Here is a 144,179-nt window from a genome sequence, read left to right as displayed (position 1 = left end):
ACCCTCAAAGATCATTCAGGACTCACATGGGTGTCTAGTTCTCAACATCATTTAAGTCACTAAATGTTTTAATACCTTTCTGTCCAAATGTAGCACGTATGATTTAATACCCTTCTATCCAAATTCTATCATGCTTGCAATAAGTATTGTGCTCACTGAGAGTAAGGATGGCAGAATTTGCTGCCCTGTGCCCCCAGCCCTCCACTCCCATTAGGTTGTCATTCCCTGCCCACAGTTAGCACCACTCATTCCCTCCAGCCTTTGGCACCCACGTGGGCCTAACTCCCACTTCCTGGCCCCAGAGTGCCAAGCAACCGCAACTCCTCTTCAGCTCCCGAAGCAATCAAACAGCCATGCCACGGCCCCAACATTCACAGCTAGCTGCAGTGTTGGGTGGCCACACTGAGGGACAGCCTTCCTGGCCAGCTGAGGAAAGGGCAGGGCCACTCCTATGTTTTTGGGAAGGCAATACCTTCTCTTGCCTCTATTACCCACTACCCATGCATAACTGATCGGCAGACTGTTCTCACAGAGTATTACAGTCAAGCATAACAAGTGGGTCATACAGGATTAGTTCTGGGTCTGGTTCTGTTTAACATCTTTGTTAATGATTTAGATAATGATTGTGGGTATGTCTACACTACAAAGTTAGTTCGAACTAACGGACGTTAGTTCGAACTAACTTTAATAGGCGCTACACTAGCGCTCCGCTAGTTCGAATTTGAATCGAACTAGCGGAGCGCTTAGTTTGAACGAGGTAAACCTCATTTTACGAGGATTAAGCCTAGTTCGAACTAGCTAGTTCGAATTAAGGGGTGTGTAGCCCCTTAATTCGAACTAGTGAGAGGCTAGCCCTCCCCAGGTTTCCCTGGTGGCCACTCTGGCCAACACCAGGGAAACTCTATGCCCCCCTCCCAGCCCCGGACCCCTTAAAGGGGCACGGGCTGGCTACGGTGCCCGTGCCAGGTGCAAGCCTGCCAGCACCCAGCCGGCAGACCCTGCACCTGGCACGGCACAGAGCCACCCACCCAATGTCCCCCAGCCCACCCCCTCTTCCCGGGACCAGGCTGGCGGCTCCCAGGAGCTTGCCCTGGACCGCAAGAGGTGGGCACCTTCCTGGGCTAGTGCGGACATCGTGGACCTCGTCCACGATCTCCGCACTAGGCACAGGAAAGTGGCCGTCTTGGGCAGGAGAGCTGCCAGCCTGGCCACCCAGGAGCAGGTGTGCATGAAAATCAAGGGGGTCCACTGAGACCCCCGACCCTGAGCCCTGAGCTTACAATGGCCGTCCTGGGTCAGACCAAAGGTCCATCTAGCCCAGTAGCCTGTCTGCCAACAGCGGCCAAACCTAGGGACCCTGGAGGGGATGGACCAAAGACAGTGACCAAGCCATTTGTCTCGTGCCATCCCTCTCCAGCCTTCCACAAACTTTGGGCAGGGACACCACTCCTACCTCCTGGCTAAGACTACTCCATGGACCCAACCTCCATGACTTGATCTCACTTCCCTTTCAACTCTGTTCTAGTTGTAGCCTTCACAGCCTCCTGCAGCAAGGAGTTCCGCAGGTTAACTATTTGCTTTGTGAAGAAGAACAACTTTCTCTTACTAGTTTGAAGCCTGCTACCCATTCCTTTCCTTTGGTGTCCTCTAGTCCTTCTTCATGGGAACTCATGAAGAACTTTTCTGAATGCACCCTCTCCACCCAACCTCTGCTTTTAGAGACCTCTATTCTGTCCCCGCTCCATCTCCTCTTTTCTAAGCTGAACAGTCCCAGTCTCTTTAGCCTCTCTTCATCTGGGACCTGTTCCCAACCCCTGATCATGTTAGTTGCCCTCCCCTCTCCCAGCCTTTCTCTTCCCCTCTCCCACCTCCTTTTCCCAGTCTCCCCCAGTTTTGTTCAATAAAGACAGAGTCAATGTTGGAAGAAACGTTATCTTTATTTTGTACATCAATAAGAAGGGGGGCTAGGGAAGGGTAAGTGGAAGGAGGTGAGGGAGGAATGGGGCACGAGCCCCCGATGGGGAGGACTGGGCTGGCTCTGCGGGCTTCTGGGGGTGGAAGCTCTCCTGCAGCCCCCCGATTGCCCCCTCTCCCCAGATGGCAGCCTGCGGCAAGTGCAGCCGGGCTGATGGCCAAGTGGTGTGATGTGCCCAGTGTGGGTACTCCGGGCACTCCAAGCCAGAACTTCTTTGCAAGCGGGGCACCCCTTAGAACTGTGTGTCCGGGGTGGGGGTCGGGACCCTTTAAGCGCAGCCCTCGGCTAGCCTGAGACAGCATCTCCATGCTCTAAGTCCTCCTCTTATGCCCTGCCGGCACTGCTTCCGGCCATCCTTAAGCCCTGTTCAGAGTCCACTCAATGTGGACTTGCTAGTTCGAATTAGCAAAACGCTAATTCGGACTAGTTTTTAGTTCTAGACGCGTTAGTTCAAATTAGCTTAGTTCGAATTAACTAATTCGAACTAAGTTAGTTCGAACTAGCGCTGTAGTGTAGACGTACCCATAGACAGTACACTGGCAATGTTTGTGGATGATGCCAAGATGGGAGAGGTTGCAAGATAATGATCTGGACAAACTGGAAAAATGATCTGAAGTAAATAGGATGAAATTCAACATGGACAAATTCATAGTACTCTGTGTAGGATGGAACCATCAGCCGCACACATACTGTATGGAAAATGACTGCATAAGACTGAGTACTACAGAGAATGGGATCTAGGAGTCCTTGTAATTCACAAGCAAAATACAAGTAAACAGTGTAACACTTTTGAAAAAAAGCAAATGTCATTCTTATAGAGTGCTTAAGCAAGACATTATAATTATTCCACTCAACTACATGCTGATTGGAACTCAGTTGGAGTATTTAAGATGTGAACAAATTTATGAAAGTCCAGACAAAAGCAAGGGTCTAGATAACAAGTGTAACCCCCAAGGAGATTGCTTGGATTCCCGGGGCCTTGTCTGCTGGCAACTCAGGGAGAGGCACTCTGAGTTTGCCTTGGTTCCCCCTCCCTACCAGGGCCAGAGTCTGCCCGGCAACCCATAGGGAGTGAGATGCCCCTCCCAGGGGGAAGGAGAGACCATTGTTGAGGGGAGTCTGGAGCCAGCCAGGGAAAGGGGAGGACTGGCTGTGTGGGAGCTAGTAAGCCCCAGGCCTGCATGCAGGGTTCCCCCTGAGAACTAGCCTGTAGGGACCTGAAGGCAGGATCCCTCAGCTGGGTTTATGTCTCCACTGTTGATTCCCAGTTGTGGAGTTTGCACAAGAGGGCCAGTGTAGACAACTAAAAACTGTTTTGCACAAAAAAGCCCTGATGGCGAAAATGACAATCGGGGCTTTCTTGCGCAAAGCCGCATCTAGATTGGCACCGACTCTTTTCTGCAAAAAGTGCTTTTGCACAAAAGCGTCCGTGCCAATCTAGACGCTCTTTTCCGCAAATGCTTTTTACAGAAAAACTTTTCCATTAAAAGCATTTGCGGAAAATCATGCCAGTCTAGACGCAGCCTTTGGCTACGAGGATGGATCTTCTGCCTCTGAACCCACCTGCACCCTTTCTGAAAAACCCAGGTGAGCCTCCAATTGCTTTTACTGCCTGGATCCATATTTTTTTAGACTTATCTGCTTGCAATCAGTGCTACAGAGATTTCTGAAGTAAGAAAACGTGCTCCATTAATCCACTGCCTTGGAGCAGAAGGGCAGCATATATTTTGCACTTTTCCCCTTGCAGATGATAAATATGAGTCTGCACTCACTGCATTAAATAACGTTTTTGTGCCAAAAGTGAATGTAGTAGCTAATTGCTACAGTTTTCGCCAGTGTGAGCAGAAACTAGGGGGGTACGTCTACACTACAGCGCTAGTTCGAACTAACTTAGTTCGAATTAGTTAATTCGAACTAAGCTAGTTCGAACTAACGCATCTAGAACTAAAAACTAGTTCGAACTAGCGTTTTGCTAGTTCGAACTAGTAAGTCCACATTGAGTGGACTCTGAACAGGGCTTAATGATGGCCGGAAGCAGTGCCGGCAGGGCATAAAAGGAGGACTTAGAGCATGGAGATACTGTCTCAGGCTAGCCGAGGGCTGCGCTTAAAGGGTCCCGACCCCCACCCCGGACACACAGTTCTAAGGGGTGCCCCGCTTGCAAAGAAGTTCTGGCTTGGAGTGCCCTGAGTGCCCACACTGGGCACATCACACCACTCGGCCATCAGCCCGGCTGCACTTGCCGCAGGCTGCCATCTGGGGAGAGGGAGTAATTGGGGGGCTGCAGGAGAGCTTCCACCCCCAGAAGCCCGCAGAGCCAGCCCAGTCCTCCCCATCGGGGGCTCGTACCCCATTCCTCCCTCACCTCCTTCCACTTGCCCTTCCCTAGCCCCCCTTCTTATTGATGTACAAAATAAAGATAACGTTTCTTCCAACATTGACTCTGTCTTTATTGAACAAAACTGGGGGAGACTGGGAAAAGGAGGTGGGAGAGGGGAAGAGAAAGGCTGGGAGAGGGGAGGGCAACTAACATGATCAGGGGTTGGGAACAGGTCCCAGATGAAGAGAGGCTACAGAGACTGGGACTGTTCAGCTTAGAAAAGAGGAGACGGAGGGGGGACAGGATAGAGGTCTCTAAAAGCAGGGGTTGGGTGGAGAGGGTGCATTCAGAAAAGTTCTTCCTGAGTTCCCATAAAGAAGGACTAGAGGACACCAAAGGAAAGGAATGGGTATCAGGCTTGAAACTAGTAAGAGAAAGTGGTTCTTGACAAAGCAAATAGTTAACCTGTGGAACTCCTTGCTGCAGGAGGCTGTGAAGGCTACAACTAGAACAGAGTTTAAAGGGAAGTGAGATCAAGTGATGGAGGTTGCGTCCATGGAGTCCTATTAGCCAGAGGGTAGGAGTGGTGTCCCTGCCCAAAGTTTGTGGAAGGCTGGAGAGGGATGGCACGAGACAAATGGCTTGGTCATTGTCTTCGGTCCATCCCCTCCAGGGTCCCTAGGGTTGGCCGCTGTCGGCAGACAGGCTACTGGGCTAGATGGACCTTTGGTCTGACCCAGTACGGCCATTGTAAGCTCAGGGCTCAGTGTCGGGGGTCTCAGTGGACCCCCTTGATTTTCATGCACACCTGGTCCTGGGTGGCCAGGCTGGCAGCTCTCCTGCCCTAGCCGGCCACTTTCCTGTGCCTAGTGCGGAGATCGTGGACGAGGTCCACGATGTCCGCACTAGCCCAGGAAGGTGCCCGCCTCTTGCGGTCCAGGGCAAGCTCCCGGGAGCCGCCAGCCTGGTCCCGGCAAGAGGGGGTGGGCTGGGGGGCATCGGGTGGGTGGCTCTGTGCCGTGCCAGGTGCAGGGTCTGCTAGCTGGGTGCTGGCAGGCTTGCACCTGGCACGGGCACCGTAGCCAGCCCGTGCCCCTTTAAGGGGTCCGGGGCCGGGAGGGGGGCATAGAGTTTCCCTGGTGTTGGCCAGAGTGGCCACCAGGGAAACCTGGGGAGGGCTAGCCTCCCACTAGTTCGAACTAAAGGGCTACACAGCCCTTAGTTCGAACTAGCTAGTTCGAACTAGGCGTTAGTCCTCGTAAAATGAGGTTTACCTAGTTCGAACTAAGCGCTCCGCTAGTTCGATTCAAATTCGAACTAGCGGAGCGCTAGTGTAGCGCATAGGAAAGTTAGTTCGAACTAACGTCCGTTAGTTCGAACTAACTTTCTAGTGTAGACATACCCGGGGAGACTCTAGTGCAGTAAATTGCTTCTCTGAGGAGACTGATTGTAACTTGTGACTTTGGGAATATGGAAGATGAGATGATTAGAGACCAGCTCACTGAGAAAACATCCATGCTTCATGTAAGAGAACGCTTGCTTCTAGAACTACAACTTACACTGGAAAAAGCAATAACCATTGCTACCCAGATTGAGTCAGCTATAGCAGAAGCCAAAATAATGATCGTGGATACAGGAAGCCCAGTCCAGGCTATGACTCCTTTTGCAGAAAAGTCCACTGTCACCTCTGACAAACAATCACAAGGAGAAAACTAATAAAAAACCACAGAACTAACAGTCCAATCAACAGGTGCATGCAGTTACAATACCAGGTGTTACTGTGTTGAGTGTGGACAAAATCATCACTGCACATATTCCAGAACAGATAAGGTGCACTGTAAATGTTTCTGCCACATCTTCAAGCAAATCACATCCTATTCAGCTAATGTTGGACACTCACTCAGCAGTATCTATACCTGGCTGGGTCTACATTGGCACCCCTTTCCGGAAAAGGGATGCTAAGGAGACCAGTCGGAATTGCAAATTACGCGGGGGATTTAAATATCCCCCGCGGCATTTGCATGTACATGGCTGCTGCTTTTTTCCGGCTCGGGGTTTTGCCGGAGAAAAGTGCCAGTCTAGACGCGATTTTCCGGAAATTAAGCCCTTTTCAGGAAGATCCCTTATTCCTACTTTCAAGGGGCTTATTTTCCGGAAAATCGCATCTAGACTGGCGCTTTTCTCCGGCAAAACCCCGAGCCGGAAAAAAGCGGCAGCCATGTACATGCAAATGCCACGGGGGATATTTAAATCCCCCGCGTAATTTGCAATTCCGACTGGTCTCATTAGCATCCCTTTTCCGGAAAGGGGTGCCAATGTAGACACAGCCCCTGAGTCCATCTATTTGCATTACTTTAAAGATGTGCCTCTTACTGAACCCAAACTTCACTTGGTGTGCTATTTGAAAAACCAAATTCCAATACGTGGCTGCCTGCCAGAGACAGTGACTGTTGGTGATTGCTGTGTAACTGCAGAGTTCTACATTGTCTACAAAGGCACTCCTATCCTTGACAGAGATTTATTGGCTGCTTTAAATCTCAGGGTAGTTAATGGACAAATTGATCTTCTTCAGCAAAGCACTCTTGCAGTACACATACCAGTTTCAGCTGGGACCCAAGACCAGGTTGAGGAGAAACTTGGCTGTGCTTATGGGTTTGTGCTCAAAGTTAAAATGTGACATAATGTGATGCCTGTATGACAGAAGTCATGGCACTTACCATTTTCAGTCAGGGAAGCTGTTTCAGAGGAACTTAAACTTGTACAAAAGGACATTATTGAAGAGATTGACTCATCGCAATGGGTTTCACCTATAGTAGTGACACAGAAGAAGGATGGAGGCATTAGCTTTTCTGTGGACTTAAGTGAGCCAAATAAAGTTATTGTGATTGACAGCCACTCTCTGCCTCACATAGAAGAAGTATTTGCAGAACTTGTGGAGCAAAGATATTTTCTACTCTTGATTTGCAGACTGCATACCATCAGGTTATGCTGCATGAAGATAGCAGAGACCTCACAGCATTTATTACACATGAGGGACTATTTTGTTTTAAATGTGTTCCATACGGTCTTGCATCTGCCCCAGGTGCCTTCCAAAAAATGATGTAATTGATTCTGAATAATCAACATGGAGTTCAGTGCTATCTGGATGATATTATTGTGTTTGGAAATACTTCTGAGGTGCATGACAATAACCTGCAGTCTGTACTAAACTGCATCAGCACAGCAGGCCTCAAACCCAATTTGTTTAAATGCAAAGTTAGACAAACAGAACTCTCCTTTCTGGGGCATACAATTTCACCGGTTGAACTAAAACCTGATCCAGATCATATACTAGCAATTTCAAATACTCCTCCTCCAACAGATTTGCAAACCTTATGTTCCTTCTTGGGTCTTACCTCCTGGCATGCAAAATTCATTCCCAGTTATGCTTCTGTAATTGAATCATTAAGAGAATTTCTACAGAGAAATTCAACTGTGGTATGGACAATGGATGCACAAGCTAGTTTGGAAACTGAAAGACTTGATTATACATAGTCCAGTACTTGCACTATTCAGTCCTGCATTGCCCACAATTGTGACTACTGATGCTTCTGATTATGGACTTGGGGCTGTCCTCACACAACTTCATGAGGACAAAACAGAGAGGACTGTTACATTTGCTTCAAGGACACTGAGTGATGCTGAGAGAAAATATTCTACAATTGAAAAAGAAGCACTTGCTTGTGTCTGGGCTACAGAAAAATGGAGAACTTACCTGTAGGGCTGCACATTCAAGTTGCACACAGACCACAGCCCTTTGACAACATTGCTAAGCACTAAAGGACTGAGAAGAGCAGGAAATTGTATTGCTAGATGGTCTGCAAGACTACTCTTTTTCTATTACGAACTGGAATATAAGCCTGGAAACCAAAATGTGATAGCTGATTGCCTTTCTTGCCTGCCTGTGTCTTCACCAGATGGTCCACTGGAGGATGAGGATGAAGTAGTTGTGCTTATTACAAGCACTCTTACTGCAGTTACAAGAGAGCAATTCCAAGCTGCTTGTTCAGCATGTCCAATTCAACAAAAGCGACGGGAATTTGTGACAAAGAGATGGTCTAGTAACCTAAAATCCTTGACCCAGTTTTATTGCCTATTTTACAGTTCGGGATGAACTTTCTTTGTTTGATGGCTGTGTGCTACGAGGTACACACTGGCAACTTGCGCCAGAAGAATTACAGTCAAAACTCATACACCTGGCACACGATACTGATCAAGGAATTGTTAGAACCAAGCAACGACTACGGGAGCTGTATTGGTGGCCAGAGATGGATTCCCAAACTGAAGCAATCATAAAATCCTGTGTCACTTGCCAAATGCATGATAAGACAGCAGTGACATGTACCCCACCATTACAGCCTGTTCCTCTTCCTGATTCTTCATGGGAATAAGTTGTGATTGACATCATAGGACCCTTTGATTCTGCTCCAATTGACTTTCATTATGCCATCACTTTAATAGACTATTTCAGTAAATGGCCTGAAGTCGCGTTTACATCGTAAATCTTTTTTGCTACAGTAATTAAGTTCCTCTCTACATTTTTTAGCAGGGAAAGTAACCCCAAAGAACTGGTTTCAGATAATGGTAGTCAATTTACTTCCCTGGAATTTGAAACTTTTCTAGCAGAAAGGAACATTTTACATGGAAGATCATTCCTGTATTACCCTCAAGCCAATGGTAAAATTGAAAGGTTTAACAGAAGCTTGAAAGAGAGTTTGCAAATGGCTAAACTGGAAGGGCAATTGTGGATAACCTTCACTGCTGCTTTCTTGCAAGCATATAGGGCTACATGATATGCCACAATGCAAAGATCACCCGCAGAGTTACTGCATGGAAAACAGATGAATACTAAACTGAACATTGCTGGATTGTTAGAGGCAAGATTTGATGCACCAAAAGAGGATGATGTGAGAAAAACAGTTGAACAGAACCAAGAAAAGTATAAGGCTTTCACAGACAAATGGCAGGATGCTAAGGAACTGAAGTTTGAGTGTGATTCCTTCGTTAGAGTAAGAAAACCTGGAATTTTATGCAAAGGGGACAATAAATTCACATCTCCTCTTAAAATCATTGAGAAGAAGGGACCTTACACCTATTGATTTTCTGATGGGCAGTTATGGAATGCTTCTTATCTTGTACCTGCCTATGCACCAAAAGGAGATGACGTCAACACCCAGTCCACATTGGATGACTTCACCGTAGTACTGATACAACAAGACATTGCCCTAGAAACGGGGTTTGAGACCCAGACCCAGACGACCACCTGGACTAGAGACAATGTTATGTAGTATTTATAGTGTTTTCAGTGTAATATTTCTGCCAACAGTATAGCGGCTTGTTCCATATTTGTTGCTGTGGTTAGAACAACAATGTTTATTTTATAATTGAGAGAGAGCTTCTTAAGAGAGGAGGGACTGTAGTGTTTTAGATGCTGCTTGTAATGATTAGAACTGGGAGCACTGGCTGTTGGGAGTCTGGAAGCACAGGAAACAGGAAGGAGGGGGGAGGAGATTAGCCAGGGCTGAGTGAGAGCTACAGAGGGGTGCAGCAGCTTTGTAAAGAGGTTTCACTTTTGGTAAATAAAGTCCTGATGAAGTTTGCTAGTACCTTGCTTGCATGATACAACGTAAGGGTGGTTTAAAATAGATATTAGGAAAATCTTCTTAACTGTCAGGGTGGTTAAGTATTGAAATAAATTGTTCTGGGAGATTGAGGAATCTGTCACTGGCGATTTTTAAAAGCAGATTATACAAACACCTGTCAGCGATTATCTAAAATAATACTGGAGTCCTGTCTCGAAGGTCCCATCCAGTCCTACGATTCTACTATCTGCTATCAAAAGCCAAAGTGCTGAAATGCCACAAAAAGTTCTATTCTCCATTTTCTGTGTGATTTGATCAAAAGTAAAATGTACTTCTTGCAAGAATTTCAGCACAGCTTTTCAGACTCAAGAGGTTAAGATAATTTGTAGAAAGCTCAGATAAATTTCCAAACTTTTGGCCTCATCTGAATACAATGGAATCTCAGAACCCTTTGAGGTTCTGCTATTACCAGTAAAGGGCTATTAGAGTTTAACTGATCATTTTTCAATGCACCATCTGATTTTGCAACTGAGAGCCACTGGAAAAGTACTTCAGTGCTTTTCCAGAACTCAGCCCTATGTCAGTAACATTATTGTTGCTGGGAAAAAATAGACCACAGTAATATCAACGTGAGTGGAAAAATTTGACTCGTATTCTGGTGAGGTCAAATGAGGTTTTCAAGTGACCTAAACACAGGGCTCATAAAATAGATTAAAAAAATTCACTTGTCCTAGAAGAAAAAAAGGTCAACATTAAAGAATGTCACTTGATCCCCAAAGTTCAATATGTGTCAGTTTTTGGCCTGGAGGAGGAAGAGAATCCATTTTGTCTGTGTTCTTTCCAGATGCTTTTAGCTTGCTGGCTGCTTCAACATGACGTGGGGCGAGGGGGCCTCAAAGGGCATGGGAGCTTGAAGAGTGCAAATGAAACTTTCAGAAAATTACAGAGCAAGCCGCTTGCAAGATCTCCTGTGCTTGTAGAAACGGTTGTTTTCTGTGCCTCAATTTGGCTAGTTCTGAGAGTCTTTTCAGTCTGATGCCAAGACTATCCTCTGCCAAATTTCAGGTTTAAGCACTAGACTTTTTTTAAAAGAAAAATTATGTAATATTCCTAGATTTATACTCTTACCCTCACTTTCAAAAACAGCATAATTGTTGTGTTTTTGTTTTGTTTTGTTTTGTTTTGTTTTGGTTTGGTTTGGTTTTTTTTTTTTTTTTTTTTTTTTTTTGCTGAAACTTTCCTGAAAACATTTAATCTGAGGCAGAAAAAAGTACCTTGAACTTGGATATTGCTATAAACAGTTGAAAACATACAGGGAACTATTATACAGGCTTAAACAGGGACCTATAAGGCAAAATTAATAGCAGAGGCTGCTACTGACCCCCTTGGAATTATTAGGTTCATCACTTTTTCCAAAGATTTAGAATCTCCATCTCTGGAGATTCTTATGACCATACCAGTTCACATATCACAGATTCAAATGCCACCAAGTTTTCCATATGTAGTAGGTAAATGAGGTCTGCTTCAGCTATGTAAAATAATCTTTAGCACAGGAAATGTCTATTGTCCATTAGTTGCTGATCATCTTCTTGAAAGGTAGCACAGTTATGTAACTACTATTTCAGCAAAATGCAATGTTACTGAAATATTGTCTAGGATGGTAAAGGTGAAATCATTACCCTATTGAAATTAAAGGAAGTCTTGTTATTGACTTAATTGGGCCCAAGACTCCACCATAAACATATATTAAAATTCTATTGCAGACACTATTGTACATGGTCACTACTAAAATACTAGTAAAGTGGACAGGTTAATGGAAATATACTTGAAGAAGCAACAAATCTAGCTGGAGGACAACTTCCGCTTCATTCAGATTTTGTTGTCTGGTGAAGCATGGTTCACGGAGATACTGGCCCTAATCCAGAGCATTGACAACTGGTTCTGGCAAGTGTTTTAGGAACCAAGTAAATATTGGGGAAAACAAGGAAGATGCTCATGTTATTCAAGCAACTAAATATATTGCACTAACCTTTAAGAAGACCTATCTACTAATATAACATCAGTGTGTAGTACAACATGATACTTCCGTGTATGCTGTGCTTCCTCCTCTTGAGTTTTGTCTGTTCCTGTGCCTCCCCTTATCCCATGCGAGGCAGGGAAGGCAGAGGCACAGCAGGGAAATGGCGCAAGCGGTGAATGCTTCAGTCCCCACTGGCACCAGTTCATGCTGCCAGCACTTCTAATTTTGAAATGTTCAAGTGCCACAGGGAGAATGGGGCAAGCAGGGACACAAGCAGTCCCCACTCACTCTGTGCTCTCTGCATCACTCCCCTCTTGCTGCCTCTGAAAGGCAGCAAGAGGAGGACAGGAGCTGGTCCTGGGGGGAACTGGCTTAAATGCTGGTTTCCCCCCAGCACCATCTCTGGGGTGCTGCCTCCTCCCCCCTCTCCCCGCTACCTCTATCAGACTCTCTTGGGAAGTAGCCCCTGTCTGCAAGTGTTCCAGCAGGGACCGGGGCCCCCTGTAGGCAGGAGCTGTGGACAGGACTGGCTGTCTGTGGCCATCCCTGGCTGCCACAAACAGAGGCTACTGGACTCAGCGGGAGTGGGACCAAGCAGTTTCGGTTGTGCTGATCGCTGCACCAAATGTGGCTCTTGCTACATTTGAAATGCAGAGCAGCAGTGTGGGTGGGTCCGGGGCCAGCTCCTGGAGCTACCTCCACTGAGGGTCTGCACAGCAGCGCTTATCGGCTAATTGTATAGTCAATATAAATTGTATCAACTACATGATTAGCCAGATAATCACATTTTAACATCCTTACTTTTCACATAGGCTACGTCTACATTGGCAGGATCTTGCGCACAAGCAGCTGCTTTTGCGCAAAAACATGCTACCTGTCTGCACTGGCAGGGAGTTCTTGCACAAGAACACTGACATTCTAATGTGTGAAATCAGGGCTTCTTGTGCAAGAACTATGATGCTCCCACTCAGGAATAAGCCCTCTTGTGTAACTGTTCTTGCGCAAGAGGCCAGTGTAGACAGGCAACATGAATTTATTGCGCAAGAAAGCCTGATGGCTAAAATGGCCATCGGAGCTTTCTTGCGCAAGAGAGCATCTACGCATCTACGAATGCTCTTGTGCAAAAGCACATCTCTTGAGCAAAGGCACATGCCAGTGTAGACATTCTCTTGTGCAAATACTTTAATGCAAGAACTCTTGTGTTAAAGAGTATTTGCACAAGATCATGCCAGTGTAGACGTAGCCATAAGCTCTTATTTTGTAATCAGGGAGTTGTGGGTTCACCTTTGATGCAGAAGACAAAGTTTATCATGGTCTTCCCACAATGCCTCTTTGCAACAGAACTGCCTTTGACAGGACCCAGTCTTTGGTGGGGATGCGGTAGGTGCTGAATGCCCTTTACTTTCAGTTTAAGTCAATGGAGATGGAAGGGTTGCACTCATGTTGGGAGGCACTCAGCACCTTTCAGGATCAGAAGAATCAAACACTGCCTCTGTAGTTGTCTTCTTCTAGGTGATGGGAGTGCAAGCTCTCAGCATACTCTTCTGTTCTTGCAGCACCCAATGGTCTGCTGCTCTGTGAATCAGCTATTTACTTGAGGCTTTGTCTACACTGCACAGCTTTTAGCAACACAGCCATGTTGATAAAGTCTGGCAATGGGAATGCTATTTGTCAGCCCTTTGCAGACAAAATACTTCCACCCCCTATGAGTGACATTCAAGTTGTCAACAAGAGAGTATTCCTGCTGACAACAAGCCATTCATACTGCCATTTGTGGGGGCAAAACTTTTGTCTCCTTTTTTTTGGGAGGGGGGGGTGTTAAAGCACTTGTGAATGTCAAAATGTGTTTTGTTCAAATGGTAGTGCAAAGCCCGAATGTTGTAAACAACTGAGTGGGATACTGCAGTTAACTCCTTCTTGGCTCATCTGAATGAGCCTTCCTCTGAAGTTGCCTTTTAAGAGACTGCCATCATTTCATCCATTCCACTCCTAGGCTGGAATGCTCTTGTAAGTCAACTGATATGTGCTTTCAAATGCAAGTCATTTGCGAGTTGTTCAGGGTCTGAGCTACTTGTTTTCCTCTCTAAATATCCCGTTCCTTGATGCTAGCTGCCACCGTAGAGCATTCTCTGGAGCAAGAAAAATGAAGTCTCCACTTCTTCTTATGAACTCCATCAGGAAAAGCCGTCTAAACTCATGGGCACATCAAACATGCTGGTGGAATGAATTTCACCATATCCTCTGAAATGCAAAACATTAGCTTCTTTGCTGTTATTTTAATGGTTGTTGCCCTTCTTCTTGTGATGGGGGGTGGGGGGAAGCTTCAGCTATTGCCAATCTGCAGAAAGAAAGAATAGCACCCTGGGAGGTGTGGCATTCCTTTCTTTCATCTTAATGGGTGTTAACCTCAAAGTCTATGTTGATGCTCACTAATTTTAAACAACCTGCGCAACATAAACTACCAGCTAAAATTATTTAAATTTAATTATAAAAAGGGAGAAGGTCCATGTTTGGTTTTGATTCAGAAGATCCTCTGAGAGCCAGTAAGAGGAAAAATAAACAGAAAACATTAAACCAAAATAAATTTGGACCAGCTGTCTCATGGCTGCTTAGCAGACTCAGTTTGGGGGTGGGGAGAGAGTTAGCTTGTCTCAACTACTGGTGCATTGAACATTCCACCTAGTTTGCAAAGATATTACTTTGGTATGCTCTTTAGCCAAGGTGCATCTAATGAAAATGTTTCCGTCAGGGATTTCTTTCCTTGCATACCAGAAAAGTTGTGGGCCTGATGCTGCACAGGATTGCATGTCTTCTGTGAGCCACCGTCCTTAATTCTCACAGGAGCCAATGAGAGATGAGGGTTCTTAGCCTCTTGCAGAAAGTAATCATTCATTTTGCAGGCATAATCTCTAACTTTGAAACATTCTTCCCCTCATTATTTTTGAAACAAAGGAAGCAGCCCTGTCAACTTGTATTGCTGTATTGTGGCAGCGACACCTGCAATACTACTGAACAGAGTGACACGGTGACAGTTGCAAGTGGTCTCATCCCTCCAGTACCATTTTCCTCTTTGGTACCAACTGATATCCTGCTACCTGCCTGCCTCTTCTTGGCCAAAGACAAAGCTCTGTGAGGTGGAGTAGGATTAAAGTGGATCCTTAGCTCCAATAATAAAAGCCTGAGCTCTAGCCGGAGAAGAGAGATGTGAACTCCCAGAAATATGAGGTCTGCAGGGCTGAGTTATGAGGGCAGGAAGAAGGGAAGGGGGCTGTTTCTTCAGGGATTTATATCTGCTAAGACAGTTTCATGGAGCACTGTTTTGCAACCCCAGACACTGTGGCATTGCTGGATTTGTGCTAGGGCTAAGTTCCAGCACGGCTGCGCTTGGCATTTCATAGCCTCAGCACCTGAATGTCCAATGTTCTAACCATTTCCTGATTGGCCCAGCAAGGAATTCTTAGCCAGAAAGGTTTTCTGGAAAGAAACAGTCCTCCAATTGGTTTAAGGCCATGGGGCATCATTTCAAATTTTGGTTAGGGGCAGCAATATTAACCATGATTCCAGGGGCTATTTAGGGACTTGAAACCTCTAGTTTTCTGACAGATAATTTATCAGTTATTTGATAGGAACCTTGTACTAATTCCTATATAAAAGGAAGACAAATATTAGACCTACTCAGTTACAATAAAATATTCTGATATCTTGTGGCAAGTCACTTAGAGTACATCTACACTACAGATAAGATTGAAGCTGCCACTGTCGATCTTCCAGAGTTCGAATGATCAGGTCTAATGAAGACACACTAATTCAAACTGAGAGGGGCGCTCCAGTCAATGCTGGTAGTTCTGTTTCCACGAGGAGTAAGGGAATTAGAAGGGAAAGTTTCACAAGGCATACCAGAGCGGTCGACAAAGGCTTCCCTTGTCGACCACGCCGCATTTAGATTGCCACACTGTGCAGGATCAGCTGATTGTCAGCACAGCGTGGTGGCCATTTTTATGTTAATGAAGCAGGGATTATATAAATCCCCGCTTCATTGACTATGCCGAGTAAACTATTTTACATGGCTTCGTCAACGGAGCCATGTAGTCTAGATGTACCCTTAGGCTGTGTCCAGACTCAGGGGTTTTTTCGAAAAAAGTAGCCTTTTTTCGAAAAAACCTCACCTGCGTCTAGACTGCAGCCGCGTTCTTTCGAAATTAAATCGAAAGAACGCGGCTTTTCTTTCGATGGCGGTAAACCTCATTTCACGAGGAAGAACGCCTTCTTTCGAAAGTTCCTCTTTCGAAAGAAGGCGTTCTTCAATGTAAATAGGGCTTCTTCGAAAGAGAGCATCCAGACTCACTGGATGCTTTCTTTCGAAAAAGCAAGCCGCTTTTTCGAAAGTTCAACGTGCAGTCTAGACGCTCTCTTTCGAAAGAGGCTCTTTCGAAAGTATCTTTCGAAAGAGCCTCTTTCGAAAGAGGCTTGCAGTCTAGACATAGCCTTAGAGAGGGACACTGTTAGGTTTAAAATTTTAATATGTATTCTTACTTTGTTATTAACTCTGCAGAGAGAAAGCGAGAGACAGAGACACTGTCAGAACTCCTGGGTTGCTTCAGAAGTAATGAACCCAACAGGCAATCATTGAGTGATTCATCCCGTTACCCATCCCCAGCTTCTGGCAAATAGAGGTAAGGGACATTCAGAACATGGTGTTGAATCTCTGCCAACACTAGCTAATAGTTATTGAGGACCCTATTCTCTATGAACTTACCTATATTTTTAACCCTGTTATAATCTTGGCCTGCACAACATCCCCTGGCAAAGAGTCCCATAGGCTAACTAAAGAAATACTCTTTTGTTTGTTTTAAATCTTCTGCCTATTAATGTCATTAAGCAACTCCTACTTCTTGTGTTATTTGACAGAGTAATTAATATTTCCTTATTCAATGTTTCCAACTCATTCATGATTTTATAGACCTCTGTCTTATCTCCCCCTTAATTATCTCTTTTCCAGTCTGAAAAGTTGCAGTTTTTTAAATCTCTGCTCATATGGAATAATCAGTATTCCTAATCATTTCTGTTGCCCTTCTCTATGTCTTTTCCAAATTCAGTATGTCTTTTTATAACCCTTTCCTAATGAGTCCCAATAATCTGTTAATGAAAATTATAATAATAAAAAGCCTAAGGATGTATCTACACAACAGGATTTAACTTGAAATAAACTACGCAAATTGAGATACGTCAATTGTGTAGCTTATTTCAAAATAGCTTATTTCGAGTTTTGGTGATGTCTACACAGCACTTATTTCGAAATAGAGCACTCTTCCTCTGACTTCTCTTACTCCTCATAAAGTGAGGTTTACAGGAGTCAGAGTAAGAAGTCCTCCAGCTTTTCAATATTTCAACATTTTATCGAAATAATTGCCAGCTGTGTAGAGGTGGACTAAGTTATTTTGAAATAACACTAGTTATTTTGAAATAATGTTGCTGTGTAGACATTGTCTAAATTAGGGATGTTAAATATAGCTTAATTGAATAGTCGAGTAACCTCATGAATTTTTATCGGTTAGTTGACTATTCTATAGTCCCCAGAGGCGGGGCCGGCAAGTGCTGTATCAGAGGCAGCAGTGCAGGTTTCCAGGCAAGAGCTGGTCCGCAAAGGGAGCCAGTTTAAAAGTGAGCTCCCCTTGTGGACCAGTTGCCTATCACCCAGTGCTGCTGCCTCTGATATAGAGGCAGCAGAGTGGGAAGGCAGGAGCCCTTGTCCGGGCTGGGGGGTCTGAGTTCCTGGACCCAACACAAGGCAGAACTGGACCGGGGTACCTGCCCACCTGGCTACTAATACACTTTAAATGCAAAGACGTAGCAGGGGTAGGTCCTGGATCTGGTGCAAGCCAGAACTGAGCCAGGTTGCTGGCCAGCCTGCTAAAAAATGTACTGGCAAGGGTGGGGGGAGGGAAATGTATGTAGTCTATAGCATTAACCTATAAGCTTTTGCTTATCAGTTAATTGCTTAATCAACTACACTATTACATCCCTAGTCTAAATATGGAGCCGACTGTTTTGGACTTAACTCTCTTGAATATATTTTGTCACATCTGCAAATTTTGTCAGCTCACTGTTTACCCTTTTTTCCAGATCATGTATGAATGTGTAGAACAGTACTGGTCTAGATACAGATCCTTGGGGGGACACCACTATTTATTTATCTCAATTCTCACCATTTATTCCCACCTTTTGTTCACAATCTTTTGAATGGCGTAGCTGACAATGCTTTCAGGATCTTCTACTGTTCCTTATTTCACTTTAATGAAAAGCCTTTTGTTATATTAATCATTCTGCCTGGGTTTATAAACAAACTCCTCTGCTGCAAAAGGTTGTGCTGTTCCTAGCTTGTGAACTCACATATTCCACTCAAGCTGTGTTGCATTTAAGAACTCTATCTGGAGCTAGGGTGAGAAGACAGCCCCTGGTACAAAATCCAGGAGGGAATTACCTCCCTGATGGTGCTTCTGGAGCTAAAGCAGGATTTTCAAACTTCTATAGCCTTCTGATTGGTAAAGGGCCTGGAAACATGTCAACATTGAAGGTGATCTTTGCGGGTACGTCTACACTACAGCACTAGTTCGAACTAACTTAGTTCGAATTAGTTAATTCGAACTAAGCTAGTTCGAACTAACGCATCTAGAACTAAAAACTAGTTCGAACTAGCGTTTTGCTAGTTCGAACTAGTAAGTCCACATTGAGTGGACTCTGAACAGGGCTTAAGGATGGCCGGAAGCAGTGCCGGCAGGGCATAAAAGGAGGACTTAGAGCATGGAGATGCTGTCTCAGGCTAGCCGAGGGCTGCGCTTAAAGGGTCCCGACCCCCACCCCAGACACACAGTTCTAAGGGGTGCCCCGCTTGCAAAGAAGTTCTGGCTTGGAGTGCCCTGAGTGCCCACACTGGGCACATCACACCACTCGGCCATCAGCCCGGCTGCACTTGCCGCAGGCTGCCATCTGGGGAGAGGGAGTAATTGGGGGGCTGCAGGAGAGCTTCCACCCCCAGAAGCCCGCAGAGCCAGCCCAGTCCTCCCCATCGGGGGCTCGTACCCCATTCCTCCCTCACCTCCTTCCACTTACCCTTCCCTAGCCCCCCTTCTTATTGATGTACAAAATAAAGATAATGTTTTTTCCAACATTGACTCTGTCTTTATTGAAAAAAACTGGGGGAGACTGGGAAAAGGAGGTGGGAGAGGGGAAGAGAAAGGCTGGGAGAGGGGAGGGCAACTAACATGATCAGGGGTTGGGAACAGGTCCCAGATGAAGAAAGGCTACAGAGACTGGGACTGTTCAGCTTAGAAAAGAGGAGACGGAGGGGGGACAGGATAGAGGTCTCTAAAAGCAGGGGTTGGGTGGAGAGGGTGCATTCAGAAAAGTTCTTCCTGAGTTCCCATAAAGAAGGACTAGAGGACACCAAAGGAAAGGAATGGGTATCAGGCTTGAAACTAGTAAGAGAAAGTTGTTCTTGACAAAGCAAATAGTTAACCTGTGGAACTCCTTGCTGCAGGAGGCTGTGAAGGCTACAACTAGAACAGAGTTTAAAGGGAAGTGAGATAAAGTGATGGAGGTTGGGTCCATGGAGTCCTATTAGCTGAGGGTAGGAGTGGTGTCCCTGCCCAAAGTTTGTGGAAGGCTGGAGAGGGATGGCACGAGACAAATGGCTTGGTCATTGTCTTCGGTCCATCCCCTCCAGGGTCCCTAGGGTTGGCCGCTGTTGGCAGACAGGCTACTGGGCTAGATGGACCTTTGGTCTGACCCAGTACGGCCATTGTAAGCTCAGGGCTCAGTGTCGGGGGTCTCAGTGGACCCCCTTGATTTTCATGCACACCTGGTCCTGGGTGGCCAGGCTGGCAGCTCTCCTGCCCTAGACGGCCACTTTCCTGTGCCTAGTGCGGAGATCGTGGATGAGGTCCACGATGTCCGCACTAGCCCAGGAAGGTGCCCGCCTCTTGCGGTCCAGGGCAAGCTCCCGGGAGCCGCCAGCCTGGTCCCGGGAAGAGGGGGTGGGCTGGGGGGCATCGGGTGGGTGGCTCTGTGCCGTGCCAGGTGCAGGGTCTGCTAGCTGGGTGCTGGCAGGCTTGCACCTGGCACGGGCACCGTAGCCAGCCCGTGCCCCTTTAAGGGGTCCGGGGCCGGGAGGGGGGCATAGAGTTTCCCTGGTGTTGGCCAGAGTGGCCACCAGGGAAACCTGGGGAGGGCTAGCCTCCCACTAGTTCGAACTAAAGGGCTACACAGCCCTTAGTTCGAACTAGCTAGTTCGAACTAGGCGTTAGTCCTCGTAAAATGAGGTTTACCTAGTTCGAACTAAGCGCTCCGCTAGTTCGATTCAAATTCGAACTAGCGGAGCGCTAGTGTAGCACCTATTAAAGTTAGTTCGAACTAACGTCCGTTAGTTCGAACTAACTTTGTAGTGTAGACATACCCTGAGTTATTCAGATTGTAAAATGAAGGAAGTAGCTGTAAATATCCTCTGCTGTGAGACAATTTCCTTTATCTATTTCACCAGGTGGAGTCCCCCTGGCAAAGTGAGGTTACAGCACAACATTGCTTTACAGAGTCCAGATGAGCCTGCCTCTCTCCCAATAAGCAGAGAAAAGGAAGGGACTCTCCTGTTTTTTAATATTTTCCTCACTACTTCCTGGCAGCTGGGAACATGCACAAAAAGGAGTCCGAGTTCAGCATGTACATAAGAAAAGGAGCCAGGCACAGAACGAAATAGTCTTTATTGTTTATATTTATATTCTTTCCATTCAGATTCTTAAGAAATGCAAGATGATGTCAACATCCCACCATTTAGAGTATGGCAAATAGGATAATCCCACAAAAAAGGTAAAATTAAGCCTTCTTTAGTAATTTGAGAATTTGTGCATAGGGAATGATCTTATCAAAGATCCACAATTATGCCACACAGATTTTAAATCTTACCATAGGTAAAAGTAAAATTGTCATTAATACTCCAAGAACTCTTGGCAAGGGGTTAGAAATGACCTTCCAAACTCTGATTCTAAAGATGGCAATTCAACAGCCATGCAATACATAAATGTACCAGAAGAGAGAGCAATTTACTTACAGACTCACCTGCCATTACTTCAGTGAGCTTCATTGTGGATATTTTAAAAACGATGCTTTTAAAAAACTGATGGAAAAGGAATTTTCTCCTTTCACAGCGATACTTTAGGTATCTGACACTTATGGCAATATCTTTTGTAGTCTATACCAGTGCATTTAAGTCTAACACTAACAGCATAGTCAGTGGGAAGAGAAAGGAAAAGAATATTTAAGCAGATGAAGAAAGCTTTTTGAGATAACTCGTGAGTTGTAACTTTATTGCTGGAGAAAGTAAACATGGAAGAATATGTTTAAAAAAGTGGAGATAAAGTATTAAAATGCCTTGGTGAAATGCTTTAGACAACATTAATTTTTTCCTTGTAATTTTGTACGGGTTGTACCTTCCTTGCCCATCTCCCTTGGGACCTAACTGGTCCAAAATCAGGGAATCTGCCAGATCAGGGGAGGTCAATACTGGCCTCCCTCCTGCTGACAGCGGTGGAACCAGCCCCTATGGTATCAGAGGGGCTGGCATGGACCAAGCGCAGACAGGTGGGTACTTGGGAAGAGCAGAGCCCCAGGGGCGCAGCCCAATGGAAGTGCACAGAGCCCCATGGCAGCCAGCCTGCACTCCCAGTCCCTGGCCGCAAGGCTCCATAGCCATGCTGCCTCTTCTCCTGAGTGTCCTCTGTCCCTGCTTTTCCCTCTCTCTGAGCTTCACAACCGCAAATAGCTCATCTGCAGTGCTCTGAAAGGGCGGGGGAGGAGTTGCAGAGTATGTGGCCTGACTTTTCCCATGTTCCAGCCTGAGAGCGCCCAACGGGAATACCGGCCCACAGATCTTGCCAGACTATGGAAGTCTGGACCATAGAGGTCAAACTTGCATTATGCTAAACAATTTTTATTTTCCTCTTTTTAAAAAAAATCATCCTGTATATAAAAGACTTTTTAAAAGGACATTAAGTAGGTTACCTTGCGTGACCCCTGTACTGAGTTAATACACAATCTTTCCACTTGATTCAGGCAAAAATGCTTCCAGAACTAGTCTGAAGTGTTTTATTACACACATTCATTGGCAGGGAGAAAATATTAGTAAGTTTTTAAAAATATAACTGTTTTTCAGCCTGAAGTATATACTTCTGTACATCTACACAGTGGTGCTGTAGCTGTGTTCATCCCAGGAGATTAGTGAGTCAAGGTGGGTGAGGTAATATCTCAGGGGAGGCCAAACTGTATTTCTTAAGCCACATGCAGCTTTTTTACAGTTAAAGTGTGGCTTGCAGAGCCCATCCACTGCCCTCCCCCCCCACTTAAGAGACTGCATGGAGAGGGGCTTGGAGGACTGCATAGAGAGGGGCTTCTGACTGGCAGCAGCGTAGTGGGGGTAGGATTCAGAATGTCTATCAGAGACCACTGATGCTTGCTGAGAGAGAAGGGTGCAATTTATAGGTACCTGCCTCACAACAGCTTGGAGCACCCCTCCCCCCCACCCAGCATACACTCCCTCTTACTCTCAACGGCCCCTCCCTGCAGCTTGCTGGTGTGCGCTCTGCATGAAGAGGCAATAGCAAACAACTGGGAGCTGATGCCTTAGCTACACAGGGAGAGGCAGAAGTTGCAGGTCTCCCTGTGGCTCCCCGCTGTTTTACAGCAGCATCTCCCCATGGCTTCAGCGGCCAGCTTGCCAGTTCCAGCTGCTGCCATGCAGGGAGCTGCCTTGCAACACCATGTGACTGAGCAGGGCCAGTAAACATTGGCAAATGGCAATATGTTAGACTAAATATTTTTTTTATTACCGTTTGTGTCCTGGGTTGAAACCCAGTAGAGCTAGGAGGGCTTTGTTTCCTCTACCCCTGGCCAACAATCCTCACCACTGGGCAATGCACCCATTGATGTCTGATGCTGGGCAGCACTGCCAGGCATGCACTCCAATTCTCTTCCTCTGGCCAGTCCTGAGCCCAGGGAGAGGGTCTCCTGAGACCAGAGGCAGAAAGGGTCAGTTGGTGAATGATATTATGGGTGAAGTGGGGTGTGTTGTATGTTGGAAGGGGAGAAGTTGAGAATAGAGAAAACAGCAAAGGGTTCACAGAGGGGTAAGTGACTTTCTGCACAGTGCACATTGCAGAAAGGAGAAGAGCATGAGGGGAGGGAAGAGAGCACACGTTTTCTTCCCAGTTTCCTACCAATCTCCCTTGTCCCTTTGAAAAATGCTTCCCTATGAGGCCTGACTACAGTGTCCCAGTTTTTCCCATTGAAAATATGATCAACACAAGGTGTTGGATGTCAGAATTGCAAGATGCTACCTGAGTCCTATCAATTATTTTGGACACCAACTGCTATTGACTGTCTATCATAACAGCAGAAACTTGGATAAGTAAAACTTCAAAGCACTTAAAATTAACAAAGCTGAATATTATAGCTATCCAATTAAAAAAAAGGGAGACAAAATCCAACACATTCCTGAAAAGAGCCTCCAATTCTTATGAACCTTTCTGAGATATTTCTGATAGCAGGAGAATCACCTGTGACCCTGAAGATTTGGATTAACTATGTCTGCTTATATAGTACTATATATATTCAATGTGTGGTTGGAAAATGGTTCAAAAGAAGCTGTGCTTTGGGTGGAGGAAGGATGATGGCTATGAAGAGTCTGTTGTAATTGGCATCTTTGTTTGCAGTCTCAGTAGAGAGAGACTAAGAATTAAATGAACAAGGAGAGTTGAACTAAAAATAATTCTTGGAGGAATGTACTCTGCTATGCCAGACACACCCTTCAAAGAGTATGACCATGCTAACAGCAGACCTTGAGTCAAAATAATCTGTCATGGAACTGAGAATATGGAGACCGAAAGGAACTAAAGCCAAAGAGTGAAGAGAGAGGAACCTAACATAATTCGCTGGACTCTTTGATCCTGTTCTTGACAAGTTTGAGCATGCATGGGGGAGGGGGAAGAGTCCCCTTTGGAGGGTCTGACATGAAGAATAGAAACTTGGGCTGATTCAAGAAGGTGCTCAAATACATGCTTCATTTTAAGTCAATCAGGCTACTTATCGCTTAAACAGGTGTCCTCAACTTTCCTAGAAGGCAGTGAAAGTTGGTGGCACTCAGCTTCCCAGGAGATGTTCAGTATCTCATGTGACTGATCTCTAAAGAGACAGTGATTCCTTTTATCAGTTGTTCATTGTATAGTGTCATGGTTCTCGAGGTACTTAGGACTGAGATTCACCTTGCTTCCAAAGAGAGGTAGAATGGGACTTATCTGGACTTGTCTGGACTTAACTGAATATCAGCTCTTGAACACTACCAGCTTGTCAGCCACCCAAATAATCTTCTGAACTATACTAACCTGTACTTTGCCTTGCAGGTTAACAATAGGTGAACTCTATTCCCCACTCCCCTTTGAAGCCTTCCCCTGTGGTGTCCAGCCCCCTTAGTCACTAATGTGCACAGTAATACCAGGTCTGCTGTTCCCAAGGGTCCAGTGTACACATTTGCTCGGATGGTTTGACTCGGGATCATATAGCAAAAACAAGTTATTACCCAAAGGTTCAAGATCCAAGAATTAGGGTGAGACAGAACAATGGAAATAAAAATCACAATATGATCCCCAGAGACTACACAGGCCAGCCAACCTTCTTTTCTAAAGCAGTCTGTCATTGCAACACTTCAGCCAGCACAGACTGTGATCCTGTTTTCATGATACAATCACACTGCCTGATTACTTCCCAGGTGCAGGATAAAGAGGTGCCTTCTATGCCTTCTCCTTATGTCTCCCAAGTTAATTGTCCATACCAAAAAATATGGGGATTATTTCCCTCCCCTCCATTACTTACTCTCCAGAGTGCTGCTTCCCTGTTGATTTCACACCCCTCTGTTAACTAAGACATGGTCTATACTGGCAATTGAATGGCAAAGCTTTTGTTGTGTACAAGTGCTTATCACCACCCCCGCCCCTCCAACGGGGAGGCCTGGGGTGGAAGGAGCGGAGCTGGGGGCTAGACTTCCCAACCTAGCCTTCAGCATTGCCCAGACTGCACTGTGTGGAGTTCTGGCCACTGCTGAAGTGGCAGCCAGGAGCCCTGGGTCCATTTAAATTGCTGGGCTCCTTTGCCCCCCTCTCCCACTCCCACTCTGTTGGCAGTTTTGGCAGCTCATTTTCATGTATGATATTTTGATGAACCAGAATGCACATTCAAGGATTGGGATATTTTTGTAACCTTCTTCCCAATTGGTTCTTAGGGTCACTCATTTTACTGCATTTGAAAAACTTTTTCTTATTTGAAATGCTTTCAGAATTTTACTTAGTTGACTTTGATCTTCTATTTTTTTCTGAGTGCTTTCATAACTTTTCCCAGTCATTACACTTGTAGTTTAAATGCCCTCTTAGACAGTTATTTATCCCTCTTAGCTACATTAATTTTTATTGCCCACTTTGCTTTCTTGGATTTTACAGTAGATAAATTTGATTTCTCTTCTTCACCATATAATCTTATTTTTTCATTGTGGATTTTCATTGTGGATTTCTCATGCATTTGTGAATGCCAGCAAATCTTATTTAAATTATACATTCTGTCAGGGCTTCCTTTTAAAAGTCCAATGATATTAAATTATACCCCATTTTACAGACTTTTAAATCAGTATTTTAAATTCTTTATAATTACTAAACACTGTTTTTTAATACTTGGCACATTTCGTTATTAGGTCAAAACAGAGCTGCAAATTTATTTTTCCTTTCAATGTATAACACTGAATAAGGAAGCAATCCTACACTTGCTCCCTTCCTTACTTTTTCCTGCTATTGTTTTACAAGTTAATATGTAAAAAGTTTTAATCCCACATTAACCATGCACTGGTATTTTCACACGTCTCATTTATCTGTAAAAATATTTTTGGTCTACCTTTTTATTCTGTCCATGTGATCTGTAGATATCCAGAGATAACCTTTTGTCCCTTTTAACTCAGTCACAGACATGACAGATGCAACAGCCAAAACTCTAGTATTTCATATGAAATTACACAAAAAGAAACCAATGAACTGCTACACTAGATCACACCAATGGTCCATGTAATGCGGGACCATTTTGTTAATAAATTCCAGCCCCAGATTCTTCAGATGAAAGTGTAAAATCCATATGATGGAATACAATAACATGCCATAAGGCAGTTTTTTAACATACAAAGTTAGCATCTGGTTAATATTCTGAAACATGATGGACTATATACCTGAGAAATACTTATTTTATTGAATGAACCACAGATATAATGATTGATATTAATTTCTAGTCTTTCTTGGAATCTTACTGAGCTGTTTATTTCCAAAATATCTTCTGACAGTAAGTTCCACAGGTTAAAAATGTGGCAAAAATATACATTTTTGCTTTTGTTTTAACTCATAGAATCATAGAACATTAGAACTGGAAGGGACCTTAAGAGGCCATTGAGTCCAGTCCCCTGCCCTCATGGCAGGACCTAGCACCATCTAGACCATCCCTAATAGATGTCTATCTAACCTGCTCTTAAATATCTCCAGAGATGGAGATTCCACAGCTTCCCTATGCAATTTATTCCAGTGTTTAACCACTCTGACAATGAAGAAGTTTTTCCTAATGTCCAACCTAAACCTCCCTTGCTGCAGTTTAAGCCAGTTGCTTCTTGTCCTGTGGTCTTAAATGTGCAGTTCTTAATCTATTAGCCATTCTTTTGTCTTTGTGTTATAAGAAAAGATAACTTAGAGCTTGTCTACACTATGAGATAAGCTTGAATCCACTATGATTGTGTTCTGGACCCCTGAGGCTGAGAAGGTGAGGGCTGTATTCCCACTACAGGCAAGATTCAAATGATCTCTCAGGTACCGCATCCACATTTACAGAGCCTATCTAGGACTCAGAGCAAGGAGGCACTGCGAGGAGCTTAGCCTATGCTTCCAGTATCCACTGGGTCCAAAAATTGCCAGCAGGTACTTCCAGGGGCTCATCTCACCCACGTCCCAGAAGGCTCTCCTCCACCCCTTCCTCCTTTGCATGACATAAATGGGCCACAGTGGACATGCGACTTTTTATGTCCTGGTTGCCTGCATGGAAGTCACAGCACTACGAGCATGGAGCCCAAGGTGCTGCAAAGCATTGCCATGCTCATGGCTCTCATGCTGCACCTCATGGTGTAGAACTTCAAGAGTGCCCACATGTTGCTCCTGCAGGAACAGATGAAGAGCAGGAGAATGAGAATGAGGACAATGAGAAGGATGAACCTTGGCGTAGGCCGCTGGTCCTGCACAGCCAAGTCCTGGCGCTCATGCTACTGTGCACGCCCATCAATCCCCTGGACACAGTGGAATTTACATAAGAACATTCTTTTACATAAGATCGGCCATACTGATCAGACCCAAGGTCCATTGAGCCCAATATCCTATCTTCCAACAGTGGCCAATGCCAGATGCCAGAGGGAGGGAACAGAAAAGGTAATCATCATGTGATCCCTCTCCTGTCATCCATTCCCAGCCTCTGACAAGCAAAGACTAGGGACACTATTCCTGCCCATCCTGCCCCTCACTTCCCTAACAGCGGGACGGGCCATAGACAGAACTTACATCCTCATCCTGGCCCCCCAAAACACCGTGCCACAGAGTACATCAACCACAAGAAGTACCTCCCCATGGTGCTGCAGGCGCTCGTGGATCACAAGGGACACTTCACCGACATCAGTGTGGGATAGTCTGGAAAGGCGCATGACATTCACATCATTCAGAACTTCTGCTTCTTCTGGAAGATGCAGGCTGGCCCCTTTTCCCCAGAGTGGACAATCAGAGTCAGAGAGGAGGACATGCCCATCATGATTATGAGCGACCCAGCCTACCCCATGCTCCCCTGGCAGCCTGGGCCCTAACAAGAAGGAATTCAATAACAGGCTGAGCAGGTGCAGAATGGTGGTGGAATGTGTATTCAGACATTTAAAGGGAAGGTGCAAGAGTCTCTTGACTTGCCTGGACCTCAGCAAGTGCAACATCCCTTTCGTGGTGGCAGCCTGCTGTGTGCTCCACAACCTATGCGAGAATAAGGGGGAAATCTTTCTTCCAGGGTGAGGGGCTGAGGCAGAACACCTGGACAGGGAGTTTGAGCAGCAAAACACCAGTGTCATAAGGAGAGCACAGCAAGGGCCAGTGCTAAGCAGAGAGGCCTTGAAGGACAGTTTTATGCAAGGCCAGTTGTAATACTCTCCTCTGTGGCTCTCCACAAGTGGCCCCTGCTTTCCCTATTTTTGCCTTTCATCCCCCACCCATCCCCTTCCTTCTCTTGCCCTCCCCTCCCCAGCAGTTCAAGCAATAAAGAGATCCCTAATCAATGAATAGGAGTCTTTCTTTATTCACAGGAAAAACAACAGGGGAGGGAATGGATATAGGACCAGAAGCAGGAAGAGGAAGCCACAGGGTGGGCGGGTTTTGGCCGGTGGCCTGCTCCAGGCAGGTCGCCACATGCTCCATTACCGAGGTGAGGGTGGAGAACATGGTCTCCTGATGGTGTGTGAGATGTTCCGGGGCAGCCTTTCTCTCTTCTCAGTCAGCCCTCCTCTCTTCTCTCTCAGCAACCCTATCCTGGTGCTCCGCCTTGACCTCCTGCACAAGGGAGTGCAGGCAGTCCATTTGCTCCTGCATGAGCTCTTCCCTGGTTCAGATTCGCCTACAGATCCCAGCCAGGTGGGCAGATGAAGTGGAAGATGGGGGATGTGTCCAGATAACAGATGGCCAATCTGTCAAGGAAAGTTACAAATGCAGACATGACAGAAGATACTTTGTATGAAGCCTACCCCTAATCTCTTAGCATATACTGAAGGTCTCAGTTCAGACAATGGCAATGTGTTTCATGCCAGGCCACATTTAAAAGGGACACTTTACAGCAGGTGTATAATTGTTTCAGGGGAGCATCAGGACACACATGGTCTGGAGGCAAGCAGACAGGGTAAAGGGCCAGCCAGGCCACGAGTCTGTGGGTGGGAGCAGGGTGGCATCAGAGGGTGGCTTCCTGCTGTGTCTGGCACATGCAGCTTCTTAGGATAGTGCAACTTTCCCAGCCAGGCTGGGAGCCTGCAGGTGGAGGGATTTAAGGGGCAACTCAGCTTCCTGCTGGGTCTGGCATATGCTGGGTCTGGCACTCATGGCCTCCCAGGAAGAAAGAGCTTCTTTCCCTGCCTGCAGGAGGCGGATGGTGGGGGATGTGTGTGAGCGCAGTACAAGCCACTTGCCTGAGAGAGCTCTTCTTCCTTTGCCCACAGGGGCTGGGAGATGTGTCTGTGAGTAGCAGATGGGGTCTCCCTGAGAGGGTGCCAGGAGGTTTCCCTCCCTCTCCCCTGGCAGGTTCCCATGCAAGATATCAGTCTTCTCCACGTCACTGCATTTGATTGGGAGTGAATGCTGACTGAAAGTATGTAGGGATAACATATTAATGTATTGAAAATGATTCCCCAAATGGAAGTGACCCCCCATAATTTGTTCCCCACAACTTAAAGTGTTTAGATTTATTATTAATTCTTATTCTTATTCTTATTCTTATTCTTATTATTATTATTATTAGTTAAGATTGTTAAATGTTTAGACTTATCATTATTATTGCCCCTTTAGAATATAATGTATTAGGTCATGTAACTTAGAACTGTTAAGAATATAATCCTATGTAACCAGAAACAGCCCCACTTCCCCCCTGTGCTCCAGGGCATGCTCAAGTTTGTGCAAGGGGGCTGCTTGAAATTGACATTGCAGAGATACATTGTAACAATGCATTGTCAAGCCACTAACTCTGCTATGGGAGCCAAGCCCTGTAATTGACTAAGGGCATTGTTACTTAATTGAGGCCTGTTCTCTTTAAAACATTGTAACTTTATTCAGCACTCAGAGAATGTTTTAAGCAATACCACCCAGAAACTTTCTGTAACTACAACTTTTATTATTATACAAAATACTGTATGAATGTATGAGAGAGTGCTTGGATGATGAATGAATGGCTCTGAGAGGTGCCAGCCTGAGAATACAGCAACAAAGGGCTGGAGAAGGCGTCAGGTGCCAGTGCAACCAAAAGGTGTCAAGTGGAGAAAACCAAGTTCTGGAGGTCCACCCGATGAGATCACTGACGAGCACCTGGCAGCCACCCTGGAGACATCAGCATGATGCAGCAATTTCCATAGACTGGCATAGGAAGAAATTCCTATAAGAACTGGACTAAAAAACTATGGAATCAGAGTCCAAGGTTCTGCTGCCAGCCTACCAGGAGCTTCAGATGCGCATCTGATCAGGACTTCGCTCCCCACTACCATCACTTGTGTACAGAGTACTTGGCCAGTATTCTGTCACAAGCAGCTTCCAGGCTGGTAACTATACACAGAACTTGAATGAATGGATGTATGAATGAATGGTTTTATATATATATATATATATAAAAAGTGTATAAGGGTTAAGTAGTGTTAGGAATAAGTAGTTAAACAACATTGTTTGCTTCTATCTTTTCTTTATTTTTTTATTATCTTTACAATAAATGTGGCTTTTTGCCTTATCCCCCTCATAAGATCCTGCTTGCTTTTATTTGGTATAACATGTGGGCATAAACTTGGATCTTATGTTGCACTGCTGTGTGGTTCCATCACATCAGACTATTTACTGGTGGCTTGGTGTGGGAAGATGTCTGGAGTAAGGCAGGCCTTTCCAGGAACCTTGTGAAAAGGATCGAGAGGTTCCTGTGTGAAAACTTCATGGAGCTGAGTGCTCCAGATTGGCACTCCTTCTGGAGACATGTAAATAAGCTGTTCTGCACCCCATCCCACCCCGGCACTGAGTAGGATGAGAAAAAGTACTCTGTCCCTCAGAGACCACTACCTGACCCTGTGTGTAGTTAGATAAAGTTAGAGAACTCACCAGAAGTGCCGTCTCCATGGTCATTGGTGGCCTGGGAGACGTCTGGGGGGTAGGAGATGCCTCCTGGCTTCTGGCTCTCAGGTATCATCACCTAGCTGGTCTCCTCCTCCTTCTGTACTGCTTTCTCCTCCTTCTCCTCGTGGCCATATGCCACCCTGCCATCCTTCCGGTTGAGGTCTAGCATGTCTTACATGGACCTGATGACCACGACGGGGGAGGTGGCCTGCCCCTGCCTCAGAATGGCATCCAGGTGGTCATAGTAGTGGTAGGTGTGAGGTGCCACCCCAAAGCATCCACTCTGCTCCTTGGCCTTCTGATAGGACAGCCTGAGATTCTTGATCTTGAGCCTGCACTGGTCAAGGGTCCTAGTATGGCCTTTGATTGTGAGGTTGACGGCAATCCTGCCATAGATGCCAGTATTCCTTTTCTTTGTGCGGAGCTCATGGAAGATGTACTCCTCTCCACACTAGGGATGTTAGATATTGTGTAATTGAATAGTTGTATAACCACATGAAATCGTATGGGTTACATGATCATCCCCGGGGTCAGAGCTAGCAGCCAGTGCACTCCCGGCCCCACACCGAGGGACCTGCCCATTCTTCCCCTTCCCTTTGCCATCTGCCCCTCCCCACTGCTGTCTCTACAAGAGGCAGCAGCATGGGGTGGCAGGGGGGAGCCAGTCTGCCAGGGGAGCCAGTTTAAAAACCAGCTCTCCGGGTTGACCAGTTGCCTGTTGCATCTGATACAGAGGCAGAAGCATGTGTTGCCAGCAGCCCCTGTCTGTGGGGCTCCGAGCTCTCCACAGTCAAAAGCTTGTCCGTGGAAGCAGATCCTGTCTGTGGGGAGCTCAGACCCCCCCCCCCCCTTGCACAGATAGGGGTTGCTGCCATGGACCAGCCTTTGTGCAAGGGGAGCTCAGACCCTGTGTGGACAGGGACTTCTGCCATGAACCAGCTTGTCTGTGGTGAGCCCAGGCCACCACAGACAGAGGCTGCTTCATGGCAGCCTCCCATCCCTTATCCAGTTCCTGGGACTTTTTGAGCTCAGTGGGAAAAAAGCAGTTGAAATGAAAGGTGTGGCCAAAGTGATCATAGCAGACAGCTGCAGGAGACCACCGGGAGGCTAAAGGGGTCAGATTTCTGGCAATGCAGCACCTACACTAGTTGGGAATAGTGTTGCTCCTTATGAAAAGCAGAACTACAGGATTAAAATTCCGCAGCCTCTTAGTCCTGGTCAACACTAGGACTTTATCCCCCCACTACTGCTTATCTAAGCGATGCAGCCACACTACCAAGCCTGTTATTCTGCCCTAAGAAAAGAGATAAAATAGAGAATTTTGTAGTAGTGCCCTGCTTTGGCACATATACATCAATGCTTAAGGTTTGAAAACTAGAATAAAATGTTAATGTAAACCAAATTAACTATAGCCTTTTTTGGTAAAACATAGAAAATAAGGATGAAGAAGATGAAGGGAAGAAGAAGAAACATCTGATGGCATTCTCATTTTAAAAAATAATTTAAAAAAATAAATGGAAAAAATTTAACAAGCCTTTTTTTAAGAAACCTGAAATAAAAATAACTTCATAAATATAGCATTGTAGTTTTGAAAAATGAAATATAAATAAAGCACGTATATTTATTTTATTTTCTAACCCTCCCTCACTTCATTGAGTTAGTGACCCAAGCAATACCAGGTAGATCTTCTAGGGTATGTCTACACTACCACCCTAGTTTGAACTAAGGTGGTTAATGTAGGCAACCGGAGTTGCAAAAGAAGCCCGGGATTTGCATTTCCCGGGCTTCATTTGCATATTGCCGGGCGCCACCATTTTTAAATGTCCGCTAGTTCGGACTCCGTGCCCGCGGCTACACGCGGCACGAACTACGTAGTTCGGATTAGGTTTCCTAATCCGAACTACCGGTACACCTCGTTCCACGAGGAGTAACGGTAGTTTGGAATAGGAAGCCTAATCCAAACTACCTAGTTCGTGCCGCGTGTAGCTGTGGGCACGGAGTCCGCACTAGCGGACATTTAAAAATGGCGGCGCCCGGCAATATGCAAATGAAGCCCGGGAAATTCAAATCCCGGGCTTCATTTGCAACTCCGGTTGCCTACATTAACCACCCTAGTTCAAACTAGGGTGGTAGTGTAGACATACCCTTAGTTATCAATAACCAGTGCTTTTTTTGTGATGGTACTGCCTGGTATGCAGTACCGGCACCTTTTCATTTTCATTTTTTTATTTTTTTTTAACAAAAAAAGCATTGTCAATAGCACAGAAGAGTCAGATGTGTTCAACAAATATTTATGTTCTGAATTTGAGGAAAATGCAAATGATATATTGTTATCAAATTCCAGTTATAATACTTTTCCATTGCACTAATATCTCTGGACGAGGTTAAACAAACTACTAAACCGAACATTTTTAAATCAGCAAGCCCAGATAACTTGCATACAAGAGTTTTAAAAAGAGCTGGTTGAGGAGCTCACTAAACCATTAATGTTAATTTTCAATATGCCTTGGAGCACTGGGGAAGTACCAGAGGACTTTAAAAAAGAAAATATTACTTTTTAAAAAGGGTAAATGGGATGACCCTCAAAATTCACATTGATCCCAGGAAATATGGTGTGACGGACCCCACCCCATGCTTTATGAAATGGACTTATGGACACAAATATACATAAATCAAAGATATTCTGGGAAAATTATCTCATGTAACCTATCAATCTTCATGTCTTAATTTGCAGGATCTGTTTATCTTATTTTGGTGTATGTATCATTATTGTGTGTAAAATTAGACATATGGAGTATAGAATGGTTTATGGATTTTAAATGTATAAATGGAAAGCCATCAAAGGAGATTCCTCTCCTGGGAGGCCTCAATGTCTGGACAATCATATGCAATTAGCCTTTTGTCCTTAAGTCTTAGTAGTGATTGGTAAAAACGGGCCAGGTGACTTCCCATGCAAAAAGTGATTCTTTTAAAACAATAGGAAAGTAGAAGTGTTTTGTCTTTGGCTGGCTGGATTCACAGGGAGAGAAGGAACCAAAACACCAAGGTGAGGAACAGCCCTGCTTTGGAAGGCTTAGGTGGAAAAGAAACAGTTGTAGGGTGAGAGTTTGTAATGAGTCTGTAACAAGTTTGTACTGAGGTTTCAGTGTAGAATTAGCTAAGCATTTTCTGTTATTTTGAGTTTGTAATCTACTTTGCTCTGCCTGTTTTCACTTATTATCCCTTAAAATCCTACTGCTTGGTTGATAAAGGCAATACGGATATGATATAGACTTCTGTAAGGCATTTGACTTGGTACCATCTCACATTTTGATTAAAAAACTAGAATGATCTAAAACTAACAAGAGCACAAAATGGATTTAAAACTGGTTAAATGATGGGTCTCCAAAACTGTTAACCGCGCATCATCATCAGGTGGGTCAGTTTCCAAGAGGGTTCCACAAAGCTCAGTTTTTGGCCCTAGATTACATAACATTTTTATTAATGACCACGCAAAAAACAGCTGTCAATGATAAAGTTTTCCGGGGAAGCGGTAAACAAGAGGATAGGTCACTTATTCACAGTGATCTGGATCACTTGGTAAATTGGATGGAAGCAAACTGTTTTAGTGCAGTTAATATATACTTCCAGAAACCAAGAATGTAGACTGTATGTACAGGATGTGGGACTCTATCCTAGGAAGCAATGACTGAAAAATATTGGGAATGGGAGCAGATGATCACCTGAATGTGAGTTTTTAGTATGGCACTGTGGCCTCCAGTGTGTATTGAAAACAATTGTTTTGAAAAGCAAACAATGATGGCCTTAGAAAATATGCCCCCACAGCACCCTTCTGTGAAAAGTATCCCAAAATAGTGTACAGGGTTAGATAACACAGAGGTAAGAAGGAATAGCAGGCGAGGAGTCTACACAAAAGACAACATATGTTTTCAAATGATTATTCCAGTGGCACTTAAAAGATCCACTCACAACTGGGCCCATTGTGCCCATTTGAAAATAAAGTAATGAGTAGAGAAAAAAGTTCATACTCAGTAGAAGCAGCTGCAGAGGGGAAGGGTATCACAAATAGTAGTGAGATTCTATGAAGGACAATGCAGTTTGTGCTCTCTCACGTTTCAACGGACTGAAAAGCATTCCTTCTTAGTACTCACTTTTCTTCATCAGTTCTTGTGAACAACTATAATGAAAATAAACTGTTCTCTTAAAGTGTTGTTTTACGGCACTTTAAGATATTGATTTAGGATTCTGGCAAAGCGTGCTCAATCCTGCTTATATTTAAATCATTTTGCATTTTAAAGGTCTATGTTTTTTTCCTTGTGGGAAGTTTGTTGTAGAACAGCAAACGTTTTATGAATGGTAGTTATGTGGTTGTGCCACTGTGGCAGTGTGGTTGCAGCGATGATTACTATTTCTCTTCCCTGCCCAGTGTGCCTCTTTTACCACTTAGACAAGCAGCCTCATGTTGTGGTGGGGCTAGCAGCCAAAGGGTAGTAAACTAAATCCAATATACAGAAAGCAATTCTGTACAACTGCTCGTTAGCGTATTAAGCTATAATTAGGCAAAAGTCAGTAAGCTAGAGATAAAAAGAAGCCTTAAACAGAGTTGTGAGTGAAGTGGACAGTATGCAACTTCAGTAACCTCATCTAAAAAGTTCACCCTACATTTTACATAGGGATTGAAATCTTTTATTTTGTAAATCAATTTGTTCCTTTTGTGCCCATCTATTCATATATTTCAATCATACTCAGCAATTTTTAACAGCTGAAAATGTAAAATATATCTATATATCTCTTCCCTGATGGTTTTGTCCTATTTTAGAATTTCAAGCCTGCTGGTAAAAACTATGCTTCCCAAATGAAAGCAATGCAAGAACAGGACAACATTTTAGAGCATTTTAGTGCATTTTCGGGCATTAAGACAGTCTAAAAAGATAAATAAATGGCAAAGTCCAAACTGACTGCAATAAATGTGGAAAAGATCGCAACTTCAAATATTTTGCAATGACAAGGAACCTATCGGCAGACAGGATACTGGGCTAGATGGACCTTTGGTCTGACTCAGTATGGCTGTTCTTATGTATGTTCTTTGTGTACCACAAAAAAATACATGCCCAATGGTAGAAATGAGAAGTATAGAGATTAATTTGATCAGATACAAACATCAAATGACTGGATTAATAGTTGTCTTGCAAAAGTGGCACTAGATACATTTTGTAGAGATCCAAGACATTTGAAGAAGGCCATCTAATGTGAATGCTACTCCATGAAGATCACTGTTGAGGACAGTCTTGTTGTTCTGAGACCAGTACTCCCTGTCACCCTGGGTGATAGGGCAAGGGTATGATAGCCTCACAGTTAAGTCAATATGGCTGCCCTCACTCCGAGGACAGCATGGCCCAACAGCCAGAGTCTGAACTCCCCTCAGCTGCCAGGGAAAGCATGGCCTAATGACAGGAATCAGAAGATGAGGGTTTGGTGGGCCATTCTTCCTGGCCCACAAAGAGCATCCAGAATAGAGGGATTTGGGTCTTCCCTCTTCCACTAGGTCCTAGGGTTCTGATAATGGCAAACCCATTCACCACTAAATCAGCAGGAAATTCACCTGCAATACACTGGCATCTGCAGGGACATTAACTAGTCCTCCATGAGCTACTTCCTTATATGACTCCTGCAACTTAATTTAGAGTATCTTTGGAGTCTCTGGACACCTGCCTGGGCCTCAGCACCTCCTGCTGCTGCAGTCTAGGGTCCAAGTTGTGCCTTAACCCTTTTTGTTTGAGTGCCGGGCAAGTACACCCTGTCTGAAAGATGCTTTTCATCTTTGGATGCAAGAGGAGGGTTTTGTTAGATCCTACCTGATATAGCAAATGCAAAATTCTGCACCTTTATCTCAATGAATGAAGTCTTAAAAGAAATTATCATTTAGAGACCACATACAGCAACAAGGAATTCAAATAGACCCAAGGAATAAGGAATTATTTTCACAAATGGACAGAGTCCAAAACAAGGAATCATTCTAAAGTCTCTTTCAATAGTGCCTATAAATAAAGGAGGGAGATACAAGGCAAGGAGCTGGATAGTACTTGAATCATATTTACTTCTGTTTCAAAATCTGACAAACTATAATAAGAAACACAAAAATGATCCAACATCACGATAGCTTGAGAGCAATTCTAGATGGATGCTTTATAGAAGAAGCCCAGGCATCTCAAATCATAGGAAAAATGACAATGATAACACGGCCCATAATGTGATTCTACACAAAGGACATGATATCATGACCCACAGTACACATCTGAATATGGGGAAGTACAAGAACAAGAATCTGAGATGTGCTGTGAAGCATGAATGCTGCCACCCAAAAAAACCTATCAAGTGTGAAATCTGTAATGCATTCACAAAGATGTAAAAGATCTGCTGGAACCACATGGGGTTCCTGTTCATGGCTGGTTTAAGGTTATTACATAGCTATGAAATGCGGAGGATTTCCTTTTATTAATGAAATACAAATCAGATTTTTTTTTTTTACATAGAGACATTGCAAAAAAGAAGTAATAATTCATTACCACATTTTAACTTACAGTTTGCACATACAGGATCATTGATGAGTTAACAGGTGCCATCCCATCAATTCACCAGTGGCTTTTTAAAAGAATTCTTTTCGATAAATCCACATCAAGTCCTTAGTTGGTACAGTCCAATGCCAGGGTGGGCAATAATTTTTGCAGAGGGGCAATACTCCTCAACAATTGATGGTTCCAGACCCAAAATTGCCAGCAGAAATGGACAGGTCTGCTACTCAGAACAGAGTCAGAAACACTAAAGCAATAATTAAAGATCATCAGAAAGAGTCAGTGTGATGGGGCGCCCTCGCTCCACACTTTAGCTAGGGCCGGGCAGGCTCTGTTTGGCCATAAAGGCGGGGAGGCCTGGCCATGCACGGGTTGCTCGCATGCCGGGTGGCCATCACCCGGCCCTGATGTCATGCTGGCCGATGTCAGGGGAGGGCTGGAGGCGGCATGGCGCCCCTGCCCTGGATAGGTGGGGCGGGAAGGGCATGGCATTCAAAACACCATCTCCCGGCTGAGCCGAAGGAAACGAGGAGAGGGAGAGGATGAGGACCGGGAGGGGGGAGCCAGGCGGTGGTAGAGCCAGGGAAGGGGGACCAGGATCAACTCCCACGGTGTGAGCGTATCGTCGGGGAAGCCGATGGCCACGGCGAGTAACAGCCCTATCCACCAAAGAGAAGGTGAGCTCTGGAGTAGGAGTGGCTCCGGAGGGGAAAGGAAGTAGCCCAGGGCAGAACCCTGAGCGGTTGGCGAGCTGGCGAGTTTCGGCGGAATGCCCCGCCAGCCAGACCGGATGTCCTAGGATCTGAGTCCTTAGGGCCCTGGGCTGGGGCCCGTGAGCGAGGGTGGGCCCGGGCCCCCCTTTCCCTTCCCCCGTTGCAACGGGGAGTGTGGAGCCAACACAGCCAATCGGGAGGATTAACTGGCGACACGGAGCGTGGTGACGAAGGGCGGCTGTAACTCTAGAGACCTTACCCTCCCCCCAACCGAGGACATGGACATAGTGGACCGTGGGCGTGGTCACAGTCAACAATGACTGATTCTTTTTCACGTCCAGTGTTCAAAACTCCCAGTTAGAATAATTAGTCAGCCTGAAGTTACAGGGACTAACTCAGCAGAATAATCTCCAATATCTCAGGGGTCTGTTCCTCAAGTTAGATACAATTTTTTGTGATTTTTTAAATACTGCTTTAAGGTAGTTGTATATAAATCAAGCAAGAGGAAAATAAGAAGTGGTAATGTTACAGGAAATGTTGGGGAATCTAAAATTCCTATGTGAGTTGTAGCGGGGAATGTTTTTAATCAACACACGTGGAAGTGCAGAGAATGGTGCTCTCCTGTAGTGGAGTTAAATAAAGGTTTAAGCATAGCAGAAAGAATTTCACTTGGCTGTCCTGACCTGAGACACAGTGCACAGAAACATTTGTTTCAGCTTGAAATTCTGATTTTAAAAAAAGGAACTTTAAAAAAGTAACTTTTAAAAAAGAGATTCTGACCTTTGCTCCAATTTAGTGTAACCACTGCAGTCTCTGACAAACTATCCTCTCTTTTCTTTAATGGGATTTCCTTCATATGCCATTGTTATGTAAACTGGCTTAAACATTTGAAGAAACTGCTTTTCTAGCATTTTAAAAGAAACATGCCATTTACTGTACATCTGGAAATAATGCATAATATAGCTTACTTAAAGCATTTGTTTTGTACTGTGTATTTTGGGAGCCTAACAAATTTCAAAACCTTTTATCATGATTAGTTAAGTCAAATATGTGCAAGTCATTTTTTCCCCAAAACGTATCCTATGTCACTGGATGGGTGGTCCCCTAGTCAGAAAGAGAATTTGGAGAGGGCTGGGATGAAGGGAACAAGTCAACATAGTTGACAGATTTGTCCAATATCAGGTAGATTTCCACACAAAGCCTATGGAGCTTTTTATTATGTTATTGTCATTTTGTGTGTCTATGTGATAACTAATAATTATGTTGTAACGTAAATATTGTATGAAATATTTAGCAGAACCCTCTAGTACATGAATATATATACGCAATACAGCAAAACCTCAATAATATATACATTTTAGAAATTTCACAAAAATGGCACTCCCACTTCTCACTCCACATTCCCCATAGCGCTGCCACGAGTTTTATTTAAGAACAGGTTATTTGTAAAAGTTACAGTGCAACACAGTTACTTATATCTCATTAAATGTTCTCACGAATAATTAAAATCAAGCTATGTCATCAGATTCTGCAGATGTAAACATGTGTAGCTAAATGCACATGCATAATTCCAATGACTTCAGTTGGGGTAATCAAGAACCTGGTTCAGTGCCGGCTGAAGTCAATCATATTCTTGCTATTGGCTTCCATGGGTGCTGCATCAAGCCTCATCTGAGCAAAGTATGCACTGGCTTAAATCTTTAGAGTTTCAAGGCTTTTTTAAGAATAAAATGAATAAAGTAACTTTTCTGATGCAGCATTCTTACTGTTTGGGGTTTTTCCCAAATAGAGCTCTCATTTATCAGTGAGTGCATAAGGTTCTACTATAGGACATATAGACAGTTGCATGCCTCTGACTTCTATTAAAGTTTGCTCATAGGCTCAGCCTGCAATGCATGATGTGGGCAAACAGCATATACACTCCGACTGCTCCAGGAGACATTGTTGCCAATTTTTTAAACCAAACTGAGGGCCTCAGTAACATTAGCTGAAACATGAAATATTCCACAAATCTCTTCACCTAGAAATAATGCATTAAGCATTCCATATTGTGGTGATAGCTGTGGTATAAGAACCTGAATAGAACAGAAATAACACCTTTGAAATAAACTATTAAACATGAAAACTATTACACTGTATGAAGAAATTTAACAAGCCAGCATTGAAATATGAACTTCTCAGTCACACTAGACAATATTTTAACAGACTAAAAACTACACAGCTTCATTTACAGCAGCAGAAAAGCAAATAGTTACAATTGAAAGTAATGCTGTTATTTAGAAAACATGAGTAACACTTATGGAGAGATTCTTGGCTCCCACAGAAAGACTGAGTAATTAAATTTGAGCTGGGGAACCAAGATGAATGCAGGAGAGTGAAATTCTCCCCCTTTCACCCAAGAGCCAGGATATAGGTATCAGGGCAGCTAGTTCAACAGCACCATTATAATCTATTGTAGAAGAAGCCAGTTGTTGTGCCTGTCCACCCCTATGTAGAATTAACAGCTGGTAGATCTGTCCAGGCTGCTGACTCCACTGACCATGCTCCCACCATTCTCCTCGAGAGTCCTTTCCATCCTCCTCCAGAATGGGCTGCCACAGAGCCTGGATTCAAGATTTACAAGAATCTGAGCAGTCCTAATTGGCCTCTTGAAAGTCTGGTCTCCAGTATAGCAACAGTAGTTCTGCTTCATTTGAGACTTTTCACAACTCCTCATTAGCAAGATGGATTGCTCCCATAGTTCATAATGGGCAAAATAAAACTGCTTCAATCTTTTTCTCAAAGGCATCCTAAGTCAACTTTGTAGCCTCTACTTTCTTGGCTTCAGTAAGTATCATAACATCCTCAGGAGAACTCCTCACAAAAATATGTATGTCCCACAAAATTTAGTTTCAACTTGGCCAGGTACCATACTGCTGTAGCAATGCCAAGGTACCAAAGCTCTTTTTGGCATCAAAGGCATCTTTGTTTCTGTGTTATCTACACACTTGAAAACCTTTAGAATAGTGTTTCTTCAGGAAAGATATTGGACCCAGTGGGTTTTGTGAATGTATATTTTCTAACAGATCTACATATACAGGTCTGTTTAAAGAACAAGTTTTCAAGAGTGTGCACCAAAAATTCTGCCTAAAAGAAATAAACCTTTGAATATTTACTCTTAAGGTATTTTAGTGACACCCTCCTAGCTGAGATTGGTGACACATTTAGGCTACATCTACACTGCAGTGGTATTTTGGGATACTAGAAGTATCCTGAAATAGCTATTCTGCATCTTTTGAGTGCACCCGTTATTTCAAAATGGATTTCAAAATAACGGGCATGCTATTCTGGCATCCCTGTAACTGTCATTCCTGAGGGTTAAGGGACTTTTTGGAATAGCGCTTTATTTCAAAATTTCATGCTGTGTAGACAGTGCCAAATTTAGAAATAAGCTATTTTGAAGTTCTCGAAATAAGCTACCGTGTAGCTTATTTCAAGGTAAGAGTGCAGTGTAGACACACCCTTTTAGAAAATCTTTACAGGCTTAGTAACTCTGACAGCTAGTTTGCAAAACATGTAATATGTAACTTGCTTGATTTCATTCCTTCTAGTGCCTCAACAATCTATCAATGTATTAATTTTCCCTTTAGTTTTCATAGCATGGTGTTTAGAGAATAGTATTTTAATCTAAGTATCCTGTACAGAAATTAGTACACATCTATTTTGCTATTAAAGGATCATAACTATTCCTTACTTTCATTTTAGGCAGCTTTCTGAGTTGAAGCAACCTCAGTAATTTGATGTTATTATCTTTATCATTTTTCATATAATGTAATCAATGGGATCAGCATGCTACCCTCATGAGTGCCTGGTTGGGTGTGTCTGAATTCCTTCCGTAATTAGTCTCAGCCCTGGTATGGGGTCATACCTCTGGGGCTTCTTTCTTGGAGACTTCTTGAGGCCCACCAAGGACTGAGTCCCAACAGCCTGCTATAAGCTTTTTCAATGCTCCCCTAGTCACTGCTAGCACACTATCTTTGATTCAGTCCTAGCAGGGAGTCAGGCACCTTTTGCTCCCTCAGTCCATGCCAGCAAATTGTATTAGGCTCAGTCCTACCAGCCATCCAGGAGCATCTTGTTCCTCTATTCCCTACCAGACTGCCTTTGCTTTTCCAGTCAAGTCATTTCTTCTCCAGCTTCAAGCAGCAACTAACTGCTGTTTACATGACTCTCCTGTCCCCCTGATTGGCAGCCCCTCTGTTCTAGCAGCCCCTCTGATTCCCTCTCACAACTTCTCTAGGTCACTTTAAGGACCTTTCCACTTCTCCTATGCAAGGTATGTCAGAATCCTGAGGCCTCCAGCCAGGGTCCTTTGGCCTAAGTCAACCCTCCACCATATATTTTTCCTGAGCTGTATAAAGCTTTTATAATGGAATTGTGCTCCAAAGATAGCTGATTTTCTGTACCATAGTAATTATTTTTTAACAGAAATCAGGGATTGGGGTTCCATCGTGGTAGGCACTGTATACATACTTCTTTAAAAAGCTGTTCCTGTTGCCAAGAGTTTACAATCTCAGTTACCTCAGGAAACAATAGGTGGACAAAGTAAAGTTACAAGGGTTAGAAGTGAAGAATGAAATAGAATGAAGAGTTAAATAAGTGTATATGAGAACAATGAGCAGTATTTCACCTGCTTAGCCATTGTTAGCTCTTGATATCTTGAAGGTATCGGAACAGAGGTGAGTTTTAAGGAGATACCTGAAGGTGGATGAAGTAATGCATAGGCAGATATTGTTGGGGAGATTTTCCTATAGTTAGGAAGTGACAGAGGTGAAATCATGGAAGTGCCTGTGGAACAGGTGACAGGTATTAGAAGTTGAGAATTCTGGTGGAGTTGACTAGTGAATGATGTCACAATGGGTTAATGGACAAATTGGACAGCTTGGGGCTAGGGGTGTGAAAGTTTAACCAGTTAACCAGTAAGACTCATCCTTAATGGAGAGGCTTACTGGTTAAGGTTAACCAATGGGGGCAGGAACAATTCCCTGCCTGCCACAGGCAAGGGACTGCTCCAGCCCCCAGGGAGCACGTAGGCTGGAGCAGCCTCTAGCTGTGGCACAATCTCTTGGCTATCTAAATAGATATCTATTTAGATATTTTAGATCTCTTGGCTATCTAAATAGTGAAAGAAGGAATTTTTTTCTGACCTGTAGCTTCACAGACCTGAACAAATGGAAAAAGTAAAACAAATGCCCCCAAACACTGACATGACCCTTATGCTTTATGAAAATTGGCTTAAGAATAAGAATATACATAACTCAAAGATACTTTGTGCCAACTAATCATGTAACATGTCATTTAAAAAGTTGTACTCCACTAAATTTATATGTCCACTAAATCTGTATCTATTTGTGTGCATGTATCTTTCTTGTATGTGAAATTAGAAATATTAAGTGGGAAACTTTTATTAATCCAGGTGTATTCTAATAAAAGTAGTGATATTTTAGGAACTTGATGATTCAGTGATCAAGTCAACAACCTGAGAAAAGTTTTGTTTTTCCTGTAAACCCAAACTGTAGTTATCCTAGAAAGACATGTGGCCAGGCTACCTGATACTGGAAACCATTCTGAATCTGGTACATGTCCACTTAAGGTGAGAACAATGTGAACTGAGCACAAAGAATTCTCGCCTTGGGAAAAAGGGATATAAAGGGAAGAAACTGAACAGTAGGAAAGTCGCCAGATGCCAGGAGACACCACCATTTACAACCTAAGATGTCTGTTGGAAACACTAAGACTGAACAGGGGGAAGGATCAGGCCCTAGCTAGAAGGCTGCTTAGCCCAGTGTAAATAATTGTTACGGGGGGGAGGGGGAGAAGGGAGGGAGAGGAGGAAGCAACCACTGTTCATATCAGTAATTGATGAACAGGGTGAACTTACAAGCTTTCTCTGTGTAAAACTTTTATTCAGAGTAAGACAGATTTATTTGGAGTTTTGGTCCCTTTTGTAGTTTGGATTAGTGGTGTCAACACCTTATAGCTGAGCCTACCCAGAGCTGAGCTGGTTCAGCATCCATATTGCTCTATGGGAGGGGGGATTAACCTCAACTCTGTGCCTTGGCTGGGGGAGACAAGAGCTTCTGGCTCAGCAGGATAGGGAGGTGGAGAGTCACAGAGGACAGGAAGGTGGGCATCAGTGACTTGATCAGCACACCGTCTGACAACCCCAAGGAGTCTTCTGTGATTCAATCCATCACAAACACTGCTAACAGCAAAACCAACAACATGATGCTGCGGTGTGTATTAATGCTACATGCTATTTTCTCATATTTCTGTAACCTTATTCTCTTGTCCACTTGATTCCGCAAGCACATGGCAGGATACACAGAGCCTTAGCATATCAAGAATGGGTCCTCACCTGACATTGCTAAGACAATTTGCCCAGTACAAGGAAGCAGTTTAGTAGTGTTAACAATCCAGACTGCAAGCTGAATTGTAAATAAGCTATTAATTAGAATAGAAATTGAATCCATCTCATGAGATTGATGTAGAAATAGGATTCTCAAAAGGTCTCTTTGGAGTGCTCCTGTAATATAGCTAGAAGCAGTATTTCAATTTTCAAATAATCCAACTCTATAATTAAAGTTACATTTTTGCTATAAATTTTAAAATATTAATAGAACTTGAATAAATCTGGCCAAAGTGCTGATGGGCAAAAACAGAAATATGCTAATGACTACCTTTCAAAGAGCCACATTCCAAATGACAAAGTTCACTGGTTTAGTTTAGTTGTGCTTTGTAATTCTAATTAAATTTTCTTTATCAATCAGATTTGTAACCTTTTTTTTCTTTTCATTAATCTGAATCATACATTTAATTAAATTGTATCTGCAAAATATAACAAATGTTAGGCCATCCTTGTTTTGCATGCTTTGTTGTTTTTACCACTCAAAAATAGCAAAATTAATAGGTGGTGTAAATTAATTTTTTAAAGTGTGGGCACAAGGAGAATTTCCAGAAGTCTAACTAAAAACAGTCTCCAGGCTGACATGGTATTTCACAAAATCGCTCCTTTTTAACACATATTTTATGCTGTATGGCTGCCATCAAGTGTGTCTTTGATCTATAGGCCATCACAGACCTTGAGAAAGCTGATGCATGTGCTGGCTATTTTGCAAAATATGGAGTAAAATAGCTGGTGACAATGTGGCAAAAACATGTAATTAGGCCACATGAAAGGTCCAGTAGCTGTGAAGACATGTTAGCTGAGAGGTTTTCTTGGGGACTGATTGCAGATGCAGAGGCTGGGGCATTGATTAGGTGGAACTGTGCTGAAAAGCTCATCAGAAGAAATGGGTTGTGCCCACAAAAGCTCATGATACCATCTACATGTTTTGTTAGTCTTTAAGGTGCTACTAGACTATTTGTCATTTTTTAAGGTTTTCCTGTTACAGACTAACCTGGCTACCCCTCTGAAGCTTCTGAGACGCAAAAGCTTGCCTTTCTCCCCAACAGAAGTTGATTCATTAAGAGATATTAACTCATCCACCTTGTATGCGACAGGTTATGTCAGGGAACACGTCTGCTCTTCGGACATTTTTTGTGGAAGAGCAGACACACTCTTTTGGAAGCCCTCATTTTATGAGGCATAAGGGCTCTTCTGAAAGAGGAGGTTTTTCCAAAATGTGGCCCAATGTAGACAGGCCAAATTTCAGAAAAGCCTCTTGCAAAAAAACAATTGGAAAAAGGTACTCAAATTGTGGAGTGCAATTTGCGTACCTTTTTCTGGAAAAAAAAAGTGGCAGTCTAGACGTAGGCTCAGAGGCAGAAAACAACCAAAATACCAATAAGAAAGCCAGGAGAAAATGGAGCAGCAGAAAGCCAGAGAAGCAGTCATCAGCATGGATCTGATAGGGATCAGAGACAGAGCTTCAAGTGGCACGTGGCTGGCAGGAAACACAGGTTTAGAACTGCAATCCAGAAAACTGTCTGCTGTTGCTTGTTTCTGTTGAGGTCAAGGAAACAGAAGTTTGTGTGCAATAAACAGGATTGTACCAAAGAAATATCTGACTCTCAATCAATTTTTCCTCTGAACACAACAAAATAATATTGGCTAACTGCTTGGACCAAGGGCAATAATACAAGTTAAAATAATGGTGCTGCCTTAAAAAAAAGTGTTACAGATAACATTGTCTTCATTAAATAAATCAGACACATGCAGGAAAACTGTCACAAAAACTATGTTGCAAACTTGAGAACTGTTGAGAGGTATCCTTTTAGTCTGTTTCATTAATATTGCCTGTGCTAATTTGATAGAGTATGGCAGTTGTGAATCGATTTCTGCCATCTCTCGTCACTCTGACTAGCACCCTATCCCAGTATCAATCCCATAGAACTCATGAGAAAGGTGACAGTCTCATCCTCTACTAGAATGATGTATATGTATATTTTTACAATAAATGTACTCCGCTCTTACAGGTCTAATTATTATTGTCTACTTCAAGTGGAGATACTTATGGGACTAGGCCTTAACCAGTTGCACAGTTGGGTCTAATTCAGAGTCAGAGTCTGCTATTCTCGCTCATGTTAAGAAGCATTGTACGTCCTGTGTATATCCACTGTAACCAATGAGGGTTACAACAGAGTCCTATTCGGTACAAGTAAGGATAACAGAACCTGTCCTATAATTCAGAAAGATATAGTATGCCCTTCACCTTTTTGTGAAACTTGGCTAGCATGTGAATATGGGATAAGGATTTACTCTTTTCCCCGTATGACCTTGCTGCAGACAGCTTTGCAAAATTCCATGTGGCCTGCTTCCATGAGGAAATGATTCCACAAGGAATGACTTTTCTAGAATGCCAATCCATGTGAGGCACAATCCTGTTCCTGGTGAAGCCAATAGTAGTTTTGCCATTTTAGTGGAAGCATCCATTGCTAAAGTATTGCTTATAGTTTTTCTACTATTTTTTACTGACTTCAGGTCCTTGTGTAGAAGTATAGTAATTTCTGTAAAGTATAAGGATCACTGTAAAATCGTCTAGAACAGGGGTCTCCAAACTTTTCAGCCCGAGGGCCGCATTAACTATCAAACAGCAGTTCGGGGGCCGACTACACACTTGAGGTCCAAATAAAAAACAATCAAAACATGGATGTTGTTTTTAATTATTTATTTAATATTATTTTATTCAGTTATTATTTAATAACACATTCATACACTACACATGAACACCTGTATTAGTGTGAATGGTGAAATTGTTTCCTGGATGCCAAAATAGCAGACATTTCTGGCTTTAGATTTGTTGTCCCTAACATCAACAGTGACCTGAGATTATCATCGGACAAGTTTGTTCTCAAATTGTTCTTCACGTATTTCATTCTTGAAAATGTTTGTTCACACAGGTATGTTGTTCCAAAGATTGAAAGGTACCTTGATGCAAAAGTTTTGACATTAGGAAAGTCTTCCTTGGGCAAAAACTGGTAAAAACCCACCAGTCCTATTTTGAACTTGTCCCTAAGGAGGTCATTTGCTTGCAACTCAATGACTTCCAGCTGCAGTTCATCTGGGCAACTGGCCACATCTGCTTCAAATGGGTTTTGAAACAATCTCACTTCTTCTGCCTTTGAATCCAAAAAGGTCTCCACGGGCCGGATGAGAAGGCCTCGCGGGCCGCATCCGGCCCCCGGGCCGTAGTTTGGAGACCCCTGGTCTAGAACCACAATTATGATAACAAGGCTAAGTCCAAACAGCTGAGCAAAATGTTCTCCCTAATATTCATGAATTCTAAAAGTTTCTTCCCAAATGGTGTTCTCAGCACTGATAATATTTTAAGTGTATGGAAAATTCTCAACGGTCGTAATTTTGTGCTGGAAAAACAGTAAGAAAGTTGAAGTGTTAGCCTCATATTCTTGTGTCTATTTTCTTTCATCTCCTTGTCTGATATGAGCAAATAAAACTCAGTTTCTAATAAAGTTAATTCTACCTGCATTTTAGAGAAGTTTCCATTTATACAGTTTCCAGGAGTTGTACAACAGAGTGTCACTGTTGCAGAGAGCTTGGAGAAGATACCAGAATGGGGCTCATGCTTGCTCAGGGCCTTGGCACTATTATATTACAAATATTATACCATATTTAGAGATCATTGACTGCAAAGATCCAATTTTTTCCTCAGTTGTTCTTCATATTTGACTTTTTTCTATTTGGCAAAGTATATTTTTAAGTCTTTATATATTGTTTTAGATGCGACAAGAACAAGTCAAATGATATCAGAGTAAAGAAGAATACAGATATTTTAAAGTTTATCATTGTATCCCTCTTTTATCTTTCTTCTGTCATTTAAGTAATGGCATTTTTTTATCATAACACTATTTTTGAAGACTGTGACCTTGTCTTCTGCTCTCACCCACTTCTATTTGTTCATGATGTTCTGTTGCCTTATCTTATATATTATTTTAGTTCATAAGGACCAGCAGCACTGTAGTGAGGACTAAACAGCAGATTCCCAGTAGATCTATATTAATTGAGTGCTTTTTTTACATGGGAATTTACCATAGATTACTTTTTAAACATTTCCCGAAATGAAAGTCATTGACTAAATAGCTTAGTCCTGTCAGAGTGCTTGAGTTGTGTCTTGAAACCAAACAGTTCTATTTGCTATGGTGGGTTTGCAATGTAGACACTTCTCTGTTAGTAACTACATGGCAACTCACCTTGTCATTAATGACAACTTTTATTCCCTAGTGATCTGGGACAAATTTGGACAGAAGACAAACTAGTCTTAAGCACAAGGTAGAGCAGCAGTTCCCCTAAAACCAAACAATTGCCTCCTCCCAGCTCTAAGTAGCCAACTTTACTACAAAAGTATCACAGTACTACTCAGATGATGAAAAAATTTCTCTACATATTCCTGGCTGTCCCTCTGCAGCCCTAGTACTCTCAGGCCTTGCTTCAGGCCCTGCAGTCTGGGGTGAAGTCAGGCCAGAGCTCCCCAGCTTTGCCTGCCTGCCTGCCTGCCTGCCCTGCCCTGCCCTGCCCTGGCCTGGCCTGGCCTGGCCTGGCCTGCTCTGCTCTGCTCTGCTCTGCTCTGCCTCCAGTTTCCCCAGCAGCCCCAACCCTTCTGTTCTCCAACCAGAGCAAGAGCAATTCCTCCTTTAGGAGCCCTTCTTTATATAGCCCCCAGCTGGGCCCTAATTAGTAATAACTGCCTCATCTGGAACTTCACACTCAGCCCTCACTCAGGGCTGGTTTTTTTGCCCTTAAAGTGCCAGTGCAGGGCAGATGCCCTGTCACAATACATATAACTGTTATCTGTCCTTGAACCAGCCAAGGAATAAACTTAGTCAAAGGATGAACTGGAGCAGCATTGAAGTTTGTTTATTCTTAATGATAGAGCAATACTCATACACATATCATATTCATGCTGACAGTTTGGAGGCAGACTGCAGGAGTCAAGGATTAATTTTGATTTCACAGGAGTCTAAAATTGGCCAGGCCACAGCTTCCCCAGAACTTGCCCATAAGGTGACACATGAGTCCCTGGAGTCCCTTTGGATCCACAGGATGGCTCTACTGCTTCCGGTCTGGTCTCAAGTTTGGCGTTAGCCATTTTGGCCACAACATTGCATTGGGAGCTCATGTTCAACTGATTATTTGCTCTCCCACAACATGTTTTTTAGAGTCACTGGTTCCCAGGATAGAGTTCATCCTGTTACTATGGATTATTTTCTCTGTTCCTAGATGTACACATTTCCGAGGCTATTAGATAATGGAAACACACATTTCAGCTTTGACTGAAGAAAAATACCTGTGAACAGAGGGAAGAACAGAAGCACACACAGAATACAAACTAAGGCTACATCTACACTACAGCCAGCATCCACTGAGCGACTGATGCACCAACGGTCAATTTAGCGAGTCTAGTAAAGACCCGCCAAATCAATTGCAGATCACTCTCCAATTGACCACAATACTCTACCCCAAACAAGAAGAGTAAGGTAAGTCAATAAGTGAATGTCTTCCATTGACCTCGCATGATGTCAACACTTCAGGTAGTTGACTCCTGCTACATTATTTACATCGTTGGAGTTGTGTACTTTAGGTAGACATACCTAAGATGTGACCATCATAAAACCTGGATCTGGCAGAGCCAACCAAATTTTGGCCTCTGCTCAAATTCCATGACATCAACGGATAGTAAGAGTGGCACCTCCTACTATACCCAAAAATTCCAGATTGTTATGCATCCTATTGCACAATCCCCTGTAATAATCTGATTCTAGCACCTGGATCCAGGTAGATCTTGATAATTGTTTGCCTCAAACCCCAAACTATACAGACTAAATAGGTAACAAGTTAACCTGCTCCTATTTCAGTGGAGAAATCTGTACCCAGACCAACAGTACTAAAGAAACCTGACATAGCTGATGGATCCAATTTTTAACCTCAGTCCCTTACATTTTCTTGTCTATATAATGTGTATAGCGCATGTGTGTTTATATAAATTTGTAGGGCACAAAAAATGTCAGACCCTGCTGCAAACTGGGGCAGTCGTACCAATGAATGAATGAATGTACCCAGCATACAGTTTGTCCAGTCATGTGAAGAAGTGGATTTTGCCCTTGAAAGCTCATGATAACATCAACATTTTTTTTAGTCTTTAAGGTGTCGCAGAGCAGGTCCTTTTGACCATGGCCTCGTGCGCACATTGCCCCATTCTGCCACACAAAGGCCCCTCGCAGAAAATGTAGGCTGCTGACACATTCTGAGAAAGCATAACTTGTAAGCGCACAATGCAGCTTTCTGTGAACGAAATTTAACTTTGTAGGCATCAAAGAACAGGGAGGTGAGCATGAAAAGATAGAGCACAGCTGCAAGAGATAGTTAAGACTCTCTTGACCGATCCTTGAAGGTAGGGAGGTAGGCATAGGGAGATAAGATGTAACTGCCATGCACAGTGACCATGCCCGCACTGGCACTGTCCACGGGGTCATCAGGTGGGCATCATGAAAAATCCTGTAGGGCGATATTGCACATTACCTCATTACCAGCCTATCAGGCCCGGCCAGGGAACAGACCCTTATAAGGTACCGGATATCAGGTTATGTTATAAAAGACCCTTGAACCCTTTGTTCAGGGAGGTTCTGTGTATTGAGGGCCCGTGTCTTTTTGCCCGGCTGAAGGATTGATCATGCTGAGGCTGCCTCCCCACCCTTCGAGTCAAAGATAGGGGTGGGCGAGTTCTGAGCATGCTCCGAGTTCTAGTGTGTCTTTACACTGTTACCATTGCTGGATTTGTAAGTATTGCTTAAATATACTAAGTTATTGGGTTAGTTAATAGCTGAATCGTGTTAATTTCACTGTGTAATTCTGTAAAGTATAACTGAGTTCTATTAACCACACTGTGTAAATTGTATATTCTTGTGTTGTGTAGTGGTGTTGTATTTAGGCCAAGTATAAGTGCTAGAAATAGAAACCCAGGAGTTGTTAAGTTGTAGAGGTAGATTAATGACTAACTCCACCAGCTGCCCTAAAATAACCATAGAGGGGCTGGCTGTGGACCGAGTTATTATTATCATTATATTGGCTTTGTTTTTGTATTTTTTGCTTGCATGCTGTGCTGCCTTAAGCGAATTAGAGATAGTAATTTAATATAATCGAATTATAATCACAAAGTTTGTAATCCGTTAAGGGCAGTTTGGTTCAGTTTTCCCCTCCTGTAAAAGCATTAGGCTATTGCTAGTTTTAAAATTCATTTAAAAGTCACTTGATTTTTTGATGAGAGGACCATTCTGTTTAATAAAAAATCATTTGTTTCACTATCATCCAGTAGTTTTCACTGGGTAGTCGGCTTTAACCCCTGGGGGCTCCCATCACATCAATGAACCAAGTTGCGACATAAGGTACTGCTAGACTATTTGTTGTTTTTTAAGTGTTTAGCTTTTTTGTTTGTTTTGTTCTGACCCAAGTGCCTAATTCATCAAAATAGACAACATATGTTGCCATTTATGACTTGGTTAGAAAAATCTGGGTTCTGACAAGTGTCTGTGTAAGAACAATGCAAAAACACATATTTAACAACAAAGTATTGCTGCATTCACCACATTGTTTTGGCCACAAACTTCTATTGCTCCTGCTCCATGATAATTGATTGGATCCAGCAGGCTCCATGTGTTGAATCTGAGGTCCACCCCCCACATCTTGGGGGGATCCCTTATCCTACCTTCCTACTGTAGGAGCCTGGTCCATCCCTGGGGCAGTTTGTGTTGGCTGGCTAGCAGCTCCCATGACTTGAACCCACCACCCTGCTACGCCTTGGGACAGACCGGGGCAGATGAGAGTGCAGCGGGGCCCAGGGCAGCACAGTCTCGCACATGTACCACTGCCACAGCCAACAGGAATTAGCACGTGTGGGGCCTATTGAAGTGCGGGGCCAGGGGAAGCCGCCCCGCTCACCCTGCCCTATATCCACTGCTGGGGACAGAAATATTTTTTTGTTGCAACGAGACCCATCACCCATTTACACTGAAGGGGCAGAGGGGCAAACGTCGAGTAGGGCCAGAGATTTGCCCTGGGTTTTTCCAGTACACATGTGCTAGGATCCAGAATGTCCTGCTGCAGTTGCAGTAGCTTGTCTTGCCCTGATTTGGGCTTTAAGATTTGGAGCTTTGTGGCCAAAACTTGGCTGATTGCAGCAGCAGGACCTGGGATTGCCATGCGCTCTGGGTCTGGTTCTGAATTTGCTTGGTTCAGTGATCTGAGGGGTAGCCCTGTTAGTCTGGATCTGCAAAAGCAACAAGGAGTCCTGTAGCACCTTATAGACTAACAGATGTATAGAAGCATAAGCTCCTCTACCTCTGGTTCTCAGCTCTAAGGTTACAACTAGGGGCTTAGAAATCTGCAGGAAGCTGAGCTCAGCTGGAGCCAGCTGTTTCCTCTCTAGGAAGGGTCTGAGTGACCGCACAGAGCCCTTTCCCGAGTCCCCTGGCGATGCCGGGCGGGCTGCTGGGGCGGGCTGGCCAGGGCGCGTCACTGGGGGCGCGCTCTGGGCCCGGGATAAATGGCTGGGAGCAAAGGGGAAGCGCTGAGCTCCTGGTACCGGCAGCTGCAGGGAGCAGGAGGGGGCCCCGCGAGGAGCGAGCGAGACTCCCACGATCAGCGCGGGAGGCAGGGAAAGTGCCGGCGCTGAGGTGCTGGGACTTGGGCGCAAACTTCTCGCCGAGTTTGCAGGCGCCGGGTCTAGCTCGGCTCCAGCGCGTCTCTGCTCCGAGAGGCGGGGCGGCGGAGCCAGCTCGGGGGTGGCTGGGTGGCCGCAGCGTGGCCGCTGGAGCCCGAAAGTCCGGGAGAGGTAAGGGCTGGGCTCAGCCCGGCTAGGGGGCGGCTCAGCCGGAGCTCCCGCAAGCAGCACTCTTTTCCCGCGCACGGGCGGCGGGAGCTGGGGCGGGGAAGGGGGGAGAGCAGGGTTTTCTCCCCGCTTCGGGCCGTGCAGCACGGGGCAAGGGGAAGCGCCCAGGCTGAGTCTGAACTCCCCGCAGAAGCCCGGCGTGTGGTTGGCACGTAGAAGCCTGCCCAGTGCGGGTTTCCCATAGGAGTGGGAGCCCCAACGCCAGGCTTTCGCTTTTTAGCATCTTCAGGGAACCGGTGTGGCAAGGGAAGTTTGGCCCAGTAGCATCTCATGCTGAATCTTCCCCACTGGAACGCTAGGACGCTGAATACCTCTGCAGCCTTTCTCTGTGCATTTCTTCAGCATGCCACAGGTCCCCCCCCCACTAGGTCCATAACCGGCGTGCTAGGGGATTGGTGCCACAGTGTATTTTGAACTGGAGGGAGGAGAGGTGGGGAGAACGAGCACTGCAGCTTTCCAGACTTCCAAAGTGCAGTAGCCGGCTTCAGAAGAATATTCTTGATGGTAGAACTGCATCTGAAAACCCTCTTTTAAAACAAGTTCTTCTGTAAGCATAGTAAACAAACCCTCTTTGACTCATGGATTTTAGTAATCAGTTTTGTGAGCCTGGAGCTTTAAAATGTTTTTTCAATAATAAAACAAAAAGCTTTTGATCAACATCAGATTTGAGACTTCTGATTTTTAAAGCATATTTCTCATTCTTTTTGAGGGTTGTTTTCATTTTGGGATTCGCTGAAAGCCCTTTTCTTTTGAAAACAGTGATATTTATAAACTGGGATATTATAACAGGACTTGATGAATTTAATCGAATTTAGGTTACTTTAAAGGAGGCAGCATCAGGTAATGTCAGTTTATGAAAATACAGCTTTTATTTATGCAGACCCTTAAGTGTGCTTTACACAACTACCTGAATGATTTTTAATTCATGAGGTCAAGCCACAGTGAAAAGTATAAGTGTCTATGCTCTCTGGCATCTTGGTTTGTCTTCCTAAAAACCACACTGGCACACTCCCCTCCCAACTACAGTTTGACTTTTGTTATTTAATAGGTTAAGTCAGGCCAACACTTTAACCTCAGAATCACTTTACTCTCTCTTATGCCTTTGCAGCCAACAGACCTGGAAGAAAGACTTTGTCTTGGAATTAACCCTGGGGAGTTTTGAGGTCATTCATCATGAAGTGTGTAACACAGGAATGGCTCAGAGTAACTGCCTTGCTATTCATAGCTCAAACAGTTTCTTCAATGGTTCTTCCCAATGATACTTTATTAGAGGAACTTTTGGAAAAGTACATGGATGAGGATGGTGAGTGGTGGATCGCCAAGCAAAGAGGGAAAAGGGCTATCACAGACAGTGATATGCAAAGTATTTTGGATCTTCATAATAAATTACGGAGTCAGGTGTATCCACCAGCTTCTAATATGGAATATATGGTAAGGACAAATTGATAGTGGTTTCCAGAAATAAATGTTAATGCAATAATTATTGTCATTGTGTAAAGTAGCATGTTTGTTTATTTAAAACATTGATAGAAAAGGATGAAATGCAACACATTTTTTTTTTTAGTTTGTGGATCCAACACTTTGTTTTTGCAACACTCAAGAATTCTTTCCATTTCCAGTAGTTTTCTTAAATATTTCAGTCATCTATCAGAACTTACAAAGTAACATTACTTAAAACAATGAAATAAGTCTACAGGAGCTAAAAGATAAGCAGGGTGCTAAACTGGAAAAATCAAGTTGCAAAATAGCACAGATTTTCCCCACTTCCCAAACTGGTATATTTCTATTTTTAATATCTTAGTATCGTGATAATTTACCTTTTCTTTTTGATTTTTTTTTTGGCCACAGTGTGCATTTGATATTTGCGAACCTAAATTTTCACTTTTCTCAACTTCTGTTTTTATCTGATAATTTAAATTTCATTATTACTAGGGCTCTGCCAGTTATTCAGGGTCTTTTATGGTCAATTTCAAGATCACTGGATTTTTAAAATAGTCAGTTTCAGATGTTTATACCTGATATTTCACAACTGTGGGAGTCTTGACCCAAAAGGATGCCATGGGCGCATGGGTAGCAAAGCTATTCAGCATGGCGAGAAGGGGGGGATTGTGGGATTGCCACCCTAATTTCTGCGTTGCTGTTGCTGGTGGGGATGCTGCCATCAGAGCTGGGGAGCTGGAGAGCAGCTGCTGCTGCTTGAGTGTGCAGCTCTAAAGCCAGCATCATAGCCAGCAGCAGTGCAGAAGTAAGAGTTGCAGGCTATGGGAAGTTGGTTATCATTTGTTCCAATTTTTCTAGTAGCCTCATGCTCAGTGGTTTGCGCATTGGCCTGCAAAACCCAGGGTTGTGAGTTCAATCCTTGAGAAGGTAATTTAGAAATCTGGGGCAAAAATTTGTCAGGAATGGTATTTGGTCCTGCTGTGAAGGCAGGAGACTGGACTCAATGACCTTTCAAGGTCCCTTCCAGTTCTAGGAAATAGGCAATCTCTCCATTATTAAACTTGGGGTCCTAGTCTCTCACCAAGGTCAGGGCTTACAGCCATCCTCACTTCTGTGTTGCCTTAAGAGCTGGACTCCCAGCCTAGAGCTACAGAGTTTCCTGCAGCCAAGGGAGGTTCCCAGAGGGGAGTCTGACAGGGCTCTGGGAGTGGCTCCTGCACAGGAAGAGGAAGTTCCAGGCTGGGATTAGCATCCAAAGCCTGGTGCATGATAGGAGACCCTGGGAGGGCACCCCCTGTCCTGTCCTCTCCAACATTAGCCAGATTTCACAGTCCATGACACATTTTTCATGGCTATGAATTTGGTAGGACTCTGCTTATAAGAAACATAAGAATGGCCATACTGGGTCAGACCAAAGGTCTATCCAGCCCAGTATCCTGTCATTGGCCACTGTTGGAAGACAGATGCCCCAGAGGGAGCTAACAGAGCATGTAATCATCACTTGATCCCTCTCCTGTCATCCATTTCCAGCCTCTGACAAAGAGAGGCTAGGGACACCATTCCTACCCATGTTGGTTAATAGCCATTGATGGACCTAACCTCCAGGAATTTATCTAGTTTGGGGGGGCAACCCATTACAGATGAAGAGCCAAAATAGTGGTGGATACAGCACAAAGAGCCGAGGGAAAAGAGTTGCGAGGGGAAAAAAAAGCACTTTTAAGAACAGCGGGCATTGCCCTTTTAAGGGTGGCCATTTTGAAGTCTGCACCAGCGTCCTGTACAGACAGAAACACGCTGCCCCTTTCAGAGCCCCGAGCCGTAGGTGCTGGAGCAGCAATTTTTTCTTTAAAGAGCCACATGCGGCTCGCGAGCCGCGGGTTGGCCACCCCTGACCTAGTTCTTTTTTGAACCCTGTTAAATTCCTGGTTTTCACAACATCCTCTGGCAAGGAGTTCCACAGGTTGACATGAAGAAAAATTTCCTTTTGTTTGTTTTAAACCTGCTACTTATTTATTTCATGTTGTGACCCCTAGTTCTTATATTATGGGAACAAGTAAATAATTTTTCTTTATTAACTTTTTCCACACCAGTCATGATTTTATAGACCTCTATCATATCCTCCCTTAGTCTCTTCTTTTCTAAACTGAAAAGTCCCAGTCTTTTTAATCTCTCTTCATATGGGACCAGTTCTAGACCCCTAATCATTTTTGTTGCCCTTTTCTGAACCTTGTCCAATGCCAATATATCTTTTTGGAGATGAGGCAACCACATCTGTATGCAGTATTCAAGATGTGGGTGTACCATGGGCATATATAGAGATAAGAAGATATTCCCTGTCTTATTTTCAATTCCTTTTTAAATGATTCCTAACTTTCTGTTTGCTTTTTTGACTGCCACTGCACAGTGAATGGATGTTTTCAGAGAACTATTCACATTGACTCCAAGATCTCTCTCTTGGGTAGTTATAGAGAAATTAGTCCCCATCATATCGTATCTATAGTTGGGATTATTTTCTCCAGTGTGCATTACTTTACATTTATCAGCATTACATTTCATTTGCCATTATGTAGCCCAATCAATTAGTTTTGGTGTGATCTTTTTGAAGGTCTTCACAGTCTGCTTTGGTCTTAACTATCTTGAGCAGTTTAGTATCATCAGCAAATTTTGCCATCTCACTGTTTACCCCTTTCTCCAGATCATTTATAAATAGGTTAAATAGGATGGGTCCCAGTATAAATTATTGGGGAACACCACTAGTTACCTCTCTCCATTCTAACCTTACTAAGTTATTGGCATACAGTGAGAATATTAAAATTCTGTTCTTGGAGTACTTCAAAAGACCAATGGTCTGACAAGAATGGGGCAATTGTTTTATTAATCTTACATCTGCAGAAAAAGTCAAATTTTTGTCATAATATTCATGTGTTTTATGTGTTTGACTATACAAATGATAAGGAGACTGTATTATTCCAGGCAGGGAAGACTGCACCCCTTTTCCTAAGATTGCCCAAGAGTTTCCATTAGAAGATCCTGTTTCCAGTTGCGTATAACTTAGCCAACCTTGAACTATTCAGGCTGAACTTTTCCATGCCAGGTATCTGCCACAGGCAGGTGTGTTTTGTTTTGTTTTAATTCCAGCTGCAACAATTCAGCCATATCAAAAATGAGGCTAGGGAACAATATGTTTTGGACTTGATAAATTCTGCTGGCCATTAAAAAGCATTCTTTGGAATGGGAAACTTAAAATGATCAAACACGCAGTCTGTGACAACAAAGTGCTTTTTGTTATCTGTGGGAAATCCATCTGAGTTTAAGACGAGTTAGAAGCCTTTGAAAAAAACTCAGTATGCACATGCTCAGTGCAGACTTCTTAGATTTTAGCAGCTAAAGCGTCTGACAGTTCAATTTGAGTTGAACATTCTCCAGGTCTGAGCAGAACTTTCTTTGCAATTACAGCTCTGTGCTGCTATGGGCCAGTTTTGGGCATCTGAATTAAAAGCAGTAAGGCAATTTCTTCTGTGTTCTCAATGACCCTTGTGCTGGGCTCTGGCATGGTGGAAGAAGCTGCCTTATTTGAATGAAGAGGGAACAATAGGTGGACCTGTGCGGGTGGGGTGAAGTAGATTGGGACAAGGAGAGGTTTGAGCCTGGGACTGGACACTGGTGGGTGGTGGAGCAGCAGGATCTGGGCCTGGTTTGACAAGAGGATGGGGGGATGAGGGGAGACTGATTCACTGGGTAAAAGGTGGAAAGGGAAGAAGGTGAGTGAAGAGACTGGATGAAGAGCCTAAGCCTGGAGAATGGAATTGGCTGGAGAAATAGACTGGGACAATGAAGTGGTTGGATAAATGTAGAGGGATGCTGTGGTTGGATGAAAAGGCCAAGGAGGGAGTTTGGGACAGGGAGCATTGAGGATAGGGAATGTAGGTAGAAGGCAACTGGAAGCCAGGGAAAGAGAGAGAAACAGTTTGAGGAGTGAGAAAGGGAGGATCTGAAACTTACTCAACAAGGAGACTCGGAACAAGGCGTTGGAGGAGAGAGGGAAGTAGAAATGGCTACTCAAGGAAACTGAGACTAGTCCTGTGGTGTGAGGGAGACGTAGAGACTGGGATAGAGAGTCAGGGATGCTGAGACTAGGGCTGGGACTGGAATGATAAATGTTAAGGAGTGGAAACTGGGACTGGGAGAATGAGACTGAGATGTGGTACCGGGGTGGGGAAGATATAGGAATGTGTCAGGGCCAAGTTGGGAAGAAAGATATATTGTATTCTGGAATGAAATGGACAGAAGAGTCTGTGCCTACTAGAACACACAGCCCCTACCTGCCTCCAAGCATGGAATGGAACCCAGGTATCTTTTCTCTGCCATCAGTAAGTATCTGTGGAAACCTACTGGCAATGTCTCTTCCTCCTCTAGTGTTGATTCACATAGAGGGTTACAATTAACCACTGCTATCAGTTACTCTGTTAGCTCAAGGGCTAGATGTGCATATAGTAGATCTAAGGGTTTCAACCATGCTGGTGACCCATGTGGGTGCCAAAATGATACTACATAGTGAGGTTTCTGATTTTTCTGTTTGCTTTTTTAATAAATTAGGAAATTACAAACAAAAACTGTCAAAACAAAATAATAAAGGTTGTAAAGTAAAGCAAACATTCAAAAGTAAGGAAATGCTATAATTAAGGTTGCCTGCCTCAGTGTCTGCCCAGGATGGATTTGCTCTGGGAATTGATGGATTACAAGGCCAGAAGGGACCACAGTGACCATCTAGTTTGGCCTCCTGAGTAATGCCAAGGCCATAGGTGTTTCCTGAATTAAATCCTATTTTAAATAGAGCATATATTTTTAAGAAAAACATCTTAATAGGGGTTATTTAGTGTAGAAGATTATTTTCTGAAATATTCCTGCTTTTATGAATTGTCCAAGTTGGAAAGTGTGTAATGAAAGAGGCAGAGGATTACAGGAAAGAGAAAGGATGGTTTCAAGAGTGGTTGAATACTGTCCAGGTGAATTGAATTCTATCTTGGCCCCTTAGACAGATTTGATTTTGATCAAGACATTTAAACCAAACTCTTACAGCGGTCACTAATTTTTTCAGAGGGGTAGCCGAGTTAGTCTGTTCAGGATAAATTAAAAAAACAACAAATAGTCTGGTAGCACTTTAAAGACTAACAAAACATGTAGATGGTATCATGAGCTTTTGTGGACCTAACCCATTTCTTCAGATGACTGGAGTGTTGGATGTCCAGAACCAAAAATAAGGAAGGTGCGGGAGGGGTAGAGGAAAAAAATGGGAGGAGGAGAGGAAAAAAGGCAGTGGTATATAAATATCGAAGGGAAAGACAACCGTATGTAACAGGCAAAACTGATAGACTATAAGCACCTAAAGACTGGATAGTTAAAAGGAGCAGTTAAGAACCATTAGTTAGCAATTAGAGAGGAAGAGTACTAACACCAGATTCTACACAGAGGAAGAACCATTGGCTCGGCACCTTCATTGTTTGTTTGGCTGATAATGTCCCCAAACAATCAATCAGTTTTGCCTGTTACATGCTGCTTGGCTTTCCTTTTGATATTTATATACCCACTGCCTCTTTTTCCCCTCTCTTCCCCTCTCCAATTATTTTCCTTCTCCCGCCCCCCTTCTGGACATCCAAACACTCGGGTCATCTGAAGAAGTGGGCTGTGCCCAGGAAAGCTCATGATACCATCTACATGGTTTGTTAGTCTTTAAAGTGCTACAAGACTATTTGTTGGTTTTTAAGTTTGTCACTAATTGCGTTTTCTTCATTTTCTGAGTGCCTGATGTGTGACCATCAGGTCTGATGTGCAGAAGTGTTTAGTGCTCACAGCTGCAACTGAAGTCCATTGTGTTTGAACACACACAATATTATATAATGTTAAGTACTCTGAAAAATAAGAGCATGGGTGTTTGAGATTGGGCACCCAAAATTAGAGAACACTTCTGATCTTAGGGTGCATCAACACTGCACCTGGAGTTCGAAATAAGCTACACAAATTGAGCTACGCAAATTAGGGATGTAATCGATTAGCCGATAATCAAAAGCTTATCAGTTAATGCTATAGACTAAATGCATTTCCTTCCCCACGCCCTGCCAGTACATTTTTTTAGCAGGCTGGCTAGCAGCCTGGCTCATTGCTGGCTTGCGCCGGGTCTGGGACCTACCCCCGCTGGGGCTCTGCATGAAAAGTTTATTAGGAGCCAAGCAGGCAGGAGCCAGTTCAGTTCTAGCTCGTGCCAGGTCCGGGAACTCAGCCCCTCCTCTGGACATGGGCTGTCGCCACCCTGTGCTGCTGCCTCTGTATCAGATGGACCTTTGGTCTGACCCAATATGCCTGTTCTTATGTACAATGGAGAAAATACCACCTCTTATATCTTAGGTCATGTCTACACTAGGGCTATGTCTAGACTGCAAGCCTATTTCAAAAGAGGCTTTTATGAAAGATACTTTCGAAAAAGAGCATCTACACTACAACCAGTACTTTTGAAAAAGCAAGCCACTTTTTTGAAAGAGCGCGCCCAGGCAGTCTGGATGCTCTCTTTTGAAAAAGCACAGTTTGCATTACATAGCACCTTTTTTCTAAAGAGCACTGTCGAAAAAAGGCATTCTTCCTTGTGAAACGAGGTTTTCCACGGTCGAAAACACTGCCGTGTTCTTTCGAAAGAACGCAGCAGCAGTCTAGATGCAGGGGAAGTTTTTTTTTTGAAAAAAGGCCACTTTTTTTCAAAAAAAACACTGTAGTCTAGACACACTCTAGGCGATTATTTCAAATTTACTAAGTTCAACTTCTGGGCACCCAATTTTACAGATTTGAAGTTCCTTGTACTCGCTACGGGGAAGAATCAAATGTAGTCTGAAGTAACGCATCCACATTAACGTAGCCTTCCTCAGACTCCGAGCCCCAGGAAGCACAATGGGGAGCTGCCTCCCGTAAGCCAATTAGTTCAAATTAGCGGCATTGGAGTTTCTACACTAACGTTATTTTGGACTTAGAAGTTCAGGAATAGTGTTACTCCTTGTGAAACGCAGGACTACAGAGTTCAAATTCTGTGACTCCGGAATAATGGGCTTGATAGTGTGGATGTATTGCTTAGAAAGTTGGGAGGGGATAGGTGAGGGCAGGCTACTTTTGGACAAAGGTCCTAACTTCTACTTTTCACTTCCATTGATTTTTAGTAAAAGTTAGGACCCTAAATAGAAGTCAGAACCTAACTCCTTTTGAGCATTCAGCCCGTAGATAGTATAGTGATGAACACAGCTCAACAGGAAATTAATAATGCCATGTATAGAGCAGTGTTGAATTGAGTGTATTCAACCTTGGGACACATACTGAAAAAATATATGATTATAAAGACTTGTATAGCTCCTCAATTCCATCCATTCTGTGCACTGGATGAGGCCAGAGCCCTGTGAAAAAAATATGTGATCATGTAATTAAAGGCTGCATCATAAGGCATACTCATCTAATGTTGCACAGGCAACCTGAATTCTGGCATTTCCTAACTTCTGAGTGCTTTCTGAGTGCTTGACTTTGCAACTTTAATATTTTGGGGGCTGTGAGTAATATGGTACATAGAGAACTAAATGCTGAGACAGACACTGAACATTTTCATATTCATAGATATATTTTAATAATAAAAAGAAGTTTTTCTTTAAAAGAAATATTAATTTCCAAGATAAGGCATCATCACTTGTAGAATGTCTTCTTTTAGAAGTTTATATCGTCCTTTGATTTCTGGATCTGGGTTTCAAAACTAAGTTGAAAGTTGGCAAGATGTGTTAGCTGCCTTTAGATATTGGTAGCACTACAGTTGACACCTGGTTCATGACTGGGCTTCTAAATGTATCTCTAATATAAATAATGAGCATAATAGAACTGGACCTCGTCTGTTAATTGAAAAATAAAAGTGGAGGACCAAATTATAAATTTATATTTGAAGTACAAGCAACAATAAAAAAACGATCTATGCAGACCCAGTTTGGATTTTATCCCTATAAAAAGATTTTTTTTCTGTTTGTATTTTACATTAGGAGTATCAAGTCTAATTGAAAGTTGAGTTGCACTCTTTCTTTCCAGCCCTCAGCTGTCAAAGAGAAAAGGTTCAGCCTTTAACTGAGAGAGATATCCTAAATCTTTGTCAGATGTTTGGGTAAAGCAGAATTTAACAAAAACAAAAGGAAAAGAAATCAAAGTATAAAAGACTCCCCTGTTACTCCTCAAGTTTTCTTGTGTGCTCTCTAACGGTGTGTCTACACAGCAGGGCTTAACTCGAAATAAGCTACACAAATTGAGCTACATCAATTGTGTAGCTTATTTCAAAATAGCTTATTTTGAAATTGGGAGCATCTACACAGCACTTATTTCAGCAGAGAGCACTCTTCCTCTGACTTCTCTTACTCCTCGTACAAAGAGGGTTACAAGAGTCGGAGTAAGAAGTCTTCCAGTTTGACAGTATTTCAACATTATTTTGAAATAACTGCCTGCTGTGTAGACTCAGACTGAGTTATTTCGAAATAACGTTAGTTATTTTGAAATAATGTTGCTGTGTAGATGTACCCTAAGTGGAGTGTGGGTACGGAGAAGAGCCTGGTGCCTCCATATCCCTTTGTGAAATACACAAAGGGTGCACCTAAACAGCATCCTTATCTTGAAATAAGGTATGCAAGTTGCATAGCGCAAATTGCATAGTTTATTTCGAGGTAATTTTGAAAAAACTTATGTCGAAATTTTTTCGCTGTCTACACAGCACCAGATTCCAAACCATCCCTTAACCCTTGTGCAATGAGATTTACAGTATGTCAGAATAACGAGCAATATAACGGGCTTGCTCTTAAGACATAGAATAGCTATATTGGGGTACATCTAGACTACATGCCTCTGTCGCCAGATGAGGGTATACCTGGGATGAGGTATACCTGGGTTGTCAACAAATGCCTTTGATGTCGACACCCGTGCGTCCAGACTACAGCGCTGAGCCGACAAACAGCTGATCAGCTGTTTGTCGGCTCAGTGCGGCAGCCATGTAAATTTAAATGAAGTGGCGATTATTTAAATCGCCGCTTCATTTTCCTATGCCTGGTAGCCTAATCTACATGCCTCTGGCGACAGAGGCATGTAGTCTAGACGTACCCTCGGGATAGCAGAGATCCCAAAATAGCTTCGCAGTGTAGACATAGCGAAACTATTGCTGCCCCTTACTTGAGATGTGCAGCCAAAGAACAGAGTATACAAAGATGTGGGAAGCAGACAGAAGGAAATAATGGTATTAATAAAATAAACAATAATGTGTGTTTTCCTGATGACATTACAATGACTGGATTTTGATTTTTGCCTCAACCTGAGGTGTTTTGCAATAATACAATGTCAACTGTATAAGATGATGTTATGGTGTGGCTTTCTGAGATTCCACTGGGTGTCCTGATGTCTATGGCTGAATACTAATTATTTAGACCCTGATTTTATAAAATAAGCTTTCATTTAAATCCTAGTTTTCTTTTTCACCACATCACTTTGAGTTATGAGTCATAATATCCTTTATGAAAATTCTACATACAACGGAAATGTGCATATGTTGTACAGATGTAGGCCTACATTCTGCCTAGTATTGTTCAAGCATTATGTTTTTACTCAGTAGCATAAGGAGCTTTTCTTTCTCTTGTTCCCCACAGCCCCCTCGTGCACCTGTACTGCAGAAGTGGCTCAGGTCTGACTAGAACTCGATAGAGCATTAAGGGGAAACAAGGCTGCTTGCTGACTGTCCACAGCCTCTGAGGCAATGTCAACACAGCAGCGTTATTTCGGAATAATGTCAGTTATTCTGGAATAATGTAGTGCGTGTCTACACAGCAAGCCTGTTATTTCAAAATAAATTCAAAATAACGGGCTTCTTACTCCAACTCCTGTAACCTTCATTGTATGAGGAGTAAGGGAAGTCAGGGGAAGAGTGCTCTATTTTGAAATAACTGCTGTGTAGACAGTGCCAAAAGTCGAAATAAGCTATTTGCGTAGCTCGAATTGCGTAGCTTATTTTGACTTTAGTCCTGAGTGAGTGGGGTAAAGCCTCAGAGAAGGGTAGGCAGGGGGCATCAGAGGAAGTGGGGCAAGGTTGTTTGGTTTTGTGTGATTAGAAAGTTGGCAACCCTAATTCCTAAACAACTGTATAATACCACAAAAATGGCCTCCACAAGTAAAACCTTCCACAGGCATCTTTTACATGAGTTAGCCATACATTTTGTTTTAAACATCTCTCCTCTTCCATGTATTCTTCTATTTGCCAGAGATAGTTCCCTCTTCTGGAACAAAAGGAACAAGTGAATTAAGTATAGTGCACATAACATCCTCATTCCGGTATTGTACTGCTGCAAGTTCCGAATTCTATTTAATTCTGTTATAAATAGTTCCTTTAATGCAACTTTTAATTTTGTTAGTGCTTTGGCATTTAGTGAGAATATTATGTTAATAATCACTGTAACTGCTTCAGGTAGGTTTATTTATTTATTTATTTGCTTGTTTGTTTCAGTCTTCCTATGGCCTGATTCTGTCTATGAATTACCATAAATCTGTAATTTACAATTTTTAAAAAAATATACAAATTGAACCTGTCTAGTCTGGCATTCTCTGCTCTGGCAAAATCTGTGTTCCGGCATGATTTTAGTTAGCTGGGATGTCCACTTATCATGGATGTATCCAAGTGTCCTTCAGTCCCAAAAGTTTGTTTGCAGCCACCAGTTCTGGCTCTCAGTGTTCTGTGCTGTTATTTAGCTCTAATTAACCCCTAGCTGTCTTCTAAGAGCTCAGTAAGCATTGGAAGTTTTGGTAACGTTGCTAGATAATATTGACCTCCTGTGGTTCGGCAAATTCTTTGGTTCAGCACCGTTCAGGTCCCAGAGAGGTTCAATGTGTATTTAATTTTGCAAATCTGGGAAAGGAGGTAAAAACTGATGACATTCATTTACCTCAGACCCAGTTCTATTCTTAGATGTAGCCATATGGCATTGGCAACTATATTTGTGTATCTGAAGGCAGAATTTGATCCCTATTTTGTTTATTTGTAACAGAAAATGAAAACAGAAATAGTTAACATCTACAGAGCTTTACTCTCTTGTACTCACACAGGCTATAACAGAAATAAGCACATTTATTATTAATTTGTAATGTGGCAGTATCTATTTGTTCCTCTGTGGGTCACATCATTCTGGTGTCTTTTTATAATGCTAAGTGATTATGCAGACACAATGCTGTCCTTTTTAAGACTGTGGCTGACCCTTTGCTTTCATGGAGCCTCACATTTCAAAGGCATGAAGCCTTACCTCATCATCTCAGAGTTACTGCATGAGGACTGACCCCTTTGGAGAAAAAAAATATTCAAAGATGGACATTTGATGTACAGGCAGTCCCCGGGTTACGTACAAGATAGGGACTGTAGTTTTGTTCTTAAGTTGAATCTGTATGTAAGTCGGAACTGGCGTCCAGATTCAGCCGCTGCTGAAACTGACCAGCTGCTGAAACTGACCAGCGGCTGACTACAGGAAGCCCGAGGCAGAGTTGCTCTGCCCCGGGCTTCCTGGAATCAGCCTCTGATCAGTTTCAACAGGCTAAATCTGGACGCCAGTTCCGACTTACATACAGATTCAACTTAAGAACCCCAGGCGTCCCCAAGTCAGCTGCTGCTGAAACTGATCAGCAGCTGATTCCAGGAAGCCCGGGGCAGAGCAACTCTGCCTCGGGCTTCCTGTAGTCAGCACTGGTCAGTTTCAGCAGAGGCTGACTTGGGGACGCCTGGAGCAGAGCAGCTGGGGTGCTGCCGGGTTGGTCCAGTAGCGCCCAGAGCGGCGCTGCGGGACCAACCGGCAGCGCCCCAGCTGCTCTACCACAGGCGTCCGGAGAAAAGCCTGGACTGCTGGGGGAGGGAGAGGGCATACTAGCTGCACCCCCCCCTCCCCAGCAGACCAGGGAGACGCGGGCGGGGGACCGAGATGCACCGCGGTCCCGCCGCCCGGGTCCTCCACGGCTTTGCTCCCCGTCTCCCTGGTCTGCTGGTCTCCAGCAGACCAGGGAGACGGGGAGCAAAGCCTCTGAGGATGCCGGCAGCGTCTGGGCTGTCCGCTGCCCGCGTGCTCCGCGGCTTTGCTCTGCTTTGCTCCCCATCTCCCTGGTCTGTTGGTCTCTAGCAGATCAGGGAGACGGGGAGCAAAGCCGCGTTACACGGTGGCAGCGGGACAGCCGTGGCGCGTCTGGGCAGTCCGCTGCCCGCGTGCTCCGCGGCTTTACTCCCCGTCTCCCTGGTCTGCTGGAGAGCAGCAGACCAGGGCGACGAGGAGCAAAGCCTCTGAGGATGCCAGCAGCGGGATAGCCGCGGCGCGTCTGGGCTGTCCGCTGCCCGCGTGCTCCCCGGCTTTGCTCCCCGTCTCCCTGGTCTGGGGAGACATGGAGCAAAGCCGCGGAGCACGTGGGCAGCGGACAGCCCAGACGTGCCGCGGCTGTCCCGCTGCCGGCGTCCTCAGAGGCTTTGCTTCCCGTCTCCCTGGTCTGCTGGTCTCCAGCAGACCATGGAGACGGGCAGCAAACCCCGTTTGTAACTGCGGATCTGACATAAGTCGGATCCGCGTAACTCGGGGACTGCCTGTATTGTGTATCTTGAGAGTCACACATTTGGGGCTACATGCTTGCTCGAGGTTTTTTTTCTGTTTTTATTTAATCTTTACTCAGGCAAATTCCTCTTGAAGTTAAGAATATAGTATAATATAAAACTTCAGGTGACAGTGACCCAGTGGTGTACAAAGACATTCTGTAGATGTGACAGTAAAAGGGTATTAAGCCCAACAACCTGTTGGCAGGCCGGGATCAAGGCTAAAGACATTAGTCACACAATGTGAGGTTCTTTTGAGACACAGGATCTGTATAATTTTCCAGTTATCCCATACTCACTACCCATACCTGTTAGCCACAACCTATCTATCAGCTCCATTTGACAGCACACTCAGAGTAGAGAGTCATAGTATGTGTGGTAGAGTCCGTCTCTGTATCCCTATGTATTGTGAAGAACTAAAAAGAACTCTCACTGTCCCTCCACACTTTGATGAATTTCCCCATGCTGTATATCAATGCCCATATTTAAGTTCTTAGGGCTTTCTGAAACATCTCTGGCATGTCTCCATTTTTTGTTTGTCTTCTTGTCAGCTTTTCCAGAGCTTCACAGGGACACTTGAAAAACACAATTCCTATTTCTTTAGTGATGAGAACTGGTCTGTGGAATGTTTTAAGTGGGTGGAGGGCACTTAAAAAACCCCCAAACAATCTAGCTCCCTTTTCATTGTGAACTTGTCTGCTTCCTTTCTGGCTTTCCACTTTCCTGCTTCACTTCAAAGCTTGGTGGAAGTGCTACAGCTTCTTTGCCTGGTGCTGAGAGGCTACTGCCGCTGCATCAAAGAATACTGTGACGTTGACTTATCCTCTTATTCTATCTGGCATTTTTCAGCAAAGGATTCTGCAGTTTGAAAGTGGCCAAGTGAACAAGTGGGTAAGTCCCTGTTATGACTTTGATGTAATGCCAGTAGCAACTAAGTGGCTCCAAGCACAGAAGCTGGAAGAGGGAAAGTGGCAGATCGGTTTACTGTTTCAAAATTTAAAAGATCTTTACAAAAATAAAATATTACTACACTAGGAGGGATGTAATTCATCTGTCATTTTTATTTTGTTGTCAGAGAATTTTTTTTGCCATTGCTAGCAAAATTATTCATTTGCAATAGCAGAACATAGAGCTCAAAAGGTAAAATCTATAGTAAGAACATAAATAATTGTTTATTTAGATTGTAATGCTAACATTTCTTCATATCTTACTGGGAATCTGTTTTAAGATTTGTTTGAGAAATATTGACTGATGACACTCTCCCCCTGAATACGGATGAATTTGGCCTGTCATCTACAGCAAAGAGGTACCCTCAATCCTTGATTTTTCCATAAACCAAACTGGATTGTGAGGCCCAGAAAAGTGACTCTTAAAAGAAAATAGCTTTAGTTCCTAATGAGAACATTTTCTCATTTTATGTGAAAACAATACCATTTCTTGTCATAAAATGGGGGTGCATTTGCAAGAAAGACAAATACTTGATAAATAGCTTACTATATTTGCTCTGGGTCCTGTGTTGCCTCTCAGAATCAAAATGTCAAGGAACTCTGGATTCAAGACAGTTGCTTAAATCTGGTTTTTATTAAATATATTTAAGCAGATATCTTATTGGGTGATAAATCATGTCTAATTACTGTATCATCCTTTCTGATATTCCATTTCTGCTGTATTAATATCAGATTCACAGGAGTCACCATTAAAAAGCTAATATTCATCAAACCACAGTATCTAGGAGACTGGTGTTACTTCCCACAACATCTCTGATATATTATATGGGAAAGTTGTTAAAAAGTGGCTTGCTATGGTGATAGGAGGTGATCAAGGGAATACGTAAGGTTCTCTTTTTCTCACAGTAGGATAGAAATATAGATATGAATAAGTTGCAATGGAAATGGAGTAAATGGCTCTTACTAAGTAAAGAGTGTTGGGAAATTAAGGTCAGTTATTACAGTTTTTTTGCCATTCCATAACAATATGACTATACAGTCAGTAAGATGGTTTTAAAATATTATGGGTTCTTTTTAATCTATTTTGCTCTTTTAAAACAACCATATTGACATTGCAGCGCAGATGCTATTCCAGGTCACCTTAGAAATATATGAATATGTCAGCAAGCTCTTAATATGTTTAGATTGACAATTAAAAGTGATTAGTCATTTCTGCTGTTCCTATTTTTGTTTTTGATTCTTCTAACACCAAAACCACAAACACATGAAACTGTAATACAGGGTTATTTCAAAACGCAGTGCCGTTTACTGAGTGTCCAGGAACAATATTTTTGGTGTCAGACCACTCTGCTGCTTCCAGGGAAAAGCCACAGTTTTTCCTGCTTTCTACTCCTTTAGAAAAGAGTAGCAGAATTCTCTGAGTCTGTGTAGTGATCTTTTAAAAATGTTTTATAAACATCAGTCTGTCATAATTGGAATAGAACAAAGTTCTTTCCACTTTCTTTCCAGTTAGTTTTCAGTGTTATAGCAGAAAATGTGTTTTTATTTTCCTCAGTAAGAGAAAGCATAATAATGTGATCTCTCCCCTCTTTTTTTTTTTTTTTTTTTTTTACTATTCTAAATATGCTTAATGATTGATAATGGAACTGGTAGTAGTCTTTAGAATAATATATTTGTGTTCCTATTTGGAAGGAGGGTTCTGTAGTGGTTGGAGCAGAAATGAATTATTTGATTCCAACTTCTGTCACTGACTAACTGTGTGGCGTTAAGTAAGACACTAAGTCCAATGTTGTCAAACCTGGGTGGCTAAATACAAGATTTAGATGCATATCTGACTATTTAAATAAGCGGTCTGACTCACAGAGGAACTGAGCATTACCAGTTTCCACTAATTTCTTTACAGGGCCTAAATATAAATTTAGAAGTCTGAATTCAGTCATCCACATTGAAGAATTTGACCTTAACAACTGATTGTGTTACTGTACTCATCTATGAAAGAACATAACACTTAACCTATGTTAAAATGATACCAAGAGGATTAATTAGCTATCTGTAAAGTGTTTTGTGATCTTTGGATGGGATGTGTAATTAAATTAATATTATTATTACCTGGAACATATAGCCATTATAAAGTGAAGCTCTGGGCACCTCGTCTTTCTTACTTGCATAATATTCTGGCACCAGGCTACTCATTTTGATTTATTTTTGGGTTATTTGACCAGGGTATTTTCATCTAATATTTCATCCATCCTTTTTCCCTTCTCAATGTAATTAGTCTTAAAAAAATGCAGTGGAAGCTATTAAAACGTAAATACCATGCTGTACCATGGTATTTCCTTTACCATTTTATTCCGATTATTTAGAATGCATACAGCTGTGAGATATTTGTCATGCCATGGTAAATGTTTACTGTCAGTGGAAATCACTGTACTTATTTCCATCGTTACCTAATTTAAATTTCACTATTTTACTTCTATAGAGTCCTATAAACATAAGCATGGAAGGACTTTGAGGTCATCATTATCTTTTTTTTTTATTATTATTATTATTATTATCTTGAGTTGAGTATCTAATCTTCATCAGTCTTTTTAGTGAAAACAGAAACAAACTTTCCCTGACAAGTGTTTGTCCAACCTATTCTTAGGGTATGTCTACACTACACGCTTATTTTGAAATATGCTATTCTGGAAGAAATACTACAAAACAGCTTATTTTGAAATAGCACGTCTATACTACAGAGAAGCCTCAAAATTAGTCTGAGGCAGGCTTCCCCAAGCCTCAATTTACTACCTCAATTTAGAGCCCCAGAAGGCACTAGGTGGGATTTACTTTGAATGGCCCTGGGGAGGAGCTATTTCGAACCAGCAGCAGTGGAGCGTCCACACTACTGCTATTTTGAAATAGGTATTTTGGAATAGGCATTATTACTCAAGAATGAGGTTTACAGAAGTCGGAATAAGCTGTGTAGACGCTCACACTGTTATTTCATGCCCATTTTGTTTTATCTTTTTTTCTTACAAGTCAGGATCTTTGATCAAGTCCGACCTCCCTGCCCCTTTGGACACTCCCTAGTTTGTCCACCACTTTTTCTAAAGCATAGTGCCCAGAATTAGGTACAATATTCCAGCTGAGGCCTCACCAGTACTGAACAATGTTCTCGCAAGTCTTTTCCATCCATGTGTGGAAAGATATTAATGTACTCCAAAGTATATATGAATGTGCATCACCAAAAACCCAAAAATTTAGTTGTGGGCACTCTGCTAATTGGGTGGGTGTCATTTGAATCTTTCTTGAATGGTTGCACAAGTACACAGGTTAAAGGATGTGCTGAGTACAGTGAAACAATTATTTCCTATGTCTGACGTACGATACTCCTGTTAATGCATTCCAGAATTATATTATCTTTTTTTGGCAACTGTTTAATGTTGTTGACTCAGATTCAATTTGTGATATGCTCCCCCATATCCTTCACAGCAGTAGTACTGACAACCCCATTATTTCCTCTTTTGTAATTGCACATTTGATGTTATGATCCCTAAGAGTAGTACTTTGTACTTGTCTTTATTGAATTTCATGTGTAATTCCCTGAATCCCCTTTGTTCCCCTGTTTAAAGATAGGTATTATGTTTATCTTTCTCTAGTCCTCTGGGACTTCATCTGTCATAAAGATTCTTGCTAATGGTCACTTGGTTGCTTCTACTAGTATCTAATTGCCTTAAGATTAATTTTATTGGGTATTGCTGACTATACTATATCTCTCTTATCTAAATATTCTTTAACCTATTTTTTCCTTATTTTTGGCATGAGTTCCTTTCCTTTGGTTGTTAATATTAGTTGAGTTGAGTATTTAATCTTCATCAGTCTTTTTAGTGAAAACAGAAATAAAATAGGCATTAGATACTTCAGCCATCAGTACACCTCATTATGCCTTTTTTCTCTTTTTCCTGTATGTGGATTTCTTTCTAGTTATGTAAAATGTTATTTTTGTATTCTACATTCCACTGAAAAGTACTTCAGGATTTTCTGAGAGTGTTTATAAAGTAGGAAGGTGTTCCACAATCCTAGTGCATGAGAAGGGTTAATTTAGATCTGTGCTTGCCCCATGGGTGATCAAGGAGGAGAGTATAAAAGCAGAGGCTAAGTGGTTTCTGAGAAGAAGGATGTATTTTTTTCTTCTTCTCACAATTTACTAAAAGTTTCTCGGCAAATTCAGACTCATTTTTCTGAGTGTCTTTTTTATTTGTTTGGAACCCCCCCCCCTTTTTTTTTTTAAATAAATCAATAAAAGCAAAGCGTAAAGAAAGGGATTGAAACTCACCAATGATAGAAGGGAGGACAGATCCTAAAAGAAAATATGACTTTTGCTCGGATTTTGCCCATTGTCCTACAAAAAGGATACCCTCAGTACTTAATTTGTAATGAAAGAGGTGCCTGGAGCTCAAACAGTTTTTTACATTCATAACTGATGCAGTGAGCTCAGATGTGCCTGGGCTATGAACTGCTGAGCTTAGTGGTGTTGGGGCTCAGCCCTGACACAAATTAAGCACAGTCTATCCTGTACAGAAAATTGAACACCTGTGGCTGCACACACAGCTACCATACTTCACAGTAGTTGCTGTGAAGATGTCATTATTACAGGTCAATGTTGAATATTGAGCTAGGGTTATGTTAAGAGTGTCAGAGCTCTGTGCTTTGGTCTCATAGGCTTTGGGTCAGCAGGCAACTGATTGACTGGAATTGCTGAATGATTCTGTCCCAACTACTGAAAATTAATTGTTAAAAGTCCAGTAGTCTGTAAGTTTTGTAAAATTAACATCTTGGGCTCTGAAAGTAATAATGAAAAGGTGTTCCTCTTAGATATGTGACTGATTAACCAGTTGGGACTGGAGCAGCTCCCCACCTGCCATGGACAAGGAGCGGCTCAAGCAGGCGGCACACTGCAGGCAGGAGTTGTTCCGACCCGCTGGCCGGAGCAGCCCCTCTCCATGGTAGGCCCAGCCCCCCTGTCCTCTCCACTTGCTCCTGCTTTAACCATAAGTTAAGCATAATGTTTAACCAGTTATAAAATTCTATTTAATTGGTTATCCCTAGTTCTGCTTAGCCACCTGATGCTATTGAAATCAATGCAAAAATTCCTACAGACTTCAACAGAACCTGGATTTGGCTTAGTGTTAGTCAAAGACAAAAGCAAATTTTGGCAAAATATCCATTCATTCACTGTTAACAAGCTTTGAAGTTTGAGTTGAGGAGACTGATTAAATGGATATTCTGACACCTTAATTTTGAACAGAGAAGTTGATTTACATAATTGATTTTTATTGAAATGTCACTCTGGATACATGTAGACTACAAACCTCTTTTGAAAGAGACTGTTTAGACAGCCATAACACTTTCAAAAAAGTGATCCGCTTTTTCGAAAGAGAGCACCCAAGCAATCTGGATGCTCTGTTTCGAAAAAGCCCTGTTTGCATGCAAGAATGCCTTTTTTTGAAAGAGCTCTTTCGAAAAAAAATCGTTCTTCCTTGTAAAATTAGGTTTACCGCTGTTGAAAAACCTGCCACGTTCTTTCAATTTAATTTTGAAAGAACATGACAGCAGTCTAGATTCAGGTGAAGTTTTTTTGAAAAAAGGCCACTTCTTAAAAAAAACCTTTATAGTCTAGACATAGCCTCTGAATATGAGTGCTCATGCACAGCAGTCATAGAAGTGTTTTAGATTTGTATTTTCTTTGCTGGCTTATTACTAAAGTAGACTTTACATCAATAGCCACCATCAGCATTGCAGGCAATATTTTTCTACTTATCCCTTAAACTAAACAAATACTTTTATCCACTTAAAAAGACCCTTTTCTAGACATGTATAAGAAAAAGATCCTGTGTGATCTTTTTCAGCTTGTGTTTTTTCACATCACTGAGAGAGACAGCTGTACCAATGTAGTTCCTAGTGTAGACCTGGCCTTATTTAGTATTGTGATTGTCTTCTTCCTGGATGCACTATAAATTCAGACATGAACCAGAAGGAAAATAAAAAGTCTAAGGGCTTGTCTGCATGGGGACACCTAGAAAAATTAATCTGAATTAACTAAAGGTGTGAATTTGAGGTGGGCTAGTTAAAAACTCTCATTTAGAATTAAAGTGGCCTTAATTCAGTTCTGTTTAATTCAGTTCCAGAGTGACATAAGCTAAATCAAATTTAGACTATTTTAATTCTGAGTAACATCCTCATTTCACATTCACACCTTCAGTTAATTTGGATTAATTTTCCTGGTTGCAACTCATTTCTGGGAAATGGTGGAGTAATGAGATAGAGATTGACAGTAGTGTTATTGAGAAGCTTAATTATTTTGTGTTGTCTGGATAACACCGAATGTGTAATAATATGTCCATGTAAGATATAATTTTATGTGAAATTGTTGAAAGTGCCCAGAGCAAGATATAAATTAAATAAAAACATCTTCCAATTAATCCTTTTTGTTTGATGGAGAAGTAGAGGTATTTTTTCACTGAACAGTAAATGTATAGCTCTGTCTGATGTTCAGAATGTCGTTTTAGTTAGGAAGAGGCCATGGTCTTAATGTTTTTGCTCCCCTCCTCTTCTCCCCTCTCCTTTCTGAAAGAATCCATTAACCAAATGAAACCATCCAGAAGAGAAGAAAAGCACTATACTTTTCTGTCAATCTGCTACAGCAGATAACTGCATTGTCCTCTTCTACTCATTGGTCCACACAGGGCACGTCTATATAGCAGGGCTAAAGCTGAATTAAGCTACTCAACTTCAGCTACGTCAATTGCTTAGCTTAAGTCAAAATTGCTTATTTTGGCTTTTGGTGCTGTCCAACCAGCAGGACGTCTGAGAAACAACACTATTCCTTCGACTTCCCTTACTCCGCGTAAAATGAGGGTTACAGGAATTGCAGTAAGAAGTCCTCCAGCTTACCATTATGTTGACATTATGTCGAAATAACTGCTTGTGGTGTAGACGTGGGTTATGTTATTTCGGAATAGCATCAGACAGAGAATAAGTGTGTCAGTTTTTAACTCAGGTGGTAGAGTCTGGTGCTTTTGGTACTCTAGGTTCGATCTCAATAGACCACTTATCATGTAGGGTTAATAGTATAGTACTTATTTTAAATGGGAGCACTATGGAAGCAGATGGCTGGGGCCTTTTCCCATAAAGAACACAGAGTTAATTTAATGCTCTAGAGTAACTTCACAGATGAGGGGTGTGTGTTTCAAGGGGGAAAAGGTAGGAAATTTGGCATAATTTGCCGCAGAAGCAAAGTTTATATGTATAGGCGAGGAGTAATGGTAATTTGAATTAGGATCTTTAATTTGAACTACCTACTCCATGCCGCGTGTAGCCGCGGGCACGGAGTTTGGACTAGGGGGGATTTAAAAATGGCCGCGCCCGGGAACATGCAAATGAAGCCCGGGATATTTAAATCCCGGGCTTCATTTGCAACTCCGCTTGCCCTCATTACCCTACCTAGCTCGAACTAACGAGCTAGTGTAGACGTACCCTAAGAGAGAACCAACTGTTCCCTCTCAAATATCAGATAAATAATTGACTTTTTAATATACATTTTAATCACAATTTTTCATCAGGACAGCTAATTTTATCTTGTCAATGAATGTATTAAAATCCTATTAAATTAATATCAACATTGATATTATATGATGTACCAGGAACAGTAGTAAACAGACAACTTGATAGAATATAATTTTTTAATTAAAATTATGTGTAAAAGGGAAATAAATCATAAGTGGTACAGCTTTGGACAAAATATTGTAAACTTTAAGGATCTCATGGGCAAACCTATGAGGAAAGAAAGAGACTGCATTTATATTGTAGTTTTTTCTTGTTTTTATTTAGCTTAAGTAATAAAGTAAAGAAGTAAGTAAAGTTCACAATTAAGCATGTTTTTGCTATCAAGTTAGTAAAATACGCTTGTGCTAAAAGAGGCAGTAAAAAAAAGGAAATAAAATAGTGTGTATAATGATACTTGCTCACAGAATATAATAATCAAAATGTAACTGATTAATATATGGACTCAAGTTTAGCTATACATACTAAGATTCTGCCATTGATATGAAAACACAGAGAACATAGGTGGAAGGTTTTATACAGCTGATGTGACTTCCTGGAGAACAACAGCTCTTGAAGTGACTTTGCATTGTACAATGGACTGTTAAAACACATTTAAAGCACATCAAAGAATATGGAAGACTTTGTATACATTATGTGAATGTTAAAATATACAGTTCAGCAACAAGCATAATATTGATGGAGAAACTGCAGCTTTAACTAGCTTAACTGCAAAATTGATCAGGGAATGCTCCTCAAATGGGCCCACTTACTTGCTGACCGGAGTAAGCCAGCCACTGCTCAAGGTATGTCCCAAGATGATTGTACCAACAGTTAAAGCTTAAATGGTTATCTTACACGAAGCTCCTATGGCAAGATGTGCTACTCGGAGAGCCTGGAAAATTCCATTCACAGTTGCAAGAACTCAAATGTTGATGTCCCATTCCCCAGTTGGATGATGAGAGAGGATGACTTTCATTTTTTTTGGACATTTCAAATCTTAGGAAGAAGTAGGAGACACCATTTGATTGGTCCATTTCAGCACTTCCAAGGAAAAAAAAGCAAGTCAGGTAAGAACAAAGAAATAGGATAAAGTGGCCTGTCTCCTTTAACACATTGCTTCCCGAAACTTGACGACATCTGTAAGAAGACTGAGGTCATGGGTTAGTTATGATGGAGTCCTCCGAATGACATCAAATACTTTCCTTGGACAGGCATCTTTTAATGGTAATTGCCAGCAATGAGGTAGCCCCATAGAACAGTGTCTATCTTCTGCACCCATCTACATTGTCAACATGATGGGAGAGATTTTTGAGTGATCAAGGGGAACTTGTTATGCCTCCTCCTTGTTGGCAGTGTGGGGTCTGCTCAGTGTCCCTCCCCACCCTTTGCCAGGCAGAGGGAGAAGAACCTTGTGTGAGTATCCACATCCACTCCACTATCAATGAAAATGATCCATAGATATTACATCTGCATTGGTGGATGCAGTTATTTGAGGTTACGAAACAGATATCCGCTGATATGCCAGACTCTAGTTATCAACCAAATTTGTAGTTAGTGTTAGCTAAGTGTAGTCCAATACCATTTTTCTTTTCATAGTCTATGCTATTAGTTGCTACTGTTGCAAATATATAATAAACTCCAAAAAATTAGTTTAAACTACTGAATCCTGTTTCTTTAGTTAAGTACAGGTTGAACCTCTGTTGTCAGGGACTCACTGGTCTGGCAGCTTCCATGGTCTAGCAGGACTAAGGATATTGTTCAACCAGAGAGCCCCAGCCACAGATGTTGCTAGAGGCTAGGAGCTCAGGGTGGAGGGCCAGTGTCCTGGGGGCAGGAAGCCCAGCTAGCTGCTGTCAGCCAGAGCAGGACTGGGCAGGGATTCCTGCCAGCAGAGCTCTGCTGGTCGGGGACATGGAGCCCTTGCTAGCCAGGGCTGTGGATCCGCTGCCAGCTGGGGACATGGAGCCCCTGTGGCCGAGCCACCGTCAGCTGGGACTTGGAGCCCCACTGATTAGGAAAAGGGAGCCGCACTGGCTGGAGCAAGCAGCTGCCAGGAGTGGAGCACTGCCACCAGCTGGGGGCAGCACACTGACTGAGCTGGTGTCCAGGAGGGGAGCCCTGGGAGAGCCCGACGCCTGACCTTCCTTGGTCCAGCAAATTCCCTTCTTCATGACCACTCAGGTCCTGATGGTGCCAGACCAAAGTCCAGCATATAGCTGACATTAAAAGAACCCTAAAACAGATAGCACAGGTAATCAGTTAAGATGTTGCTTTACAAAGGTTTATTTTATAATGTATCTTTTTATAAAACTTATTAAAAACTAAATGGATATATTAATTTCTGCATTTTTCATTACAAATTTTTCATAGACCTTCTCTGATGATGATACGGATGATCTGATTTTTGATATAATTGCTATGAGCTATTAAGATACTCAGATGTTTTGCAAATGTATTGAAATGAAACTGAGTGAACTTTATAGAAAGAATTTGATGCCTAAAGTTTTATAAGAAACAGAAGTTATCAGAGCTATTATAAAGTGTATGATAACTGTATTATATTATTGAGATTAAACGTATTAAAATATGGATTATTTTATTGTGCCAAATACTGATGTCCTAAGAAAAGAATAAATAATAATAAAAAATTATAACTTGTGTGTCAGTGCTGAGTTTCTCTATTATTGTTGATTCTGGATCATACTTTCCCGTGAGTTGATATCAATATTGCATTTCCTCATATTAGCCTATAGATTGTTCTGCTCCTCTGGCGTGTTTTCCTTGGCTGAGTTGAGAGCCGAAGATTTGTTTTGGCAGTCTGGAACCATGCCTCCAGACAATATGCACAATTAAATTGATGAAAAATAATAATTGCTTGGATGATTGTAATATTAGCTTGCAAGTGAATGCTGATGTTAGTGCATCTATCATCCCATCGGATTTGGAGAATCTTGTACATACAGCATTGATGATACTTCTTCAGCATCTTAAGAGGTCTATTGTATGTTGTCCACATTTCAACCCTACAGAACATGGTGGAGATCACAACAGCTTACAGACCATGAATTTGGTTTTGGTTCTGATGTTGCAATCTTCAATACTCCCTTTTTTTCAGCTGATCAAAACCTCAGAACATTTTTGCTGGTACTAGAATTCTTTACCCAGACCAGCTGTTCTGAGAGGTTGCTTTCAAGTTATGCATAGTGTACAACATTTGCTAGAGGGTTATCATGGATCTGTATTGCCGGTGCTGATAACTATGCACTAGAAGCTTACTGATGGAGCAATATTGTCTTCTGAATGTTGTGTGTCAGCCCCATTTTCTGATCTGCTTCAGCAAAGACACCAATGATTACCTGAATATCTATTTTTCAGAGAGCACACACTACAGCATGGTCAGCACACGGAAGCTCAATATCTGAAGTCAGTGATGTTTTGATTCTAGTTAGGAAATGGACAAGGTTGAATAGCTTCCCATCAATTCAGTAGATTAGCTGCACTCATACCGGGATCTTATTGCTGATCAAAAAAAGCATTGCAGCAAGGAAGATGAAAAAGATTATTGAGGCAATGAAAGAGCCTTGCTTGATAGCTGTTTTAACCTTAAATATCCATAAAACCTTAAAAAGCCCATAATTGATCTATTACAGAATCATTGTGAAGGAAATGAAGAATAGTGACAAATTTAGGTGGACATCCAAACTTAAGGAAGATTTTTCACAATGCTTCCCTGGTAATGGAGTCAGAAAAATGAATGCCAGGTATAGTGGTCTGTATTGTTCTCTAATTTTTTCCTTCATTTGGCAAGCAGTGAATAATGTCAATAATGCCTCTAAGTGGCCTAACTCCACACTAAAATTCAGGAAGAACTGTTCTGCAAGAGGAAGAAGATGCTTCAGGAGAAGTCTTGCAAGGACCTTCCTGGAGTTGCTAACAAAGAGATTCCTCCATAATTTCTACAGTCGGATTTATCTTTCTTAAAAATGGTCACAATCATAGCATTTCTAAATTCATCTGGGAGTCTCTTCATAGTTCCAGATTTTCAGAACAAAAGTGTATAGCTGTGAGGTGAATTCTTCCCTCCTGTGCTTGTAAAATTTCTGCAGGGGTTCTATTGACTCTATATGTATTGCTGTACTTCATCTGCTTAATAGCACCGCACACGTATTCAGAGTTCATCTCTGATTGGATTTTGTGGTATCAAGGTGAAAACACGGAAATCAACAGCAGAGAAACAGATTGGGGAAATCCTCAAAGTGATCCTTCCTGAATGCATTGATGACTTGCATTTATTTGATTATCTCTTCTCCTTAAATCTTAGGGGGGTTGACTTGTAGAAACATGGGCTATATATAGTTTATAACAGTCTTAAAGAATCCAAGTATATCATGGATTTTTGAAGGAAGTTGAAGTTCTTTTGATTTATCCAGCCACCATGTGTTCTTCACGTCACTAATTATTTTTTGGACTTCTGCTTTTCCTCGTTGGTGACAGGATTTGTTTTGCACACAATTGATGTCAGACACAAAAGGGCTTGATTTGTGACTGATCAAATCCTGTAGCTCCTGATAATTTTAAATTTTTCACAAGATGTTTCATAGTACAGCCCTAGCATGTCTTTGGAGGCACTGAAGACAAAACATTCCAGTTGTCTGATATATGTCATTTTTTTGTGAGGCATTCATGCATGAGGTCATACTTTGTTGGATCCTTGAGTGCCTTGATGTTGATTTTTCTGTTTGCATCATTTCCATTGCAGACATCATTTAGGTGCCAGTCTGATGGTCCTGATTGAGCGGATGAGAGAACCATCAGTCCAGTAGTCATCACTTCCAGTCATAGCTTGAGCAATACAGACATCTGTGCAATCCTATTACTGGACAACGACAGTCGACAAAATGCCAGTGCTTAGATTATGGGTGTTACCATGATTTCTTTGATTTATTTCGTGGGTGAAACAAAGTTAGTGACAAGTTCATATTCTGCATTTGGTAGGAAGAAGAATGCTTTTTCAATGGACGTTTGATGATTCTGTTCCATAGTTTTGAATCCCATCTGATACTAGCTTTAAAGTTGCGAAGAAGGATGACCTGATCTGTCACTGATACACCATAGAGAACTTGATCAAGCCTGGTGCAGGATTCATTTTGGTATCATCATCAAGTTTTGGGATATGTGCTAATAACAATAGCATATTGATTCACTGCGAGTTTAAATCAAAGAATCATGATGTATTCTTAGATTCAAAAATTGAGTTTGTTAAATTGGTTGATTAGTTCAGTTTGGTTGGCAAATATAACTCTGAGTTTGACAGTCTGCATCAGGAAAATAATATCTGATTCCTTGTCCTTTGAGCTGTCCTTCTCCTGCTCACTGGGTTTCACTGAGGGCAGGGATACTAATGTCATATCACCTAAAGTTCTTTGGCCACAATTGATGCCTCCCCCCCTTCCCAGCCACAACCCATAATCCAGCAGCAGTAGAGTAGTGGTTTAAAAGCCATTGTAGAAGCTCTATTCCAACTGAGGATATATCTATGTATCAGAGATCTTCTAAGATCTGGATCTACAGGGTTAGGGCTGACCTGTTGTGGCAGAGCACTTGAGAACAGTCAGAGTATAAAATATGATTGGGGCCTCAAAGTACCATAATTGGCCACATTCTGAGGACTACTGATACATAAGAACTCTAGATTTTTATGTTAGGGTATGTTTACACTGCCACCTTAGTTCGAACTAGGCTGGCAAATGTAGGCATTTGAACTTGCAAATGAAGCCCGGGATTTAAATATCCCAGGCTTTATTTGCATGTTCCCGGGCGCCGCCATTTTTAAATGCCCCGTAGTTTGAACTCCCTGCCCGCGGCTACACACGGCACGGACTAGGTAGTTCGAATTAAAGCTCCTAATTCGAACTACTATTATTCCTCATAACAGGAGAAGTAATGGTAGTTCAAATTAGGAGTTTTAATTCGAACTACCTAGTCCGTGCAAGAATATGAGGAACTTGGGTCAGGAAGTTAAAAAATGTATTCCAAAAATGAAACAAAACAAGTGACATAGGACAATCTACAAATGGAAAAACTTCAACAAAGTGTCAGCTACCCAGGTTGCTTTGTTGGAGTATCTTCAGCTCAAGTGAGATTTTTTTTTTACACAGGGTTTCTTCTTCAGTGGTGCAGCAGTACCAGCAGTAGGGTTAAGAAAGGCCCAGTTGTGTAGGGGCTCTGAAGGTACGTCTAGACTACAGGCTTTTGTCAACAGAAGCTTTGTCGACAGATACTGTCGACAAAGCTTCTGTCAACAAAGAGCGTCTAGACTACATCCAGTTCTGTTGACAAAGCAAGCCACTTTGTCGACATGACAGTGTACACGCAAAGGACAGTGTAGATGCAATAACGCCTTCTGTCTACAGAACTCTGTCGACAAAAGGCGTTATTCCTCGCAGAATGAGGTCGACAAAACTGCTGAGTTCTGTCAACGTTATGTCGACAGAACTCAGCTGCAGTACAGACGCAGGTATAGTTTTGTCGACAAAAGTCCACTTTTGTCGACAAAACCATGTAGTCTAGACATACCCCGACAGTGTGACATTTCCTTCTGCACCTCCCAGTCTGGAGCCTTCTCTCTCTAGGATGGATTCCAGGCAATGATATCATCACCCCTCTTTGGCCCTTCCTTTCCTACCTACAAAAAAGGATGGTCTCATGAGCTAAGTTCAAAAAGTCTTCAGTCCCTGATAAATACTAGAAGCTGAGGAGAGGTGACAACAAAAGTTGAGCTGATCAAAAATTGCTGATCAACATCTTTATGACAAAATTGGATTTTTCATCTAAATGAAAAATTAATGTAATTTTTTCAGAGAAGATACTTTCCAATTTTTGTAGAAAAATAGTAGACAATTGAAATAAATAGATTAACAGTTCTTAGCTAAAAATTTTCAACTTTCACTTTTGTTAAAAAGTAAAATTTTTTTACAGGAAAAAAAATCCAACAAAATCTAAGGCTGTGTCTAGACTGCAAGGTTTTTTTGAAAAAAGTAGCCTTTTTTCGAAAATACTTCACCTGCGTCTAGACTACTGCCGCGTTCTTTTGAAATAAAATCGAAAGAACGTGGCTTTTCTTTCAATGGTGGCACTCCTCATTTCATGAGGAATAACGCCTTTTTTCGAAAGTGCTCTTTCGAAAAAAGGCGCTATGGAATGCACACTGTGCTTTTTCGAAAGAGAGCATCCAGACTGCCTGGGTGCTCTCTTTCGAAAAAGCGGCTTGCTTTTTCGAAAGTACTGGTTGCAGTCTAGACGCTCTTTTTTGAAAGCCTCTTCGAAAGAGGATTGCAGTCTAGACGTAGCTTGAGAGAAGAAATGAAAGTGCATTTGATTCTCAAAGTAACAGAAAAATGGAAGTGACAAAAAGAGCATGCTATGACCTGAATTAATACCTGTGGTTTGCCTGCTCTGCTCAGAAAAAAAAGTCTGAATCTGTGGCTCCAGAATAGGCCTTACGAGCCATCAGCAGACCCACTGATCATTTGAATTGGACAATGGATGAAAGACAACCATCCTCAATTTCGAGCGAGTCCCTTTGATGATGATTAAAGAGAAGAAAGAAGCCACTCTGTTAGAGACTTCTTGAAATAATTTTTTGTGCGGTGAGAGATAGTATTCAGAGACTGGAAGTACTATGATCAAATTTTTATTGAAATAGGAGATCAAAGTCTGCTAAACTTCTTGGTAAAATGTGTAACCAAAAGCACATTGAATTTACAGTAAGTATCTGGTTACTAAACCCTGGTCTACACTAAGGAGTTAGTGTATCCACAATAACAGAGCCTGCCTTGGACTAATTTTAAGGTTCTCCTGTAGTGGGGACATGCTATTTCAATTTTGTTATTCCGGGAGCTGTTATTTCAAATGTAGTTATTTTGAAATAATTTCTTAGTGTAGACATGCCCTACGAGGCAAACAGATCTGCAACAACATAGCAAGATATGACAATGAAACATTGACTATGATAACATTCATGAAACTTTGGCTGAATTTCTTGAGACATGTCAGTTTTCAGTTTTTGATTCTGCTATAGATTTTAGATGGCAAGTCCAGCTTTTTCATGGGAAAGTGGTGTTAGGACGCACGGAATAACTTTTTTTTAATAACACAAATTCATGTTTAAGGAACTGTTAGAGCAAAAATACAAAGGTATAATTTTGTTTTCCATCAATAAATGTATTTGCTTCATAGAAAATCCTTGATTCCAGTCTGACTACCTGAGGAATTTCAGATCCAGTCAATCCAAGATAACTTTTCAAACATTTGGAAGCAGTTTCTATAACTATCAGTTAAGAAATTAGACAAAGTCAGGCAGCATTAAATGGTGCTTGAACTAAAAAAAAAAAGATACATTGCTCTACTTTGACAAAAACCTTTTCTAAAGTTAATATTGCATGGTGAGTGCATTGTTGTACAGACAATACAAACACAGTGAGATGTGGAGATATGCTCTACTAGTGATATGCTCACAGAGAAGCTGAGGTTTCATATGGCTGGAAAGAGACGGAACTTCCAAGTTTCTATTTGTCTCTCAGCAATAAGCTGACTCCTACAATTGCTTCTAAAGGACATTGTGATAAACAGACCATAATTCATATATCAGTTTATTTTACTTTTGTAAACCACTTTGGAGTTGACAGAAATATTTTCCACTTGGTGGCATACTGAATTGCTTCACATGGTGAACATAACTTATTTTACCAGCCCAACCATACAGCAAGGACAATAATTTTGTTTAGATTCTGGAAGATTGCACTGTTCCTCAAGTAGGTGTTTGGATGGTATGTTATTTCTAAAAGAGCTTAGTAGGAAAAAAGGAGGAGAAAACCCCTTTCATTTCAGATAAACTGTTGATTTGAGGCAGGGACCTTTATTCTGAAAATGTGTTGGATAATACCTTTTTGGCTAAGAATTGTACCTTCTGATACAAAAGGAAATCTCACAAAGCAACCTGGAAAATAGAACTAAGCTTGTCAATTTCATAATTTATCTTTCCTGCACTACACAACTCCTGCTGCATTTGTTTAGATGGGGGGTGGAGGGAGTCATTTTTTAATATTGTGAGAAGACTTACATAACACAAATAGGACATAAGCTATTTAAAGCTGCCTTTTTAACCGAAAAACAAGAAACTTAAATAAATAGTTTGGGTGAGATTCTTTTCAAATACATGAAATAGGCTCTACTTTAGATATATTTTGTGGCTATCTTTTTTTTCCCTCTGGAACTGTAGGTGTGGGATGTAGAGCTGGAGAGATCTGCAGAATCCTGGGCTGAAACTTGTCTATGGGAACATGGACCTGCAAGCCTTCTTCCATCAATTGGACAGAATTTGGGGGCACATTGGGGAAGGTAGTTTAAGATATGATTTTTATCTCATTATTTTTAACCATATGGATATCTACTTCTTATTTAAAGTCGGAGGGTACCTCTACACAGCAGGGCTAAAGCCGAAATAAGCTATGTAACTTGAGCTACGTCAATTCCGTAGTTTGTCAAAATAGCTTACTTCAGCTTTTGAGGCTGTACACACAGCAGGAAGTCCAAGTTAGAGCATTCTTCCTACGACTTCCCTTACTCTTCGTAAAATGAGGGTTACAAGACTCTGAGTAAGAAGTCTTCCATCTCAACATCAGTTATTCCAAAATAACGCTGCTGTGTAGACATAGCCAGAGTGTTGAAAGATGCATTTTTTTAGAGTTGTTCTAGTATGGTTATAATTTTATCAGAAATTGCTGTTTTTTATAGATATAGGCCTCCAACATTTCATGTCCAGGCATGGTATGACGAAGTGAGAGACTTCACCTACCCTTACCCTCAAGAATGCAATCCCTATTGTCCTTACAGATGTTCTGGTCCTGTTTGCACTCATTATACACAGGTATGTGCGTGTGGTTTACCACATAGTTATTCCTGTTGTTCATAGTTGTAATCCTTGTTGCCTCAGCAGGACAGTATTAGGGAAACACCTGAAAGAAAATTTGGAAGCACCATGATCCTACCATTCTCGGGAGCACAAGTCTAAGGTCCTTACTAAGGGTGTGTCTAGACTACATGCCTCCTTCGACGGAGGCATGTAGATTAGCCAGATCGGAAGAGGGAAATGAAGCCGCGATTAAAATAATCGCGGCTTCATTTAAATTTAAATGGCTGCCCCGATCTGCCGATCAGCTGTTTGTCGGCAGATCGGGGCAGTCTGGACGCGACGCGCCGACAAAGAAGCCTTTCTTCATCGGCACAGGTAAGCCTCGTGAAACCAGGTTTACCTGTGCCGATGAAGAAAGGCTTCTTTGTCGGCGCATCGCGTCCAGACTGCCCCGATCTGCCGACAAACAGCTGATCGGCAGATCGGGGCAGCCATTTAAATTTAAATGAAGCCGCGATTATTTTAATCACGGCTTCATTTCCCTCTTCCGATCTGGCTAATCTACATGCCTCCGTCGAAGGAGGCATGTAGTCTAGACACACCCTAAGTTTTCATTCAGTCTGTATTGTTATCCATTTGCTTTGGGTACGGACCCTAGAATTTAACTTATTGGAATTTAACTGAGCTGGACACACAAAATCTACTAGCCAGGGCACCCCTAAGCTCTAGTGTGCAAGAGGAATGGGGGGAGTGTCTTCCTCCTTCTCAATCAATTTTTGATTTTTGTTTTATCTTTGCTTCTCACTTGTGTGTGGCTCCCTGACTGATTTTTCTGTTGGTCATTTTCCCCGCCCCAAAAATGGTTCTCCACCCGTGGCCTAGGAGAATGAGATTTGTAACTCCCGTTTAATTAAATGGGGGCTGGACACCTAACTCCTTCAACACTTTGGAAAATCCAAGCCTTTAGTTTTTCAGAAACTTTTAAAAGTTCTGTCATAAGAGTTTGTTTCAGCTTCATGAAGAAATACAAATTGCCTCTCAGCTACAGTGACACGAATTTCCTAATTGTTTAAAATCTGTGGTCTTTAGTAGACATGAGTGTTTTCAGTGACTGAAGCCCTTTGTTAGTAGTTTAATTACTTGTGTTAATTGCTTGCTCATGGCTGGCTATTGTCTACCTATCTAATTCTGAATTTCTTCTGTGTTCTTAGATTGTGTTTGTAACAGTAATATGTAATTGCCCAACTTCTTACAGCTTAACTTTTTTTGTGTATATAACTGTTCTTCAGATGAGATGTTTGCATTTTGATTACACTGTTAGATACACCCCCAGATTACCTTATTCATCAGCATAAAAATGTTCCTAGTGACGAGGGGCATAACTGAATGGCCATATCATTCTCTGGTGAAAATGAGTATTAGTCCATTGATGTCACTGGAACAACACAGATTCATACTAGCCAGAGATCTGACTTGCAGTGACAAATGTACATCATCCTTGGTTTTCAATATTCAAACATTAAATAATAGTTGATCTTCATGCATGAATCCAAAAGTGCATACGAGTATGAGAGAGACCGAATCATTACTGCTTTGTTGTGCAGTTAGTTCAGTGTTTCGGGTACATGTGCATGTTAATCACTCCTTTAATTTTCACATGTATTTTTGTTTTCTGTCATTTAGGTGGTATGGGCTACAAGTAGCAGGATAGGTTGTGCTATTAACTTGTGTCATAATATGAACATCTGGGGACAGATATGGCCAAAAGCAGTCTACTTAGTATGCAATTATTCTCCCAAGTAAGTATATGTAGTAGGCTAACGTTTACTATAAAAGGTATCCCGAAAGGGAAAAATACTTCATAATCCAGGAGATAATTCCAGAGAAAATCAAATTAATTTTTTCTATTTCTGCACAGCCACAAAAATGCTTTATTCCTACTTAAGTCATTGCTGAATGAAAGCACAAGCAGGCCATTTTCTTGCCTGACTTTTTTTCTTTCAATCTCTCTAGAGCTAGAGACCTTTATTTTCCAGACAAAATGATACATCAGGCCACAATAAAGTTATCTCTTCATAATTATTTTAGCAGATGTATAACATGACTAAATAAACAATAGAGTCATCATTTATAGAGCTGACATGCTTAGAGTCAAATTATACCGTTGGTTGACTGAAGTCCAGGACCGTGGAAGTCCCATTCACTTATGGTGGAGGAATTTAGCTCTGGTGGCACACTAGTAACAGCAGTGGTAGTTAACTCATGGCCCACAGGTTCTGTGTGTGGCCCCCAAGACATTTTGTTTACTATTGCCCACAATTCCACTGGTTTCTGTCTGAATAGTTTTTTCCTATTATAGTACTAAAGTGACACAGACGTAAAGCAAGGGCACATGAAGTAAGGTGCATGCTGATGGTACACAACATTGACTGTGAGAGCCATGCAAACCCTCTGCATTCAAAGTGCAGCTATGGTTCAGTCAGTAGTTCCCACAAATTCTAGGGTAGTTTTGCTAATTGTGCTTGCATACCTGTCAGGAGACCATCTTGGTTACAACAATCTTGTAACCCAGTGAGATGAAGGAGGGCAACTTATATGGTTCATTCACTAGCCTAGGTTGCCCATCACTGCTGAGTAACGGGTTTCACCTGATCCAGCACCGGACCATGCTACTGCCTTAGTTTCTCAGACTCCCTTTTGGAGTTCTGGTTTATTTTAACAACATCACAGTTCAAATATCACTGTACATTGAAACAAGTTTTTCCTCATTTTATTTGGCCACATATTGAAATGATGTTAATATTAACAAAAATGCATTTTTCTTTTTCAGGGGCAATTGGTGGGGCCATGCTCCTTACAAACATGGCCGCCCTTGTTCTGCATGTCCACCTAGTTTTGGAGGAGGTTGCAGAGAAAATCTTTGCTACAGGGGTATGTACCATTACTGACAGGCTAAGTAGCAGTTCTGCAGAAAAGGACCTGGGGATTACAATGGATGAGAAGCTGGATATAAGTTAACAGTGTGCCCTTGTAGCCAAGAAGGCTAATGGCATATTGGGGTGCATTAGGAGAAGCATTTCCAGCAGATCTAGAGAAGTGATTATTCCCCTTTATTCGGCTCTGGTGAGGCCACATCTGGAATATTGTGTCCAGTTCTGGAGCCCCCACTATAGAAAGGATGTGGATGCATTGGAGAGGGTCCAGCAGAGGGCAACCAAAATGATTAGGGGGCTGGAGCACATGACCTACAAGGAGAGGCTGAGGGATTTGGGCTTATTTAATCTGCAGAAGAGAAGAGTGAGGGGGGATTTGATAGCAGCCTTCAACTTCCTGAAGGGAGGTTCCAAAGAGGATGGAGAGAGGCTGTTCTCAATAGTGACGGATGGCAGAACAAGGAGCAATGTTCTCAACTTACAGTGGGGGAGGTCTAGGTTGGATATAAGGAAAAACTATTTCACTAGGAGGGTGGTGAAGCACTGGAATGGGTTACCTAGGGAGGTGGTGGAATCTCCATCCCTTGAGGTTTTTAAGTCTTGGCTTGACAAAACCCTGGCTGGGATGGTTTAATTGGGATTGGTCCTGCTTTCAGTAGGGAGCTGGACTGGATGACCTCCTGAGGTCTCTTCCAGCCCTAGGATTCTATTATTCTATTCTATGATTACAACAAATGCACCTGCAATTGGACTGTGTGGTTGGATACCATAAATACACCATTTTTGTTTTCTCTCTTTGTTATGCTCTAAAATATTGGAACATATACTGTACTATAAATTTTGCTCCAGCAATTATTAAAGGCATGATTCGACAATCTGAGTCCTTCTGGTGAATAGCTGTGTGCTGAGTTCCCATTGACAGCAGTGCATGATGCACTGTATACAGTTTATGTCACTTACTTATAAGTCACTGAAAACTCTTTTTAATAATTTGTTTAAATAGAAATTCCTGCTATCTCAGCAAAACACCAAAGAAAAAAAAATGGCAGCAAAAAGAATATACTAATTCCAGTAAAATTCCAACTTGTATCATTATTACTGTCTACATTTTTCAAAACTGTATTTTTTTATCATTAGAATGAAGGAGACTGTAAAGCTGATATTTTTTTAATATAAGTGACTTAGTCACTTATTAATATTTTTGAAAAGTAAGATTACTGAATAAAATTCTTCAGCTGTTCATCTGGGTCACAGTTAGGTGCTTACATCTAAGTACCTAAATAAGAGAGTTACATTTAGACGTGAACATCTCTGAAAATTAGGATCTTTATTAAGGTGCCTAGAAAAGAGCCTAATTTCAGGTAGATATAGATTTAGAAGTCCAATATTGATCTATAGATCCTGGATCCAGGATCTATAGATCCTGATGACAGAGGGAAGATGTTAAAATAGAAATATTGCCGCCAGCACATTCACACCTAAAACTAGGTTGTAAGTGCTAGAAAGTGAAGAAGACATCCATGTAAGACTTAAGAAGGTATATGGTATATGTTACCAAGCATCAGCTATCCATCTAGCTGATGGATACCATTAGTCAATGGAAGGACCACTTTTTTTATTTTGTTCATCGATCTCTTTTGAAACTGTTCCATGAAGACAGAATATTAAAAGCACGAATATTCACAGAGTTGCCACTTTGTCAGTGACCTTTATAAAAATTGATGAAAATCTGTTCTGAAAAATAATTTTGTCTCATTCATTCACTAAAACAGAGGGTTCGGACAGGTCTTACTCCCCTCATGAGCCGGAGGAGGAAACCAATGAGATTGAACGGCAGCAATCCAAAGCACAGGATACAACATCACAAAGTCGATCAAGGACCCATTCACCTACAGGCTCCACAAGAAATGATGATAGTGAAAGAAATGAAGTAATAAGCACACAGCAAATGTGTAAGGAGTTTGCATTTTTTTATATGCTAACTAATTTGAACCAAGTGTACAAAAAGCTTTCTAAGATATTTTAATGATACTGGCTTTTTGTTATTTAGCTCAGATTGTTTCTTGTGAAGTAAGGCTAAGAGACCAGTGCAAAGGGACAACTTGCAATAGGTATGAGACCTTCTACAATTTGACTATCTGAGATTCTTCTAAAGAGTGTTGTGTATATGTTAACTAATATATTTTCCTGTTGTAACCATAGGTTCTCAAATCAATTTGCATTTTTAATCTTTAGGTATGAATGTCCTGCTGGCTGCTTGGACAGTAAGGGCAAAGTGATTGGAAGTGTTCATTATGAAATGGTAAACATATATATTTTTAAATTGTGTTTAGTATAGTTATAATTAATGGAATTCTGGTTTTTTAATTTGTAATATTAGCGAAAGTGTTAGTTATTAGCAAGAATGCATTCAAAAGAAATAAATGCTCATAGAAGTAAAAAGTCTACAGCAATTTTGTAAGGTAGCCTCAACTTTGTCTAGATTTGTTCCTGAGCTTCTAAACATGTAATTTATGGCTATATAAAACCTCATATTTGTGAATATATGCAGGATTTTTTGAATGCAGACCATTTAGACAGCTATAAATCTGTACAAATATTGTTTAGGATTTTGTGGGGGCATATTTATAGGCTGTTTGTGGGAACATGGGTCTAGATATATAAATTTAATCCTTAGTTTAAAATATCTGGTTCTTTAGCTTTATCCTGTTGCATATCACTTTGGAGCACTAAAAAAAGAAAGAAACAATAGACACTATAAATTAGTATGAATGAGTACTGTGAGCAATGGCAGAATTGTTTTTTCATGTGGGGTGATGGTGACCTCAACTACAACAAGTTTAATAGGGATGTTTGTGGAGGCTCCAGACCCAGACCCAGCTGGTAATACTCCAAGTTTGGTAAGGGCTGGATTCAGGACCATGTTTCTACTGGGTGGCCTCACTTTAAGGGCAGAAGGTTTAAGTGGCTATCTCTGTGTAAAGGAATCCCCAGATGATGACTGCAAGGCATAAGACTGAGTAGCTTTAACAAATGACCTTCTGAGGTCTCTTCCAGCTCTATGGTTCTATGATTCTATGAAATGTAAATATTGGGTACAATTGTAAACTGAGTAGCCTTTTCACATTTAAAACATAAAGGAAAACAATTATTTCATCTGACATAGAAATTATGTTCTTGCTTCATTTTTTAGCAATCCAGCATTTGTAGAGCTGCCATACATTATGGTATCCTAGACAACGATGGTGGTTGGGTTGATATCAGTAGGCAAGGAAGGAAAAACTACTTCATTAAATCTTATCGAAATGGCATTCAGTCAATTGGGTAAGTGCAAAATTACTGATACTCATTGTGCTTACAACTAAAATGTGTGGTGTTTCTAATATATTGCAATTTTTTTGCACCTGAAATAAGTCATGATAATAGTTTTCCCTTATAAATTTTTTCATCCTGAAAGATCTGAAAGCATTGTAAAAACAACACACACATGAATACAGGTATCATTTCACCAACTCTGAAAGTGTAGCTATTCTTAAGAGTGTACTGTGAAATGACAGAATAGCTATGGGATAAGAAGTGACAAAAATGCTATATCTAATAGAAGAGGCAAGGAAAATGTATAATAGTTGCCCTTGGCAATTATTTCAGATAGTCAAACCTGAAGAAGAGCTTTGTGCAAATTCAAAGATTGTCTCTCTTGCCAATAAAATATATTACCTCTTCCTACCTTACCTCTCATTCTATGTCTACACTACAAAGAAAAGTCAGAAAAAGATATGCAAATTGCAAATCACAATTTGCATATCTTGTTTTGCTTTTCTTCCAAAAGAGTCTTTTTCAAAATTTGGCACATCTACTCAGCACCAAATTTCAGAAAAACCTCCTCTTTTGGCACATCCCTTATTCGTCGTAAAACGAGGTTTGCAAGGATGGCAAAAGAACACATTCTCTTTTCCGAATTTTTTTCAAAAAAGCAGATGCTTTCCTTGGATGCAGCAGTGTTTTTCTAGGATACCTCTAGTATCCTGAGAAAGCGCTGCAGTCTAGATGTAGCCTCAGATTAGTGTCTCTGATTATGTATTTAGTGTAGCTAAATTAGTGTCTCTGATTATGTATTTCCTATATTCATGTAAAATGTACATACAATGGAAAAGTACATACTTATCCTGAGTTAAAATTATCTATTCATCCTGTGTAACAGTGGTAACTAACCATGCTAGCGTGGCTTGTTTTTAGGAGATTAATAATATTGTTTAAATAATATTGTTTATAGGCTCGCAAATTAATCTGATCATAAATTTCATGTCTCAGAATCAGGCTACATACAGTTTGCAAGGACACCTGGGATGTAAGACAAGGACACTCACAATGAGAACAAAATGCAGCTTTAAAACTTGTATTGAGATACTGGTAATAAAATGGAAAATAATCAGAATTAGAAATGCAATAATATTGTTTGAGGTAGATGTGGTTTTATATGCAAATAATCAAAACTATAAGAAAAGCTATATAAGCAAGCAAACAGGCTAGCACTATAGCGCTACAGTGGGCAGAGTATTCTATAATTATTAGAACTGGAATTTTCCTAGGACTTTGGAACACACCCCGTCTGCTCTTCTGAAGAGTTCTATGGAATCATTAATAATCATAAGAATTTATATTTAGAAGTGAATCACTCCTACTACCTGCTCACATATAGCATGAAAGTGCATGTATTTAAGTGAATGTTTAACTTGAAACACTGGATGTTTGATTCAGAAATGTGTAGCAAAGTTTGGATCCTTATCTGAAGGCTTGTTGGAGCTATTTGTACAGAAAAATAAATGCAAATATTTCTTAACTTGTAAAAGGAAGCAAGGTGGGTGGGAATGGAGGATAGAGTCTGCCAGGGCTCAACTGGGGTGCAGCATCAGTACTAGCTTTTCAGAATATTAAGATGTTAGTGTTACTTCAGTGCTAGTATTATCAAAGTAGGCTTCACCCTAGTGTATTATGATAAATGTGTTTGTCATAATGCCAGTGTATTATGATAAAGTTACTGTCTTTGTTAGTGTCTTTGATCTTGTATAGATCAGGATCAGGAGCGGCCAGTGCAGCTGAACCAGCACAGAGGAAAATTGCCATTGACCTTCCACTGAGTGCAAGGAGAAGCAGGGATGAGGCTGTGAGGAAAGAGGCTGTGCTTAAGCTCTCACCCTGCTCCTAACATGTTGCTCCTTACTCAGGCTGCATTATCATGTGCAAAACTAGTTGTTTCTTAATGGTCCAAACCTGAATTGAGATAAAGCAGCACATTGTTAGCTAGGTGACATTACTTGTGGATATTTGTAATAGTGACCTAATTCCCAATATTGGTATAGTAATTGAAAATAAAATCCCGCAACCATGGCTTGCTTTATACAGCATGTGGTGATATAATTTAATACTACCTTTGCAACCTTAATAAGGGAAAATACAATAATGTCCAGCTATAGTTGACATGCTTCTGTGTCTATAGACCACACTTGTTAAAAAGTACATGCTGGGATTAGAAAAATCCAGAGGAAGGTTACAGTGTTAAATTAGGGATTGGCAGAATGTCACATGAGGAAAGATTTCCTGAAGTAAGACCCATTTGTCTCACTCACTCTGTACTTTGTATCAACTACACACCACAGAAAGGACAGAAACTGGCTCTTTTTACCCAGTACAGATTATCCCAGTATGGAGGAACCTCCAGGAAGCATACAGCTAATATAGGTGACTGATATTCATTTTCCTTCAGCCCTTGATGCGCAAGAAGGGGGGAAGGTTTGGAATGCACTTTGCTCAGGTAATTTTTGGCTGGCAGAAGCTCCCTTACAGGCTATAGCCAGATGCTATAGATTAGAGCAGACTCCAGGTCTGTCTGATCTATACTGGGTCTGGAACCATTGTAGAGAAGACCACAGAAACTATGAACAGCCTCCTTGTTGCTGCCTCTCTGCTGAGCCCAGAGGTGATCAAGCTGTCATGCCAAAAATACAACTGTTGCTTTAGGGACAGGAGGGACTAGCTGCCCCATGTATGTACCCATACTCAGGGCAGGCAGCCCCTTCTGCCACTTCCACCACTACAGCTACACTTCTATTATTAGTGCTCTAGCTCAGTCAAAGCACCGGTATGTCTACTCAAACTGAAATTATACCTTCCAGATTGAATGTAGATGTATCCTGCATGTGTTACATGCTCAAGATGAAGCTAGACTTGAAATCAGGATTGTTCTCTCTGTTACGTTCACCTTAACCAACTAACATATGTTAAAATACAACTTGCCCTGTATATTCCACCACCTTTATCATAGTTTAAGTGTACCCAAAAGGAGCAGAGATCCTAACCATTTAAAACTTTATATAAAAGATTAAAACCAATGTTTTGTATTACCAGATCCTCTCAGAGGTCCAGAGAGGCCTGGGTCACTTCCAGCTTTTGACCCCTAGTCATAATAAAAATAAAAACATCTTAGAACTGGAAGGGACCTCAAGAGATCATCGAGTCCATTCCCATGCCTCATGGCAGGATCAAGCACTGTCTAGATAGATGTCCCTGATAGCTGTCTATCCAACCTGCTCTTAAATATCTCTAGTGATGAAGATTCCACAACCTCCCTAAGCAATTTATTCCAGTGTTTAACCACCCTGACAGTTCGGAAGTTTTTTCTGATGTCCAACATAAAGCTCCCTTATTGCAATTTTAAGCCCATTGTTTCATGTCCTATCATCAGAGGCCAAGGAGAACAATTTTTCTCCTTTCTCCTTGTATGTCCTTGAAAACTATATAATGTCCCCGTGCAGTATTTTCTATTCTAAACCAAACAAGCCCAATTCTTTCAGTCTTTCCTCCTAGGTCATGTTTTCTAGATCTTTAATCATTTTTGTTGCTCTTCTCTGGACCTTCTCCAATTTCTCCACATCTTTCTTGAAATGTGGTACCCAGAACTGGACATAATACTCCAACTGAGGCCTAATCACCAGAGGGTAGAGCAGAAGAATTACTTTTCATGTCTTGCTCATAACACACCTGCTAATGCATTCCAAAATCATGTTTCGTTTTTTTGCAACAGCGTCACACTGTTGACTCATATTTAGCTTGTGGTCTACTTATACCCCTAAATCCCTTTCAGCAGTACAATCTCTTCCCATTCTCCATTTTCAATGGCCGCACTGGACAGCTCCCCTGCCCAGGTCAGCACAGGGAGCCGGGAGGAGAGGACCGTTTTTGGTGGAGGCTTTATGAGCTACGGAGGGATGCGGGTGTTTCACGACCCACACCCCGTGGGGGGGAGGGGAGAAGAGCCGCATGCGGCTCATGAGCCACGGGTTGGCCACGGCTGCTCTATGCCATCATCTAAATAATTGATGAAGATATTGAACAGAACTTGTCCCAAAACAGATCATTGTGGAACCCCACCTGTTATGCCCTTCCAGCATGATTGTGAACTGTTAAGGACTACTTTCTGAGAATGGTTATCCAGCCAGTTATGCACCCATCTAGGTTGTATTTCCTTAGTTTATTGTTAAGAAGGCCATGCGAAATCGTGTCAAATGCCTTACTAAAGTCTAGGTATGGCACGTCCACCACTTCTCTCTTATCCACAAGGCATGTTATTCTATCAAAGAAAGCTATCAGATTGCTATCAGCTATCACACAAAAACAGAATAAGGCACCAAAAATGAGAGAGACTTAATTTGCTATTTTTGTATTTAACAAATTATTTTCTAGCCTTTTTCACCTCTTATTTGCTTAAATGTGCAACTCTAAGCTGAGAGATTATATCACTTTTTGTTCTGATGGGGATGTGCATAAAAACAAGTAGCAAAATCTATGAAAAAATTAACAGATGTCTGCATTTGAGTTTTGAGGCCCAGGCCAAATGGCTTCTCAACCCTCCCTCTGATTGGCCTTGTGTATTACAAGTGGAAGCAAATTGGAAGACAGTACAGACTTCAGAGCACATATTAGCATGTTAGTCAGTATCCAATAGAAATAAATAAATTAAGTAGGCAAATAATTTCAAGTACAGGATGCAGCCCAACTAGAACACATTACACTAATCCATTCTAGAGATCACATAAGGATTCATCTCTTCCTTCATAGTTTTTTAGTAATTAAACTCACCCAATTCAAAAAAGGTCATTTACTTCTTGATTAAGGGTGTTGAAGGCTCCTCCCCCCTCCAAAGATTTAGAGCCAGATTTCTTCAGATGAAAAAGTAATGAAGAAGTGTACTGACTAGTTATTAGATAAAGATTCTGAAACAGGATAAGGATTTGACATTGATGGTGAAAGTGTAATTATTCCAAAACAGAACATTTTATCTTTTTTGCTGCCCTGATCATGATGCCAGTAACAATGGGAATGTAAAAACTGAATCTAAATATAGAAGATGAATCTGAAAAAGCATGTTCCAGATTCTGAGACTGGTTTTCTGTACAGCACTCTGTGCCTGCATGATAATAATGTGGCTATGTCCATAGTGGGGATGTAAAATCCCATTTAATTGGTTAACTGAATAGTTGGTTAACTTAGTGTTTAACTAGTTAACTGATTTAAAGGGAAGGTGGTGGTGAGGGGAGCAAAAGCTGCTCTGGCTGGCTGGAGCAGCCTGAGCTGGGCCCACCGCAGGCTCTTTGGGGCTGGAGGAAATGGACTGTGAATGCTTCTGCTGATTGGCACTTCCGTCTAAAACAGACTCATGGAACCTCTTATTGTGATTGCTGTAATTGTATTTGTTCTCTTTGTCAATAACTTCATTTGCTATGTGGGAAATCCAGTGCTTAACACATGTTTGTGGGAAGCACTGTTTTTCATGCTGAGTTTCACTGTGACTATAATAAATGCAGTGATCACAGTTATTGGGACTCCATGCTTGAGGTCTGAACTAGCAGGCTCCAATGAAGCATAATCAGTCTAGTGCTTTTGGAAATCAAATAAAAAAAGTTTGTTGACTCTTTTATTTCCTTTTTTCTGTTAGCAAATATCAATCTGCTAATTCCTTCACAGTCTCCAAAGTAACAGGTTAGCATTTTTTTTATATATTATCTTCAACATACATTGGATTGTATTTTGTTTGGACTTATATTTATAAGTTTCAGTTTTTTTTCTTCAGTTCAAGCTATCACCTGTGAAACAACAGTGGAACAGTTATGCCCATTTCAAAAACCAGCCTCACACTGTCCAAGGTAAGGATCTTGAATCTTTCTGTCCTATCAAAGCACAAAGAAATAGTCTTTTTTGTCATAGGTTTTGAGCACCCACAATCATTATTGATGTTAGTGGGAGCCGTAGGAAGTCAGCATCTTTGAAAATCTGACCACAAATGTTTTACTTTTCTTTTCAGTCCCTGGTTTAAGATCACTGTCAGCTAGTCAATACATTCTGAGGAGAGGAGGATCTATATACTTCTATTTATTTCAAATAAAGAGTCTTTTAAACTTTCTATAGCACACGGGTCTTCTTACACCTTGAAAAGTGTGGTCTAGTGGTTAGACCAAGAGACTGTAAGAAGATATATATATAGTCTATTCTATACTACTGACTCGCTGTGTACCTTGGACATCTGTGAACCTCAGTTTATTCCTCTGTAAATAGATACCATGAAAGGATCTGACGCAGCTCTGTATTTTAGGTGTTATTTGTTTGGTTGGATTTTTTTGGAGAATAGAAGGTCAGGAAAATATTTGTATGTGCAGAGAAATATTAATAGAATGGCAAAGTTGGCCATGGTTAGAATCTTGTTTATATGCCAATTTATAGATTTAGCAAAATGTATAAACTGTCCATGTGTATCTGAAACCAACATTGTCACTCTTTGAAAGAAGATTGTGCTTCAATATTTTGAGGAAAGGAACCTTAGCAGTTCTTAAAACCATAGATGAGTCAGGGGTAAATACAGTGAAGCATGAATTACCTCAAGCGTGGATATACCTACAGGAGTAGTTTTATAGGTGTACGACAGTCAATAGAGGAAGCAAATACAAGTCAGAACTGCTAAGAAAACATTACATAATGTAGTATTTTAGACCTTAGATTCATGTGGTGTTTGTCTATGGCTGCATACTCTTTCTGGATAAAGTGTGGAAATAAGTAAAATACTGATATGCAAGAATGGATGGAGCAGATCCCTTCCTTATACACATCTTAATCTTTTCTCTTGTCACACACAATATAACACTTTCTGAAGGGGAAAAATAGAAGCTATTTTTAGGAAAACATTTAAAAATAAAAAACTGAAATCAAAGAGTAACAGATCAGTTTTTAAAACTCCAAAGCAAAGTCCCCTTCAACACTGCATGCCCTGGTCACAAATGTAAAAAACACAACCCAGCGAGTTACAAGCAGCAATAAATTGTGACAACTGCACTTCTCCTCTGTGGTCACCTAACCACAACTGATATACTAATCATAGGTCAGCAGACTTATTGTGGATGAAAACTTTTATCGCACATTCCACTCACTTCTCTCAAAAATTGTATCTTGAGTTGCATCAGCTTGTCTCCAGAACTCCTTGGAATGGATAGACTTTGTAGCCAGCCCACAGAATAGTTAAGATCAGAGTGTAGACAACATGGCAAATATAAGAGGCCTTCACAAGGAATCCTCTGCCATAATCTCCTGTCATTTCCTACTGAGGAGATTCAGTTTGAATCCCCCCTCTGCTCTCAACTAAGGCAGTATGGCACAGGGTGAGAGGTAGTCCATGAGGTAAAATAGTTCCAAGTCATTTGGGCTTTATTGATCAGACCAACATCTTAGACGCCACCTGAAAGTCAACTCCCAACCAGAGTAGATCCTGCAGCACTGGTGTAATGTGTTCCCACTAGTAGAGACTGATTAGTAAGTAAGCTGCCACCTTCTACACTAGGTTCTGCTTTTAAATGCATTTAAGGCACATTGCAGTACTCCAGTCTAGTAGTGACACAGGTATTTATCACAATGTATACCTTGAAGAGGAAAGATTGACCAGCCACAGATTGAAGAAACATAGTCTTGGGCACTGTTGTTAACTTGCAATATGACCACCAGAAGTAGCTAGGAATCCAACCACGTCCCCACATCACAACCTTTGGTCACAGATGTCAGAGAAACTTCCAGGTTTTCCTGCAATCCCCACTTCACCTCAGTATTCTCAGGACAAAACTTCATCCAGCTCATGTTTACCCATGTACCAGAGGTGCTGAGGCACAGGGAAAGGCATTTGATTGTTCTGTCTGGACTGGATGCGGGTGGAGATGGCTGTCATCAGCGCAGAGAAAATTATTTAGCTCATGTTGGTTTTACCCACCTTCCTAACAGTCTTGCACAGACACTGAATATAAGAGGGTACCAAGCAGATCCTTATGGTACTCCAAATAGATATCATATAAGGGTCTGTCTGACATAGCACTGTGTAGTTTGGTTCAGGAGTGGAGAGTTTGGAGGATAGTAGGTCAGGGAAATATTTGTTTGCAAATAAATATTAATACTTTGGTAAAGTAGGGCATGGTGAATATTTTGTTTATAAGTAAATGTTATAGATTTCAGCAACATGTCTAGGCTATTTCTTTGAAGCCAACATTTTCACACATCAAGAGAAGTTTATGCCTCAATATTTTGAGGAAGGAAACCTGTAAAAGTTCCTCAGCACAAAGGCAACAATTGTCCAGAAGTGCCTTTTAGGTCGTCTTTGCCAGAAAAGCCCAGACCCACTGAAATTTCCACCATTCACTCTTGCTGAGGACTTTTTAGTCGACAGCATGAATGTTAGTCAATAGGTCTAATATCCGTATGAACACCTTACATTTATACACTGAATTTATTGACACTGTCAAATTCCTGTAGCTCACTTTAGTGAAATGTCACATTGTAACTACAATATTACAATACAATCTTAAAATGTATGTTTGTGTTCAATTTTCAGAGTGTATTGTCCTCGCAATTGTTTGCAGGCAAACCCACACTATGCTCGTGTAATTGGAACGCGAATTTATTCTGATGTAAGTAGCATGATTTATTCAATCATATTCATAAATGTCGATCATGGAACTGTTTGGGTGTACAATAGAATATACAATGAGAGTATATTATATAGCTTGACAATTCAGACCTGATCCTATATATCTCATGCACTCAAAAGACCAAAGTTTTCAAACTTCGATGCCTAGTGTTAGGCATGTGCTACTGATCTGGTTTGAGCACACAGTATTCCCACAGTATTCAGTGATACTTAGCTCTCCTATAAATCAGGAAAATTATTTGATGCCTAAGTATAGATTTACATTCCTTGTTATAGGCACCCAGACTTTGAAATTTTGATCAAAATTGCCACTGACTTGTATGACATGAGCAATGAATGGAGGGCTAAGACCCTTAATGACCTTTTCCAGATACAAACATGGCATTTTCTAAAATCCAATGAAATGAAAAGCTATGTTATTCCAAAAATAAATATATATAATGCCATTATTATGGACATATGGGTATGTCTACACTACAAAGTTAATTCGAACTAACAGCTGTTAGTTCAAATTAACTTTGATAGGTGCTACACACGTGATCCGCTAGTTTGAACTTAATTCGAACTAGCGGAGCGCTTAATTCAAACTAGGTAAACCTCATTCTACGAGGACTAATGCCTAGTTCGAATTAACTAGTTCGAATTAAGGGCTGTGTAGCCATTTAATTCGAACTAGTGGGAGGCTAGCCCTTCCTAGGTTCCCCTGGTGGCCACTCTGGGCACAACCAGGAAAACTCCTCTCCTCTCCCCCAGCCCCGGGCCCTTAAAGGGGTAGACTGTGGCCAGATGGCACTTGACACAGCCAGCCCTGCCAGCAGTCTGTGCCCCGAACCAGTGGCCCCAGGATGAGCCAGGGAGCCAGTGCCAGCGAGCCGTCCCCTGCGCAGTCCCCCAGCACCCAGGGGCCATCCAGGGGCTGTAGACGGCGCGCACCCTCCTGGACTAGTGCGGAGGTCATGGACCTCATTGAGGTTTGGGGGCAGGCCCCCAACGTCCATGATCTCCGCACTAGGAGGAAGGCAGCTGTCTACGGCCGCATAGCAGCTGCCATGGCCCGAAAGGGACACAGGCACACCCAGGAGCAGGTGCGCCTGACAGTAAAGCAGCTGTGGCAGGCATACACCAGGGCCACCAGGGGCGGCGCCGCAGCAGGGGCTGCCACCTACCCCTATTTCCCCACCCTAAACCAACTCTTGGGGGGCGGGGCAGTCCATGCCAGCCCGGAGGACAGCGAGCCGGGACCGGAGGGCCCTGACCCGGGCACACCGGAGGGGCCACCTCAAGCAGTTCCAGCACCAGTCGGCAGGGTCGTCCAGGGAGACCGTACCGGGTAAGAAGTTCGAATTAAGTAGTTGGGGGGGGGGGGGGCGGGAGGTTGGAGGGAGACCAGAGAGTGCGCGCGTGGGCCATGCCTTCCACGGTCCATGCAGACACCTGTGCAGGTGCGAGCACGTGCCATGCCACCCTTGGGCAGGTGGCTCCAGCTGCGTGACACCCAGGGGCCATGGCCCAATAGGCACATGCATGTGTGAAGAGACCTGACATGCTCCCGACACCGGGGCGGGGCCCAGCAGGATGCTTTCCCTTCACATGTCCCCTCTACACAGAGGCAGGGGACATCTCCCTCCTCCCCCGCCACGCTGGCCACACTATACACGGCACAGGGACATGGGTGCGGTCTTGGGGCAGCTCCCAGTCCCGGGGAGAGCCAGACATCCTGACCATGGCCTCTGTACAAGCACAGCGGCTCTGACGGTGCAGGGCATGGTCGCCCTCATGTCGCAGGGGGAGGGGGGGGATGGGGACTGAGCATCATCCGCTGTGTCCCCAGGGAGAACTGACCACTTCTCTTCTTTCTCTACAGCTGCACCAGCTGCTCGTGCAGGGCGCACCACCCTGCCCGGGACATGCTCCCGTACCTGCGGCCTGCTCTGGACCACCATCACGGAGCAGGAGTACTGGGACCAGCACCTGGGGTCCTTGCGAGCCGTGCACCGCACAGTGGAGGCCTGGATGCGGGCAGACCTCCAGCTCCGCCAGGAGCAGCTGGCTGAGGTCCAAGGGCTGAACTCAAACCTGCAGGCCCTGCTGCAGAGCATTGTGCCCCGGGCTGGTCCTGCGCCTGCTGCCCCCAACTACTGTCCCTCCTCCCACTCCTGCCCCCCTCCCACCTCTTCCTCCTCCACCCCCACACCCTCTTCCTCAATGTTCACACCCCCACCTCAACCTCCGCATCCTCCACCCCATCCCCACGGGGACGCCGAGGCCCCCTCCCTCGCCGTGCTGAGAGGCAGTTGGCCCGGCGAAACCTCCACCCCAATCCCTGAGTTTCCCCTCCCCCTCCTTTCCCTTGTCTCCCCCTTCCAGCTCCCTCCTCCCAGTTTTCCCCCTCCCCTCTCCCACACTCTCTCCTGCCCTTTCCCGCCTCCTCTCTCCCGTCTTCCCACAGTTTTATTCCTCCCGCCCCAGTTTTGTGAAATAAAGAGAGTTTCTATTTTTGAACACGTGTCCTTTATTTTTTACATCAGGAAGGGGGGATAGAGAGGGGTAAGTGGAAGGAGGTGAGGGAGGAATGGGGTACGAGCCCCCGATGGGGAGAACTGGGTTGGCTCTGCGGGCTCCTCAGTGTGGAAGCTCTCCTGAAGCCCCTCAATTGACCCCCCCCCCTCCGGATGGCAGCCTGCGGCAAGTGCAGCCGGGCTGGTGGCCGAGTGCTGTGATGTGCCGAGTGTGGGCACTCAGGACACTCCAAGCCAGAATTGCTTTGCAAGCGGGGAACCCCTGAGAACTGTCTGTCCGGGGTGGGGGTCGGGTCCCTTTAAGCACAGCCCTCGGCTAGCCTGAGACAGCAGCTCCACGCTCTAAGTCCTAACCTGATGCCCTGCTGGCACTGCTTCCAGCCATCCTTAACCTCGGTTCAGGGTCCACTCAGTGTGGACATGCTAGTTCGAATTAGCAAAACACTAATTCGAACTAGTTTTTAAGTCTAGATGCACTAATTCGAATTAGCTTAGTTCGAATTAACTAATTCGAATTAAGTTAGTTCGAATTAGTGCTGTAGTGTAGACATACCCTATCATAGTTATCGACAGTCTCGTAAGAATTTAACAACTGCCATAGCGAGTCACGAGGAGTAACGGTAGTTCGAACTAGGAAGCCTAGTTCGAACTACCTAGTTCGTGCCCCGTGTAGCCGCGCAGCACGGGGTTCGAACCAGCGGGGTTTTAAAAATGGCGGCTCCCTGCTTATGCAAATGAAGCCCGGGAAATTCAAATCCCGGGCTTCATTTGCAAGTGCGGTATGCCTACATTACCCTCCTAGTTCAAACTAGCGGGGTAGTGTAGACATACCCACAGTGACTAGTGCCAGGAGCCCCAGAGGGAAGGAACATACTTGTAGCAATCTTCAGAATGTTTTGAATACAACTTTGTGATGGAAAGCAAAAGTATGCTATAAAGATCTTTTTGGAAATTTGAAACTGAAATCTATTGCTCTCTAATTTCTCTTTCACCAGTACATTTATGTTGTTATGAGAGAACGGCCTATGGGCATTGTGATGCTGCCAGTTATTCATGTTACTTTTGAAAGAATGTTGGAAGCATGTTTTCAAACATACAACTTGGAAGCCATGCCCTGCTCTCCCCAGCTACTCATATGCTCACTGTAGCCCCTGTGCACACACATACTCCTGGCCTGGGTGGTGTTCATCCACCAGAAGCAGAACCCAAGCCAGCTCATTTCCTCTTTCTGAATACTATTCCAGGAACCCCCAAGGGAGCTCCTGGCCTACTGCTACCCTCCTCCCTGGCCTACAGCTGCTCCAGGGGGGACCTTGCTTGGGCCAGTGGCTCCCCCATCCTATAGCCTGTTAGCAGAGTGCACTCTGCAGGCTAGCCACCGCCTCCTGCCTCCTGACCTTCCTGCAGCTGCACTCAGTGGGATGGCTCTTCAAGGGCTAACTCCAGCCTCCAGCAGCCCCCTCCATCCTGCAGGAGGCACTCTGAGGGGCTGGCCAGGGTCTGTGGGCTACCCCTGGCCTGCAGGCCATCTGGGAGGACTAGGCTCTGAGGGATTCCCTGGCCTCCAGTGGTTCCCCATGGCCTGCAGGCTGTTGAAGTGGAGGCAAGGCTCTGGGAGTTGCCACCAGCTTCAGTGACCCCCCCTGCACTCTACAGGTTTGGAGGGGTTGAGTCTCTAGGGACTGCCCCCCTCATAATCCTCCTGCAGCCTGCAGGATGTTGAGGGCGGGGGGTAGGGGACCAGGTGCCAGGGGCTGACCCCAGCTTCCAGTAGTTCCTCTCGTCTCTCTCCCACCACCCACAGCCTGCAGGGTCTCCATGTGGGAAGATTGCGGTAGCTTAGTCCTGCTGGCCTTTCTCTTTGTGCTGTAGCTACCCCAGTGGCCACTCTCAGAATCATAGAATCATAGGACTGGAAGAGACCTCAGGAGGTCATTGAGTTCAACCCCCACCCAAAGCAGGACCAATCCCAACTAAACCAACCAAGCCAGGGCTTTGTCAAGCCAAGACTTAAAAACCCCGAGGGATAGAGATTCCACCACTGCCCTAGGTAACCCATTCCAGTGCTTTACCACCCTCCCAGTGAAATAGTTTTTTCCTAATATCCAACCTAGACCTCCCCCACTGTAACTTGAGACTATTGCTCCTTGCTCTGCCATCCGTCACTACTGAGAACAGCCTCTCTCCATCTTCTTTGGAACCTCTCTTTAGGAAGTTGAAGGCTGCTATCAAATCCTCCCTCACTCTTCTCATCTGCAGACTAAATAAGCCCAAATCCCTCAGCTTCTCCTTGTAGGTCATGTGCTCCAGCCCCCTAATCATTTTGGTTGCCCTCTGCTGGACCCTCTCCAATGCGTCCACATCCTTTCAGTAGTGGGGGGCCCAGAACTGGACACAATACTCCAGATGTGGCCTTACCAGTGTCAAATAAAGGGGAATAATCTCTTCTCTAGATCTGCTGGCAATACTCCTCCTAATGCAACCTAATATTCCATTTACCTTCTTGACTGCAAGGGCACATTGTTGACTTCTCATCTACTGTAATCCCCAAGTCCTTTTCTGCCAAACTGCTACTTAGCCAAGAACAGATCCTTGGGGCACTCCGCTAGAAACTGACCCCCGACCTGATATCGAGCCGTTGATCACTACCCATTGGGCCCAACAATCTAGCCAGCTTTCTAGTCATCTTACAATCCATTTATCCAATCCATACTTCCTTAACTTACTGGCAAGAATATTGTGGGAGAACATATCAAAAGCTTTGCTAAATTCAAGGTATATCACATCCACCGACTTTCCCATATCCACAGAGCCTGTTACCTCATCATAGAAGCTAATCAGATTGGTCAGGCATGACTTTCCTTTGTGAATCCATGTTAACTATTGCTGATCATTTTCCCCGCTTCCAAGTGCTTCAAAATGGATTCCTTGAGGATCCCCTCCATGATTTTTCCATAGACTGAGGTAAGGCTGACTGCTCTGTAGTTCCCTGGATTGTCCTTCTTCCCTTTTTTATAAATGGGTACTACATTTGCCTTTTTCCAGTTATCCGGGATCTCTACTGATCTCCATGAGTTTTCAAAGATAATGGCCAAAGGCTCTTCAACGACATTTGCCAACTCCCTCAATACCCTCAGATGCATTAAATCCAGACCCATGGATTTGTGTATATCTAGCTTTCCTAAATAGTTCTTATCCTGTTCTTTCTCCAGTGAGGGCTGCATTGCCTAGTGGGAGTTGACCTTATCTGCGAAGACAGAGGCAAAAAAAACATTGAATACTTCAGCTTTCCCACATCATCTGTCACTAGGTTACCTCCCTAAGGGCCCCACACCTTCTCTGATCATCCTCTTATTGCTAACATGCCTGTAGAAACCTTTCTTGTTACATCCTTCACATCCCTTGCTAGCTGCAATTCCAATCGTGCTTTTGCCTTCCTGATTATTCCCCTGCATTCTTGAGCAATATATTTATACTCCTCTCTAGTCATCTGTCCAAGTTTCCACTTTTTGTAAGCTTCCTTTTTGCATTTAATCTTCCTCTCTGTACCCCTCCCTTTTGTGTCTTTCCCCATTTTGCCCCCTCCCTTTCCATGTTATGTAAAACAGTCCCATTCCTGGCACTTCTCATTTTCCAGGCACAATCAAACTCTAACCTTGGTTTAAGTTAGGGTATGAGGAAACTGCATGTCACCTTTGTTGGTCCTAACTCTTATAGTTTAGGATGAGTTTTTAGTTTATAGGTACTAAAAATGCTGTAGAGAAGGGAAGAACCATGATGGCAGGCAGTTGGCAGAGCTGCAAGGGACCAGTATTAGTGGAGGCTCATCGACAAGTTCAACTGGCTTTTGAAGTGGCATTGCTGGGGGTTGGGGGGGAGGAATGTCACCTTACTATTTGAACAATGCAGAGGATTTCCTCAAGGAAATATTCATGGGGAGATCCTAATTAAAAGTCCCCTTCCATAGCTTTGAATACATGGGAGAAAATCTAGGTTCAGGATACTGGAAAAAGAGGATTTTTGGCATGGAGGGTCTGTGGCGTGTGAATGTCACTTAAAAGGATTTCAAGAATCTTCTACAAAAAGTGGAAACTAAGTCAAATTACACAGGATAAATATTAAAAAAACAACAACCCACAAATATGCAGGGACCAATTAGAAAGGCCAAGCCACAAAAGGAGATTAAACTAGCTAGAGACATAAAGGATAACAAAACCATTCTACAAATACATTAGAAGTAAGAAGACCAAAGATAGTTAGGCCATTACTCAGTGAAAGGGGGAAAGACAATAATAGAAAATGTGGAAATGGCAAAAGTGCTGAATGATTTTTTTCTTTCATTTTTCACCATAAAAGTTAGTAGTGAGCAGATGTCTAACATTGTGAATTCAAGTGAAAATGAGGTAGGATCTGAAATTAAAATATGGAAAGAAGAAGTTAAAAATTACTTAGACAACTTAGGTATCTGTAAATTAGAAGGGCCTACAATATTTAGGGGTTATCTGAGTCAAGAAAACTCATGGAAGACAGGTAAGATTCCAAAGGACAAATATAATGCTAATCTATAACACAGGAAATGAAGACATCTCAGGGTATGTCTACACTACCCCGCTAGTTCGAACTAGCGGGGTAATGTAGGCATACCGCACTTGCAAATGAAGCCCGGGATTTGAATTTCCTGGGCTTCATTTGCATAAGCGGGGAGCCGCCATTTTTAAATCCCCGCTGCTTCGAACCCCGTGCAGCACGGCTACACGGGGCTCGAACTAGGTAGTTCGGACTAGGGTGCCTATTCCGAACTACCGGTACACCTCATTTCACGAGGAGTAACGGTAGTTCGGAATAGGAACCTAGTCCGAACTACCTAGTTCGAGCCCCGTGTAGCCGCACTGCACGGGGTTCGAAGCAGCGGGGATTTAAAAATGGCGTAGCCCCGCTTATGCAAATGAAACCTGGGAAATTCAAATCCCGGGCTTCATTTGCAAGTGCGGTATGCCTACATTACCCTCCTAGTTTGAACTAGGAGGGTAGTGTAGACATACCCTCAGAGACTTACAGACCAATCATCTTAACTTCAGTACCAAGAAAAATAGTGGGGCAAATAATCAAGCGATTGCTTTGCAAGCACCTAGAAGATAATAAGTAACAGTCAACACAAATTTGTCAACAACAAATCATGTCACGCCAAGTTAATAGCTTTCTTTCACAGGATAACAAGCCTCGTGGCTAGAGGGGAAGCAGCAGATGTGGTATATCTTATCTTTAGTAAGGATTTTGATACTGTCTCACGTGATCTTGTCATAAACGAAGTAGGGAAATATAGCCTAGATGGAGCTACTATCAGGTGACTACATAACTGATTGGAAGCCATTCCTGGAGAAACAACAAAGTAGCTCGAGTTTATATCAATTGACTTTGACAAGGTTTCTCTTTATCGAGTCTAATTTTGTTCAGATAATCATTTGGATTACACTAATTTGACATAATAGTGTCCATTTGTACCAGTTATAATATGTGGCTACATTCTTTTATAGTTTTATCTTCAGTTTAGTTGTTAATTGTTTAAGGTGAAGCAGAGTCCCTACCTACTTTTAATCTGATCCTTTAAATTGAATCACTTACGAGCAAACCAAATCCATTTCCAGTACATCATTTTTTTAATTGGAAAACCAATGGCTTTTACTTCATCTGTTTTATCGTGAGGAGAAAATAGTGGTATCAGAGCAGCCGTGGTGCTTGGTATTGTGCTGTTTTGGGAACTTTAAATACAGGGAACTTTAAATACAGACTGCACACTATTTCTTACTTGCATAGAATATTTTACATAGGAGGAGCTGTACTTAGTCTTGGAGCAGGCAGCAGGGGGAAAGCAAGAAGGATGAAGTCCTTTGCACTGTGTTCCTCTGTCATCTGTCTAGGGAGCAGCAGTGTGCGAGCTGCAGGGGAGCAGTTCACCATTTTCCCAATAAGTGATGTTACCCAATATTTAGTCAGTCCTCGGCAGTGTGATGACAAGTAACTGGCCGTGGTGATGATACTCAAACATTTTAAAGCACTTTGAAATGTATGGATGAAAAACACTATTTAAGTGTCAAGAACCAATCATTATTATGAGAAGGAAGTAATACTTGGGCTCCCCCTTGCATTCACTGATGTACATCAGTAACTTCACATATGGGATTAGTCCCTACAGTACAGCAAGTGTCACCTAGTCACTCATGTGCATATTTGTTAGTATGTATGTCAATGGGGAAAATGGAAAAATAAGTGCATTTTGAGGAAGGAATTACTTTCAACTCCTTGGTAATGATCTGGAGACACAACCCTGTGGGCAAGATTAATTAGAACAGATTTTCCTGTTAGAGCATAAATACTAATTTCTACTCACCTTATTCAAGCAAGAAATTCCATTGATCTGATAAGGCCAAATCCTGAATGCATTGCACAGAAGTAGTTCCAAATAGCCACTAATTAGTCTCCTAAGAATTCTGCTTTTAAACAATTCATTTTCTCAACATTCATCCGTGTTATACAGAAATATTTGTAGCCATGTTGCTTGGAAAAATGCATCCATTGTGCAAAGGAAATAAAAGTTGAGAGATGCCATTGAAGCAAATTTGCTTTTTTTTATTTAAGATATTTGCAAACCTATTTTTGCAGCATTCACTAAGCTCTTAACACTTTATTTTACGCTATCTAGGCTAGAAGGTTGAGCAACATGTTTAATTCTTAAATTGATTTAGAAAATTTTGGTTCTGTTCCCTTCTCCCTGCATCTAAACAGGTTTAGCTCTGAATAGTCCATGCTGCCCATAACATTTTTGCTATACAGCATTTCCACTAAGCTCTGAGGTTACAGTGACTGCCCCTAATCTTAGTGAGATTGCTAGTTATCACATTATGCTTTGCTCTGCTAGCTATACTGGTTTATTTGTCAGCTTTTCCCACAGATTAACACAGAGCCATATAGTTGTGTACACTGTGTTCGTATCCACATGCGTGTTTCTGTCATTGTTGCTCATCCTCCTTTCCCTTGCACTCTCCACTGGTTTGTTGCACCTTCGTGTTTTGTCTTATCTTAAAGAAAATTGTAAGTGCTTTGAGACAGGGAGTTATTCTCACTTTGCATATGTACGGTACTAAGATGGTGAGGTTCTATGTCAAATAGGACCTCAGGGTATTATCATAATGTAGATAATAAATATAGTATATGCTACTCTCACAACAGACTGTACAAATAACTCACTTTGCTAGGGGCCTGTCCATACTCCAGATCTTTCCAAAGGGCAATTTTTTATCTTTTTGACAGACCACCCAACAGTTTTCTGCCTTCCTCTCATGGAAACCGGAAGTCCAGGTTTTCAGCTTCCTCATTCCTATTATCTAAGGCTCAGGGCCTTATTTCTGGCATTGTAATATTATGCCACAGAACTTTTTAGCGGTGTTTACTCTCAAAAGCAAAAGAAGGAAAATTATTAAGCAGCTTGGTATTCAGATTCTATGACCTGTTAAATACTGATGAATGCCAGAGAGTTCACAGTGTACCAAAAAAGCAAGGTCATGTAGTGTTATATAGACTGTTTATGTTACTGTAAATAATGCATTATGTTGCTTTACTTTTGTTTTGGCTTGAGAGAACTTCTGAACTAAAACAGCCCAAAATTACTGATGGAGAATTCCAGGAAGAGATAGGTCTTTAAGACTGCCAATAAAATGATTTATAAATAATATTTAGAAACAAAATAAACCTGTGGGGGTGAAGTCCTGCCCCCATTGGTATCAATGGGAGTGTTGCCATTGACTTTCATACAGCCAGGAATTCACCCAAAATGTTATCCAAGAAAGTCTGGGCAAAATGTTAAATGATCTGGCACTTCAAAATAAGAACCGTCCCTCTATTTAAAATAATTTTTTTTCTGGCTGACGGCCAGAATTAGATTGCACTTCCTTTAGAAAACTTCATAAATTTTTCCCATGCTCTCACCCCTTGCATCAGTCCATGAAGCAGGACCAGGACATCATGGTTCCTAATCTCCTCATCCACACTCTCTTCTCATGTCTTCACTACTGCAACCTTCTATTTTCAAGCCTTCACTACTGCAAATTTGCAACCCTCAAATCTATTCAGAATGCTGGTGTTATCTTCTTGGCTCATTATCCTAACCACATTAACCTCTGCTTTGAGTATCCCATTGTCTTCCTCATCCCACTCTAACATTCACTTGTCAGCTTCTCCCTTAAGCATTGTCATGATTTCTCCCACATTCTTCGTTTTGATTAGGGAAAAACACACTGATAAATCCAAGCAATGATTATCTTCCTCCAGATCCTTCTGGAGCATTCACCTCTGCCATGATGCCTACAAAATCTGGCCTGCTTGTCATGGTTAAACACGGAAAAGCTGTGGCCTTTCCTCTTCCTCTCCTTTCCTTTTCCTGCTCTCTTCCTCACTTTCTCTAATGCCAATTAAAAACAAACAGGGAAATGACCTCTCTGTAATAGATATAACTAACTGAGTCAATCATCCACTCATTTGCTGGTACATTGCATCCACATCCCCTACCCTTCCTTTGTATTTTTAGATTGTAAATCCTTCAGTACAGGGATTGTCTCTCCTGTGTTTGTATAATGCCCAGCACAGTAGTGACTAGGGTCTTTGGCCACTACCATAATATTAATATTTAGAAACAGCAACAGCCCTAGTAAATTAAATTAGTCTCTTGATCACTGGCTGCCCAGTTAAGACTACAACAAGCTCCTGAGATAATTATGAAGAGGAAGCAAAGAAAGGTACTGATTGATATAAACTGTATACTCTCTGGCTTATTTAAGAGATGCAATCAATCATTCTGAGTTGGAAAGCTTAATAGGGCCTTTGAATAAACTGTGTCAAAGTTATATCCTCAGAAATATTGTGACATTAATGGACTGACTATATAACAGTGAAACTGGTAATTTCACTCATTGGAATAGGAATTGGAAAATAATTGCTATTTTGAATTCCTGTATTTTTATATAGCATTTAGATTACAAAATAACTACAGTTACAGATATATGTTATTCCAGTTATAGCTGGAAGGAAATGCAACCTTGTTTAAACAATGGTCTGGATGACCAATATTGATGTTTTTACTGGTTAAGTTTTAATGTTGATTCAGTGGAATCCTCTTACAGTGAAGACATTTTTTATCTTCTCAAAACAGCTTGGTTATGCATGGTGATTCCCTAAACTTGGAAGTTCAAATTGCATAGTGTTGTGCATTGAAACTAATAAGGATTTATCTTCTACAATATAAATGGAGTTTCAGTGTATCTGCAGTTCACTGAAAATATTATTAAGTTATTAAAAGTTTAAGTAATTAAAAAGAGAGTTTACCAGTTCTTTTCCTGAGTAATTGACTACTCTTGTGTACACTTTATTTCAAATAATAAGTATGTAAATAATCAGAGTAGGACAGTTTCATGAGTGCATTAAGGGCCTAGTTCTGTGAATATTAGAAAGACTTCACTGAGTACTTTACCTATGTAAGAATTGCAGGATTGGTTCCCCGTGACACAAGGTTTTTAGTAATGTACTGTCCGAACTTTCTTTGCATAAAGCCATGTGGGTAGTTCAGGTCCAACTATGAATATTATGGGCAAGTCTTGTTATAAAACAGTATGAGGAATTCGGAGCTCAAGATAGAAACAACAGCAGACAAGATTGCAACTTTTGAGTAAACACTGAAGTGTACTCAGTGATATTTCTCAAACAGGCTTGGAGGAGTAACTCTTCCTAGGTTGTTATAAGTCTGTGCAAATGCGATGTAGGGACAAATACAGGATGTTGTGGATGCACATTAGGTGGCCTTTGCGGCTATGGGTCTAATTGCATACATTTAATTCTTAGTTGAACATATCTGATCCTTCAGCTTTATCCTGTTTCATATCCCTTAGGGATATTAAAGCAAAATGCAGGACTGATGAAGGGAAACCCATGTAGTGATGGTTGCAGCTTCCTCCTGCAAAACACCACATAGATTCCCCTTCATCGGTCCTTCATTAATCTATGTATGTCCTGGAATTGGCAAAACATCAGGATGTAGATGTAAATGGCTATGAATTATTGTGTACCATTGATCATGAAGTGCTGTTAACTCACCTGTCAATCTTATGAATAGAGCTGATCTTCATTGACATTGTTCTTTTCTTCTCAGGGAGTTCTCTACAGGTAGCTGTTGGCAATTACTCCTCTTCCCAAAGAGTTCTCAAGTGCAGAGTACCCTTCCATTTCTGTAAATATGGAGCTGGTAGGAAGGATACCGATGAGGCATCTCATTAAAAGTTTTCAATGTGCAGATACACCCAACTCTACATCTCTAGATCATCTGATTCAGATGATATAGTTCAGCCAATGTCCTCAGCCAGTCCTCAGCCAATGTCTAGTTGAGATTTGGGCATGCATGAGAGCACACTGAAGCTGAACGTAGGCAAGACCAAGGTGATGATGGTAGTTTGAGAAAAGGGGACACAAGAGGGGACGCAGAGGGAATATTGTCCACTTTGATGGAAGGAGTATGTCTGTCACTAGTTATTAGTGTTTGTAATTTGGGAGTGATTTCAGATGCAGGCCTTAGCTCTGCTCTCCAGGCTTTTGTTACCTCTCAACATTTAGACTATTGCAACACACTCTAAGTAGGGCTACATCTTAAACATTTGGGGATCAAAGCCAGCATTTCCTGAATGAGACATCTTGCTGGGAAGTTAGCTGTTCATTGATCTCTGGGTGAAGTTTATGGTTTTGGTTATGAACTTTAAAGCTCTGGAACCAGCTACTAGAGGGACCACCTCTCTTGCTGTCTTTTATGGTACAACCATTCATTCTTATTGAGAGTGCACTCTCTGAGTGGCGACTTTGGCACAGCTTCAGTTAGCAAGGACAGTAGAGCTGGATTCTTCTCATTAAAAAAATGTGAGGGGGAGGCTGACAGGACATGTCTGTGAGGGCTTCAGGAGTATGGAAATTGTTCTCTTTTCTCTTGGCGCTTAATGTCTGTAAGCTGGTGACTTTCCAGACGTTCAGCAAACAATACTTCATTCTTTCAACAAAGCTAATGTGGCTTGCTTCCTACTTGAGGAGAAGATGCATTGCTGGCCAGTCGAGTTCCTGTGGAATTTATTTCAATGATACCAAGGAGTAATTTTAATTTATTAGAAAATATGTCATGGATATGCTTCCTTATTATTTTTAAATCTAATTCTACAAGTGAATGAAAAACATAATAGAACTAATTGCAAACAAAATCTCTTTTGCTCTTTTCTCAGATGTCTAGTATCTGCCGGGCAGCCGTACATGCTGGAGTAGTTCGCAACCAAGGAGGCTATGTTGATGTTATGCCAGTAGATAAAAGGAAGGTGTACATTGCCTCTTTTCAGAATGGAATATTTTCAGAAAGGTAAAAAGTTCAGTTTAAAAGACTGTTGTTCTTCTTTCTCCTAAGAAATGCCTGTCATCATTTTCAGTTTCTTGCACTATGTCTCTGTGTGTGGTGAGTTTAAGTGTGTGTGTTTGAAAGCTAAATAAATAGGCTAACATGGATGATTTACAGGGTTGTGTAAGAGTTCCAATGATTGGAGAAGCTGCGGTACCAGAACTGCCTGTCTCCTCTAAGCACATAAATCATAACCCTAAAAAGCGGCTTATAAATCAACAACTCTCTTGTTTATTGATCCTGTGGCAAATAATGCAATGTTTGCTAAGAAAACTGCTTTTGCCTCCTTTTGCATTTTTTAGATTAGTGATTCATTCAGTCTAGTTGAGTGAGGTTTGGATGGCCAGTACTTTACATAACTTTGTATCAAGGAACATATTCCTACAAGTGATACAGGCAACAGAATAACCTATAATTAACATATGCACAAGTGTGTATCTTAGTCTTTAAAATCACTTATTATATGGTACCATTATGTACCTTCTGTGATAACATTGTCTGCATATTTTAGTTAATTTAAATCTCTGAAATATTTTTCCAGGCTCTAGTGCAGGGCTTTCAAACTCCATGGCCACAGTGATTGTGCAATTTGGGGGGGAGGCCTGTCAGTTATTGGCCCCCCAAGTCCTCCCTTCCCACCACAGCCTCATCTTCCCTCCCCTGTTCACTGTGCTCCACTTTCCCATGGCTCGTGCTTCTGTGGGGAGTGCAGGGGACACTGTTGCTTCTGAATATGGTGCCAGGCCCCTCCCCTCATGATCCCTGAAATTGTGTCCTCAGAGCTGGGCTGCCATGGAGTGGGAGAGGGCAAGGCAATGGCGGGAAGGGACAGGGCTTGGGAGCTTGTAACAGAATAGAGCACTCTTCCTCTGACTTCCCTTATTCTTCATATGTTGATGGTTACAGGAGTCAGAGTAAGAAGTCCTTCAGCTTGACAGTATTTTGACACTATTTTGAAATAACTGCCTTCTCTGTAGACATGGACTAAGTTATTTAGGAATAGTGCTAGTTACAGTGGAGTCTGGATTAACCAACACCCGGTAATCCGACACTCCACTTTATCCGACCCTGCAGCTCCTGGGGACTTTGTTCCTGGGAGCTGCAGGCTCGGATACAGCGCGGGCCGAGAGAACGGCCCCTCTTGCTGCCCCGTCGCTCTCTAGGAGAAGCTGCTGCTGCCGCTGCTGCCGGGACGCTTCCAGGCAGGAGCAGCAGCAGCAGCAGCTTCTCTTAGAGATCAACGGAACAGCTGATGCTGCTCTGCGGGGACTTCATCCCCGGCAGGAGCGGCATCAGCTGTTCCGTTGCTCTCTACAGTAGTCTGTATCATCCGACATATTTGGTAATCCGACCATGTGTCGGTCCCATTTAGGTCGGATGATAGGGACTCTACTGTATTCCAAAATAGTGTTGCAGTGTAGACACCCTTAGGCTATGTCTACACTACGAGTTTTCTCGGCAAAATATGTGCAAACATGGGACTCATTTGCATGAGTCACAATCTCATTTGCATATTTTCTGCCAATCCGTTTTTGCGCTGGGGTTTTTGCATAAAAAGAAGCAGCGCGGACATTTTTTTTTTTTGCGCAAAAAAACCTTTTTCTGCAAGATACACTCCAGTCATCTGAAGAAGTGGGCTCTGCCAACAAAAGCTCATGATACCATCTACCTGTTTTTTTAGTTTTTAAAGTGCCATCAGACTATTTGTTGTTTTTTAAGTTTATCCTGCGCAGACTAACTCAGCTACCCCTCTGAAACTCAGTAATACCAGTTATTTGGTATGTGGGAGACCTACGTTCAAAACCCTTCCCTGCTGTGTGATTGAATTCATGTCTCCCACAGCCAAGCTAAGTGCCCTAACCACTGGGCTATAAAATGGGTTCTACCTCCCTGCTAATTATATGAATGGTACCAATCTTGTCCCACAAAATAATTTTGCCCAAAACTATTTTGTGAATTTGTCAAATTAGTGACATTTTTGGGTCAACCAAAGTTCCTTTACAGTGAATAAACAGTAGATCTGAAAAATTGTGCCCCAGTTAGTTGCCTGGATTTTATGTGTGTAGAAAAAAATGTGATTTGGGCACTATTAACCCCTTGCAGCCCAAACTATTTATTTAAATAAAAAGATATCAGTTATGTGGTCCATGTGTATGATGCAACAGCTATTCAACAACATAGAAGAGCCTTAATTGCTGATCCATATCCCCTGGTGAGAGGGGATAACGTTTCAAAGAGTATATAGCAGTGGCACAGCTACCAGTTTCACATGAAAAGAAGCCAAGATGATGGCTCCAATGTGCCTTCTGATTCAGGAGACTGTTTCCTGCCATTTGCCCTAAAGAACCTTGACACTGTTCAGTTGTGTGGATAAAAGAACAGAAAAATTAAGCCTCTCTGCTCTCACTGATGTTTACAAAACAGCATTAATTCCGTAAGTTGTACCCTCAGGTTCTGAAATAATTGACTAGAAATCATACACGTTCTAGGCTTTCCCTAAATATTAGTATTCACTTAATTGTTCTGTTAATAAGCATTTATTTTGAAGTAAAGAGCACCAGTGATAGAACTGTTCTTGGAGATTATTTTTGTCAGAAAGTTCTTTTGTTCTGGTGAAGTTACCCAATCCTTTCCCTATTCAAATGAATGGCAGGATTATATAGCAATTTTGTAATTAACTTCAAGAAGAACAGAAGTAGTCTTTTCTCAGGATTCTCAAAAACCTACTTGCAAAATGTCATATAGCAAAATATGGCCAGAATCTGCTATGACCTCAGGCTATGTCTAGACTATGGGGTTTTTCGGGGATCCTGGAAAAACTCTACTGTGTCCAGGGAACATGTCTGTTCTTATGCTTTTTTTGCAGAAGAGCGTACACGCTCTTTGGGAAGCCTTGTCTTCCTCCTTCCATGAGTGGCGATTCTGGCCATATTTTCCTCCCTGCAGAGTGGCGGAGGGTTTGCTGCTCGCCGCGCTGTTCCCCGCTGACTTCCCCTCACCGGACGCCTTGCCCTCTCTCCTCCACCCCTGCTTGCAGGCCGGCAGCTGAGTTTCCCCAGGTGGCCCATTGCCAGTGGCTGCGTGGGGCTTTCCCCGTCTCCCTGCAAAGCGGTGGAGGGTTCTTCGCTCGCCACGCCATTCCCTGCTAACTCCCCCTCACCGGACGCCTTGCCACCTCTCCTCCACCCCTGCTTGCAGGCCAGCAGCTGAGTTCCTCCAGGTGGCCCATTGCCAGTGGCTATGTGGGGCTTCCCCCGTCTCCCCGCAAAGCGGTGGAGGGTTCTCCGCTCACCACGCCATTCCCTGCTGACTCCCCCTCACCGGACGCCTTGCCACCTCTCCTCCGCCCCCGCTTACATGCCAGTGGCTGGGCTTATCCAGCCGGCCCATCACCAGCAGCTGCGCAGGGCTTCCCCCGCCTCCCTGCAAAGCAGCGGAGGGTTCTCCGCTCGCCGCACCGTTCCCCGGCAACCCACCCCCCTCGCCGGACGCAGTGCGGGTCTTGACAGACCCATCACAGGGGCATACTCCCAACTAAATCCCCCTCCCCTCCCCTCTCCTTCCTTTCCCAGAGCCAAACACCTCCCCTCCCTGCTGTAACCCAGTCTGCTTTCTCCCCCAACCTTATGTCCCGGTCCCAACAGACACTACCGCTTGAAACGCAACCCCCACCTTTTCCATTATTTTCAGTGGGAAAGTTGACCCCGTATAACACGTTTTCACTTAACACAATCATTTTCTCAAACATATCTGTAGTGTTAAATGAGGAATTACTGTAGTCTAGACATAGCCTCAGTGGCACAGGTACCAACATTTCCCCTGCATAAAATAATTTGCAAGATCAGTTCTGAAGACTTCAGTCAATAAGAGTTTTGCACTCAGAGAGCTTGCATCATTTTCTAAGAGTGCTTTGGAGTGCTGTGGTCTTATCAATAATCTCTGGAATTGTTTTATTTTGCAGTTTACAGAATCCTCCAGGAGGCAAGGCTTTCAGAATATTTGCCGTCGTGTGAGTCCAATTACATATGTGTTTAAAAAAAAACACCACGGAATAAACAGAAACCAGAGCACTTGGAAGAGAATAATAAAGGTCACTTAGTATATTTCCTAAAGGTTGTATAAAGCTGTAACGTTATTGTACAGAAGATAACAGCTATTTCCACCAAAAGACTTTCAGCTGCATGTAAATCTTAGAGAAAAATGTGTAAAATTAAACATGGGAGAAAATGAATTTGAAAAACTACAATGATTAACATTTTTTTGAATCCTGTGTTAAATATTGCTATATTTTCTTAGCAGTTATTCCTATACAGTTAATTCAAATCTCATAAATGTTCTACATTTTTATCTGAATACATTATTTTCCGATGCTTTATGTATGCCACTAACAATAACTTTAAAACTCCACCATGGATATATCAGAGATTTTATATCCAATTGATGTTTAAAAAATTGCCATCTCAATGAATTATACAATAAATCATGTCTGTAAGTCAGAAATATAACGCTTTTTATGACTTACTCTAATATTAACTATCCCAAAAGAAGAGCTGGAGTGTTTTACACTTCACAGCAATGATTAGACAAATATCATTTTTTAAAAAAACCTGGAAATGCAGAAAATCCTGACACACATTAAATTGTGTGTGTTTTTAATAAACATTCTTTTTTAAAAAATGGTCTATTTTTTGTATTTTCTAAATTAAATTTGATAATTAACATACTATTATTGGATGTTGCTAACTCATTCAGTTCAAAAAATCAGACACTCAAAAGTCACTTTCACACCAAAAGGTGAAATAAACTGAAAGGATTGAGTTCCTGATTCTGCAAACTCACATAAGTCTTACTTTAAGTCTGTGACTAGTTTCACTGAGTTCAGTGGGCTTCCTAATAGGATTAAAGTTAACTACATGCATAAGTAGTTTCTAGTTTCAGGCCTTATACTGTACAAAATATCTATATAGTACACGGAGATTTGAGGGTGAGCAGTCAACACAATCTCTGCACTGTTAAGGAAATGGTAACAAGGCAAATCCCCCTTATTTCTCACAACCTGGCAGATACTCCTGCAGGCCAGGATGTATAGCAATATGGAGCCTAATGATGATTAACTCATTTATTGCTTCACCATTTCCTTTTAATTCATTAATGGTGAATAGCCTTGTGCATTAATTTTACCATATTATGGTATATGAAGAAAATATAATGGTGATACTATGTTTCTTTCTATGAAAAGTGTATTGTGCTTTAAGACTGAAAAGCTGTTAAACTTTATTTTTGGTATTTTTGTTTCTGCTGATGAATTTATTTCTCTTTTTAACTAGTAAACTTATCGGTATTCATATTTCAGAGTATTATTTTCTATCCTTTGTTTTACTACATGTACTACCTCATGTAGTTAGGCAAGCGTTGTTTAGTTTTTTAATCAGTTTTGAATAAAAATAATTTACATATAACAGTAAAATTGGCAGTCTTGATTTTTTTCCCCACAGAAAATACATGTTTGTTCTAGCTCAAGAAGAAAAATACCAGCTAGCTAAAGTTTGCTTTTGCTGCTGACCAAAACATTGCAAGCGGTTTGTAGGAAATGGCTATAGAAAGAGGTTGAGGTTTTAAAAGCTGACTAAGCAATTTAGCTGTACAGTCCACAGCTATTATTCTTGAAGTTGTAAGGAGAATTCCTCTAGTTGGTTTTGAAAGTCTCAGTCAGAATATATGGGTTTAGGCTTCTTTTAGTACATTCTGTATCAGGAAACTGATTTTGTAAAAAATGCTGCCACCATGTTCAACCCATCTACTTCCTTTTTATGTGGTTAATCTTTTAGTAATGGAATTAAACTAGTGAAAAGAGGCCCCAACAAGAAATATTCTTAGTAATATCTGCCTACAGTTCTTATAAACCTAAGTTTATAATACTTTTTTTATTCTCATAAACACTGTAGAACCCATACAGCTAGAGAAGAATGAAATGACATCTTTTCTGTCTTGCATGTCATCAGCAGAATTGTTCACCAAGTTCTGATTACAGAATCTTTACCAATGATGATTGTGATCACTGGGCTACAAAGAACTGAGCTTGACTTTCAGACTCCAGGTTCTGCTTAGCAGAGCTGACAGTTTGTAATAATGTTGGTAGGGTATTTGTTAGAGCCTCTCCTGGGGATGGATTGTGAAATGAGTTCCCCCAACCCCAGACCGTTGCTGCCACCTCTCCTTTTTTCTATCTGATCTTTTTGCCGCTTTCCTTCTGGACAACTTTTTGCTCTTCTCTACTGACTCTTCCCTCCTTTCTTTTCTCTAGCCCCCCCTCCTAATTCATCAGAAGGTTACAGGAGGAAGGGCATTGGAGGTTTCCACCCAAGCCTGAGCTGAATACCATGGGGGAAGTGAAGAGAAGATAAGCTTGGGCTGGGGGAGGGTTACCTCTCTCCATATGTGAGTGGTTCTTGTAGCCAGCCTTATTTGTGGCCCTATAAAAGGGCGACATTTGCCTTCCAAGCACCCATTACAGCCTCAGGGAGCTCTTCAGCACTCCCTTTGGGTATGTCTACACTACCCTCCTAGTTCGAACTAGGAGGGTAATGTATGCATACCGCACTTGCTAATGAAGCCCTGGATTTGAATTTCCCGGGCTTCATTAGCATAAGCGGGGAGCCGCCATTTTTAAATCCCCGCTGCTTCGAACCCCGTGCAGCGCGGCTACACGGGGCTCAAACTAGGTAGTTCGGACTAGGTTCCTACTCCGAACTACCGTTAGTCCTCGTGAAACGAGGTGTACCGGTAGTTCGGAATAGGCACCCTAGTCCGAACTACCTAGTTCGAGCCCCGTGTAGCCGCGCTGCACGGGGTTCGAAGCAGCGGGGATTTAAAAATGGCGGCTCCCCGTTTATGCTAATGAAGCCCGGGAAATTCAAATCCCAGGCTTCATTAGCAAGTGCGGTATGCATACATTACCCCGCTAGTTCGAACTAGCGGGGTAGTGTAGACATATCCTCACTTCCTTCTCTCTTGTGGGCTCCTTAATAACTCACCAATGGGAGGTAAAACATTCTACTTCCAAGGTCCAATTTATTTAGACCCTACACACATTAAAACTTCACATCAGCTTTGCCCAGATGGCCCCTGATTTCACAGTTCTCTCTCCTTGAAACTTAAGCCCCAACTCTCCTTCCTGGAGCTAAGTTCAGTTCAAACTTGCCCCATTATTCCCTGCAGCAAACTTGCCCCGTTATTACAGCTACCTGCAGATCTCCAGGCTCCTGGCATGTTGCTAGCTCCCTTTCAAGCACCCTTTCTCAGGGGCTACTCCAAGGGGTCTGTTCCATCCTCCCTTATATCTCCAGGCCTGAATTAAGCCTATAATGACTTTTAACTATGCCAGAACAGATGACAAGAAAGGTGTTTCCATACAGTTACATATCTTGGACTAGTTCATCCAATAGTTGAAATCAACAGCACTACAATGATTTTCATCAGCTAAAGCCCCATGCCCACAATTTGAGGATAGGATGTACAGAGTCTTAACCTAGACAATCATTAGTAATCAGATAAAGCCCAACTCAGAAATTGTTGCTATTATAAACTATGAAGCAAATGCACAAGGAAAGCTCTCTGTTTGCTCTACCATGTCATACATACCACTATCCCACAGGGAATGATGCCAAGGAAAACTGCAAGCTATGGAGCCTGATGGAATTTCTAGTCCTTTAGGTGGATACTTCCTGCACAGGAGACAATCTGACCTGGGAATTGTCTCCTGTGCTGCAATTCTATGTACAGTATTAGGGAGAACTGAGCTAGAGATGGGTTACCACATTCCTTTGGCTGTATTGATACATAAACAGAAAAACAGTGGATACTGTATACTTTGAGATGTACTCATATAAGTTATGCAATCAGTGTCTTCTGGGAGGCTATCGCTTTTGAAGTATGCTTTGGGTTTGGCTACGGAAAAAGAGAACCCAATGTGAACACAATAGAGAATATTTACATCCTGCATTTTCTCTATTTATAAAAAGGAACAGACTTAGAAATACACATATTTAGAAATTTTAAAGATTATGCATATAGTACAATAGTTCTTTTGGAAGGTTATCTGATAACTTAGATTGAAATATTGTAATTTCATATTCCTGTTCTGTCTAGGTCTCTTGGGGCTCTCTATAACAGTTAGGGTACATCTACATTAGCCCCCTAGTTCGAACTAGGGAGGCTAATGAGAGCGACCAAAATTGCTAATGAAGCGTGGGCTTTAAATATCCCACGCTTGATTAGCATATTCCTGGCTGGTCGCCATTTTGGAAACTGACTAGCCCGAAGTAACTGCCCACGTCTAACTGTGGCAGAGAAGCGGGATTCCGAGATAAACCCCTTAGTTCGAATTAACTGTTACTTCTTGTGGAATGAGGTTTAACAGTTATTTCGTACTAAGGGATTTATCACGGAATCCCGCTTCTCTGCCGCGTATAGATGCGGGCAGTTACTTCGGGCTAGTCAGTTTCCAAAAATGGCGACCGGTCAGGAATATGCTAATCAAGCATGGGATCTGGCATGTGAGGGTAATGTGGGGAGTTTCTTTCTCCTCAGTCACAGGCCATGTCAGTGAGGATTTGTTTTGTTTTTTGTTTTTTTTACTTCTCACTCGTGTGCAGACCCCAACTGATTTTTCTGTTGTTCAACAGCCTCCAACCCAAAAATGTTCCCCATCCCTGAATTTTAAGGTCAGAAGAACCATTCTGATCATCTTGTCTGAACTTTTGCATAACACTGGCCACTGGGCTTCCCTCAATTAATTCCTGTTTGAACTACTACAGTAGATATTTTACAAAAATGTCTAATCATCTAAATATTACCAATTATGGAGAATCCATTATAGCTATTAGTAAATTGTTCCAATGATTAATTATCCTGAAAATGTGCTTTCCAGCCTGAGTGTGGCCAACGTCATCCTCCAATCACATTGTAATTATTTCACGGATGTTTTGCAGCAGTGCCCAATGGCCCCACACTGAGATGGGACCCTGTCAGGCTAAACAGTGCACAAACATAGAAGAAGAGAGTATCTTCTTCAAAGAATATCAGTACAGTCAGACACAGAAAAATTTGAGGGGTCTGGGATGGAAGGAGAAAGAACACATAAGCAAAAGAATCAGTCATGATAGGCTTATGTCTTATTACTTCCTGTATTTTCCTTTGATAATAAAATTAATCAATCATATCACATTGCCACATCAATTACTAGAGTTTATATTTAGCCAATACTAACTCTATTACTCTCATTCTTGACCCTTACTCTTTTGCAGCAAAGAGGCCAAATATTGAAGGATGTTAAAAGTGTTGTGAATGGGTCAGACTTGAAGGCTGTGTCTAGACTGGCAAGTTTTTCTGCAAAATCATCTGATTTTGCAGAAAAACTTGCCAGCTGTCTACACTGGCCGTTTGAATTTCCGCAAGAACACTGACGATCTCATGTAAGATTGTCAGTATTTTTGCGGAAATACTGTGCTGCTCCCATTCGGACAAAAGCCCTCTTGCACAAATCATTTGCACAAGAGGGCCAGTGTAAACAGAACCAGTACTGTTTTCTGCAAAAAAGCCCCGATCGCGAAAATGGCGATCGGGGCTTTTTTATAGAAAACCGCGTCTAGACTGGCCACAGACGCTTTTCCGCAAAAGTGCTTTTGCGGAAAAGCATCCTGCCAATCTAGACATGCTTTTCCGAAAATGCTTTTAACGGAAAACTTTTCCGTTAAAAGCATTTTCGGAAAATCATGCCAGTGTAGACGTAGCTGAGGTGTATTGGCAAAAACAATAAGCAAAAATTTGCATTGCTGTTGCATTTGTTTAATAGTTATACAAAGGACTTAAGTTTCCTAAATAAATCCACAGAGGTCTTTTCAAACCCATTATATTCATTTGAAAAATTAAAATAATCATGCCAACACATAGTCTGACTTTCCAATAAGTAAGTTGCTCAAAAAAATCCACCATTCTCTTCAACCAAATGAAAACTGTTTCCATATACTTTATAATTGTAATAAGATACTATTTAAACTGGTCATTATTGTAACCCCAGAATTTGATATTACTGTGTATAACCCCAGGACTTGATATTGCTGCAGCCAGACATTTTTGTGTGTACAGCCAATGCTTGTTAATAACCAAATACCACATATCTAGGGAATATTCTGTTGTGGGCCCAGAGTAGCAAGGCTGCGCAGCTGCCAATCAGAATGGGAGGATGGGTCAGAGTTAATGTACCATGAGAATGAAAGGAATGTTTGGACAGTCAATCTTGGTTTTATGTACCCCAATATATAAGTATTATTGTTCTTATGGCTAGAAATGCTTTGATGAAAAGATACAATGATTACAGGCAGGAATTTCTGTGAGGGGGTGCAAACTGTGGGAGCGGCTGAGTCCAGCTCCACCCCCTGGCCTCGCTCCAGAAGGTGGAAATCAGCCCCAGCTTTCCTCCAGCCAGCTGGATCATGGGGGAGGGAGGCTGGGGCAGTGCACCGCTTCTGCCGGCGCATGATGCAGGAAGGCTTGGGCAACGCACCATTTCTGCCTTCCCCTGGCCAGCCTCATGCTTAGCTGGAGGACCAATGGGGGGGGGGGGGGTGTCTTCACACCCTGCTCCCACCCCCCGCATACAGGCATGGACTAGTTTGCTGAAACTAGGAGAATTAGTGACCTCCTAGGAGTTATTGTGAATTATGTGGGGTTTTTTAAGTTAAATATAAAACATTAAGCAAAAGGATATGTTTTGGAGCACTCTGAGGAAGCTCTTCATTGGATAAGAAGCTGACAGCTGAACTACCCACCAGCTGGATGGAAAGAGGGCCTCAGAAAGCTGGTTGCTTATCACTCAAACCCAGTTCAGATTTTGAATATATATAAATGTTTGGAGTGATCTAAACCAATTGCAACACCGTGTGTGTGTGTGCTTAAGATGGAAGTTTTAGATGGAAACACTCTGGTTGGTTTGTATCAACCATTTGTGAAACAAAGATTTAGATGGAAACACTCTGGTTTGTATCAACCATTTGTGAAACAAAGGAGCTGTGTTCCCTTTGATTTATTCCTGATTTATTCCTGACACCAACTGGAGAGAAATAATTAAATTATCACTGCTTTGGGTTCAGGGAACCCTGGGTTTTCTTCAAGCCATTCAGGAGTGCTGGAGAGAAGTGAACGGTTGGTATAAAATGCTTTGCTTGTTTGTTTGTTTGTTTGTTTTCTGTTGCAAAAGGGAAGGATGGTGGATTAGAGCAGAAACCTATCATTTCTTGTGACGTAGTCCTCAAGTCATTTTATGGAAAAATGTAATCTTCATGATGTCCCCAGGCACTACAAGGACTGACCAAAAAGAGACATATTGGGAACATTTAGAACAGGGGTAACAGTTCTTTATAATATCAATGCAAATAAAATGAATGCAGTCAGGCAATTCCTAAAGGTATTTTTAGGTCAGCTAAACTCCAGACAGGATGGGGTGGAATAGGAGTAATCTCACGAAAAAGACTACCTCTTGAAGTTTATCAGTGCCATTAAAGGTAATATTTCCTTGGCTCTAGCATACATGCAGGTGTGGATTGCTGTGGTAAAGAACATGATGCAGTGGAATACTCCCACTGGAAATTAATATTATTTGAAAAATTCTGCCCAAACTGAAAATGATTTGCAATCCAGGTTAAAAAATTTTACCAGACGCCACAGAAATCACTGTGTTTGTCTTGCTAATGTCAAAAGCAGAAGTAAAGTAGGTTTCCTCCAATATAGTATTGGATGTTTATGTTAATGAAATAGTGATGGAGCCATAGACCACAAGATATGTGTAAAAAAAAGGAGGAACAGGGTGGAAGACAGTGGAATTGGGACCCCGCTTAGAAGAATCTGGGATTGGTGATGAATGCACCAAAAATACCTTGAAGCCACACGATGTGTTTAAAAATAACAGTGGGAAAATGTCATTATGCCATTAATCAATTTGCAAATAAAATTGTGATTGTGTTTGTGGGTGATAATTTTCATATGTCTTAAAGACAGGTGCCTAGGGCTCACAATTAATTTTGTATATCATGTACCTCATAATCCACATGAAAACAAAAAGTTTTTTTTTCATATTGCAGCTATTGAAGGATGCAAGTTTAAATCTCAAGTGCCTAAGTTGAAATATAGTTAATTAAAAGTGAAATACTTTGTATTCAAATGTAACACCTGTACACATTGTAATAAATGGAATTGTTTTACAGATATTGCTTCAGCATTCCCTTTGAAATAATTATTTATATGTTGCTAAACAGGAAGCATGTAAAAATCATGATCACTATCCATCACTCTACCAATAAAAATAAACAAATAATTGAGAGCGTTAACAAAGATATGGAACTCACATGGTAGGAGACATATTAGGATGGCTCCCACAGCAACATAGATTTTTAATGTGGCCTTATCTCCAACTATGGTACTTCTGGTGTTTCAGATGGTGGTGGTTGTTTTGTTCCTTTGGACGCTGGATCCAGAGCAAAATCAATCAGTTGCAAAGCTTTCACTTTTGTAAGCCATGGGTACCTGATGAGGGAATTTCCTTGAGGTCTGGTCTTTAACAAGATAGAATCAAAGGTGAAAACTGAGAGTTCTAGGGAGAAGATTAGCACTCACCCTTGGCTGAGAATCTTGAACCCATTCTGTGCTACTCCACTGACTGACTCAACTGGTTATGTATGTGCAGATCTTAATATTAAAATATATAAGCTACAAAGTACAGGGTGTAATCCCGAAATGTAATATTCCTCTATGTAACTCACTAAGGGTTGCTATGATGACCCATTAAGCGTCACTGAGTTTCGTGCTTTGTTTAAATTAGCTAAAATAAAGCATAAGGATACACTTTGGAACAATCCAAGGAAGTTTTTTCTTTGGGCAAGGTGCTGACTCCTGAACTCCTCAGCAGCTAGACAGTGGAAAGGTCCTGGATGGCTTGTTGCTAATCATTCAAAACCATTTCAGAGTTTGGTTAAACATAAATGTTTGGAATGCTCTGAACGTACTCCTTCAGCAGATATATGTGTGTGCTTAAGACCTAATAAAAAGTAGTTCTAGGAAAGGCACTCTAGTTTGTATTAGGGATGTTAAGAAGCGGGTCTTTCATTAATCATGTAGTTGATAGAATTTTTATTGACTATATGATTAGTCAGTAAGGGAAAGTGCTCAGTCCCTGCTCATGCCAGGTCCGGGAGCTACCCCCGCTGCAGCTCTGCAGTTTAAATGTAGTAGGAGCTGGCTGCTTGCCTGCTCAGCTCTTACTATATTTAAACTGAAGAGCTGCAGTGGGGTAGTTCCTGGAACCAGTGCAATCTGGGACTGAGTCAGGCTTACTCAGTCCTGGCTCATGCTGGGTACAGCAGCCCCAGTCTATGAGGAATCCCAGGAAGGAGCTGGGACACTACTCCCCTCCCTCGGGGACAGAAGCTGCTGCCACAGACAGGGAATGATACAGGCAGCAGCATGTGTGTGGGGTGGAGGGGGGCAGCACTGCAGAGACCGTGTGTCAGCCGACGGTCAGGGCAGTGTGTGTGTGTATGTTTCCGAGAAAAGGTTTAACGTCCGTGCCTTTACTGCTAGGACCGGGGTCCCATCGCAGAGGGTGGCCAGCAGGCCAACAGATGCCCCGTTATATAGGAAGAGCTTATTACATCTTAGATTTCAGCTGCTAGAATTTCATAATTCCTTCGCAGCGGGCAGCCTTGGAGAAAGACTGAAAGATGCCCCAGTGGATCCTGTCACCTGGGAGTGACACAGATCCAAACGCCCAAGCTCTTCCTATAACTGTCCCTTTAGACCGGCTGAAGTTCTTTTAAATTGTGCTTGGTTCTGTTACAGCAACTGAAGGAGTCAGGTTAAAGCTTAAACAGTTACAGGTTTATTTGAGGAAGCTTATAAATCATATGGTTGCAAAGGCTATTGTTCTATTTCTTAACTATTAGCAAAATATAAGTCTTAAAAATGGTTACAAAGAAGATAAAGATAGAAAAATAGAAATAATGGTACCAAGTAACAGCTTACTCTTTCTATGTGTACACTTAAGACAGAGGACCACATCCAGGTACCATTTTTACCCCCTTCTGTGCCTCTCGACTCCAGCATGTCAGGCCAGGGCCGGTCCCTCAATTCCTAGGAAAGATGAAAATACGAGGTGGGCGTCCCCATAGAACCTCGGGAGGTCAAACACCTAACCCAACCAGCAGGTAGAGGGTAGAATGACACTCAAAGTGAGTGTGTGCAGGGCCCATCTTATATAATCATGGGGTCACGTATTTTCTCTTTCTTATCTGTCATGCCAAATGGGGCTGGTCTGTCTTATGTGAGACCAGTTCTTACAAGGGAGTTGTGAACTTAATTTACACTTGTAAGAGAGATTTGAGATGATTAAATTGGAAGTACAGGACATTGTTTTTTCAGTGGGAAATTCCCCTTCCAGGGACTGTGTGTGTTCGAATCAACATAGGTGCCAGCCGCAGCCTCAAGGCCAGCTTATTGACTTAACTGCTCTCTATCCACATATCTGTGTTTCAGCTACTCAGGATCAGATGAGCCAGCATAGACTATGCTGATTTTATTGCTCCTTTTCTGTCCTGTATGCTTCAGGAAGGCAAATAAGATGGATGATATGGGGTTAGTCTGTCTGGCCACACTGTGCTGTGGGAAACCAGATTTTAAGCTGGCTCCCCCCAGCACTGGCTCCTGCTTTTCCTTCCCCTTGCTGCCTCTGATACAGAGACAGCAAGGCAAGGAGAAATGCTAGTAGTTGAGTAGTCAAGTACTTGACTACTTGCCTACATCCATAGCATATATCAATCATTTATGAGATAGAGAAACAGTTACACTACCACTTCTTTGCAGTCAGAGATCCCTCGATAACAATTACATGTGGATTGGTTTCTAGGCAATACCTAACAAAGCTGGTATTCATGAAACACTACATATGATGTTGTAACAGATGCTTGAAGGTCGAGGCTACTTAATGGTTGGAGTTCAAGTTCTTGTGATGGCTTGTTTGCTTCCTGATGCAGACCGAGGTTCCTCCAGGCAGGGCAGTTTGGCAGGATTGGAACCCCACAAGTTCTCCAAGTTTCAGTCATCTGGGTTTCTATCAGGCTGGGTGCGCCAAGGCATGTGAGTTTCCTTTGGCCAGGAAGATGCAGCTTGCTTCTTTGTCGCTGACTCAGCTGTCAGACTAGTAATTCTTCCTCTCACGTATGGATGCAGCTAGCTCCTGCCTCTTTGACAGTCAGCTCTGAACTGAGTCAGGCTCCTTCCTTTTCTTTCCTCTCCAGGCCTGACAGACCGCAGGTATAGCAGGGCAGGGCTCACTGGGCCCAAAGGCTCACTTTAACTCATTACATGTTGATAAGCTGTTTTTTGCCTTCACCACAGATGTCATAAGGATTTGTACTGTTCTGTGCTACTGACCTTGTTTATGAAACAATGTCCTCAATAAAGATCTAAACATAGATGGAGTTCAGAGAAAATATCTTAAATACTCATTCAAATTGTACTAAATTAATTTGCAGCTATATAGTCTATGGCATTTGCAAGAACTGAAAGAGTCTGCAAGGTTTTTAGCAGTATGAGGGTATGTTTACAAGGTGCAATAGTGCATATTAGTGGGGTGTGAATTTTAATATGTATAGCATATTACCTGCTCCAAGTAGACCCACCTGATGAGCCCAAAAAGATCCTTAACGCTCTTTACTATAGTTCTGTTTCAAGCAGAACTATGTTAATACACAGTAGGGGACTTTTCATGCTTACCAACAGGGTCTACATGAGCGTGCATTAGAATTCACATTCAGCTGATGCGCTGTAAAGTATTGTATAGACAACCCTTATTTTATTTTATTTTATTTTATTTTATTTTATTTTATTTTATTTTATTTTATTTTATTATTTTAAGTTTTGGTATTCTATTTTGCCAATATTAGGAAAGAAACCAAAACTGCTAAAGAGACTTCTAGTCTTTCAAATTTAACCTGGAGTTTGAAAAGCTAGTACTTCAGTTGCTTTATTATTTTCTTAAGGATTGCTTCCTCCTCACAACACTGTAAATAGCAAGTTGTCATGAATTGCTGCTACTGTATGGCATCTCGAAGATAAATGGGAAGCATTCACTAAGTAAATCTCCCATTAGTCCTCAATCTAGTTCCTTGTTTAGCTGTTACAATCCATCTGTTTCTGGAGGTATGAGTTTTTGTTTGCATTTGAAAGATCATGTCTTATGAAAAAACATTTCTATTATTGTATCAGAATAGCTTCAAACTCTTTTTTTGGGCAGCAGGCTGTTCTAAGCACAGAAACAGAGCAATCGTTTTCTGCAAAAGGACTTAATCTCAGATTTTTGGATTTAGCCCAATTCAGTGCACAAAGATTTGTATTGTATGAGTTGATTTAGTGCTTGCTGCACTGGAGGTGATATTCCTACCCTGGCACAGCTATAATTGATCCAACAGCTAAAGAGATGGCTTAGTGAAATACTCTGATCCCCTCTCATTCATCTAGTAGGAATTATGGGCTAAATTAGAGCACTCTGCACTTCTTATAAAGCAATCACTTGACAGTGGGGTTAAGATAAAGTCTTGCCCTGCCACCAGAGTTCAACTATGGTGTGTAGAATATATTTTGTGGTTTACAGATTATCCAACAATGATTTTCATAGGTTTGGCACTAGGCTAAATACTGATGTAAGATCAGTTGGCACTGGTCGTTGGAAGTTTCAGATGCAGCAATGTAAGAGACCCACAATAACGTCAGCATGGTTTAAGAGCAATTTCCCATAAGTTTCAAATCAGCTGTTTCAGAAATGTTCAAAAACTTGTTTTAGGAATGATGAAATCATATCTAGAGTACAATGAATTTACCATCTGAGGCTATGACATTAGGCAATGGCACCTAGTAAATAATAAAGATTATTACAACTTTTATCATAAATTAGGACTAGCAAAGCTTCCATTTTAATTTGTAGCTTTCATGAGGATCCTAATCATTCCCCTCCCCCAGATGCTGTCAAGATCTAACAAAGGAAAAATATAATCTCCACCGTATTGTCTGGGAAGGCATTCCGCTGCAGATGTATAATAGATTTTTTCAACATTATGGTGAACCTGCACCTGACAAACAGTCCTATAAACTGAGATCTGTGGTGCCCAGAAAGTGTGTTTTACTCAGCTGTTAATTTGACTCATATAAGAAACATAAGGCATAAGAGCACCCCATGGAGTATACTAAGCATCCTTAATTCCCAGTGTTCATCATGGGATCAGACTTTTAATTAGAATGCTGAAGGCTAATTTAACAAAGGGCCCTGAGAATATGAAAAATACCTCCTGTCTACTGAGTAGCATGCTAAAAATATGCTTTAGCAAATAGATGTTATCTGTTTGTACAGCACCTAGTACAATGGCCCTTGATCCATGTCTGAGGCCGCTTGGTGTTAATGTACTTCAAATAATAAGTAATAGAAAAGATGAATCTTACTATGTTAAAAGTTGCTGGCAGAAGCCCAAATGTGATGACCTTCCAGGCATACTGCAATATTCAGGATTTCTTCAAGATATTTGAAAACTAGAGAATCAGGTGGGAATTTAATGTTGGAGGAGAAGAGAGGTTTTCAACTGAAATTTGCTGGATTTCTCAATATTTTTGTAAATATATTGTTGGGCTTTAGTTATGTAGGAGTGATATTCTGAGGTGATTTTAACTCTGACAGGCACCAATACTCTATCTGCAAATTTTGTCCAGAAGAATTGTCACTTGTGCAGGCAAATCACTTAACTAGATGTCTATTTGATTCCTTTTTTCAAATGTAACCTTTATATGCCCAGTGTAGGAGGTTGAATCATGGCTGGTTTCAAAACATGGCTCATACCATTTATTAAGGTTAATCATAGGCTACAAGAATACATACATTCTTGTAAATAATTAATCAAGACCTCTATGGTTCAATTGTATTTTTCAGGTTATGTCTACACAGCAAAGAAAAGCTGCTGCCGGCCTGGATTAGCCAACTCGGGCTTGTGGGGTTCAAGCTGCAGGAATCTTTCATTTCTGTTTAGACTTCTAGGCTCAGGCTTGAGTCAAGCTCTGGAACCCAGAGTTTTAGAATCTGGGCATTGGCCTGAGCTTGGAAATCTACACAACAATGAAACAGCCCCATCAACTTGAGTCAGCTGGCAAAATTCTCTAATAAACTGAAGATGGAACAAGATTTTTTTTTTTGCCATAGTTGTTGCCAAAGTTGTTTAGACCTTTATAAATATATTTCATGAGGTTTTCTGGGTCTGTTTGGTAACTATAAGTTTGATAACTACAAGTTTGAGAAACCATAAAAATGCCAAAGTAAGTTTTATTTTATTAAATTCTCAAGAATCAAACTGAAATTATTTCCCACCAGTCCACTAAACTGAGACCTGTACCCTTTGTTTGCCCTTACCAGACATATTCATGAAAAAAGACTGTGTGTACAAGCCACAGATCACTATTTTTCTACTCGCTCATTAGTCAACAAAACCCCATGATGTGCCCCAGATGTATAAACTCCCAGCTGCCAAGGTTTCAGTAGTGTAAATCAGAAGATTACCTGCTGGCAGAAAGAGTTGAGAGATTTTACAGAATGTAAGTTAGTGTGAATTTTTCATTCTCCTCACAATAGGGAAAATAATCTGCTGATGGGAAATCAAGTTTGGGCTCCCAGGAAACCAAAGAAAAGGAAATAATTTAATGTCTCTAAATCTACTGGCTACCTGGCACCATTCTGCAGACAACAGGACCAAGGTAGTGAATCAGTATATCTTGTGGGTTTGACTATTGAGGTATTAAGAGTACCTATACAGTTGAAGCTGCTGTTCTACCGTCACTCTCAGACCTCATGTGGACTGACAGATAGGACTCTGAAATAGCAACACTGTCTCTCCTCCCACCTAGCCCATCTGCTTTGGGTCTCAGCAAGTGCATAAATGCCACTCTTCCTCTTAGTCAGAGGTGGAAGTTACAAAGTGAAAGAAAATCATAAGTGGAAGATGTCTGTGGTATTACTACTCAGCTCAACAAGGCTAGAAGGATGGAAGACTCCTTGCAGAGTGCTGTCATATTCATATGACATCAAAAAGAGGAGGCAGGAGGGAACTCTTCATTTCCATCATCAACTATGAAGAAGTGTGATAAAAAGAACCACATAGCACAAAAAATAAGAAAGTGGAAATATTCAAGCACATGAGGAAGGACTGGGAAGATCACAGATATGCGCTATCTACCGTGAGTGGCAGCTCATCTTGGTGCCACCAGTGGGTGGCATTTGGGAGAGGACTAACTTTTTTCCTATTGACCCAAAAATCTTGAAGGGAGGAGAGGCCAAGAGGACCTTTGAACCCCATAAAGGAGGACCCAATCCCACAGACATTCAAACCTTATAAGGATATTCTAATCCTGTACAATCCAGCTGGAGATCTTAATCTCATTCTCTCACACACACCAGATCAGGACCCTTCTGTAGCAATGGAAGACTAATCTGCTATGGTGGTCAGTATGGGGCCAGAGAGTTTCAACCCAGGAAGAGTATCATCCCTAGAAATAGTGGTTGCTATTTCTGTGGGGGCTGCCTGTGGTCTCCGAATGCCTTTTTGTCTTCTGTGCATCTCACAACTCTTCACAATCTTTAATGTATTTATTCCCTGTGAGGTAGGGAAGCATTATTATCCCCATTTTAGAGATGACAGCTAGAGGGGAGGGGATCCCCAAAGGGACTTAGGAATTGCCAGGCACATCATTACAAGGCCTAGCTCTGAGGCCCCTAGAAAATCACAGGAACAACACCACAGTGCATTATGCCTGAATTAAGCACCTAGATTCTCTGCACAAAGAATAGGGAGGTACTGGCCAGGAGATCACTAAGCTGGCCAGTTGGAGAGGCCACAAACAGGTGTGGGTGCTAAGCCCTGCCCCTCTTTCAAAGGCATAGTCTCTCTGTCTCTGTCTTTGTCTCCCTCCCTCTCTGGACAATTGACTATTTAAGTATTCATCCACAGGTAGCCACTTGTGAGGGGAGGGCAAGAAAAAAGAGAAAAAGAGACAATTACTTTAGTGGTTAGGATACCTACTGTGATGGTAGGAGACCCTGGGACCAGTCTCTCTGCTCCAATCTCTCTTCCGTTATTTGTCCACAGTGGAATTGCTGCAACAGGAGAAACAGAGAGAATCCCTGCACCAGATTATCCCATAGCTCTGTGTTCAGAAAATTCCACTGAGTGTAGAAGACCACTATTTAAATCCTTTCTCCTTTCTCCAAATCCTGGAACTGAACCAGGGTCTCGCACATTCCAGATGAGGGCTCTAACCAAAAAGCAATACAATGAATTCCTTCCACCCTCCCTCTAGCTGAAATTTGAATAGGACCTGATGTGCTCAGTGGCTTCTGAGTATCGTTAGTGGATGGGACCCCATATGTGATTTTGGCAGCCAAATATCTGCCATCCTCTGGTTTGTGAATCTCTCTGGGGACTAGGCGGGAGAGATGCATGTGGATGCTTAGAATGAGGCAGCAGGGCACATGCCCAGAGGCAAAAACATATGCACAGTGGAGACTTTTATTCTAAATATACAGGTGCCAAGTGAGCTTAGAGACCAACAGAGTTCAGTGGAAGTTTTGTGGATTGCAGAAGAGCTGAGAACGGGACTTGGACACTTAAACCCCAGACAGAGGCACCTAAGTATCTTTGAAGATCCCATTCTAAGCCTTGGTCTGCACCAGGACTTTATTTCAAAATAACCCTCCCCCAAGGTCAAATTTATAAACAGAGCATCCACGCTACCAAACCCATTATTTCAAAATAATGGTCCACAGAATTCAAACTCTGTATTCCTGCTTTTCATCCACAGTAACGCTAATTCCAAAATAGTTATTTCGAAATAATGGTAGTGTGAATGCTCTGATGCTATTTTGAAATAATTCAAAATAACTACCACCCAGAGTAATTCAAACTAATTTCTCCGCAGTTCTTCCTGGGCCTCTAAGTCCAAGGTAGCACATCCACATTAATGGAGCCTACCTCGGACTAATTTTGGGGCTTCCCCTAGTGTGGACATGCTAGTTTGAATTTGTTAAATCGGGAGTTACGTTGAATTTAGTAATTCTGAAATAATTTCCTATTGTAGACATGGCCTAAATGACTTGCCCTAGGTTACAGAGGGGGGATTTGATAGCAGCCTTCAACTTCCTGAAGAGAGGTTCCAAAGAGGATGGAGAAAGGCTGTCCTCAGTAGTGACAGATGGCAGAACAAGGAGCAATGGTCTCAAGTTGTGGTGGGAGAGGTCCAGGTTGGATATTAGGAAAAACTATTTCACTAGGAGGGTGGTGAAGCACTGGAATGGGTTGCCCAGGGAAGTAGTGGAGTCTCCATCCCTAGAGGTGTTTAAGTCTCGGCTTGACAAAGCCCTGGCCGGGTTGATTTAGTTGGAATTGGTCCTGCCTAGAGCAGGGGGCTGGACTTGATGACCTTCTGAGGTCTCTTCCAGTTCTATGATTCTATGATTCTATGGCAGAGTTGAGAAATGAGCCCAGGATTCCCCTGGCCTAGGCCAGTACACCATCTCAGGCAAATCCTTCTCAGTCTGTTGCCATTATATTGGTTACACTCATGTCCTTATTTTCAAATTTTTCTTTGCAATCACAGGGACTGGAAACATGATTTCCCAAGGAAAGCTCAGATCCCAATAGCATCCTCTCACTCTCAAACTGCAACTCAGGCATGTGCCTGTCACACTGTGCCTTGCACCAATATTCACGGTCAGATGCCCAGGACCCTGCTGAAGGAGAGCCCAGTGAAGCCCAGCAGAGAACATGTAATGTGAACATCTGAGCTGTCTGCTATAAATGACATCCCATTTTGATGTTTCAAGTGGGCAGAGCCTAGGAGACACCCACTACTATCTTCTCCCATTAAAACTCTGCATACCTCTAGTCCAATTTATATTAGCTGGAGATTTGGCCCCAAAGCTTTAGGGAGTAAAAAGAGAGTAAAAGTGGGGAGTCATTGGAGCATCAAGATGGGAGGTGAAAATCCACAAAGAGTGAACCCTTTCTCAACTGGCTCTGTAAACAACCATTTTAGGTGGAATGTAAGTGGCAGGAATATGATGAATGAACTGATCTAACAAACTCCCCTTTACTTTGCTTTATTTATTGGATAGCATTTCATGGAGCAAATTACACTAGACAGCCACTGTGGTGGAATGATTTAGGGGACCTGTATCCTTGGCATGGATCAAAGACACATGAAAAAGACCAGGACATTTTTTTAGGAACACACTATGGAATTTATCCATGAGGTTTTTAAAATACCTTTCTACTGCTGCACAGTTGTTTCTGTATTGTCCATATGCTAATAAAGGAGTCTGGCTTTCTTTACATTTTAAAAAAATGATTAATTTCTTGAGAACTGATGCCAGATTTTTAGATGGTGTGGACTGGCTTGGAGATTGGCTCATTTAGACCAGCTGAGGCTTTGGCCCTGGGTTTTTAAAAATACAACATTCCGAAAGAGACAAGCTCTCTTTAAAGGAATCTTAACAGGATGCCTTGGGCTGGAGAGACTGAGCCTAAGTCAGCCCTGATTACAGATCTAGCTTACTATGCAAAAGAAGCTAGATTTAAGTGCTGGCAGGGTCCAATGGGAAAGAAGTTGCTGGGACCTGAGTCAGTAGAGGGGACCAGAATGGGAGAGGAAGATGGAGTCAGCAGTGAGGTTTGGGGCTCTCCCTTTCTCCCCCAGGAAGCCAGCACTGGTGCTCCACTCTTGCGGGGGATGCGAGGCTGGAGTGTCAGTGGGGGCTCCCCATTGCGGGGAGGGGCCTGAGCTCAAGCTGCAAGACATATTTAGCTCCAAAGTGAGCCATATTTGGCTTGTGAGCCATAGGTTGCCAACCCCTCCCTTATTGGCTCCATAGAAAGGTAGTTGAGATCATCAGACTAAATGGAGAATTGCCCGAGAAAGAGCCCCAGAGAGACAATCATTTTGTTTCTGTTAAAAGCAGTTTTGGACTTCAGCTTGGACATTTAGGACCTTGGAAGAGGTGGCCTAAGCCTTGGAGGGTGAAGTTACCTCGGACCAATGTGACAATGGTCAACAACAAGTGCTATGCTGTCCCTGGTCATGAGGAGGCACCAGATGATGAGTGGGCTCAGTTTCAGGACCTTTCACTGGGATTCACAGTCAATCATCTATCAGTGTTAGATTATATGATTTCTTGTTCCCAGAATCCATGGCTTACTTATTGTTCATTCATAATTGTCACAAGGTAAGCATGTCTTCTTATTGTCCTGTACCCAGAACCATCCCATCCAGAGGACAGTTCCGGGCAGCCACTCTGGGCCCCATAGCAGCCACCCCAACCATTCTATGGATGGAACAGCTCCCCATATTGACAGGAGCCCATGAAGCCCTGTGCAGCCTGGGGGACTACCTGGGATGGGCTCACCACTGCAGTGAGAGCCCAGGAAGCAGAGAGACCCAGCAGCTTGCTCCACCCCTATCTCCCAGGTGGGTAGCTCTACTTCACTGTAATGATAGGTAGCTGCACATTCCTGCACAGCCACTCCCACGAGCCTTTCCCACCACTGTGGTGAAGTGTAAAAACTTGGCTGGGAGGGGGGCAGAGTGGCACAGGATGCTGCAAGCATTGCTCTGCTTCCTGGGCTCCTGCTGCCCCATGCTAGGCTCCATGATAATCCCCTGGGTCGCATAGCTCTTGGAGGGGACTTTGAGAAAAAGGTATAAAGGGATAGGAGGGTTGGGAAGAGGTGAGATGGGGGTGGAGCAGGGGCAGAGTTTGGGGGAAAGGGTGGTGTGGAATTGGAGCGGGGACAGGGAGAGGCAGGGCCTGACATAGATGGAGGTTGGCTCTGGCCCTGCACCCCCTTTATGACTGGCCTGCTTGTCTCATTTTATGTGGGGATGCAGGATGCAAACAGTGAATGAGATTGTCTTTAAATAGATGGTGTAAGCATGATACTGGCAAGCCACCTTAGCTTACAACTAACACTCCAGCTCACCTGAATGTTCTTTTAGAGGTATGTGGAGAGATACTGCAATTCCAGTCAGGATAATTTATTGTATGTCCATATTAAGGAGATGTTAATTGGGCTGATTATTCACTTGTGTTGATAAGAAATCAAAGAAATCAAAGAAAATGGTTTGTATGTTGATGTCATTCTCTATCCTGTACAAAATTAGCCATAAGATCAATTCATGAAACTAATGAAGCTCTCCTGGGTTGTCCACACCTGTTTTAATGAATGTCTGGCAATCAGTGTAAAAATGAATTGTGAATGCACAGAGAATCGAAACTCACACACTTTCTGGATTACCTATTCTTCCTCAAAGGAAAACATATTCTGTGCTAGCAACGCTGTCCAAGCCTATTGCAGCTATAAAGGGAACTTTGGAAAGGATTTTTTACTCTTTAATCTGCTGAACTCTAAACAGGGAGAGTTTCAAGCCATTGGAGTGAGATCCCCAGCAGTTTACTGTGGGAAATCCCTAAGGATTTATAAAAAGACTATAAGAAATTTTACATCTGATTGACAACCTGGACAACAATCTCTACTTCACGTGCTTTCATCTCTTAATTCTCATTTCATTTGCTTTAATTTCTTCTTATTTCTTTTCTTAATAAATCTTTAGCTTTTTAGATGCTCAGGAATGGCTAAGAGTACAAGGTGAACCTCTATAGTTCGGCATTCTTTGGTCCAGCCACATCTGTGGTCTGGCACGATTTTAGTTAGCTGGATGACCATTTATCATGGATGGGGCCAAGTTTCTCGTGGTCTGGCAAAGTTTGTTTACGGCCACCAGTCCTGGCTCTCAGTGTTCTGTGCTGTTATTTAGCTCTATTTTACCCCCTAAATGTCTAATAAAAGCCCAGTAAGTAGTGGAAGTGTTGGTAATGCTGCTAGAATATATTGACCTTCCATGGTCCAACAAATTCTCAAGTTCGGCATTGGTTGGGTCCCGTGGGTGATGAACTAGAGAGGTTCAACCTTCATTAGTTTTGGTGAGATCCCGAAGTGTCCAGTGATGTGGGGTGAGTGACTGGTCTTTTCATACTGGAAAAAACCTAATGTGTGCTGATTTTGGTTTTAATAACGTTATGTCACAAAAGTCCAACTTGTCTGGGTAGTAAGCAAGAGCCAAAATGTCAAGGGGGCTGTCTGTACTCTGTGGTAAATGAGTATAGTGACCCAAGAGTGCCCTTTTATTACTGGCTTGGTGAAATCTAATGATAGGACATAGCACCGCTTGGGAGGGGCTGCACTATTTTCTGACGCTGTCTCAAGATGAAGCATTCTCAGCTGCAAACCACTCTTGGCACTGCAACAGTAAGTAGTTTTCAAATTTTGTTGTCAGTGAAACACAAGATTTCTGCATAAATGCATAGGGACACTGAATGCCATCGAGTGCACTCTTTGAGGGCTCCATCTGTGGAGATGTTTGGGAGTGAAATGGGGGAGAAATGGATTTTCAACATATGGGACAGGAATTGTAGGAATTACTACAGTGCCAGGATTGCATAGTGCAACAATTCTGTTATCTTTTCTCTGCCTGTGGTGAAGGATTCCTTTTGCTGGTCCCTGCAGTACCTCTGGCACAGAGTCAGCTTCTTTATCCCTAATCACTAGACCAAGATTTAACCTTCTAAGCAAAAAATCATGCCTGATGTAAAAGGCCAATTGTTCAGAGCAGTCTGTAACAAGCTAATTGGAACAGTTTTTATTTTTTCATAGACATAATGATCAATGTTTGAGATCCCAAATATATTCTTCTTGGCCCAATAGCCCCCCAGATCATAGGAGAATGCTCTGAAGTGAATATTTATGAGAACACAACAGGCGATTATAGATCAAACTGAGAGTTTTACTATTGATATCAGCGGGATCATAATGAACCCATCTCTTGTTTCTTGATCCTGTTTTAAAAGAGATGCCTGCTCTCAAAACTCACACATCTTTCCTCAGTCTAGTTAACTTTTAAAAAGTAATACAATTCATGGATTTCCTTATACTCTGTCTTTTAAAAATGAAGATGGAATATTATCTGAACATATTTTGCTTCTCTGACTGACAGATTTGTGAAAGGCTCAAGAAGTGGGTTTTGCCCACGAAAACTCATGGAAGTATTTATATTTTTATTAGTCTCCACAGGTGCCACAAGACTATTTGTTTTTAAAGTTACAGACTAACTTTAACTTTTAAAGTTACAGCTACCCTTCTGAGACTTTTTAAATGGGTAACATTTTTGAGAAAGATTGATAAATTTATGAATTGAATGTCATGATGGTGTTACTTTGGATAGACATGGGTCCTGGGTGGCACGGGGGCTGGTAACAATAATGAGCAGGACTTGGCAGTCTTGAGAGTCCATTCTGACTCATATCTAAAATTCCTCAAATTTCATGCTTCAGTCAGTCATGCTGCAGGGGTCAGGAAGGGATTACCTCCTGCCCCCAACTTCTTCTGTTTTTGTTGCCTCCTTACTGTGAAACATCAGAGATGGAGGCATCATAGCTGGAGATGGGACACTGGATGGGAAGGAATGGTGCTCTGGAACAGTACTGAACATTTTCTCTCTCTTAGGTGCTTGGCTGGCTGCATCTTGCTCACATGTCCAGGGTCTAACTGATCCCCATATGTAGGGTCTGGAAGGAATTTCCCTGGATCAGATGGGTGCTGATCTTGAGTTAGTGGGGTTTGCCTTCCTCTTCAGGGTGGAGTGCAGGCTTGTTGCCAGGATTATCTGGGTATCTCTCATCATACCTTGGTCTCTCCTACTGCTTTGCCTGTTGCACGTGAAGAGTTTAGACCAACATATTACAGCTCATAGCAGACTAACTTCAATTGTTGGTTTTACATATGTGGTTGCTACGTGGTGGCCTGTGATATACAAGAATGTGGGGGAAAGGCCTGAGGCAACACTCCCTCCGCTCCTGCTCCACCCCATCCTGCCTCTTTCTGCCCCTGCTGTGCTCTACCCCTACCCACTCTGCCCCTACCGCAAAACCCCGAACTTCTCCTCTCCTGAGTAACACTGGGAGCTGGCAGGGCAGAGCAGGGCCAGTGGTGCAGCTGCCAGCCCCCGTGCCACCTAGGACCCATGTCTCTCCAAAGTGTGGGATCTGGGGCAACTGCCCTGAACCTCCCAATGAAGGGCATGGCTTGTACAGGAGATCAAACTAAAAGATCTAGTGGTGCTTTCCAGCCTTAAACTTTAGGACTTATTTATACCAAATTCTTTATTGAAAGCAAAAGAGAGACTGGAAAGTAGAAGCCAACTGCAATGTGATCTCCATTTTCCTCTTTGAGTTGACTTTGTTTTGAAATGATAGAGGTTTGGGGAACAAATTACTGAAGTTATTTTGGAGCTAGGAGAAGGTGTCATTTCTGCACCTGGAAATGAGATTCTGTTTTGAGTCAAGTGAAGGGGGATGATTGGGGTGGGGTGAAGAGATAAGAGCACCTGTGCGAATGTGGTAGTGCTCATTTCAGTTTGGGAATTCAGCTGAGGTAGAGGCCTGCTCCAGCCCTAAGAGACTCTCTTCAGTTTGAGAGTTCAGTACAGCTCAGTGTGGAGGCTCACTTCAGCTCGGAAGCTTTTTATACAGAAGATTGCCTGAGCAATGCAGTGCAGTTCAGGAGGCTGCCCGAATTTCAGGAGGCAATTCCAGTACTGACAGCTGGTAGGTAAATGTTGACAACTCTTACAATCTGATGGGAAATCTTCTCATATTGGACATTCTTCTTAAAACCTCAGCTCCTTGTGTCATGTGATTATGAGAATCACAGCTTTGTTTTAGGAAAACAAAAGGGGCAAGGTGGAGTCGCAACTGTGTAGAAAAGTAAGAAAAGGCCCAGCTCTCAAGGCTTGAAGAATAATTTAAAAATATATAAGCTCTGCTGATGTCTTAGCTTTGCTATGTGTTGCATCCCCTTGCCCTCTGCTTCTTGAAGACTTGCTCCCATTTACACTAGGGTGAAGTAAGTCCATTGATTTCACTGATCTTCACTGGTGTGCAAGAAACTAAAGACCTAAGTCCTATTACAGACTCTTGCTTGGTAACTGTGCTTTAGGAACAGTGCTTCCTTTCTCCTTCCTCAGCTAAAGGATTCGTCTACCTCTTTGGGAGTCATGTAAGTGTATCTTTGAATGTTACCACACTGAATAGGTTAGAGCTTTTTTAAGGATTAGTCCTAATTATCTGCAATTATTTCTGTCCTCAGAGGTGAGGCTTCCATTATTTTTATTTAGATATGTATGCAATCTAATTTAATTTAGATTTTGTTTTTGGCAGCCTCAGTGAAAGTATAATCAAAACTACAAACTTTGTGTACACAGCAAAAATAGCCTTCTTAATGTGAATGGTAAAAGTAAATAAGCATATTCCAATGCAAGCAAAATCATTTGCCAATATGGCAAGATAAATCTCTAAAAGGGTTTCTGGAAACCAGAAATATGGTTATTTTATTACAAACTGTAGGAGAGCTAAAATCTTCCTTAGAACAAAAAATAATTCTCTTATAGTTAAAATAACATTAGTGGTTATTCAATTTAAAATTTTATGTCCAAAGAAAAGAACTTTAAGACTCAATTTTAAAAAATAGAGTAAAACATTAACGTACTAGTAATGCTATTTGAAACATACATAATGCTTTACATTCTAAAAGTGCTGTATGATTAATTAGTTGAAATATGACAAAATATTAGAATAGCAGAAGCCATAATTATATTCAAATGGCACTCTAAGCACAAAGCAAAAATACTACAATGTTTGAATGGCCCCATCACACCATTCACTCTTCCAAATATCAGTCCTCATCTATCTGGCCTTCCCAAGCTTCTAAATTCTCTATCTTTCCTGTTTTTCCAAATTTCTCCTCTTCTATGTAGCAATTTGCTGTCCATTTATAGCTTTTCTACAAAGGAGATTTTTCCAGTTATACTGGCATAGTTAATCAGCTATAGTTACATGGATATAAATCCTCCACAAAGATACTTTAAAAAAAT

General features: G+C 42.3%; 1 protein-coding gene across 1 annotated transcript; it reads left to right on the top strand.

Annotated features, from left to right (window-relative positions):
• The first annotated feature begins 53,189 nt into the window (after window positions 1-53,189).
• CRISPLD1 (cysteine rich secretory protein LCCL domain containing 1) lies at window positions 53,190-120,527 on the top strand. Its single transcript, XM_089776222.1, has 15 exons — window positions 53,190-53,533; window positions 54,699-55,021; window positions 85,497-85,615; window positions 86,012-86,144; window positions 87,813-87,928; window positions 88,960-89,060; window positions 90,835-91,014; window positions 91,113-91,173; window positions 91,298-91,364; window positions 92,256-92,386; window positions 98,055-98,098; window positions 98,190-98,262; window positions 100,980-101,055; window positions 114,898-115,028; window positions 119,026-120,527. Exons 2-15 carry the CDS (start codon window positions 54,764-54,766, stop codon window positions 119,075-119,077), a joined length of 1,542 nt encoding a protein of 513 aa, XP_089632348.1. The 5' UTR covers window positions 53,190-53,533; window positions 54,699-54,763; the 3' UTR covers window positions 119,078-120,527.
• The last annotated feature ends 23,652 nt before the right edge of the window (window positions 120,528-144,179 follow it).

The sequence above is a fragment of the Pelodiscus sinensis genome, chromosome 2 (assembly GCF_052426305.1).
Source record: "Pelodiscus sinensis isolate ZL-2025 chromosome 2, ASM5242630v1, whole genome shotgun sequence".
In the NCBI taxonomy this organism is placed as follows: domain Eukaryota; kingdom Metazoa; phylum Chordata; order Testudines; family Trionychidae; genus Pelodiscus; species Pelodiscus sinensis.
Note: the sequence above shows the minus strand (reverse complement) of the source record. Positions and strands in the feature narration are given on the sequence as shown.

Bases quoted from the DNA above. Each gene is read 5' to 3' on its own strand.
- CRISPLD1 (XM_089776222.1), top strand. From the start codon at position 54,764: ATGAAGTGTGTAACACAGGAATGGCTCAGAGTAACTGCCTTGCTATTC. The intron at 85,616-86,011 runs GTAGTTTAAGAT...TGTTTTTTATAG, and splicing joins TTGGGGGCACATTGGGGAAG to ATATAGGCCTCCAACATTTC. The intron at 115,029-119,025 runs GTAAAAAGTTCA...TTTATTTTGCAG, and splicing joins AATGGAATATTTTCAGAAAG to TTTACAGAATCCTCCAGGAG.